We start from the raw sequence: 140,609 nt of genomic DNA, 5'->3' as shown, positions 1-140,609 counted from the left end.
GGGCCTTCGTGGACGATGAAAGAATTGTGCTTTTTTTTTTGTCCACGACGGAAAGTGTAAGCATGGAAACGCTCGCGCAAACGTGCGCAGATACACATGCACCATGCATGAACAAGCCTGACCCGAGCCCGCCACCTCAAACCCGGGCTGGACCCAAAGGCCACACTAAAAGTGAAAGCTTTAGTGTGGCATTAGCCTTCTCCTGCTGGCATGAGCATTGAGAGCATGCACATCAGCATTCCTGCGGAGCACCAGTGGGCTTAACACACTGTGGTACATACACTAAAGTGAGCGTAACGGACAGTAAGCATCAATCTCAAACAACTTATTCTCTGATTGGGCGCTGACAAACTCCGATGGTTTTCCGTCGGTCTCGTTTCGAGCACCACCCAGGCTTATTAGATCTGAGGCCACTGCCTGCATTCCCCTAACCACGCTAGCATCTTGTGACGGATGATATGTCTAAGAGCACTGTTGTTGCTGAGAAGCAGCGCAGCTGTCTAGCATGCTGCGTCGCACCATGCCCCTTCTCAATATTGACACGTATACATGTTTATCTTTCACCGGCGGCCGCTTTCCACCGGCTAACAAATGTCAAACGTTATCGCTCGGCGCAGGACGCGCCTGTATTGGAAGTTTCTAGAATGTTATCGATGCTTCTTTCCGTTGCCTGTTTTCACCGATGCTTATGTTATCTGATTGTATGACCAACGCGAATTGTCTAGTACTTTCTGGAAGACCCGCGGGCATCAGGGATTAATCTGGAACCTTCGATGACTCAGGTATATAAGCCGACGCGTCTCGCCGCTGATCAGATTTCGACGACCGCCGACTGTGTTTGCCACTTTCGTTGTGCTTCAAGTGTAGCTTGCTTTTGTGGGCACAGGTTCGCCCAATAAAGAATTAGTTTCGTCTTACACAGTTTTACGACTGTTTACTTCAGCGTCACTACTACGTGACAATATAACTGTCGACGCTAATGCCATATGTTTGTGGACATATACACAAATGTTAGGCCTAACGTTAAGAGACAGGAAGAGAGCGGTCTGGATCAGAGAGTAAATGGGGAAAGCCGACATTCTAATTGACATTAAGAGAAAAGAAAATGGAGTGGGCAGGCCTTGTAATGCGTATATATAGGATGGATAACCGGTGGACCACTAGAGTTATAGAATGGATACCAAGAGAAGGGAAGCGCAGTCGAGGATGGCAGAAAACTATATAGATGGGGCAGTAGCACACCCAGGATCTCTGCCAGGGGGGGAGGGGATTAAAATATTGTGGGGGGGGGGAGCACGCACTTTGCATAATATTCAATTTCCTTGCTGTAGCCAGAGGAATCCAACAGCAAATAAAATGCCTAATAATTATATAATGACACCAAGGATGACGACGATGTTTATTTCTTCAGCGTTTTACTCCAAGTAACCCATTTTGCGCTGCTACTATTTTGCACTGCTGTTAGTCTACTGTGCTCAAATATTTTGATGTTGTGTTGCAATAAAATATTTTACCAAGATTTGTATTGTTGATTATGCATTGAGCTTTCTTAATGTGCAGGACATATTAACAAAGCTCTTGCCGTGGTTTGTGAAGTACTATGATTTTAGCGTATGCATGGTATTTTTGCATGGCTGGCTTAGTGGCTGTTGTTCTATAACGTAATGCTTCAGCTTTCCTGAAATACACAGGCACCCAGATATGGTTAGTTTATTTCTTTTGTACTGCCTTGTATCCTTTGGCAAAAGTTCTCTTCCCAGTTCAGTGCACTAGACTTGGTCCTTTGCTTAGCCATGTGGTACAGTTCATGCTGTGGGCCCTGCTGATGTAGCAGGGAAGGCTGATGACGAGCCTTGCTTTTCAGTTCTGCGTACACAGGGTAATAAAGCCCCACTACTCGCGTTAGTGTGGCTTCTTTCTGTACTTTAGTCAAGGATATTCATAAATTACAGGTATAGCTTGCACAAAGCTTCACTAAGGATTTAAAAGGAATGTCCAGTGGACATCCTGCAATTGAAAATATAGTCCTTCGGACATCCACTGGTCATTTTGCTTTACAAATGTTCTCATCTAAACATCCATTGGACATCCTGCGCTTTACAGTGTCCTAAAGGTATACTATTTAGGACATCCACTAGACGTTTCGTATAGGAAAAGCTTATTTTCAAATATCCTGTGGACATCCGAATATCCGATTTTGATGTATGATGGACGTTTTTTGGATGTGCTTTTTCTTTGCGTCGGACGATCCTATGGACATCCGTAGTGCATCATTGGGACTTCTGGGGATATCCGACGGATGTCAAAATATCCGTTGTTGGATGTCCTTTGAGTGTTCGCTGGAGATCTGTGGTCCAATGGGAATTTAAGAGTGAATGAATAAATACAAGACATTGATAGAGTGCTTTTGGTAATCGGGAAAATTCGACCTCACGCCACCTCGTAATTGTAATGACAATGGGAACAGAGCGCAGAGGGTACACAATGGTCTGGTGGGGCGGGACGCGTCGGGGGCCTCGGCCTCAGGGGGGGCCTCAGTCTGTTGCTATGGAACGTTACCTATTTGTCTCACGACCTCAACACCCTTTTGCAGCATCAGGTCGGAGTCGAGTTATAGCTTTGCTGATAGCTGCCTGCCCCTTAACCCAACGATGAGGCGATCGCACATCAACTGTCCAGGAAAGCTGCTAAGTCACGTCGTTGTACAGTGTACATAGACAAGTAAGGGCATCTACCAATTCGCCATATTTCTGAAACCTCGTTTTGAAACGGTCTAACTTGAAGAAGTTCTGTCGTGAAATGATGATACTTGTCGACTTGTTCGATGATTCGCGTGATTTTCCTGGCGTTGTCTCCAGTAAATTGGAACGTTGAATATTTGCTTCGCCTGCTCACCCATTAAGTACAATGAAAAGTATGTGTGTAACAAAGAAAGATAGATATATAGATAGATAGAAAGAAAGAAAGAACCACGTGGGATTCTTCTGGCTAGCTGCTTGGTCCAGAGGAAGTCCCAAAGCGTTCAAAGCGTTTCCTCCACTCCGGCACTCGCTAGGCGTGGTTAACGTGTTGACTGAGAATCGCTGTTTTACTCACCTCTCATGTACTATCCCTCTGAGACCCTTTAGGTATGAACATATGAAGCTTCACCTCAGCATCGGGCTCGACGGCGAGTGTTACCATCGTTTGGTCTAGGTGCAGTGGCTCTCACTCAGGGGCGTCATGCATGCTGAGGAGCCTAAAAAGAACCTGAATGCAGTCCCAAAGTTCCTCCCTGTCCACCATTCCTGGTTCCACGATAATGCCCGGGTCTGCGCCAGTGTCTGGCCGCTTAGGCTTTCCCATGGCTTAAAGTCCCCCTTGACTTGCATTCTCCGGCGACCAATATAGTTCACGCAAACTTCCAAATGCTTATATATATGTATATATATAATAGCATGCTAATAAGCAACAATATATATATATATATATATATATATATATATATACATACATATTCTTTATGAGTACGCCATTTTCATAACATCACTCCTGTAATAACCCTACCAAAGGGTTGACAGTACGCATAAATAAAAAAACAAATAAAAAATACTGGGAGACTTCGACGGATGCAATGCCTTCATTTCCGAGCAGCTGCCCGAGACAGAGACGAAGCACCGCACGAGACAAAAGATGTTGAGTCGTATGTACAGATGACGACGACGATACGCACAAATGGCGCTCACACCAGATGATTCATATGTACAGATTACGACGACAATATGCCCAAAGAGTGCTCACAATATATATATATATATATATATATATATTTATATGCACTTCCACGCTCACTTTCCGTTTACTGTATTGGCAAAGAAAAAGCAAACTTCAAGCAGTGTAGTGAAGCCAGGCGCGGATCCAGGGGGGATGTCCGGATGTCCTGACCCCCCTCCCAGATTTCTTCATCCCCCCCTCGCTGGTAGGGGGATGGCCCTGTCGCAAACAAATATGGCCACTAGCATTCTTCAAAAGTATTTTTCGCGAGTACCAGTGATATCAGCCATGTAGAAGTAAAGCTAGCTCGCTCACAAGCTTAGTACACTTGGACCTTATGTACACTTGGACACTTAGAGACCGAACGTGACCTTCTCCGGAGTGTGTTAGACCGATTAGACAGCAGACCGTTTTCAGAGACAAAGATCCTTGGACCGTGGCCCCACGCGTCGCAGGCTTACAAAGCGACGCGGGCATTGTTACAGTTCATGAAGCCGACTGGCCTCAGTGACCGATTGTGAAGTGTTGGACAACCGCACGTGTTTATACTGCGAGTGCTTTCTTCCCTCTCTCTCCTTTCTTTTCATCCCTTTAAACCCCTTCCCCCGTGTAGGGTAGCAAACCGGACGTGCTTCTGGTTAACCTCCCTGCCTTTCCTTCTTTTTTCCTCCTCCTCCTCCTCCTCCTTGGACACTTAGTACACTTGGACCTTTCTCATGTACACTTGCACCTCCTGGCGCCGGCAGTGCCTTACTCGTTCCGTCGGTAGCATCGAATGAATGAGGGGACGTCCCTTTTGCCAAGCACGCCGATGTCCACGTGAGCGCCTTCGCTCCTGATCAACTTGGTTGCCCCTTGGGGTGTCATCGGTTGCCTCATTGGCTGTCATCGGTTCCATGACCAACCCGCTTAATGAAAGAGATCACTTGCTGAAGTGTTCACATACAGGGTTTTTCCGAAAAGTAATGTCAGTGATTTTAATATGAAGCGACTATACGTCGCAGCGCGCTAAGACCAGTTGGGATTGGTGGAAGGGGAAATTAGCTTACGCACGCGCGGTCGCTCAGTCGTCTGCGACCATCTGGAGAGCAAGGACAAGGTTTTTCGTCAACTCATTTTCATTTACCGTGCAAGCCGTAATGCAGCGCTCGTTGGAACAAAGGATTTCCATTGAGTTTTGTGTGAAACTCGGCACATCTGCAGTGGAAACTTTTCCTATGACAAAGACAGCTTTTGGTGATAATTGTTTGTCAGAACGTCAAATTTACCGGGGGCACAAGATCTTTTTAGAAGGTTGTGAAGAGGTCAGCGATGAAGCCCACGCTGTACCGCCATCAACGACCATCACCGACGATAATGTGACACGCGCGAAATATCTTTTGTACTCAGACCCCGTTCGAGTGTCCGTTTAGTGGCACAGACAGTAAACATTCCAAAAAGTACCGCTCACGAGATTTTGACGAATAATTTTTAGATGCGAAAAGTGTGCGCAAAGATCTTGCGCAAAATGTTAATGGATGACCAACAATCGAGCTGAGTTGAAAGGTGCCAGGAGATTTGCATGGGACTTGTGCGAAAGTGACCCCCACGTTTTAGACAATGCCATCACAGGTGACAAGACTTGGGTGTTTGAATATGACCCCGAAACAAAAAGGCAAAGTGCCAAGTGGCACAGCTCGGCGTCCCCTCGCCCCAAGAAGGCCAGAATTAGCAAGTCAAAGGTCAAGACCATGCTGATTGTGTTCTTTGGCATCAGTGGCCTTGTCCACCATGAGTTTGTACCCCATGGCACAACTGTGAACGCCAAATTCTACGTAAAAGTGCTCAGGCCTGATATCGGGGGCGATGGGAAACTTCACCATGACAACGCACCATGCAGCCTGCACTGCCTTCCTCGTGACCCGCTTCCTGGCCGATTGAAAGATGCCAACGGTTCCCCAGCCGCCCTACAGTCCTGACGTGGCTCTCTCAGGCTTCTTCTTTCTGCGCTTGAAAATTCCCATGAAAGGACATCATTTCGCGACAGTTGGCAAAGTCTAAGAGGCTTGCGCCAAGGCTCTAAAGGACATTCGTAAGGAGACCTACCGTGACGCCTTCGATGGTTGGAAATCTCGCTAGAAGCAATGTAACGACGCAGGAGGAGCCTATTTTGAAACATTTTATTGTGCTGTACCGATCTGATCAATAATTTATTTTTAATCGACTCATTGACATTACTTTTCGGACAAACCCTGTATAAATAATGACAACTAACAGCTAAACTAAGAACAACGCATGGGAACTTTCTTAAACTTTAGCACTCATTGTGATCACAGTTACACGTTGACAGTATCCAGTGTATACGAGCACGGTACCTTTCGTAATCAACAAGTTTTTCACTGTAACTTCGCAGTTTTATTGCCGTACATAAAGCATAGTATATAGGGTCAAAGCCGCTGGATCCGTTTATCTTAGGGGGCGTTCTCGCGGGGCGGGGCGAAGTCTCGAGCAGCGGCTGCGAAGTGGGGGAGCGTGACGTCAGCGGCCAACGCCAGCGCGCGGGCCTAGGATGGCGTTGCGTGGTTAGAGAAACGGGAGCAGATGCGCGCCTTGTGTAAAAGGATGGCGTCGCATGGGAAACAAAACATGAAGACGCTGGCTCGCGCTCTCGGCTACTATACTCGCGGACAACTTTCTGTGGCAATGAAGGGAAAGCTACGGAGTCAAAGCGCGCACAAGTGAGAGCGCTTCTGAAAACAGTCCCGCGTTTTAATACACGTTGGTTTAGGCTGAGGAAGAGAAAACAAACACCTTACTAGCGACAGTTAAATAAGACAGAACACATCGTTGAGCGTAAAAGTTTACTTATTTTGCGGCTTTTCCCCTTACGCGTCTGGGCAAACGCGAAACCGTCGCACGTGGAAGCTGCGTCGATTCAGCGTCTTTTCCGAGCAACCAAAAGCACTACTTGGCGCGGTAACACATGTGCAGCACCCACGCGCCCGTAGCTTTCCCTTCATTGCCACAGAAAGTTGTCCGCGAGTATACACCACATCGTTCTTCTTGTAGGTGGCGTCGTGAGTCCTCATGTATATACTATATATGTATATAAAAAGTAGTGCCATTCTTAGATCTTGCCGCCACCGCGCTCACCCCGGCGTTTCCTCCTCGCCGCCTCCTGTTGCCCCAGCCTCCTTCGCTCCCCCATTGGTTGCGCATCGACCACCGGCTAACCTGGCTACCGGCAGTCGGGGCCATGCAGACCCAGACCATCAGGGTCCGCAAGGCCGTGTCGCAGCTCCTTGCCCGTGGAGAGGGCTGCTCGGTGAAGTGGGCCCTGCGGCTCTACGAGGCGGCGGCCACATCACGCCTGCGGTACGCCCTCCCGCTGGTGGCGCTGCCACCACACCGCCTCGAGAAGTTGGAGCTGCAGCACCGGGCAGCCATCCGACTCTGCCTGGGCGTCCCCCGGAGCTCCCAGATTGCCGCTACCCTGGCGGAGGCTGGAGCATGGCCCCTGTCGCTCCTCTTCCTGCAGCAGGGGCTGAGGCATGTCGACCGCCTCCACCACGCTCCTGATGGCAGAGACCTGCTGCGTCGCCTCCAGTCCCGGCCCTCCTCAAGGATGGGTCAGCTGTGCCGCCTCTACGAGGAGGTGGTTGGCAACCCACCTCCGAACGCGGTACAGCTGCCCCCACCGCAGAGGCCTCCTGTCCCCATCGCCACGGAGCTGCCCGGGACTTCGAAGAGGCGCTCGCCCGCCTGCGCCCTGCAGCAGACGGCCGCCTGCCTCCTGGACGAGACCCTCGGGGACCACCTCCTGGTGTACGTCGACGGCTCGGTGGTACCGGACACCGGCTCTGCCACGGCGGCCTGCACGGCACCAGCCCTGCAGAAGAGCAGGCAGTGTCGACTGCCAAGACACGCCAGCTCAACTGCAGCGGAGGTGGCAGGCCTCCACCTGGCCGTCGACCTACTCTCCGAGGAGCTTCCTGGGGTACCGGCGGCCATCCTCTGCGACTCCAAGGCAGCCCTCCTCGGCCTGCAGAGGCCAGAAAGCGCCAGTCTTGGAGTCGCACTGCTGTCTATCCGGCTGACAGCGCTGCAGGACGCAGGCCACCCGGTGTCCCTGCACTGGATCCCCGCCCACGTAGGGATCCCGGGCAACGAGGCCGCCGACACCCTGGCGAAGGACGCCCACCACACCACTGTGCCCCTCAGCCGGGCCGTGACGGAGGGCGACTTCACAGGGCTGCGGCTGCGGCGACACCTGGCGACCCACCACCCAGACAAACGGGTGGCACTGGGACGCCCTCCACGAGCTCTCCCACAGCGAGGCCTGGCTCGCAGGGAGACCTCGCTCCTGCTCCGGCTCCGCATCGGCTGCAGCTGGACGGCAGCACGCAGCTACCGACTGGGACGAGCGTCGTCCCCGGCCTGCAGCTCCTGCGGGGAGCCGGAGACCATGGAACACCTCCTGCTGGCCTGCCCGGCGTACCTCCAGCAGCGGGGCCTACTCCTGCAGGAGTTCCGCCGCCTGGGCCTCCCCTCTGGCAAGGAGGAAGATCTCCTCTTCCCCAGCCGACACCACCTTTCTGCACTTAGAGGCGTCGTGGAGTTCCTTGACTCGTCAGGGCTCTCCGCACGCCTCTAAGGTCTTTTCTACAAGCGGGAAGGCCTCACGGCCTCCCATCCCACCCCGGGCCTGACCGGTCCGGAACCACACCCCCGCAGACTCGGCAGCACACCAAGGCCTTCCATCTCGGCCTGATACGTGCCGCCATTGCCTGCCGGTTTTTGCTTCGCCTGGCCATGGTGACTCCACTCTATCTATCCATTCTTTCGCTCCCACTTACCCCCCCCGTTGGCGCTGAGCCGTGCTCCCTCAAGGGCTGCAGAAGATAGCGTCAACCTTTCCCTTTCCTCAAGAACCACTTATCCCCCATTGGCCAATCCGTGTCACGTGGTAGCACGCGTTGCGCTTTTGTATATATATATATATATATATATATATATATATATATATATATATATTTTTTTTTTTTTTTCCAGCGCGCTCCGACCGCCATTCTCGGGCCTGTGCGACGGAAGTGCTGTACGCACAAACGGATCAAACGTGGGACAAGAATTTCGTTGTGATGGCATGCTGCTGCGCCTTAAGTTGCCGCAACCGACAAGGCGAGGGCAAAATGCTTTTTTTTTTTTTTTTTACCATTCCAAACGCTTACTGCACACTTGGTATTTGCGCCGTCTCGCGTCGTCGCGGTGCTACTTCCAAAACGGCATTATTAAGGCCAGTTACTGACTGACGAAGCAAAATCGCGCCTCAATAACTGCTCCGCAGGGCGCGATCGAAGTTTTCCGCGGATTTCCTCTGGTAGCGCGTTAGGTGTCGTCTGCCACGCAGGCCCGACGTAGGCGGCGCCACTGTCGATATCGCGCCTAGATCGCGCTGGCCGCGCCGAGCGCGACCGCGAAACGGAGGAGGAGGGAAGTGGTTGGTGCTGCTTTTACTCATACGCGGTGATTCGCATATCGTAAACAACCAGCGTATTGGTTGCCGCGTTGGAGCTCCAAAGCAAACGAAGGTGTCTCAGCCGAACACAAAGAATCTCCTTAACGAGTGTTACCACTCTTGCCGACGTTCTGGGGATGGTGCCCTCTCTTTGAAGGTTAGCGATAAAAGGCTGGCGGATGAGCCAATTTCTGTATCCTCGGGGAAAGCCGTACATGTCAAAGTGCCAGTAACACGTTCGGACAGTTGCAGCAGCGGTCCGCGAACTTGGCCACACAGATTCATTCCATTCCTTAACATGCCAGTCACTATTTTCGCAGCCGAGCACACGTCTTCAATCCACATGATTCAATCTAGCATGATTGGAGCACAGTGTCTTAGCGAAAACTCAGTTGCATTTCCGACGGCTGATCGCACAGAAGCAAGCCATAAGCGGTAATGGTTGCATATTCGTGCCGCATCGCGCGTGGTCGCGGAGGACTCGTATGGCGCGCCGCCGTGAGCGCCATCTCGTTTCTCTAAAACAAACTGTTCCGCGAAAGGGGTCAATATTGTGAGGTGCCTTCGAGACTCCCACGTCCACTTCGCCAGCCACCCGACAGATGGCAGCACCTGTCTGGCGTTCTCCCCTGCTTTACCGCCTTTAGCTTGGAAAGGAGACCTAAGTGAGTGTCTGCCCCGCTGTCATGTAGGACTGTTGTGTTGAGTCACGCTCGCGCGCGCTAGTCCTTGTATTGTTTCATATGCCTTACCAACTTTAATAAAGACGTCGACCTCGTCACTGCCTTCATGCCCAGCATCAAGCTTCTCGCCCCAGCCTCACCCTCACAATATATACAGTTGCGCTGTAAAAAAAAAAATGGCGTACCTTGCATTGGAGGCGCAGTGCTAAAGCGACAGGGGAGTTGATGGGTACCTAGCTATAGTCCTGGCTTTTGGGCTAGGCTGAGCATTACCAAGCCATCCCCAGCATTTTCCGGAATTTATTGATTATTATTGCTCGATTGTCAATTAGCTATTTATTGGCTATCGATTGTTCATCGATGACTGACTAAGCTTAAGTAGTCCCAACCATGCTTAGCTGGACTTATCCAGGCTCTGCTTCGCTAGTTCACAGGGAAATTGCGCTTGGACCCTTTCTGCACTACCGCAAGGATCGGCCCACATTTTTTGTGGACGACCAACGGGATAACGACCGGCTTTAACAAGTCCGCTGTTAAATAAAAACGAGATAAACCTTCACTAATTCAAGAAAGAGCAACGGTGGCGCTGGGTAGGAGGAGGGAAATGTCACTAACGGCGCGCGTATATAGAACATTCTGGAAACTGTGGCAGCATGCTCGCAGTGCGCAAGCGCGCCTTGTATACGTCACCGCGTGGGCCCAGAGCGTCATTCCACATCACTATGGGTGACGACGCACCAGGCCCTAGTCGCGGACGGGGAAGACCGAGAAAGTACGCCACAGCGAAAAAGGCTAGGGCAACTCGAAATGCCGCTCGTCGTAACCGCTGTCGGGGAAGCGGTATGGATGAAGCCGCGGCAGAGGCCCGACGAGCGCAACATGCGGCCCTAATGCGACGCAGGCGTTCTGGGAATGCACAATTGGTGTTCAACAGAAAGTTCGACAGCAGATCAGCAAAAAGTTCAACAGAACGTTCAACAGCAGATTAACAGAAGGTCCAACTAGGCTTTCGCCTTAACATTCTTAGAAAGTTCTAAGCATCCCCCGTAATTATTTTATAAGGTATACTTCTACAACTTCTACTACAATCTACTGACCTGGTACGCTTCTAGTTATTCATCACTTTTTGACTGACAACTCCAGTTTATTTTTCCGTCATTTTTGCCGTCGTTAACTTGCAAGTTGGCCTTTTTGCCTATAGTGCTCACATTTAATCAGTTCTAGAACATTATATTATTGTAACCTATTTTGTGTTGTCGTTTCGCGCCATTTAGCCAATCCGTGGTAATTTCCCATCGTGGGTATGAGCCTTACATTTCACAGATTATGACGAGAGCTATACGGCGGGCCACATTGATGAATTCTCTTAAATATCTGCGAATCACATACGATGGGGCACTAAATTGGAGAAGCCACATTGAAAAAGTCGCGTCTAAGGCAACTCGTGCCGTGGGATGGTTGCGTAAGATCAGTAACCGACGATATGGGTTGCGAAGACATATTTTAATTATGATATATAACATCTAGGGCTAATTCCGACAGCTCAGCTTATAAAATTCAGCCTCTGATAATATTAGAAAGGGAAGCTCTGCAATTGTGCCTTGGACTCCCTAAGTTTGTTGCGAACACCGTTCTGTATATGGAAGCGAGAATACAATGTTTAAGAAGGAGAAGAAGTAGTTTAATGATTTGAAAATGACAATGTTTAAACATTGTTTAAAAAGCAGATTGCGGATTGCAAGCTAACACCATTGCAGGTGCAAATTCAACGCATTCACCCAAGTCAATCCAAGATAAGCCTCCAGATTGAATTTGACGATATTTTCCCTTCAAATGCCAAACTAGTGCCATGCCAATATTTAAATGAGCAACTACAAGATTACTTTTCTCACCTGGAAACAAGCAATATCATAGTCACTGATGCTTCACTGCCCGAAAAGAAGGCTGGCACAGGCATTTTCTCTCCTTCACTTAGTCCTTTTCTATTCGCCTTCCATATTACACGCCTATTTTCATGGCAGAGTTGTTGGCGATTGTTCTAGCGCTGCGCATGCCTCTTGCTAATCAATCGTCAGCTGTCGTAGTTACAGATTCCCTGTCGGCATGGGCGCCGCTTTCCTCGGCAACGAATACAACTATCTTCAATGTATTCCAAAATTTAGTTCCTACAACAATACCCCAAAAATTATTTGCTCTGGGTTCCTGGTCACCGCGTTTTATACTTAAACGGAATGGAAGATTTATTAACGACAACGTGTCTTGCACCTTTGATCCCTGTTTTACCGGATACAGCTTACGTCACTGCATCTAGATACAGAAAATTTTGTTTGCAAAATGATTTCAGCAATTTGTCGTTGAAACTATCTCCTGATTTTCAGCATCTTGGCTTTTGCTGGAATAAACAGTGGTGTCTTTCTCGGCAATTGGAAGTTACATACACCAGATTACGCTGTCGCATCCCGCAATTGAATGTTTATTTGCATAGAGCTGTTCTGACGATGTCATAATTGCCACAATTGCCACTATTGACACTATGCCACAATTGTAAAGGAGTTGAATCAATCGAACATTACTTTTTATTATGCAGACGATATTCACACAAGAGAAGGATATTGCTCGAACCTCCACTGTGAAAAATTCTTCTTCTTTCTGGGGTTTTACGTGCCACAACCAGTTCTGATTATGAGGCACGCCGTAGTGGAGGGCTCCGGATTAATTTTGACCACCTGGGGTTCTTTAACGTGCTCTAGAACGCAAGCACACGGGTGTTTTTGCATTTCGCCTCCATCGAAATGCGGCCGCCGCGGCAGGGCCGGATTCGATCCCGCTACCTCGTGCTCAGCAGCGCAACGCCTTAGCTGACTGAGCCACCCCGGCGGGTAACACTGTGACAAATTGTATTAGGATTAGGTATACCAGTATTATTATCATTTGGTGTCTCGAAACTAGGCTATGGTGACAGAGACGTTTGTTACGCAGTATTTGATTGCTTAACTAAAGCAAAACAATTACCCTGCTAATTATTGTATCCTTATTCTGCATATAAGATCTGCATTCATTACACCTAAATTGGTTTCTTCAAATTCTTTACTAATATTAACTCTCTCCTTGAATGTGACCTCTTTTAATCATTTACCTTTCAGTTAGTCTGACTGCTCGCTCGCATGGGCCAGTTCTTGCAACATCATTTTTTTTTTACTTTGCGTTTCTCGTTTTCAAATAAGAATTTCCTTTAGCTACTTCCTGCCGCCCGATTCCTGGCCTATCCCCTTTAGTGGGTGCGAGCCATGACAGAGGTTCATCATCATCATCAGCTCTAACTGTCGTTTGGTAAGCCTACGGTTGATTGTGTTTGTTGGTCGAGAAATCGCGTCAGGGTCATCTACAATCAGAGGATGTCGAAGTTTGACTTCGACAGCATCGACTGCCCAAAGTTGGTTGACTTTGCGAGCGCAAGCTCCCCACAAGGAAGTGACGGCCTAGATGCCTACTTTGACACGCACGAAGAGAGCCCCATAAGATGGTTCATAGTCCCGAAGTTAGAAGAAAACAGCTCGGAAACAAGCACAAATGCCCACTCCATCTCCAGCAAGGTCAATACAGTGCAAGGTACGAAAGAACAGACGGCTGCGCAGTCCTGCACATCTGCTTCCTGCTCAAAGGTTGCAGCCGAGTCTGGCATTTCCAAGGCAAGGTCATGCACTGGAAACCCGTCGTCGAAATGCATACCCACTAATCTTCGCCATCTCCAGAACGAGGACCATCCTGTACAAAGTGGAAAACACCAGAAGTGCGCGCAACCATCCATTGCTTCTTGCTGTTCAAAGGTTGCAGCAACTTCCAACAGTTGCAAGGCAGCTCCACGCACTGGGACATCGTCGTTGTTGTACGGGATCACTAATATTCACTCTCTCAAGAACAACGGCGGTCCACTACAACGAAAAAAAGAACAGACGCCCGTGCAACGATCCACTTCGGCACGTTGTTCAAAGGGTGCAGCTGCTTCCGACACTTCTAAGGCACTGCCATGCACTGGGATACCGTCGTCGTTTCATAGAAGCACTAATATTCGCTCTCTCAAGAACAGCGACTGCCCGGTACAACGAAAAAAAGAACAGACGCCCGTGCAATCATCAACTTCGGCACGTTGTTCTAAGGATGCAGCTGCTTCCGACACTTCTAAGGCACTGCCATGCACTGGGATACCGTCGTCGTTTCACAGAAGCACTAATATTCGCTATCTCAAGAACAGCGACTGCCCGGTACAACGAAAAAAAGAACAGACGCCCGTGCAACCATCCACTTCGGCACGTTTTTCTAAGGATGCAGCTGCTTCCGACACTTCTAAGGCACTGCCATGCACTGGGATACCGTCGTCGTTTCACAGAAGCACTAATATTCGCTCTCTCAAGAACAGCAACTGCCCGGTACAACGAAAAAAAGAACAGACACCCGTGCAACCATCCACTTCGGCACGTTGTTCTAAGGATGCAGCTGCTACGGACACTTCTAAGGCACTGCCACGCACTGGGATACCGTCGTCGATTCACAGAAGCACTAATATTCGCTCTCTCAAGAACAGCAACTGCCCGGTACAACGAAAAAAAGAACAGACACCCGTGCAACCATCCACTTCGGCACGTTGTTCTAAGGATGCAGCTGCTACCGACACTTCTAAGGCACCGCCACGCACTGGGATACCATCGTCGTTTCACAGAAGCACTAATATTCGCTCTCTCAAGAACAGCAACTGCCCGGTACAACGAAAAAAAGAACAGACACCCGTGCAACCATCCACTTCGGCACGTTGTTCTAAGGATGCAGCTGCTACCGACACTTCTAAGGCACCGCCACGCACTGGGATACCATCGTCGTTTCACAGAAGCACTAATATTCGCTCTCTCAAGAACAGCAACTGCCCGGTACAACGAAAAAAAGAACAGACACCCGTGCAACCATCCACTTCGGCACGTTGTTCTAAGGATGCAGCTGCTACCGACACTTCTAAGGCACCGCCACGCACTGGGATACCATCGTCGTTTCACAGGAGCACTAATATTCACTCTCTCAAGAACAACGACTGTCCGGTGCAAGGTGAAAACGAACTGACATCCACGAAGCCCTCCAATTCGGCTGGCCGTTCAAAGGTTACCGCTAGTTTCCACTCTTCCAAAGCTCCGCCACGCACTGGAAACCCGTCACCTAAATACAGGTCCACTAAGCTGCACGATCTCAAGACCGAGAACCATCCGGAACAAGGCGAAAAAGAAAGGACATCGCAGCAGCTCGCCATTTCTGCTTGCAATTCGAAGATTGCAGCTGCTTCCTACTCTTGCACGGCAGCACCACACACTGTTAGCCCACCGTCGTTCGACAAGTTCGCGAGCTCTTGCACCCACGCAAGAAAGAAAGCCAGTTTGACCAAGCAAGGCAGTCAGCCAAGCACGGCACCCAAGACCGAGGGCATCAAAGGCACCGAGCGCAGCCTGCATAATGAGGGCCGTGGTGAAACAAGTCGGACACTTCGCGCAAGAGACAACAACGCCGTGTCCTGCCACCCGACGCTGAGAAGGCAAGCTGGTCTTACAGAAGGAAAGAAGCCCGCTCAGAGCTTTGGGGCACCAGCGCTTCGTACCAGGCCTGGGCCTCTCTCTGTGCAATGGCAACACGCTGGAGGCCAGGTCGCGAAGTTCCAAAAGATAGGCCCACGACCGCCATATCAAGCACATATTTCAGCCGCTCAAGCACGCAAAAAGTCACCACAAATCGAATAAGTAAGGTTCCGCAAGGGTAACGACAGTGAAGAAGTAGGATGTACAGTGAAAAGTCTTTACCAGATAGAAACATTGTCATCTCGTCGTTAACTAATCTAGCGAAGATTATGAGACGTCACCTATCCGCATTTGCCTGCATGAGCACAAGTCGGCTTCACGTGCGGGTTGCCCTCGCCGCAAGAAAGAGCACAGGAATATGCCATCCCGCCTGTCTGATTCCGTGCCTCGTTGCGTGTTTCTTCTCATCCTTAGAGTATGTAATAAAGCAACATATTGCACCGTGCGCTTTGTCTCAGAATGGCTTAAATGGACAATAAACACACACACACACCAAATAAGTTTAAACTGACGAAGCACTCTTTCAAAACTATTTTCGTTCATTTCGCAATAATATTAAGTTGATATTTGGAATAGAAAATAAAAGTGGAAATTGTTAATTGCTAGCCAGTGCGTCACGCGCCTATGGGCGCGTGAAGTTCGTCAGCGGGCGTAGAGAGGCTTAAGACGCACCACGTGGATGACTTCGGGTCGTGCGCGGCGCCACTGTGATTGCGAAATGCCGTCTGGCACGACCTCTCTTGTCGTGCCAGACGGCAGAATTAGATATAATCGCAGTGCAGGAAACAAAAGTTCAAGGCGAGGACCAGACCGACGGCATGTTACGCCCGTTCTCGGCGCATTATAATGTGTGCGGCAGTCATGCGGTGGGGACGTCAGGAGGGTGTGTATTATTTGTGCGTATAGTTGCTTAGGGTTTGTTATACAGTCTGTTATAAGCTGTCCATCTGGCCGCTTTGTAGTTTGTGACTTTGTTTTTGCCGGCAATGAATGGCGCGTGGTTTGTTTGTATGCTCTAACTGACGTTGCACAGCGTCTAGATTTTTTCTGCCGTATTAGAGAGTATTGTAACACTGATCTTATACTGATCCTTCTCGGTGATTTTAATTGTGTATGCTCAGCACGAGACAAAACGAGTACTACGCCGCACCGTGAGACTAAAGTTAATGGATATCATCAACGACTTCGCTCTTGAAGATGTGGGAGAATGTCCAATCGCACATTTTCAAGGTTCTATTCACGCACGCTTAGATCGTGGATATGTGTCACTGGATAGTGTGCTTCTGTGTAAGGATTATTGCGTAACACCTCTCTCCTTCACTGACCATTGCCTCGTGATGTTTAGCATTTGCAGCAAAAAAGAAAGAAAGGGAAAATTTAACTGGGATTCATGAAAAATTAATAATAAACTACTTGATGACGATGTTTTCAAAACTGTAGTACATGAGGGCATACAAGAACTGTACCGTGACAATAACTCAGAAGTTGGGCCGAAATGGGAAAGATTTAAGCAAAAAGTTAAAATGAAAGCTGTAGAAAGAAGCAGCATACGTAAACATGAACATGAGAGACTGTTACGTTCGAACTTGCAAACTCTTGTCAAAGAAGAGCGTCTAACGCCTGGAACCTTAAGGGAGATATCCGTGTGGTGAAAGAAAAATTGGAGCTGTTAGACATGGAAAGATTTCGGGGTGCAATTATAAGAGCGAGAGCAGAGAAAACGGTAATGGCCGAAAGGCCTACAAAGCGAGGGACGGAAAAAAGTTACGCGCAACGTAATATAATTGCAGAAATAACATACAATGGTGCCTTGACAAGTGCGAAAGACGAGATTGAGAAAGCCTCTTACGAGTATTATAGTGCTCTGTTTTCTTTATGTACGGTAGATAGCGACCACTTCAAAAGTGAATTTTCGTTCTTCATGCCACAATTAGATGACGAAACAAAGGATAGATTGGAACTTTCAATCTCGGTAGGAGAGGTTGAGAAAGCAATCGAAGACCTAAATCCCGGGAAGTCTCCTGGCCCTGACGGGCTAAGTGCGGCTCTGTATAAGAACTTCAAGCGAGAAATATCTCCGATAATGGGGCGCTTATTCAATGAAGCCTTTGAGTTTACATCTCTGCCTCCATCATTTCTCACTTCCCATACCATTTTTATTCCTAAAAAGAACAATTCTATCAAACTTCGGCAGGTATCAGCCTATCGTCCTATCAGTCTGACAAATGTAGATTACAAAATTTTTATGAAAATAGTGGCTAGAAGGTTGAAAAGCGTAAAAAAAGAAATAGTGGGCCCGCATTAAACATGTGGAATAAAGGGCAGAAGCATCTTTACCAGCATTCACAAAGCGAGGTGTGTATTAGAGTGTTGTGACGTCATGAAGGGTGCAGTTGCGATGCTCCAGATTGATTTTGAGAAAGTCTTTGACCGCGTGCCACATGACTTGCTTATAACTGTCTTAGAACGTGCAAATGTTGGTACAGTAATAACTGAAGCTGTTCGTATGGCGTACAGTGGTTGTAGTACTAGGCTCATTGTTAACAAAGAAGTTCGAAATCTCATCCAAGTGCGGCGCTCAGTTCGCCAAGGATGTCCTATTTCCCCTCTCCTTTTTTGCATGTTTATTGAAAGCTTTTGCCTAAGTATTATAAATCGCAGCACAATGAGTGGCTTAAGGCTACATGCATCTGAAGTGGCCTATGCCGATGATATAGGTGTTTTTTGTTCAAATGTCGAAAGTATAGCGGAGGTTATTGCCATTGTAAAACGTTTTTGTCAAGTAAGCGGTAGTGCAGTCAATTGGGGAAAATGTATTGGTTTTTGGCATGGCGATTGGGACCTCACGCCACAGTTTTTTCTAAATGTGCAGTGGGTAACGACCCCAGGGAAGTATTTAGGCGTATATACCTTAGAACATTACACCGGCAGTGATCCCTATTGAAGGAGACAGACAGAAGAAATCCGAGAAAAAGCCGAGAAATGGAAGGGCAGAGATTTATCTGTATTTGCTCGTGCTACGGTTTGCAGTTTGTTTTTAATTAGTAAATTGTGGTATCTGTTGCAAGTGCTCTACTGTTCTAGAGTGAATGTGCAGAGACTTCATCGAGTTTTTGCCGTGTTTATATGGGGATTGACATGGGAACGAACAAGTCGGACGAACCTTTTTCGGCTTGTGCGTGATAAGGGCTCAAGTATATCACATTTATTTGTGAGACAGCTTGTAAATCGTTTTTGTACCTTCGAGATGTTCAGGATCCTTTCCTGCGCACAGTTTGCCAAGTACGACTGGTCACTGCTTTGCCCAACTTTGTAATCTCTTCCAATAAAATGGAAGGTCGACTACATGGTTACCTTAAAGAGGTTGTTGAGTCGTGCCGCTTCTTGGAGGCCCGTTTCTAGACTGAATATTTAAGCGCAGTGACCCGTAAAAAATTGTATAATTATTTATGTGATATTGTTCTCCCAATTTCATAAATTGTACCGGACATTTCTCTGGAGGAAGATGGCGGAAAGTGCTGAAACGTGTAAAAAGCATGCCTGTGCGTCCTGGAGTGAAAACTTTCTTCTTTAAATTACATGCAGGCGTTTTGCGAGTAAAGACATGGCTTTCTGATAAGGGATTCTTCGTTCCGTGGGGTGACCACTGTTTCTTGTGCCGCAAACCTGAAATGATTGAACACGTGTTCCTGGAATGCTGGGATGGCGTGTTCTTCTGGAATGTCCTGCAAAGGACCTTAAAGAAGGATTTCCCTTTGGATGCACAGGGAATAAGGTACCTAATGGTTGATAACGAGGATGGTTTTCCATATGATATTACTATGTTATTGGCTCTGCATAGTATTTGGACGTCACGCATGGCTGTTCACCATGCTGACATTGACACTCGCCCTGCAACAGAGTATATACTTTCGCGAGTCTCTCATTTCATTCCTCTAAATGGAAAAAGTGAAAAAAAAGTGTGTACCCGAGTGGGTGCCCCGTATGGAATGCTTGTTACACACGAAACAGTTCTAAAATTATGAATTTGTCACTACGTGGTTAACTGTTATATGACTGCAATAAAGAAAAAAAAATAACATAAAAATGCTTTCGTGGCTCAGTGGTACAGTATCCTCCTCCCACGCAGCGGGCCTGGGTTCGATCCCGCCGGAGAGCGGGTACTTTTTTTTCGCATACGATAGCGGCTACGGGGCGGCGGCGGCGGCATCATCGTGACCCGGAACGGCTATTGGAATCAGGCCATAACAGCTTACGCTGTAATACTGTCAGCCCTTCCACTGGAGTGCAGATGGAAGACCAGCGAAGCTGTACTATGGTGGGAATTATGTATTTCCAATTATGAATATTAAGATGTGATGGTGTAATTGGTTATTTGAACTATTAAAGAATGAGAAAGATCCGGTGGTTTTCATTTATTTAGTGACTGCAGGGACCATGGCCTTATGGTCGCTGTGGTCACCACATAAGTGGTCACCACACCGCCATAGGGTGCATGGCAAAGGTTGGCACGTTCTTCATAAAAACGTCACCAATGCCGTGCGCGTTCGGTGCGAACGCGGGCAAAACGTCGCCGACGTCGACAACAGTGCTGGGGCTGCTGCATGTCCAAGTTTATACAGCTCCTCAGAATTTTCAAAATGACGGCCCATAAACAAATGTCATGAAACAAAACACCGGCAGCGCATGCCTTTTGTGTTAAATCTCACACTGTGATTGAGTCGCCAGTTCCCCTTGCGCTCGGTCCCCTTGATCTGGTGCGGTGCAGGATTGCTTACAACCAAATGTCAAAGCATAAGCGTGGCGATCGAGCAGCGCGGTACCTGCAGCGAGCCGACGCGCGACAGTGATCACAGATGCCAGCGCAAGTGATACAGCCCAGGTTTCTAGATTTTTATTTTTAGTATTTAGTATTTATTTATTTATACACACTGTCAATCCCAATAGGGATTATAACAGGACTTGTTATAAATTTATATTTATTTACCTATTTTTTTACGTTTGTTTACCTGGAATGGCTTTTCTTTCGAATGTCTGAATTGGGAACAAGCCTCGCTCACGGCGAACCTTAACGTAGATCGTGCGCGAAGTTTGTATTGAAAATATCGCGTACGGCAAGAATTGTTCGTGCGCGCTATCTCTGAAGCGAAATAAGCCAATAATATGGCAGTGTTAGGGCCATCTCTGCTCTTTCTCTTGTTTCCCTTACACCGTCTCACTGTGCTATGTTCATAATAAAGTAATGTAGAGTCTTAACAATTGTCGAATAAATACATATACATATGACTGTAATCCACTACTGACCGTGAGGTCAGCGAAGCGGTCACTGCACGCACGTAAGTATTTCACTTGATCGACTGCACGAATAACTTATTTTTTTTTTTTTTTTTTTTGTTACTGTTATTCTTGCAAGCATGATGCTATTGTCCGCGTACCCATGCGGTACCGTTTTTTACGTTCTTACTTGCGCGGGCCCATTTAGCGTGTTTCTACGCCACGCACAGTTAGCGCATTACGGTTCCCGAACTCTAGCACTGGCGCTAGGCCGTGCTGATGAGGTTGACACGTTCGTTTTTGCATTCTCTTGCTGCCCAAGCACATAGACAACGCTCAAAGATGGGTGAGCTCGATGCAGCACCACACTGTTGAACTTAATTACCTTTATGGGCATGGCCTCGCAGGGTGCGTGTGAACGCAGAGACAATGTTTTGGTGGACACAGGGTCTGCATACATCTTCCATAGTACACGATTTTTCCAGATCGTTGCAAAATGTATTTACCGACTAGTTCTCTCGCAGAGTGCTCCAATCTGTCTTATACCGGTGTCACACTGCCACTTTTGATAGCGATCGAGACCGATCTGGATTGGAATGTTCGACCGCGATTGGCTCTCTTCCGCAGATTGAGCAAAAAAGCCAATCGCGACCAAGAAATTCGACCCATATCGGACTCGATCACGATTAAAGGTGCGCCGCGTGACCCCCGTATTAGGCACTGGAATGAAGTCGTGTTTGAAAGAATAACAAATGTAGCCTCTGCCACTACATACGAGAAAATATTGCATCGAAGAGCTGACAACTCTCGCAACCTATTGGGAAATGTGCCGAAAAAGGTTTACCAAAATGCGTTATTTTACTGATGTGTGCATTGGTTCACATTAGACGGAAATGCGAAGTCCCCAGGTGATGCAGGAAACCGGCGAAGCGTGAACGTACCACCAGGGGCGGATCCAGGTTTTTTCTGAGGAGGGGGGGGGGGGGGGGGGGGTCAGCTTTTGTCAATGATGATGATGATGATGATGATGATGATGATGAGTAGCCTTTCATATTTACCGAAATTCACCGTTTCTGCTCACGATAAGCCCGCGTTTTATACGTCTATATCAACACCTGTAGCCCACCGTGGTGGCTCAGTCAGCTCAGGCGTTGCGCTACTGAGCACGCGATGGCGGGATCGAATTCCGGCCGCGGCGGCCGCATTTTGATGGAGGCGAAATGCAAAAACGCCCGTGTGCTTGCGTTGTAGTTCACGTTAAAGAACCCCAGGTGGTCCAAATTAATCCGGAGCCTTACACTACGGCATGCCTCATAATCAGAACTGGTTTCGGCACGTAAAACCCCAGAAAGAGGAAGAATACCTGTAGCGAAGCCAGATATCGATTTCTCCGAGCTTATAGGAAAAGGACGTTATAGGAAATTAGGCACTGGGAGGCACGCGAAGACCACCTGTGCAAATAATTTATGTAGCCAGGGGGGCACAAAGTGAGATGATGATAATCGCTTTGAGCAGCCCAATTAACTAAAATTGAACAATTATTTTTTGTCGACTGCAGTAAGTGGGTATGTTTGTATTGAAAACTTAGAGGCAGTCGTGTTTCTTACTGCAGTCAATAAAAGGTTAATTATTCAATTTTAGTCCATTCGGCTGCTGACAGCGATAATTATCATCTCACTGTGTTCCCCTGGCCACATAACTTATTTGCGCAGGTGGTCTTCACGTTCCTCCCAGTGCCTAATTTTAAGAAAACCATAAATGAATGAATGATAACTTTATTTATAATTCGGCGAGTTATTCGGGGATTTGGGCGAATACCCCTGCCTAGGTGTCGGCCAGGAGCCCTTGAGCTCTGGCGGCTTCCTCGGCCCGCTGGACGGCCCAGAGTTGGTCTTCGAGGGCGGAGCTGAGCAACGTAGTCTCCCAGCGCGTTCGGCTCGAGGCTGCGTCCCCGTCTGGAACCCCCCCTCGTTTGCACTCCCATAACATGTGTTCCAGGGTTGCCCTGGCCTCACAAAACTTGCATTGGTTGGACAAATAAAGCTCTGGGTAACAGAGATTCAAGATCACCAACTCTTAATTTTAAACACCTGGTATATCTAGCCTGTATTGTTTCTTAAAATAAAATTTGGGATGATCTGTCGCAGGTTCGTTATAGATGCGTGAGCACGGATCCGTCTTTGGAGTTCTGTCGGGACGCCTTGTTTTCCTTAAGGATATTCTTTGTGTTCGGCTGAGACACCTTCGTTTGCTTTGGAGCTCCAACGCGGCAACCACTACGCTAGTACGCTGGTTGTTTACGATATGCGAATCACCGCGTATGAAGACTCACGACTACAAGAAGAACGATGTGGTGTAGTAGCCGAGAGCGCGAGCCAGCGTTACCATACCAGCGTCTTCGTGTTTTGTTTCCCACGCGACGCCATCCTTTTACACAAGGCGCGCATCTGCTTCGGTTTCTCTAACCACGCGACGCGTCTTCATGTTTTGCTTCGCACGCGACGCCATCCTTTTACACAAGGCGCGCATCTGCTCCCGTTTCTCTGTTTCTCTAACCACGCGACGCCATCCTTGGCCCGCGCGCTGGCGTTGGCCGCTGATCGATGAAGTCCCTATATAAGAAAAGTACCGCCATCCTTTGATCAACGCCGCTTGGCTCTCTCCTGTATCTCCGATTGGACGATGATAGCGCACGCTGTGACTTATATATATATATATATATATATATATATATATATATATATATATATATATATATATTTTTTTTTTTTCCTGCCTCAGAGCCATGTTGAAAGTCCTCTGCGCAGCCGCACTTACCGGCGGCGGCGGCGCGCGCCCGACCATAGTAGAGTGACCTAGAATAGGTCACTCTAGCCATAGACTTTACTGCTCGAGACTTCGCCCCGCTCCGCGAGACGCCCACTCAGATAAACGGATCCAGCGGCTTTGACCCTACTATGCTTAATGTACAGCAATAAAACTGCGAAGTAACAATGAAAAACTTGTAGCGTACGAACGGCACTGTGCTCGTACTGGATATTGTCAACATGTAACTGTGATCACAATGAGTGCTACAGTTAAAAAAAGTTGCCTATGCATAGTTGTTAGTTTAGCTGTTGTTATTATTTATACAGGGTTTGTCCGAAAAGTAATGTCAGTGAGTCGATAAAAAAGAAATTATTGCTCGGTACAACACAATAAAATGTTTCAAAATAGGCTCCTCCTGCGTCGTTACATTGCTTCTAGCGAGATTTCCAACCATCGAAGGCGTCACGGTAGGCCTCCTTAGGAATGTCCTTTAGAGCCTTGGTCCAAGCCTCTTCGACTTTGCCAACTGTCGCGAAATGATGTCCTTTCATGGGAATATTTTCAAGCGCAGAAAGAAGAATAAGACTGGGAGAGCCACGTCAGGACTGTAGGGCGGCTGGGGAACCGTTGGCATCTTTCAATCGGCCAGGAAGCGGGTCACGAGGAAGGCGGTGCAGGCTGCATAGTGCGTTGTCATAGTGAAGTTTCCAATCGCCCCCGATATCAGGCTGGGTGCGATGAATCCTTCGTTTGAGTCGCTTGAGCACTTTTACGTAGAATTTGGCGTTCAAGGTTGTGCCATGGGGTACAAACTCATGGTGGACAAGGCCACTGATGTCAAAGAACGCAATCAGCATGGTCTTGACCTTTGACTTGCTAATTCTGGCCTTCTTGGGGCGAGGGGACGCCGAGCTGTGCCACTTGGCACTTTGCCTTTTTGTTTCAGGGTCGTATTCAAACACCTAAGTGTTGTCACCTGTGATGACATTGTCCAAAACGTGGGGGTCACTTTCGCACAAGTCCCAAACCTCCTGGAACGTTTCAACTAGGCTCAATTGTTGGTCGTCCATTAACATTTTGCGCAGGAGAAACGTCTCATAGATGTCCAGGCAGTATTTGTCATCTACTGGGTTTGAGCAGTTCTTCCGCTGTCCGTGCAGCGCGGCGCGCTGCGATCTCAGAGGACATGCTTTTGGCGTACTGCAACGTCGTTGCTTGGCCTCCAGACAGCGCCTCAATCAATCAAGCTCGAAAGTGCAGGTGAAATAGAAGACAACCATAAACGCTAATCTCTGCGTTGTGCCAAGGCTTACTCGATGTAGCAAACCAAGTCTGGTAGTGATATGAAAGCCTTATATTCTGAATGCGTGCACCGTGCTGTTCAGTCTCATACAGCGCGGCGAAAATTTTCTGCACGTCGCTTGTCCTTTGAAATTGCCGCGTTAAACTGTTGTTAATCTAGGAGGCTGTGCGTTTAGCATTGACTTTTCCTCAGAGATGCACAAAGCGCAACGAACGAGGTTAGATGCACAAAGAAGTTCGAGTTTGTTGCACTAAATATAAGTTAGGGCATATTTTTATTAGGGCAAATTAGGGCTAGTTAGGGCTTCACTAATGTGTTGTTAGTGAAGGGGGCAACTGAGTTACGGCTCCACAAAAGTAACAAAAACAAATCTCGAAGGCTACGCTTTTTCGTATTGCAGGAGTTAGTAGCAGTTGGGGTCTCAATTTCCTGCCCACAAAAAAAGATTGCCTCAAAAATCTCAAAGGCCATAATTTTGCTTACTTTAATCGCCGGTGCTTCGTTAATTTGTCCATAGAACTGTTAACCTATAAGGATAGTAAGGAACACGCGGTAAGGAACATCGGCTCGCATCCATTGTGCTCGCATCCTATGCTCACAGAGTCGCATCTGCATGGGCATCATCACTCGCACATGGTTATGCTTGGTTTAACTGTTTACAGCTGCTACTATTTCGCACATGTCAGCACGGTGGCCTTAAACCACAGCAAAATATGCTTTACCTCGTCGGCCTGGGCCTCGGAGATGTTCGAGACATAACCATAAAAGGTTTAGAGATAGTCAAAAAATGCTCGAAGGTGTACCTCGAATCGTACACATCGGTGCTCTCAGTCGGTACGGCGCAGCTGGTGAGTTTGTACTCGTGCAGAATTTCACTTGTTTTAGCGGCTTCCAGTGAATTAATCAGTGCCATACGCGAAGACTGCTTTCGTAGTGCTTTCGCATTCTAGCGTGCGAAGTGCGCCAGTGTTCTTACTACCTGCAGGTGCTGACGATGGTTGCTTGCGATTTGTCGAGTTGGGAAACTTTCACACGTTTGTGGTTGACTTCCAGGTTTTTAACTAATGATGAAGGCGAACGTGTAGTGTCACAATTCGTTTATTAAGGACGGCAATTACGATATATTAGGGACAGCCGAAACGGCAGTTTTCCACTGTCTGCGGTACTATTCAGACGAGATCTGTCTGAAAACGGGTGGGTGTGCGAGTGTGTTGTTGACGTTACGTTGCTCTTTGATATCGTTTTCGTTTGCCGTAATTACTACCATCTTTAGAACTTATCCAAGTTTTGGGTCGGGTGTCGTAGAACACCGTGTCTACCAACCTCAAGAATTTAGAGTTTAGATTTAACTTGGTGTGTACGTACTGTTATAATTAAATCGCAGATATTTTTTCCCCACCCTTGTGCTCACGAACCACTTTGTTGCAGGAAGAATTCTACGGGAAACAACTCATAGTCGCTGACCGCGAACTTGTGGAGCAGGGATGTGGTGCGTGCGATGTTTGAACTTATTCTTGGCTGTCGGTTCCACATATCTTGTGGGTTGTGCAATCTTTCATTTATTGTGTCGTAACATATTCTTATGTGAAATTAAAGGCAGCAGCATCGTGTTTATTCGAAAAAAAAAAAAGAAAAGCTATGATCGGCTAGGAAGAAAAGAAAACCTATTTAGGGCTTGCGACTTCTGCGAGTATATTGGAAAATGTGTTCCTAGTAGGAGGTCATGAGTCACACAAAATATATTCTGGAAGGTGTATGTCAGACAGATCACCAACTATGGAAGAACTTTATAAACGGTTTACTTTATTGAATCCGAACATGTACAGTTGACCGACATCCCTACTTTATTTAATAATCGTAACATCTGCAGCACATTACTGTGCCAGATATTACAATGGGGTGAAAAATAACAACATCAAAGTACCCTGTGAACATCACATAAGTATCATGGGTTGCCAAAACACTGCAGTCATGTTGAGGCCATTGGTTAGAGTTTCTCGGCCATGTTTTGGGGCATCTCATAAGGACTTGGATGTTAGAGATTTTCTGTATGCGTTAAGAACATCCACTAGGATCAACATGCAGCACCTCCCGCAGGCTGTAACCACTTTTGGACAAACTAATTGTAAATTTGTATGGCATGACTAATTCATATACTGTTATCAATATTGCAAAACTAATTTGTAATTCTTGCTGCACAATGTACAGTTTATGAAAGGTTGGCAAACAGAGCAGTTTATTACAGCCTCGCAGAAATAAATTTTGGGAAACTAATGACAGTGCAAAAAGAATGGTGGCAGACACAACACGGGCACTTCCTCTGTGTTGTGTCTGTAGGCTGTGTTCCTGCCACTTAGCAACGTTTAATAATGAACTGCCTCGCATAATGAACTGAATTCGTTCCATGGGCGGGTTTGTTCTGTGAGATCTTTCAGTCTACGGGACAAGTTTTCTTGTTGTTTCCTATGGGAAGCCTATTTATTCATTCTCGGACTTCATTTAACCATTCGAAAACTCGCCAAAAAGTTGCAACACGTGAGAAACAATTTGTCAGGAAGGAGGTTATTCAAGATCTTTCAAGGCTTGAGGAATTTGTACCTATCTTCGCTTTTTGAGATGCCTCTCAGTTCACTCAGAATAAGCACTCCCTCAGCTAGATTACATGAAATACAGTACTGTGAGGAACTTTGTTGTGCGTTTGTCCAGACTTTAAAGATTGTGGTGACCTAGGCCCATACTGAACCTGTAACTTCTGTCAGCATTTCCTGCAAAATGGCATGAAATCTGTGACATCGCAGTGGTGTCATAATCTGCAGTTCGTGCACACTATTCAGAAGGGATAAGTTTCGGCTTCCCCACTCATAAACGGTGCTCTGCCATGCGAGGAGTGGGCAGAGACATTTGGAACTGCAATTTACCAGTAAAGCCTGATTTCGTGTTGCTGACAAAGGAGCACTGACAGAAAATTTTAGTGGGTCACTTTTTAAATGCATAAGCATTTCTATGCTTACCAGCAAGGAAACCTGTCTCTGCCATGTAAGATGTATGCAATGGATCATACCCCCCTAAACAATGGCTCATACCCTGTAAGCAAGCGAAAAATGTAATGGCTCATACCCATGTAAGGCAGAGGCTACAAGCGCTCAGCAAAGGGAAGCAAACAGTGCATACTTTAATTGAAAGCATCCAAACAAGACACAGAATAGCATAATTTTCAGTAAAGAACAAGCTCAAAACAAGCATCTGAGCCATCAATAAAGCATTGCATACCCCCTCAGCAATTGTAGTGGTGGTTTTACAACAGCCTTGCTGGACATACAGGTTGATTACGAGCTATAAGAGTTGATAAGGTTTGGATCATGTTCGATAAGGTTGATAATGACCGATGAGGGTTGATAAGGGTTTCTATTGCTGCGACGGCCACATTTTGATGGAGGCGAAATGCAAGAATGCCCGTGTGCTTATGTTGTAGTGCACGTTAAAGAACCCCAGGTGTTCAAAATTAATCCGGAACCCTCCATTACAGCGGGCCTCATAATCAGGACTGGTTTTGGCACGTGAAACCCCGGAAAGAACTGGTCGGATCAAGTTTCATAACTTTGATAATAACACCGGGCTGCGTGGAGATGAGCAAGTGGCACAATGTTTACGCATACTAAGACAAGGATTTTCTGCTTGTTTTTTTTTTACTTCTTTAGCTAGCTGTCTCAATAATGGTACAGTACCTCAGTTCCTTGAAAACCCCTCGAATAATCATATACAGTACCTTTTAGTCGACCACTTCAAAATATGCATCAAGTGCAGCATTCATGTCCCAGAAACTTGCCATGGCGGTCTTGTGGTGTGACATCAACACAAGTGTGCACTAGTCAGCCCTGTCGAGCGGTTAAAGGTTGACCGTGTTGTCTCTAGCTGCCAAATTGGTCCATCCAATTATGTGCATCTTTTGGAAGCACAGGGGAACTCGCTCTCCCCTAATATGCCGTTGTGTCCTGAGTGGCCGCTTGGCTTTCAGTAGCACGGTTATAATGCTTGTGTATGAGACAGTGGTGTGTTGTACCATGAGACTGCCCCATCAGGCTCTGGTAACATGAATAGGGACTCCTGCTTCAAGTCCAAAACTATAATGTATATTGTCGCGACGTCTCAAGCTCGAGGGACAAACGAAACGCACTTGTCGGCAGAGGCAGTAACGAGAACGAACGGTTTTTAATACCGTGTGCTATTCATTGCTTCTTCTTCTTCTTGCTCTCTATGTTTTGCATGTAAGTGCCGATATGTCTTGTTACGTCGTCGTCATTGCCGCACTAGACACGCGGCATTTACCTCCCTCCCAAGGGAAGCACCGTCCCGATGCGCAACTTGAGCGTATGCATGTACGAGACACTAAAACGCGAGTCACTTGGAAAAATACGGTTTCATGCGCACCACATGCACCACTTCGGGGGGGTTGCTTGCGGCGCCGTGAACAGGCTTCACCATCGGGCACGACCTCGTAATTCACGTCGTTCAGTCGTCGGATAACTGTGTAGGGACCAAAATATTGCCTTAGTAGTTTTTCAGAAAGTCCCCTTCGCTGAATGGGTATCCAAACCCGCACTCTCTTGCCGGGTGTGTAGGCGACGAATTTGTGCTGACGATTGTACCGCATTGCGTCCTGGTCTTGCTGGTGGTGGATGCGTACACGTGCGAGCTGTCTGGATTCTTCGGCACGTTGTCCAAATTCTTCAGCATCTGCATGGATATTGTCGCACTCGTGGGGCAGCATTGCATCCAAAGTTGTCGTGGCTTCGCGACTGTGCACCAAGCTGAATGGTGTCATGCGAGTCGTTTCCTGTTGAGCGGTGTTATATGGGAAGGTTGCGTAAGCCAAAATCTCGTCCCAGTTCTTATGGTCTACGTCGACATACATGCAAAGCATGTCTGCGAGTGTCTTGTTCAAATGCTCCGTTAGTCCATTCGTCTGGGGATGATAGGCTGTCGTTTTCGGGTGGGCTATGCCGCTGAGTTTGAGAAGTGCTTCTAAAAGTTCGGCCGTGAACGCGGTTCCTCTGTCAGTAATTACAACCGCTGGGGCACCGTGCCTAAGCACGACGTTTTCGACGAAAAATTCAAGCTGCTTCAGCTGCTGTTCCGCGCTGGGTAGCTTTTGTCTCCGCATAACGGGTGAGGTAGTCAGTGGCGACAATAATCCAAAGGTAACATGACTGATTATTTGGTGCGCTTTCAAGGAATTGAATTGGCACAGGAATGTTGTCGCAGTACTTAGGAAATTTCAGTAAGAATGAACCATCTGTAAGCACTAAATCTTTAAAATTCTTTAAGATAAAAAGGCAGGTAACTGTATACATATGCATGTATTAACAAGCCAGTAAGGACTACTATCACAACTCTCTACTAAGTTTAAAAAATATTTATTGTATGGCAGTTGCTTGTTGTTGCATGGAAAAAAGGTTCCAAATATTGAAGGGCAGCGTAAGTTTGTGCAGTTGTAGACATTGCGTCTAATTCACATGGGAAAGCTTTGTGAGAATGCATAGCCATAATTTCATAGAGCAAGCCAAACAAAATGTGTTCCCTCATAACTACAACAGGCGACGTGTGCAGGTTTTCAGATGTCATTTTTTTCTTCTCCGTTTCATGCGTATAGACAGTGAAAAGAACTCTTTCATTGTTCACTTACAGCTGAAATGCTTGAAGCTGCTGCGCAAGAAGATGTGGCATTTCTTGTCGTTGGTGATCCACTTGGGTATGTTCTCATGCGACTTGATGCAATATATTTCTTATGGTGTAGTTGCCAAACGTGCTACACCACCAAAGGGCTAATGCAGAAGGTTATTGGGCAATTCGAAGGCCTTCAAGATTTATGATGTCGGGCTGGAGGCTGCCTCAATGCTTGCCTCCGAGCATCACGTACCTGAAGTGCACCAGTACAGTATGCCTCCATTCAGGCCCCAGTAGTGTCCCCGCAAAGAGAAGCCATGACTGTCAAAATGACTCCTGTATATTCCATTGCTAAGGTGTAGGTCTTTGGAGGGTTCGTTCCTGACTAATACATCTGACCGGCAGGGAGCTACAAATTTAACCAATCTTGAGCATTGCTTGCGTAAACAAAAATTCAGTCGTATAACTAGGATCCTGTACAAAAGTATGTTGCAATCGAGCTGCTTAGTGCAGTCATTTATTAGGGTCTGCAGAAACTGTGCATTTTTTTTAAGGGCTGTAAAGGCATCAGCTTTCTTCTTTTTTCAGGTACTGACATGTTTTGCGTAAATTCCAAGAATTGTGTGCATGACTTCTTGTGCGCAGGTATGGTAAATGGGTCGTGCAACGCTTTCTGGACATGGTAGAACCTTCCTTGCTTGCTAAACATTAAACTGTCATAAACGTTTGAACACAACGTTACTCCTTGACATGCAGTTAAGGGGAGATGCTCCTCAGAAACATTTCTTTCTAAATAATGATGCTGGCCGAATGAAAATTCTACCACTTATAGAGCTTGATCTCTTCATTCTAAATCTACTTTTAGTTTTAGGATATCTCGATGCTTTCATGTCCTAAGTGCCATGCATAAGTGAGAAGCAGTGCATGTTTGTGCAGCTGCTGGACTTAGCAGTTAGCATGATATAGCAGTGCAAAATAATTTTTCTTATCCCTAATACTCCACTGAGTGCTAATAAGCAAGATAATGTTATTCCCTTTACAGGTAACATTTTAAGAAAATTTCGTATCTGGTGCTTCATATTCAGTGGCTGGTGCCCTAGTACATTAAAAATTTTCATCCTTAAAAGAATAAAGTGATTGCAATAAATCCTAGATAAGTGCATTCTACATATCCTAAAAATTACGCCAACCAAATGTGGTCTTGATTGGACCACAATAAGTACATAAAATGGTGTACACAAACGCCTTGTTTTGCACAAAATATGAAATTGAGAAAAATGCGATTGAAAGTTATAAAAGTTGTTTACTTCTGCTAATTATTATTACTACTTCCCGGGGAGGTTGTGATGCGGCAAAGCTAACCTTGGAGAGAAAAATCTTAGGCCTAACACCTTGCACGAGCCCAATGGCGTGCGACACCGCGGTTTGACGCATCGCGCGCTTGAACATGTGTCATATCTGTGCCTTTTCTTGCCACCTCGAGTGCTTTAACCGAGTTTATTATACTTTTCCCGATCATTTCTGGCTCTGATTTCTTCATATGTGAAATAGGAGAGATCAATGTTGCTGAAACAATTAAAAACACAAAACCTATTTCTTTAATGAAAATCGCCGTTTTTTGACCCGCCTCTCCCCTTAACATTGCACAAGTTCTGTTCCATTGATTTCACCATTTTAAAAACCCTGCCTTACTCTTCCCATCATGGAGTGGTTACTGTTCAAATTTATTTAAACATCTTGACTAATCCGTGACGCACTACAGAAGCAAGAATGGGGAAATCTCATTGTGTTTGGGGACAATTCGTGCTTTTGGTCCGGCAAACAAAAATGTGTAATGCCTGTGAGTTTAGAGAGATGTTAAACAGCTACACTAAACCAGTTCAGATTGGTTTAAATATTGTTTCAAAATTGTATTTTCAATAATTTTATAGAAAACGGTCAGTTTTTGGCAAGGCAAGTCAGTTTTTGTTTTTTCAATTTCACATTGAAACCTTGGCCCTGGTCCATCAGTGTGATCACGCAGATTTCAAAGTATTTTGTTGTATTTTGGTGGTTTAGTGCAGGAATAACTCGAAGCTTGCTGGATTGATCCTTTTTTAAAGCTTAATGAAGGATTTGAGTGCGCTTCTTTCAGGGCATTGCCGATCGTGCCTTTGTGACCCGTGGTTTTCTGATGTGACGATACTTGGAAAAGCACAGATAAAACTGCGCGGGCATTGCTAGAAGCTTCTTCGAAGCAATGGTCCAGATTGTGTCAGCCAAACCTTAATTTATATGACGCCGAAATGTGACGCTGATTTTACAGACTGCCTGGGGCACCAAGAACGTCTGAAAAGTTGGGCATTCCCAAAAAATGAACACATATTTTTTACTGCCCCTAAGGGCTCAAATTGTCACACACATGACCGAAATAGATCTGAAGGACTATCCGTACACTTATTAGGCATATCGGGGCTTGTACTGTGACGGGAGATGACGGGTGCATGCGTGTGTAATTAAAGAGTATGTACTTCCAGTTTTACTGTGAAGGCCTTCTGTTGATGTTTCTGGTTGGAGGTTCCAGAAGCCAGGGAGGGTAGATTCTTTTGGTTGGAAACATTGTTCATTCTATACTTCACTCGTCTAGACAGGCACTTCCGTCAAAAATTTCGTTTCCATACTATAATACTCGAACCCACTTATGGCATTATTCAAGTGCCAAGAAAATTTCACTGCTATAACCGATAATTGTAATAGCCAGTTTGTACAACAAAAACAAAGAGGGGACTGCCGGCGAACATTTTACTTGGACAGAAATAAGTGCAGTCGGGCGACCCCACTTGTAACCGTGGTGGCACTGCAAAATTTTGTATGTGTTAGAATAAACCGACTGTTACAATGTCCCTCTAAATCTGGCTACTGGGAAAGGAAAAAAAAATTGCACCCGCATTGTTTACCGTGCACACCGCCCGGTGCGCCTTCGCTGTATGTCGCGTCACGTTCGCCTTTCTCCCATGTCCCTTCCACTCCTCCAACTCGTGTGTCGGAGGTGTAGAAAGGAGACGTGCATGAGGCTGGTGATGCAGCAAAGGCGTGTCGGGTAGCCTGCGCAGCAAACAATGGGGTTGCAAAGGCTCACTTTTTCTTTCCTTTCGGTGCGGACACCCAGTAGCCAGATTAAATTGTTATAAGCAGTAACATGGCATGGAAACATTGTAAGTGGTTTATGCTACCACAGAACACACACAAAAATTCACAGTGTCATGGCTGCGCTTTGTTACATCCCATGTATTGTTAAAACCGTTAGTGCTATAAGTGGATTTGATTGTATAGCTCAGCCTAGTATAATAATCTTGTTTAGTGCCCTTCAATGTTTTAGTTGACCCTACTTTTGGTTCAAATGCAACACGCAGTGCTACGACCCACTCCGACCTGATGCTTCGTGCTCACGAGCTAGGTGTCCAGACTCAGGTTGTGCACAATGCCTCCATCTTGACTGCGGTCGGCTGCTGTGGCCTTCAGGTGAGAAACACCCTTGCAGTACGCATACCTGGCACTTCACATCTCAGCAAAGTGCTCGTTGCACGTATCTCTGGCACTTGAAACATTACCTTGCAGGACTAATTTGCTTTCAGGGATGACATAACACAGTAATATGTATTCTTAAAACCCATTAGGGACCAGCGAACTTTTAAAAGTACAGTACCATTTTCATTTGTAAATAATTAAAGAAGAAATATACAGTGTTTCTTAGTACGCCATTTTGCTAAAAAGAGTCTTGCCAAGATGACCATACTAGTTTTTTTGTCAGCTGCATTATGTACTTGATTTATTCATCGCCAAACTTGGAGAAGTGCTGAACATAGCAGGGTGCTACTGTACATGCACCTTCCTTATTTTTTATAAGTGGATTTCATTGTATAGCTCAGCCTAGTATACTAATCTTGTTTAGTGTCCCTTCATCTTGTTAATCTTGTTTAGTGCCTTTTTTGTTTCGTCAATCGGGAACCACCTCGACAATGGTCAATCTTCAGTGACTCGAAGGCAGCTCTACAATCTGTGCTATCAGCTCTGCGTCGCGGGCCATACGAACAGTTCGTATTCGATATTAGACACCTACTCCATACATCACATGAGAAAGGACACCACGTGGCATTTCAGTGGCTTCCAAGTCACTGCGGTGTCATAGGGAACGAAGACGCCGATAATGCCGCTCGGGCAGCTCTTGACGACACACAGGAAGAGGCCATACCACTCTCACGGTCCGAGGCAGTTAGCAGACTTCGAGTGCTTGCACAGGAGACTATGGTGCACATCAAGCGGCCAGACCAACCGGAGCAATCGTCAATACCACCTGCCCTCTTTGATGCATCTGTGTATGCCAACTGGACTCCGCCGAAGAGAGGCCATTATGCTTTATCACTTATGGCTAGGGGTGGCATTCACTAAATCTTATTCAGTTCTAATTGGAATGGCCGACAACGCTCTTTGCAATGCCTGTCTTTGCAAGGAGACGCTACAACACATTGTATGCGACTGTCCTGAATATAATGTTCTGAGAGAGTCCCTGGCGTCCATTCTAGCGCACCTTGACACCAGACCAATGTCAGTTGAAGTGATTCTCACATGTCGTCGACAGAAGACATCGCAGCTGAAGGAGACGAAGGGACTACTTCGGTTTTTAAAAGAAACGGGCTTGGACAAGTGGCTGTGACAGTGATGTCAAGTACTACGCAACAGTGACGGACTGTGACTTACGATGAGTGTGCTGTGCTGTGTGCTCTCTCTCCTCCCTATCTTTCATTCCCCCTCATCCCGCTCCCATGTGTAGGGTAGCAAACCGGTTGTGCTGAACTGGTTAACCTCCCTGCCTCTCCTTCTTCACTCTTTCCTTCCGTATTTTTTATCAAGCATATCATATGCTTCACAAAGCTGAGGTTTGTGTGGAAGCTTTAGAAAGAAATGGCGTAAACGATGCATGCATGACGTTCCATAGACAATACATATTTATAGGGTCGCGAGAAAATGAATGTAGATGTACTTTGTGAAGTACACTGGGTCTGTGTGTATGCTAGACGGGTGTGCTTGTTCTGGAAGCACACTGGTGGCTTTTTTTGCGATTATTTTTTGCTGACTATTTTTTTGAATATTCTTTGCTGACTACAAACACTTCAGAGACTATTGCAGGTAAAAATATATTAAGTATTACATAAAAATTGTTATTATTCCCCCTGGTTCATTTCTTGCTGCCAAGAAAGATGACACTCTTATCTTCAGAGTCAATAAAGTAGCGAGCCGTGTTGCATTAAATTTAGATAAATAAAGGTGCATTTAGATATTATCTGAACATTATTTAAAACGACAGATTATTTATGCAGGATTTTATTACAAATCTGAAAATAGGTGGGTGGAAACAGAAAACAACAAAGACGATCTATATTCCTCTGCCAATTGAGATGAGTTATGCAATGAAAGTAGAGCAACCTGCATTGAGGAACCAGACGTTGATCCCATCACTTGAAAGGTCAGAAAATTCTGACGAAAATGTTGCCGACCAAATCGTACAACAGGACTGAAATGCAAGAACAGACTGTTATTGGAGGAGATGCCACTAGTCTGTTGAATGTTTCAACTACCACTGAACCAAATGCTGAATGCTTTAGTTTTGAAAACCTGCATTCATCGTAAGATATACAGTGTAAGTCTGCATCGATAATATATTTTCATTGCGTGCACCTCTGAAAGCAACACCAAAGTCCTTCCCCGTTAAATCATGCTGCACACTTGAATAGTTAGAACATTTCCCAGCAATGAATATTTTCCACTAGAATGCTCATTTTGCTACCACAAGGTTATGAAGGCTTACGCAAAGTTTGTTTCACTCTTTGTTGCAAGCCTTTCTGTTTTTTGAAGCTCCAAAATATAGTATTCACATTTGGTGACTTACATCAGGTTTTGCTCCCACAAAGGCCCAGCGTACCACAAAGGCCCAGCGTCTGGATCAGCGCTGCCCTGTTGCCGTGTGTTCCCATTTGCCAGATATTTTTACTGATTACGGTAATCCCGGCACCAGTTGGTGGCATCTAGTTATGTTGATGTTGGGAGGAGCACTCAAACGGTGGTGAACAAGAATTCATGGCTGTACAGAGTTTCCCAATATTGCTGCGTGTGAGCCGTATGGTGAAGAAAACCAAATATTTTATCTACTGCTGCCACTTCAAATTGAACTTTCTGCCTCTTTGGTGACCACTGTTGCCACCTTGGATGCGTTATTGCGCGAATTTTCTTACTTAAATTTTTTTTGTTTCTTCTATCACCTTTTATTCCCTTTACCCCTTTCCCCAGTACAGGGTGGCAAGCCGGTATTTACACTGGCTAACCTCCTTGTCTTTCTTTTCCTTTCTCTCTCTCTCTTGGATGCCAAAAATTCCACCAAGGGGGTCCTAAAATTCAGACCTCAAATTTTTTTAGCAACACTGCCAAATTATCCGCTAACATATATTTTTGTTGAAACCTTCAATGAAAGAAAGTGAAAATGCTGAATAGCAAGAAAAATCCTGTAGCCATGAGAGAAATCTGAACATATTTGAATTTTTATGAAATTAAGTGTAAATAAGTGCATATGAGAGAAACAGCCACGCTGCTTGAATGACTAAGAATTCAAATGGTGTCCTAGCTTTTGTTGAACAGCAGCACTGAGTAGGAGAAAATGTCATACTCTTGCAGAAATATACAAGGTGGTGTAGGAATTCTTTTCCCTGTAATTATCTTCCATCTATGACCACAGTGCTCCTGTTTTTTCGCCGCACGCACAGATGCGTGGAAGTGTCAAAACATGATTGCTAGTTCGTCGTTGTCGTCAGTATGTGGACCCTGGTCTCCCACTTGGCAGGCCGGATGGTCTGATTGGCTTGCAGCGTCTTTTGAATTTAACGGCTCACTCGCTCTTTGTAGGCATCATGAGTGCAGTCGATGAGATGGATAACTCTCCGTGGAAGATCTTAGTCGAAACACCCTTTTTTGTGTCTGTTTATCCCAGCTCTGATGACCATGATACACCACTGTGCCATGGGTGAGCTTCTTTCGGAGCTTTGTTTTAAACAAATTCACGGGGCTGAGCTATTCAGCTTCAGCATTCTAGTCCAGTTACGGTACAGCATGAGACGGAGAAGTCTGCTTGAGGGGGTCTTCACCAGAACAGTCATGATAATCATTTATTTCACACCAGGAATTCTGTGTCATTGATGCCTTTACTACAGTCGTGATGCTGGTTTATTCGCTTTCTATGATGCCAATTCTTGTACAAGGCAAGGCAATGCACGGTTTAGTTTCGAAAGGATAAGGTGCTCACCTAAATATCCAGTCGCATATGCTAAAAAATGCAGTCCGCTAAAGGTTAGCTTATGTTCCGCTAAAACGTCCGCTGACGCATACTTAACCATTAAAAGGACATAGAACCCACTACATCTAGCTGATAATCCTCTAAGATGGCACTGGTTGCAGCGTGCCGTTGAAAGCAGTATGTGCTAATCATTTGGCTATCGAACAACTCTTTCGTTGCACAGTTTGTCCAAAAACAGACTCGAAGAATGGTTGTGTCTGTGCATGAGTTTTAGAGGGGACAGCAGGCTGTATTCATAGCGTTGCTTTTCAACTCAACAGTCATCCTATGTCGTTCTCTCTCTTGCATAAAAAGGAGGGAGCAAATGAGGAAGAACATATTCAGTAATGTTTCATATGAGCGAACTACATTGCAGCAGCCAGGTACAGATGCCAATAACATCCTGGTCATGTCTCAAATAGAAAAAAAGGCAAGCTACTCATGAATGTGAACATAGTGCAGTCTTTTGAGAACGAAATCAACATGTTAACCGGGCTGTCGGCACTACAGTCATTCACAAATCGGGTAAAAAAACACTCCGAGGGCTACCTTCCATTTTTTTTACCTTGCGAGGACCTAAACGTGTTTATGGGCATAGCCTCTTGTTTCTTTCTGCAATAAACACAAAAATATCGCATGTAGAAATGAGCTTATTCTTGGCAAAAGTATTAGTAAAAATTTCTGCTAAGTTTAGCCCTTGCTTATGAGTTGAAGGTCTAGTAAGTGGTGTGGGAAATATGGAGAAAATATGCATGTTCTTGTTAAGTGTCCTGTGACATCTGCTATTACATCTTTGACATCATTTATCATGTGTGTAGTGTGCAATGGCATCGCACCTGGTTACAACAGCGCATTCATGTAAGGTCTCGTGTTTGAAAGCGATTGCTTAGATTGCAATGGGAGAAAATCGGAAAATGCAACCTTATCGGAAAATGCAACCTTACCATGTAATGTCTCTTGTGCAGAATCCACTTTTTGGTTATGGTTAATGAGAATCGTAGAGCCTTGTCAGAAAGAAAATGGCATTGTCAAAAGTTGACCTAAATGCATTTTATTATATTGGAGGCCGTCGTTCTAATATTGAACTAGTATTTACTTGCAGCAATGAGCCATGTGGCCAAAACCTTTAGTATAACATGAGGAGAAGCTAGGGACTGGGAAATTACCGGCGGAAGAAAAATTGATATACTTGTAATATAAAGAAACAGAAAGGGGGGGGGGGGACAATGGTGTATATTAGCGAGCAGACATGAATAAAGGATAGCCTGGTTAAAATTAAAAGGAACACGTGTGGTTGGGCAGACCATTTAATGCATAGCTTAGATAAGTGGTGTTCTATTGGTCACAGAATTGATGCCAAGTGAAGGTAGAGGCATACCTGCACATTGTCCCAAATTTTGGATAAAGCTTGTAAATTTGGGCTTGTTCTATGATTTGACTGTTTCAACAGTTTTACAAAAATAACGTAATGGTTGATCAGTTGGTTGATCCGACGGGAATGCGTTGGCATTGACCTTTCGCCAGCCTCAGCACGGCTTTCTGTACCGCTCGATGCCACTGCATCAGTTTTAAACTGTACTCAGACACGTGCTTCGCAATACTTCTGAACCTGTTGAAGTGCAACGTCGCGCGCCACCTGTATTCCTATTGGCTCCTGTCCCTCCTTCACAGACCCTCTCTCTCCTCCTCTCCACTTCTGAGGTCACTCATTTTTCTCCTTTTCTCCACTCTTTTCTCTTCCCGCACACCACGAGCTAACCGATGGATGCAGGTGTGTTCTTGTTCGCATGTGCGTCCTAGTCCTGATGTATTAAGTGTGTTAGCACAAAAAAAAAAAAAAACTTCGCTTTTTGGTTTGCATCCATACTCTTGGAAGACGTCTGATTGTAAAGTGACACCAGAGAGGCACCTGCTTTCAGCAAGTTTATTCAGACAAGTTCCTGGAGGATGCAAAATCGGCAACAGCAAAGTTAATGAAAAAATCACAGCATATCCACGAGGTGAATGATGATGATGGGGCGAAGCTCCGGAGGGATCATCGGTAAACCGTGAATACTCAGAGTAATTCGCCCAGCATATGATCAAGTAAACACGTCAGAAACAGTGTGTGTATATATACAATACGTTTTATTTTCTTAGACGCTTCTTCTTAGATGCTTGGTTTGCGGAGTCCCTTCATTACCACGGCTTTGTGGTCCGTGAAATGAAGGGATAACGGTTGGATAACGCCGCTGCTTCGCGTTCGCGAACGCCTGAGTCTTCGCGCCGCAGCCGTGCCGCTTCTGCCTCTCGTTCTCGCACTACGGGGTCTTCACGCCGCCGCCGCGCTGCCTGTCGCGAAGCCGCGGCCTCGCGGGCTCTCACCGTGGGATTTTGCCTCCGAGCACGCGCTGCCGCCGCCGCCTTCCGTGCTCTCCGCTCCGCAGCCTTGTCTTCCATCCGGCGACTCCGAGCGAAAGAGAAAGCGCGCCAAAAGTGAGCACCTTTTATTATAACACCCCCTAGCGGTAACCCGTCGCACTGCATTGTAGCGCGCCGCCGCCGCCTTCCGCACTCTCCGCTCTGCAGCCTTGTCTTCCATCCGGCAACTCCGAGCGAAAGAGAAAGCGCGCCAAGAGCGATCACCTTTTATTATAACACCCCTAGCGGTAACCCGTCGCACTGCATTGTAGGTTTTCTCATCAACTATGCGAAAAACTAGCGCCATCTAGTGACATTATATACACTTATATATAGAAAGATCGACACTTACGCCATCTAGTGAACACTTCATAAAACTACAGGTGGCTACATACTACATCGGAGGAAGGACAGACCCACGCCCTAAGGAGCTTCGCCCCTAAAAAGTCGCTGTGATCTAAAAGCTAATGTTTTTCTATTTCGTTTTTGCTTTTCTGTGTTTGCTACTGCTGCTGTTGTTTGTGAGCCGAGTGTAAAGTTAAATCATCATTTATAAACTGCATATGCACGTATCCCACAAAAGGTGTGTGCTCAAGGAATACCTTTTTAAAAAATGCCCATTATATTCCCTCTTCTGTTGTGTCCGTGGGGATGCTACAACTTTTTTTTTTATTTCACGGGTTGGCAGTAGCAGCCGGAAAAAGATTACCATCATCTGTCAGGGTTAGGAAATCTGCAGGTAAATTATGGAGCCAGCTGACACACTGCGGGGTAATATGAGATCAGTAGATGCGCCTTTTATTGTGCAGTGGGCATAATAGGCTGATGATGATGACGTGACAAATCTTTTCCCCCTGTCCAGCTCTACAACTTTGGTGAGACGGTGTCCATCGTCATGTGGACCGACACGTGGCGGCCGCGCAGCTACTACGTCAAGATCGCAGCCAACCGCAAGCGGGGTCTCCACACACTCTGCCTGCTTGGTAAGAAGAGTTCTGCCTGTTCAGAACTGCAGGCCACACTAAACTACTGTGTGGTATTGTTGTCGTTGCTTATTAGCTGTCGAGGGCATGCGGTCACAGGCTCGATTCCCAGCCATAGTGGCCACATTTCAATGAAGGACGAGATGGAAGAACACTGGTGCACCTAATTTAGATGCACGTTAACCAAGCACCAATTTGATAGAATCAATATGGAGCATCCTCCACTGCAGCATCCCTCATAACCCACTGTGCACCGTTCCTAAATAGTTACTCTATTTGCAAGCGGTGACCAGCATTTCCTGGGAGGATTTTTGACAGGGTGCCGACCTAGCGTAAGGCAGCCTAATGGCTACTCACTGAAGCCTTGAGCTGTGCTCAGGCTACTATGCAGAATCACGCGACCCCTAGCAGCTATGAACGCTGTTTAACAGACGTCTTCGTCAGTTTTGCTGCTCTTGAACAAATCTACAGGTCTCAAATGAAACTGCACACAAAATCCACACTCATACTTCATGCAGAAATGCTGTCTTAATGCACCAAAAACCACAATGCCAGGTAAACCTGCTGAAGAATTTGCCTTAGCCCATCTGATACCGTAAAACACGCTGGATCTATGCTACTCTATGCCGTGTTGTCATGATCCGGCTGGATATGGTGACAACATTGCCATTGTCAGCAAGATGGTAGCTTGTGCCATCCAGTAGCAGCTTGCAGAAATTAACCAGCATGTGGACGTGACCTTTCGGATGGCAGCAGTTGCACAGTTGCCAAAGCGTGACGTTTTAAAGAGCCTTTTTTTAGAATTTCGCACTGTAAAGCGGGAGTGCATATCTTGCATGTGAGCAGACGTTTCAGGAGGAAATGCAGCAGTTGCAGTAACCTTTCCTCAACAGTTGGAAACCCCACAATTTACAAACTGTTCAAGAGCAGTAAGGTAGGCTTTATTGGAGCTGACTATCCCAGGCACATTTGAGAAATTGAGGCTACCCTTTTTCTCATACAGTTCAGTTCCGCCGCAACAAAAATGTATGGTGCACTCGAAAAAATTTGTTGTAAACTTCACAAGAAAATAGCTAACCTGAACGGTAGACCAAAGAAACTTTTATTTCCAAAATTCAAACAATGTCGACTGCTTCTATGTTATTCATGTTCTATGTTCTATGTTATTCATGACATTCTATGTATGTCATGATTTTCACATTTGGCGAATACTGTATTTACTCGATTCTAACGTGCTCCCATTTTCCGTGACTGAAAAAAAAAAAAAGAAAATCCTTTACAGAACTGCGCACCTCATGCTTTCATACAGAAATACAACTTTGCCTCATTCTGAAAAAACAAAGATTTACTCCTGATGCGCTGAAGTTGCGATGAATAAAAAAAAAAGTCTGTTTCACCCAAAAGGCGAAGCATTGATTGCGATAGCAAATTAGTAGACAGCTATGCGAAGTAAGGATGACAGTTTTATTGGCCATATAAACTTGGAAACATTCGCTTCCTAACTAAGTTAACAAACACAGTGCCACGTGCGCACGAGCAAACATGAATGCGTCTTGCTTGTTGACCGCGGAAACTTGCTGTCAAGACTGGAGTGACGAAGCGCGGCAAGAGAATTGACCTTCGTGCTAACACACCTCTTGCTTCAATGCGAACTATAAGTGGCGAAAAGACAGCGTGCGGCTGACTCACTTGTCGCATCTCGCTTTCAAGATAGGGCCAAGTCGATTGTATTGCTGATGTGAATCGTCGCAGAATACGTCCTGCTTTGGTCCACTGAAACCCTTCCGCGTTGCTTTGCTGGTAAAAACCTTCTCCTTCGGTTGGTGCCACTCCCGCACGCAAGTTTTGGATTCTCCGAACGCTCGTGATGCAGCCCGATTTATGTCCGTCTCCGTACACATGATCACTTTTCTTTTAGATGTGGCATCATGATGAACTCGGCACTTCATGCTGATAGAGCAAACGCAGAAAACGGGAAGACGGACAGTAGACTTATGCCTAAGCACACATATTGCAGCAAATGCAGGAAGTTACGGCAGCTAGGCTCGAAGCGCGTACGAGCTTCGAGCCTAGCTGGCTATATGGCTATATGGTAACGCAGATTTAGGGTCGTACTCGATTCTAACGCAAACGTAATTTTTGGACCTGTTTTATCGGAAAAAAAGTGCGCATTAGATTCGAGTAAATATGGTAGTTGCATGGCGATGTCGTCATGCACAGCCACGCAGTTTCTCACGACGTCGAACGCATCCGGTTCGCGTGCTGTGGCCAGTGGAGGCTGCAAGTTCAGTGCTTCGCCTTCATCTCACTGTCCCTCGTTGTGGACACTTTTTATAATTTCCTCATCACTCAGTTTTTAGAGGGCGATCACATCGATGTCAGCATCAATGAAATCTTCCAGCTCGACACCGGTTAGCACATTTCCGGCATCTTGAAGGGCCGCTCACGACACAATTGCCTCTGCCTGCCGATGCACTGCTTCGTTGCAGTCGGCAGGATCCCCTCGGCAAAGTCGGCGTCTGCGTCTACGAGCTTGAAGCCCTCATGCGTGTAACAGTTGGCGATGATTGGACATCCGGTTGCAGCCCGTGTAGCAGCCATCATCTGCAGTGCCATGTACAGGTCCAATTTTGTTTCTCAACCGGTCTCCACGTTCAGTAGGAGAAGCTGTATCCCTCGCTGACGGTCGACCCACTTCATGCTTCTTATTACACCTTGGTCAGTTGGCTGGACTGTAGAAGTGCAATTGGGCGGAAAGTACAGTGCAGTCTACTTATAACAATGCCACATATAATGGTATATCGTTTATAACGATGAGACATCGTAATAGTGTCAACACATACATTAGACTATTAGAACAAAATGAGAAACAAGCCCAATCCTTGACTTAGGTGTCTACTAGTGGCACTCGCACCTCGGCATTGGTGTACTCTGTTGTAAGGTGGGAAATTGAATTCGGAGGAGCGACCGAACGTAACTGGCGGGAAACCGCCTTGACAGAGGAGTGGGTGAAGGAGCGAAGGAGGGCGTGACATGTAGCCTCCTAGCGGACGGCGGACGAAGCGCACCTTACATGCCCCTTCGTCGCTGACGTGAGAGCATGTTACGAACGCCTGCGCGCAGCTGGCGTGCATGCATGAGCGAGCGACGGAGCAGGTGCCCACCGGGAGAGAAGTGAGAGAGGAGAGAGGGGGGTGACGTCACCCCTCCTTTGATATTGATTCTTTTTGATATTGTTATAAGTGGACTGCATTGTACTTAGCTCCACATTTGCGAGCTTCGCATCCGGAATATGACGAGTGGAGAAATTGTCCTGCAACAAGCACACCCGCCGGCCCTGCCTCCCCATGTCGCAATCAAATTCTACGACCCATTCCACAAAAAAAGTCCGCGTCATCCAAGATCGGCTGTGGACCACATATTTTACGGGAAGGCTCCTATTGCCTTTGAAGGAAGGGAGGTTGCACTCATCTCGATAGTCAGCAGTGGGTGCTTGTCCGATCCATCCGCGTTGGCACAGAGAAGCATGGTCATGTGCTTTTCACTGTGTTTTCCATCATGACAACGCTGACCTTTCATCTCGAGGGTTTTCGACGGCAGCATCTCAAAAAAAATTTTTGTCTCGCCAGCTGCCGTTGGTGTCCTTGTTTGTTGGCTTCTTATGATATGACTAATAAAAATCTTAGCCTTGTAGATGTTAACATGGTGTAGTCCTTCAACAACGATGAAATGTTTGTTGACATTCAGGCGGATGCACTGCCCTTGTCTGCTGATGTCGACGTGTTTCGTAGAAAGTCTGTCCGATCGTGTCTTGCGCGCTGTGTGCTTTAGGTGCGAGTGAAAGTGTGCGAGAGTGAGGAGAGAAAGATGGTGGCGTGATGAGCACAGTCGTGGGAGCAAGGGGAAGCCCAATTTTTTGCTTGTCCAATTATTTGGGCCCTAGCCAGAGCATCACTGCTCAGTACATAGACCAAACATATACAGTATAGACCACTTATAACGTAACCGTTTATAGTGCAGGACCGGATATACAGTTAAACCTGCTTATAACGAACCTCCATATAACGAATTCCTGGATATAACGAAGTTTTTAGATTCCCCGCCGTTACTCCATAGAAGCACATGTATTTGAGACCTCTACGTAACGAAGTGACAGTGGGAGGCCCCCTCGATATAACGAATTTTCCCTTCCGACCACCTAGAGACTTCGCCCCAAATTCTGTCATTTGTGCGCGAGCAGCAACCGGAAGCACCTTCTCCGCCGCAATGGAATGCGAAGCGAGCGCACGTGTGCGTGCGTGCGTGTGCGAGGCGGCCCTGCATCCCTCGACCCGGTGATCTTGCCGCCGCGGACGTGACCTTTCCCCCTCCCTTCATTCAAATCTGATCCTGCCGCTTGCTGCAGCTGGCCTAGCCCGCCAAGCCGGCACTCTCTCCTTTTTCAGCTGATGTTGCCGACGCGCTGGTACACGCTGTGGCACATCAGACTCGATGAGCGCGGACACGCGCTGTCAAACGCTGGCGGCGTGTGGAAGCGCCGCTGGAGAAGCGAGCGAAGTGACCATCGTGCTGTTGTCAAACTGAACGCCGAGAACACACAGCACGGAGAAAGCTATGAGCCGCCGCCGCACCTACACTGCTAGACTCTGCCCCAACGTAGATCGCTTTCAAGATACGGCCTGCGCGACCGCGCGCCGCCCCGCTATCCCTCGCTCCCTCGCCGGTGCCTCGAGCGCAACGGAAGAAGGCGCGCTTCCTTCCTGCTTTTCGTGCGCTCTCGAGATTTAGACGCGGTCGTCGGCTACCCTCGCACGTTTTCACTCGCACATACAGCATACGGCGCGCGGCGACTGCGTTATCGCCCTTGGAGTTTAGGGTACGGCCACGCTAGCGGCAAAAACACGCATCAAAAACGCGCGTCAGAAACGCGCGGCAACGCGTCATGCCGCGTGCGGCAGAAGCGGCAGGAATCGGGGGTCTTGCTTGCGGCGTGCCGCGCGAAATGGGTTCTGCGGCAAATGCCGCGTGCCGCAAGATGAAGAACCAATCAAGAGCGACGAGGGTGACGTCACGGAGCCATCACAACCGGAACGGCGCCGGTCCGCCCCGGGTTTTGAATCGACGATCGTCGTCTTTCACATGAAACAACGAGCGCTCGCGGTGTTGCTCGCCCGTTCGGAGAGCGTGGGAGATCTTATCGCGCTGACGCGCGGCGAGACGCGCGTGCCCTGACCGCGCGTTTTTTGCCGCGAGCGTGGCCGTACCCTTATATACGGAATATCTATGAGCCAAAACCAAATTTAAGGGCCACAACACGTCATGGACACCATCTTTATATATCAAATACGGATCTCAAGGGCCATACTTTTGCTGGCGGAAACCGAAAATACGTCATAGTTGTCGCCCCCGGCACTTTGGGCGGCCAATGCCATCGTCAAGCCACCAAGCCAAGCGACATGAAAAGTCGAAATGGCCGCTCAGTTCGGCGCGGGGTGGCAGTTCGCAACGTATGATGTGGGAACGGTCCCACAGTTGCGACCTAACAGCGGGGTTACCAATGCATTGAGTTCTAAGGGAGCTGGGCCGGGACCGGTCGAAAACGACAAAACAGCCGAGAAAACGCAGCCCCCGGCAACGTAATAGTGAGGTTCTACTGTAACACTATACGACGCTACAATGCGATCGTGACGCTCGCTCTTCGTTTCCGATGCCTCGCGCTTGTGCGAAACGACACGCGTCCACGCATCCGGTACCTGGTGACATTCCGAGGATGAGTGCTTCGATGAAAACGGAAAACGGGTGCGCGTTGCAATTGAGGGCACGTTAGAATCGAGTAAATACGGTAAACGTTTATTTTTCGAATTTTCTTGCCGAACCTGCATATAACGAAATCCTCTTTATAACGAAGTTTTTCGGGAATTTGTCAATTTCGTTATATCCAGGTTTAACTGTAGTACGGTCTTTTCAAATTCCTGTTAATTATCCCAAAGCACTCCATGTATATGCATACCGCTTACAGTGCAGCCGCGTGAGACGAAATACTGGTTATAATGCGGCTTCCGCGGGAAAAGCTCACCAACACGGGCGGCAGCGAGCAACAAGGTGCGTGCTCTTGGCCGACGTGTGCATTATTCAATGCAATCAAACTCTTGTTAATTCGGACTTATTTGGCCGCACATCAGTTAATTCGGACTACTTTCGGAGCTCGAGGAGCGCCGCAAATGTGCGATGCGAAAGAGCAAGAACAGCGCTAGCGTCCAACCGAAACGAAGCGGCGGAGTCCGCATCGCCACGGCCATCAGTTGAAAACGTACGTAAATGACCAACGCTGGTACACTTCGAGCCTATTTGTGTCTTTAAAGCCTGTATGCTCGCGTTTACTGCTGCGCATAACACCGCGTTGGCCACGGGCTTTCGTAACTGCGTGGTTGTCATCCACGATCGCGTCGATAGTGGCCGCGGTTTTCTCCGCAGCGGTTGTGGCGAACAGTAGTTTCATTTTTACTCGGTACGCGCGCGCGTCGGCCGCGTGCCAAAAAAACTGCGTTGTCGCCATCGATGATCGCATAGATAGCGACCGCGGTTTCGACTGCAGTTGCAGCGAACGGTAGTTAATTCGTCCAGACTTGGTGCGTGCGTCGGGCGCGTGCCTTCAGCACCGCAATGTCGCCGTTCGTAATCGCGTCGATAGCGGTCACGGTTTTTTCCGTAGTGCTTGCGGCAAACTGTTGTTTCGTTTTGACTAGGTGCAAGGCTGTCGAACTCAAAGAGCACCGGCTACATCGCGATTATGTTTTCGCCAGCTCACTGACGAAAACGTAATTGCGATGTGTGCGCGATTGTACAAAGCGTGTCTACATGCTTGGTCTACATGTTTTGAATACGTGCAGGGCTTGAAAATCGTTGTTTTGGTTATAGTGCGGTACTGCTTATAGTGCATATATTCGAGACTCCGGCGACTTACGTTATAAGCGGTCTACACTGTAATGAAAATAAAAATTTTGTGCCCTAAATAATGATAATTTTCTGACTAAGCTTCATTAATATTTTGAGGGGGCGTCAAATAGATAAAAAAGGGACAGTATTTATATACAGGCACTGTTGGCAGAGATGGCCAAGATGGCTGAACACACACAGCGTTCCCCGGCGATTGTCGTCTTCTTCCTTAATGCAAGGAGGCGGCCTGTAACACCTAACCGCCCCGGCGGGCTGAGCGCCGTCTCAGCGCAGACTAATTACACGAGGAGGCGACGGAAAAGTACGGCTTCAGTCGGGAGACATGCACAACGTCACGAGATGGCAGGGTAGATGGTGGAGAACTGTTCAGTGGGGTGATTTCATAGTTCACGTCACTAACTTGCCGTAAAACCTTGTAAGGTCCGGTGTAACGCGATAAAAGCTTTTCGGAGAGACCGACGCGACGAGAAGAAGTCCAGAGAAGCTCAAGAAATCCCGGAGAAAAGCAGAGGTGCCGGTGGCTACGGTGGTAACGGTCCTTTTGGCATAATTGTGAGTCGGATAGTCGCTCATGAGCTATCTGACGTGCCAGATGGGCTTGCGCGGCAGCATCGTAGGCATACTCTGTGGTATGTTGTAGAACAGCAGGTAGGAGCGTGTCAAAAGGCAATGCAGGGTGGTGGCCATACAGGAGGTAAAATGGCGAAAAACCGGCGGTGTCGTGACGGGAGGAGTTGTACGCGAACGTGACGTATGGCAAAGCGCTGTCCCAGTCCCGATGATCGTCAGACACGTACATCGACAGCATATAGGTTAAGGTGCGGTTCAGCCTTTCGGTGAGCCCGTTGGTCTGCGGGTGGTACGCAGTAGTGAGCTTGTGCTCTACAGAACAGGATCGAAGGAGGTCATCGAGAACTTTCGACAAGAAGTAGCGGCCTCGGTCTGTGAGCTGTTGCCGAGGAGCACCCTGACGAAGGATGACGTCATAAGGCAGGCAATCGGCGATATCACTGGCGCAACTAATCGGCAAAGCTCGCGTCATGGCAAAACACGTAGCGTAGTCGATCGCATCTGCGATCCACTTGTTCCCTGAAGCAGACGAAGGAAATCGACCGAGGAGGTCGAGATCGACACGGTAGAATGGCTCCTGGGTTATGGGAATAGGATGCAGAAGGCCTGCAGGCAAGCCTGAGGGCCGTTTACGTCGCTGACAAAGGTCACACGCAGCAACGTAACGTCGAACGGATCGGTACAGACCAGGCCAGAAAAACTGGTGCCGCACGCGATCGTATGTGCGGGATATGCCAAGATGGCCAGCGGTCGGAGCATCGTGGAGTTCTTGGAGAACAGTAGCACGAAGATGCTTGAGAAGAACAAGCAGAAGCTGTGGGCCGTTGGGAGTGGTACCGTATAATGCGGAATATAGGTCGAGGTTTTTTCCAAAAACTATTACTAAAAAGTCACCCCTCGACTTATATACCGGTCCTTGGCACAATCTCAATTGTCGTGTGGCAACATGTGGGAGCCACAGGCCTTTTGGCATCCGCATCGTTATCGCCTCCATCTTGACCGACGCCCGACGCTGTTCGACCGACGCCATCTTCTCTTTTTGGTCTTTATTCTATGGTGCAGCTATCATTCTTCAGGGTGCGTACAGGTCCTTGAAATCCTTGAAAACCCTTGAAATTGAAAAGTGCATTTTCAAGGCCCTTGAAAGTCCTGGAATTTTTTTCCTTCCTTGAAAATCCTTGAATTTCGTGAGCAATGCACTCTGATATCGACATTGCGACCTCCTTTCTGGGGTATAACGCCGTCGATCTGACAAACTCCCCATTTCAGAAACAATACGCCGGTGCGAGCACACATGGTTCCGTTTTGCAGAACTGCACGGAAAAAATAAAGGGCTTCACCTAGTCAAACCGTGAGCGAGAGAACCGTGCTGCGCTTTGGTGATTGCTCGGCTGGCAGTGTTTACGCTGCTTTCCTCACCCAATCGTTGGTTTCATTCCTCGCCCGTCGGTCTGCCTTGTCCCACTTTCACTCTTGCGCGCGAGCTGAAGCTAGTGAAGCTAAAGAGAGCTATAGTGGAGGGCAACTTTACTTACCACTGATGCTCAGTGCCTTTGGGTGGAGGTTTGTTATAATATTATTTATCATAAGATAAGTGCAATAACATTACCATATTTTCCGGTCGCACCTTTGTATAAGACGCACCCCCCTGAAAACAGCAGTTATTCCGAAAAAAAAAAAAAAAACGTTATATAAGTCGCACCGGTGCATAAGACGCACCTGTTCTTTCGCTACGCGATTTAAAAAAAGTTACAGTGACGTTTCGCTCTGTGAACGCGGGTCACGCGCAAGCGTATGGGAGCCATGTATTTCCACTACAGGCACATTTCTGCCGTAGTGGTTGCCGCGATGTTCCCTACAAAGTCCAAGGGCGATAACATCGTCCCCGTGAGTGAAAGCGTGCGACGGTGAGCCGAATCGCGCACAAGGGAGGAAAGCGGGGGGGCGGAGGGGGGGGGGGTGGTTTGTACTCACTTGTACGCAGTTGTACTCTCGTAGCAACTGCGTAGTTTGCGCAGCGGCGCGCGCCGTATCTTGACAGCGATCTGCAGATGCCACGACTTCGGGGTCGACCGACTCGCGGTCGGCCTACCGCCGCTTGTGTTGCTGCTCCATCCTTCTCGCACAGCGCTCGAGAACTTGATCACGAGAACTCGGCACCTCGATAGCGCGTACAGAACCCGTAGCAATTAAGTCAACCAGCGCGCTTCGCGTGGCCATAGCATCGGATCTGGTTTTGAGGACAGCTTTTCCGATAAAAAAAAAAGAAAAAAAAAAACCCTTAACCTTGTACTCGTCCGCGCAAAGCTTGAAACAGCGAAGCTGGGCGATCCTAGCCCAGTATTTTCCGGAAGTGCGCGCGAACTTTTCATGTTATTACTCATGATGATAATTTTTTTTCGCGCGTCTCGGACTTACGGCCGTAACTGCGTGTTGCGTAGCGCAGCTTGCAACACGGACACCGCATTGCTATGCCAACAACGCGTTCCAGCAGACCCGCTATGAATGAGTCTCTCTCTCTCTCTCTCATAGTGCGCAAAACCTCTTCACCTTGCAGAGCACGAGCATGCGAACGCGCAAGCTGTGGACGAAGACGACGACGCTCGAACGCAATCATATGGCTCACATAAATGCATGCTCTGCCAGCGTGGCTGTATAGCCCAGAAAAAAAAAAGCTGTATAGCCTAGCGGTTACGACGCTCGCCTTGGGACCCGGGGGGTACGTGGGTTCGAATCCCGCCTCGGCAAGAAAGTTTCTTTTATTTCTTCATAGTTTCTTGATACGAACCACAAATTATGGCTGGCTTAAACAGCTTCGCTGTTAAAAACGTACATAGGTCGCACCGTTCTATATAATACGCACCGACGAAAAATTCAGCAAGAAACGCGTCTTATACACCGGAAAATACGGTATGCTGAATGTTTTGAAAATGTTTGATGAACTAACCGAGCTAATACTGCAGAAGCCTGAACAAGCTGTTGTGAGTTTTTGTTGTGTTAACTTTTAATATTGCGGACTCGAGAAATGATCAAGATAAGACATATTTTACAAAATTGCAATATACATCTATTTGTTATAATATAATGCATGTGTAGCAAGACTACACTGAATGGTTTGGAAATGTTCGGTAAACTTGGCCAGTTAATACTGGAGAAGTCGGAGTAGCTGTTGGGAGCATTCATTGTGTTTTGTGAACTTTTTTTTTTTTTAGTATTGTTGTGAACTTGCAAGGTGATCAAGGCTGGACAATAACATCATTGGGATATGCATTTATTTCTTTTTATTTTAGTGCAATAACCCTATGGTGAATATCTTGAATATTTGTGGTGAACTTTACCCAGCCTATACTGGAGAAATCTCAGCCGCTGTTGTAAGCGTTCATTTTGTGTTGTGATCTTGAGAAGTTATCAAGGCTAGACATTTTTATTACAATTGTGATATACATTTATTTATTGTAAGTGCAATAAAACTAGTCATTTTTGGAAATGTTAAAGTAGAGAAATCCTACTTTTGATGCCGCTTTGAGTCCTTGAAAAACCTGTGACAGGTCCTGGAAAGTCCTGGAATATCCTTGAATTTTTGCCTTAGAAACCTGTACGAACCCTGCATTCTTGGAATTGATTTCACGACCACCTACAGAATGAGTACTGGTACTCGACGTCAGTTCACCGCGGCGTTCAAAATGAAAGTGATTGAATACGCGGAAGCTAACGGAAACATGTCCGCGCAGTGGCACTTCGGCATTTCCGAAAAAAGCGTCCGATACTGGCGCACGCAAAAAGGCAAGTTATCTACGTACAACGCTCGGAAGACTTCCTTTAGTGGGCGCCGCGCGGTGCACCCTGAACTTGAAGATAAGGTGGCGGATTTCCTCAGTGCGCATCGCGCCAGATCCTTGCCAGTGACTTCGGAACTGATGCGCATCAAAGCGATTGAGCTTGCCCGTGAATCAGGCCTAACGCGAGAGCAGTTGAAGGGCTCTGTCTACTGGGTTCGCCGCTTCATGCGACGCAAAGGATTCTCAGTTCGCCGGCGCACATCTATCTGTCAGAAGCTGCCGGAGGCACACGAGGACAAGCTGGTTGAATTCCAGCGCTATGTCATCTGTCTCTGGCAGCAGCATGGCTACATGCTTGGACAGATAGGCAACGCCGATGAAATGCTGGTGTGGTTCGACTTGCCGTCGTCCACCACAGTGTGCGAACGTGGCGCAAAGGAAGTGAAACTGCTTTTGACGGGGAACGAGCATTCGCGCTTCACAGTGATGCTTGCCTGCACTGCTGACAGCAGAAAGCTGCCCCCCTTTATAATCTTCAAGAGGAAGACGTTGCTGAAAGAGGCATTCCCGAGGGACGTTGTCGTTCGTGTGAACGAAAAGGGATATATGGATGAGACTCTCACGGTCAACTGGATACAAACGGTGTGGAATCGCGGCCCGGTGCACTCCTGCGGTGTCGGAGCATGCTCGTTTTGGATGCGTTTCGCGGGCACTTGATCGCAGGTGTGAAGCAAGCGCTCCACGAAGGGAGGACGGAGTTCGCCGTCATTCCGGGAGGCATGACCTAAACGCTTCAGCTGCTCGACGTCGTGCTCAATAAGCCCTTTAAAGACCGGGTTCGTGAACTCTATAACCAGTGGATGGCCGGCGACAACCCAAAGACCCCAACCGGCCGGCTGCACAGGCTACCCCTCGCCACTGTGGCCACATGGGTGTCGCAGGCTTGCGCCTGACGATATGGTGGTGAGGGCATTAAAAAAATGCTGCATCAGAAACTCTTTGGACGGCACCGAGGACGACATGTTGTGGGACGCAGATAGTGACAAGTAGTCCTCTTCAGACGAGAGTGCAGACAGCTCCAGCGAACGAGCAGTGACGGTACACGCTGACGGTACCATGAATAAAACGGAAGTTTTGTGCCTAATAATTTGTATGTCGACTTTTTTGCTTCAAGGTGAGGGGGTCGACCTATATTTCGCACTATACGGTACTACGACGGTAAAGAATATCGTCGTGAAGCTCAAACAGACGAAGTGATGGGTCGGGTTGACGAGAATGGAGGCGGCCAATGATAGATCGTAACATGTCGTCGCTTTGCTGTTCAGCGTGTATGTTGGCCAGATCTGCAATAGCCATGACGAAGTCACCGGTATCACGTTCGGCGGTGTCGGGAGGGTCGACTGGGTAGCGGGATAAACAGTCAGCATCTTGGTGCATCCGGCCACATTTGTAGCGCATGTCAAAGGTGTACTCCTGTAGTTGTAACGTCCAGCGGCCAAGCCTTCCTGTAGGATCCTTCAGCGACGAGAGCCAGCAAAGGGCATGGTGGCCCGTGACAACGGAGAAAAGTTCGACCGTACATATTGTCACGTAGTAGTGACGGTAGAGAAAACAGATACAAAACTGTGTATGACGAAACTGGTTGTTTATTGGGCGAACCTGTGCCCACAAAAGCAAGCTACACTCAAAGCAAAACGATAGCGGCGAACACAGTCGGCGATCGTCGAAAATCTGATCAGCGGCGAAACGCGTCGGCTTTTATACCTGAGTCATCGAAGGTTCCAGATTAATCCCTGATGCCCGCGTGTCTTCCAGAAAGTTCTAGACAATTCGCGTCGCTCATACAATCAGATTACATGGGCGTCGGTGACCACAGACGACGGATAGAAGCATTGATAACGTCCGAGAAGCTTCCAATGCAGGCGCGTCCTGCGCCGAGCGATAACGTTTAACATTTGTCAGCCAATGTTGAAAGCGGCTACCGGTGAAAGATAAACATGTGTACGTGTCAATACCCTCCCCTTAAAAAGCATCGTCCCGATGCTACAAACAAACACGAAAGCGAAAACAAAACCATGCGTAATAAACAAAATAACAAAAAACAATAACAAAGTAACAAAGTACCTAAGTTTGTCAGCGGGCGTAGAAAGGCTTAAGACGCACCACGTGGATGACTTCAGGTCGTGCCCGGCGCCGCTGTGATTGCGAAATGCCGTCTGGCACGACCTCATAGTCCAGTGCGCCAATACGTCGAGTGATCTTATATGGTCCGAAATAGCGACGTAACAGCTTCTCGCTAAGTCCTCGTCGGCGTATCGGAGTCCAGACCCAAACACGGTCCCCGGGCTGGTACTCGACGTAGCGTCGTCGAAGGTTGTAGTGTCGGCTGTCGGTCCTCTGCTGGTTCTTGATGCGCAGGCGGGCGAGCTGTCGACCTTCTTCGGCACGCTGCAAATAGGTGGCAACGTCGAGATTTTCTTCGTCGGTGACGTCCGGTAGCATGGCGTCAAGCGTCGTTGCCGGGTTCCTTCCGTAGACCAGGTTGAACGGCGCCATGTGCGTCGTTTCTTGCACGGCCGTGTTGTATGCGAAGGTCACGTACGGAAGGATGGCATCCCACGTCTTGTGTTCGACGTCGACGTACATTGCCAGCATGTCGGCGATGGTCTTATTTAGGCGCTCGGTGAGGCCATTCGTCTGCGGGTGGTAGGCGGTGGTCCGGCGATGGCTTGTGTGGCTGTATCGCAGGATGGCTTGAGTTAGTTCTGCCGTAAAGGCAGTACCTCTGTCGGTGATGAGGACTTCTGGGGCACCGTGACGCAGGAGGATGTTCTCAACGAAGAATCGGGCTACCTCGGCAGCACTGCCTTTGGGCAAGGCTTTTGTTTCGGCGTAGCGGGTGAGGTAGTCCGTAGCTACGACGATCCATTTATTCCCGGACGTCGACGTCGGAAAAGGCCCCAGTAAGTCCATCCCAATCTGCTGGAACGGTCGGCGAGGTGGCTCGATCGGCTGTAGAAGTCCGGCTGGCCTTGTCGGCGGTGTTTTGCGTCGCTGACAGTCTCGGCATGTCCTTACGTAATGGGCGACGTCGGCAGAGAGGCGAGGCCAGTAGTATTTTTCTTGTATCCTTGCGAGCGTGCGGGAAAAACCGAGGTGTCCAGCCGTTGGGTCATCATGGAGAGCTTGCAGAACCTCTGGACGCAATGCTGAGGGTACCACGAGGAGGTAGTTGGCTCGGAGAGGCGAGAAGTTCTTCTTTAGGAGAATGTCGTTTTGCAAGAAAAACGACGCCAATCCTCGCCTGAACACCTTCGGCACAGTGACGGTCTTGCCTTCCAGGTAATCTACAAGGTTCCTTAGTTCCGGGTCGGCTCGCTGTTGTTCGGCGAATTCGTCGGCACTGATGGGTCCCAAGAAAGTGTCGTCATCCTGGTCATCCTGTGGCGGCGGTTCGACGGGGGCGCGAGACAAGCAGTCGGCGTCAGAGTGCTTTCGCCCGGACTTGTAAACGACGGTGATGTCGAATTCTTGAAGTCTCAGACTCCATCGTGCGAGGCGACCTGAAGGATCCTTCAAGTTAGCTAGCCAACACAAGGCGTGGTGGTCGCTCACAACTTTAAGGGGGGACGCGGCTTTCGCATCGCGAAAAATGGCTAAAAAATCGATTTTTTGAAAATCACATTTTCAGTTTCTGTAACTCTTATTCTATCTGATTCCGAAATATCATCACTGAAAACCAAGTAGAAGTGCTCTAAAAAAAATGTTGTATCAGCCAAGGTGCTGAAAAATTGCACGGAAATCGCGAAAAAACGGCGTTTTTCAAGCCACGATATCTCCGGATCGGCGCAGCCGAGCGCCGCCATCTTGGTCTCGTTGGAAAGCGCATTTCTCCGTCTTCAAATCTACCGCTTCAGCTATCTCCTCCATACATAAACAAGCACACAAAAAGCAAATGATTGAAGGTCGTGCCGGAGCCACCGATTGGCCGCGCCCGCCACGTGACTCCAGCGCGGTTCGCCATTGGTCCGGTGCTCGCTCCGTGATGGCGTCGTCTGCTCCGCTTGTTGCGGTCTCCTCGCGAGCTCCGGACAGTTACCGTAATCTCGACGAGTGTTAAAGCGGGCGCTACGCGGACATCGCAGTAGCGTGACCGATTCCGCTTTTTGTGGATGTCTCAGACCAGCGGCTAAGCATTCTGAGTATCGGTGACGCGGACTTCGCGACCAAGCTTCGGGCACGGAATGCTCGGACACGCGGCTAAGCCTTTCGCGCGTAGGCGTCTCCGACTCGGCGATGAAGCATATCGCGCGCGGACTTCTCGGATTCTTGCCTAAGCATTTCGTGCATTGGCGCCTCCGACTGCGTGACTAAGCAAATCGAGCGTCGACTCCTCGAGCCCGCGGCTACGCATTTCGCGCGTCGGCACATCGCTCATCGAGTGTCGACTCCTCGGACCCGCGGCTAGGCACTTCGCGCGTCGGCACCTCGAGCGTCGACTCCTCGAGCCCGCGGCTAGGCATTTCGCGTGTCGGCACATCGCTCATGGAGTGTCGACACCTCGAGCGTCTATTCCTCGGACCCGCGGCTAGGCATTTCGCGCGTCGGCACCTCGGACTGCGCGATTGAGCTTACCGAGCGTTTGGACCCGCGACCAGGCATTTCGCGCATCGGCACCTCGGACTGCGCGACTAAGCTCGTCGAGTGTCTATTCCGCGGACCCGCGACGAGGCATTTCGCACATCGGCACCTCGAACCCGCGACTTGGCACATCGCGCGCCGACTCTATTGTCGTAATGCCACGATATCTCGTAACAATACCTATCATACCACCCCTTTAATTCATAAAGAGAACCTCATCATGAGCTCTGTTCCCTAGGCCACTTGGGCTGGCACAGACACCTGGCAGCAGAAGTGAGGCATGATACAAAAGTACAGGCTGGAAAGCACCTAGCAGCTGCATTGCTGCCTATCTATCAGTGGCTCTCCTAACCTCCATAGCCAATGTCAATGGAAGATGATTCAGAAGGCTGCTGTGAGCCTTCATTCAGTAATGCATGGTCGATTCTATCAAAAGAAAACAACGCCTCACTGACTGCACTAGAGGCTGCTATCAATGAGGCAGTCTGCAGATACAATGCTAGAACTACTGTATTTTTATGCCCATATAGTTATGCACCTCACTTGGTTTGAAACCCAGGCACCATGCTCTTTGTAGAGCAGCAGTAAAGAATGCCATACAAACATGAAAAAGGCAGAACGAAGGCTCAGCAGACCAGAGGCCACATGTCCAAGAAACCCCACGTCACAAAACACACCATAGATTCCAACTTTGGTGCGTTTTAGAGAACTGAAGAGAAGGTGCAACTTTGAGAGCCGTTTTCTCAAAACTGTTTTTTCGCCTTTCTGCTCAGTTTCTGGAGCTGATTTCTTCGTTACCGTTTAGCCTATTTTGATTCTGTTTTTTTTGTCACGTTCCTTGGACTACAGTGCAGGTCGAGACAGTCTCGCATTTTTATCTTGACTTTTTATAAATTTATGGCATGGCTATTCGTCCACCCCGAAAGTGTGCTTGGTGCGAAGGTAACTTGAAAAATGACTATATAAAAAATTTGTGTTGAGAAAAAAAAAAAGTAAGACTGTCACGACCTTCAGCACGCATTGAGCTATGCAGTCAATACTCAACGAGCCTTCCATCATGTTTTTTAAGCTCCCCAGGCCCTCCAGAAAGTTCAACAGAGAAAAATTCTGCTCAATAAAATATTCTCAAGGTATCACTCTGAAACTTTTATGGAAGTATCAGGGAGACATTCTAAACATTTGTGCCAATTTTCATCAAAATCCATGGAGAAATCAGGAAGTTGATTTTCAAAGCCACGTCCCCCCTTAAAGGGCCTGCCATAGAGGTAGGGGCGAAACTTTGATGTAGCCCAGATGATGGCGAGGCACTCCTTTTCTGTTGTGGAATAATTTGCTTCCGCCTTCGATAGCGACCGGCTAGCGTAACTTACAACCCTTTCTAGTCCATCAGTCCTCTGCACAAGCACGGCGCCGAGTCCTACGCCGCTTGCGTCGGTGTGGACTTCGGTATCGGCATTTTCGTCGAAATGCGCAAGGATGGGCGGCGATTGTAGGCGTCGCTTCAGTTCTTCAAATGCTTCGATTTGCGGCATCTCCCACTTGAACTCGACGCCGGCCTTCGTGAGGTACGTCAGTGGCTCGGCGATCCGTGAAAAATCCTTGACGAAGCGCCTGTAATAGGCGCACAGTCCCAGAAATCTACGCACTGCCTTCTTGTCAGCGGGCAGAGGAAAGTTGGAGATGGCCGCAGTTTTCTGAGGGTCGGGGCGCACTCCAGACTTGTTGATGACGTGGCCCAAAAACAAGAGCTCCTCATATGCGAAGCGGCACTTTTCTGGCTTTAACGTGAGTCCGGAGGTTTTGATTGCTTGAAGAACTGTTTCAAGGCGCCGCAGGTGTTCTTCGAAGCTTGAGGCAAACACAACGACGTCGTCCAAATAGACGAGGCAAGTCTGCCACTTCAAGCCTGCCAGTACTGTATCCATGACGCGTTGGAAAGTCGCAGGTGCCGAGCAAAGACCAAACGGCATGACCTTGAACTCGAACAGTCCGTCTGGTGTTATAAAGGCCGTCTTCTCCCGGTCCCTCTCGTCGACTTCGATTTGCCAGTAGCCGGTTTTGAGGTCCATCGACGAAAAATACTTTGCGTTGTATAGTCGATCCAAGGCGTCGTCAATGCGTGGAAGGGGGTATACGTCCTTCTTCGTGACCTTGTTGAGGCGACGATAATCGACGCAGAAACGTAGGGTTCCATCCTTCTTCTTCACTAACACCACGGGGGACGCCCACGGACTCTTGGACGGCTGGATGATGTCGCGTAGCATCTCGTCGACTTGTTGCCTTATGGCCTCGCGTTCGCGTGCCGAAACTCGGTACGGGCTCTGACGCAGTGGGCGGACATTTTCGTCGGTTATGATTCGGTGCTTGGCGACAGGGGTTTGTCGAACTTTTGACGACGACGAGAAGCAATCCTTGTATTGCAGGAGCAGAGCTTTTAGTTGTTCTTTCTTATGCCTGGGAAGGTTCTGATTAACGTTGAAAGTTGCTTCAGGTATTATAGTCGTCGTTGCGGGTGCACTGGAATCCGTGAAGGCGAAAGCACTGCTGGCTTGTACTATTTCGTCGATGTAGGCAACCGTGGTGCCTTTGTTAATGTGCTTGTATTCGGGGCTGAAGTTCGTGAGCATCACCGTTGCTTTCCCTGCACGTAGCTCAGCTATGCCTCTAGCGACGCAAATTTCACGGTACAGCAGTAAGTGATGATCGCCCTCGATGACGCCCTCCATGTCTGCAGGCACTTCCGTACCGACGGAAATCATTACGCTGGAGTGAGGCGGAACGGTGACTTGTTCTTCAAGCACCTTCAAGGCATGGTAACTGATGCATGTATCCGGCGGTATCGCTTTGTGTGTTGAAAGCGTTATCGACTTGGACCTTAAGTCGATGACTGCACCATGTTGGTGTAGAAAGTCCATGCCTAGGATGACGTCCCTGGAGCAGTGCTGCAGGATTACGAAGCTCGCCGGGTAAGTGCGGTTGTTTACCGTGACTCGCGCTGTGCAGATTCCAGCCGGCGTTATTAGGTGACCTCCCGCTGTCCGTATATCGGGTCCTTGCCAGGCCGTCTGCACCTTCTTTAACTTGGCGGCGAACGCGCCACTGAAAACTGAATAGTCGGCGCCAGTGTCGACGAGAGCGGTGACGTTATGACCATCGATGAGCACGTCTAGATCGGTAGACCGGCGTCTGGCGTTGCGGTTAATTCGTGGCGTCGGATCACGGCTGCGTCGGCTTGCTCTGCTGCTGCTACGTCGCGTCGGAAGGTCTTCGTTCGGCGGCGATGTGCTGTCAAGGCTGTTGCTAGGCGGCGTGCTGATATCTCGTCGTGATGATTCGCGAATCGTCGTCGTCGTCGGCGGCGGAGGATCTTCGGCATTGCGTCGTACAGCAACCGCACCTCCATCGGTTGCTGCTTTTAGTTTCCCGGGTATGGGCTGGGAGATCGGCCCCGGGTTGGGCCGGCATACAGGCGGCGATGCGGCGAGATGTAGCGGCCTGGTGACGGCGAGCGTGAGGGCCGTCGTGGTTGCCACTGGGCTCCGGCAAGGTAGTCGGCGATGTCACGTGGTCGCTCGCCAAGCTGTGGACGTGGCGCGTTGACGGCGAACCCTCGTAGGCCCATCTCGCGGTATGGGCATCGGCGGTATACATGGCCGGCTTCCCCGCAGTGATAGCAGAGCGGGCGGTGGTCGGGGGCGCGCCAAATGTCCGTCTTCCGCTGGTAGCTGCGCTGGGCGACGGGCGGGCGTGCTGGCGGCGGCGGCGGTGGACGACGGAACTGCGGCGTTACGGGGCCCTGGCGCGAGCGCGGAGGGGGGCCTTGACGACGGGCGACGGCGGCGTAGGTCATCGCTTGCGGCTGTAGTTGAGGCGATGCCGGAACTTCTGGCACTTCCAGTGATCGCTGAACCTCTTCTTTAACTATGTCGGCGATTGAAGTCACCTGAGGCTGCGACCTTGGGAATAATTTCTGTAGTTCTTCCCGTACAACAGCTCTGATCGTCTCGTGCAGGTCGTCGGCGCCTAGAGCTTGAGCTTCGGTGTAGTTTGTCAGCGCACGGCGGTTGTATTGTCTGGCTCGCATTTCAAGCGTCTTCTCGATCGTTGTCGCCTCCGAAACAAATTCTGCCACAGTCTTGGGCGGGTTGCGCATCAATCCAGTGAATAGATGCTCTTTGACGCCCCGCATCAAGAACCTAACTTTCTTTTCTTCAGACATGTCGGGGTCGGCGTGGCGGAAGAGGCGAGTCATCTCCTCCGTGAAGATCGCGATGCTCTCGTTCGGCAATTGAACTCTGGTTTCCAGGAGAACTTCAGCCCTTTCTTTTCGTACGACACTCGTGAAGGTCCTCACGAAGTTTTCGCGAAATAGGTCCCAAGTCACCAGGGTGGTCTCCCTGTTCTCAAACCATGTCCGAGCAGCGTCATCCAAAGAAAAATAGACATGGCGCAGCTTGTCATCGTCGCTCCATTTGTTGAATGTCGCGGTCCTCTCGTACGTCTCCAGCCATGTTTCAGGGTCTTCAACTGATGATCCACGGAAGGTCGGTGGCTCCCGAGGTTGCTGCAGCAGGATGGGGGACGCTGGGGCTGCCATTGAGGTCGTTGACTTGGCCTTGATCGCTGTGGTCTTCTCGGGAAGAAGTCCGTATTCTGGCAAAAGACCTTGCTGCCTACGGCTAGCTCGCTGGTCCTTGGCGACGTTAGTCTCGTCCTCCGGTTTCGGGCTTGGGTCGCGACTTTGCGGGGGCGTCCGCTGCATGGACACAAAAGCACCTCCACCAGATGTCACGTAGTAGTGACGGTAGAGAAAACAGATACAAAACTGTGTATGACGAAACTGGTTGTTTATTGGGCGAACCTGTGCCCACAAAAGCAAGCTACACTCAAAGCAAAACGATAGCGGCGAACACAGTCGGCGATCGTCGAAAATCTGATCAGCGGCGAAACGCGTCGGCTTTTATACCTGAGTCATCGAAGGTTCCAGATTAATCCCTGATGCCCGCGTGTCTTCCAGAAAGTTCTAGACAATTCGCGTCGCTCATACAATCAGATTACATGGGCGTCGGTGACCACAGACGACGGATAGAAGCATTGATAACGTCCGAGAAGCTTCCAATGCAGGCGCGTCCTGCGCCGAGCGATAACGTTTAACATTTGTCAGCCAATGTTGAAAGCGGCTACCGGTGAAAGATAAACATGTGTACGTGTCAATATAAGGGCGGAATTTTGCCACAGCCCAGACCAAAGCCAGGCATTTGCGCTCAGTTATCGAATAATTCCGCTCCGACGACGAGAGAAGGCGGCTGGCGCAGGCAATGACACGGTCCTGGTCGTTCTGGCATTGGGCGAGTACTGCACCTATGCTGTGGCCACTAGTGTTGGTGCGAACTTCTGTAGGGGCCGGCGGGTCATAATGCGCCAAAATGGGCGGTGAAGTCAGTAAACTGACAAGGGGGGTGAATGTGGCAGCTTGTGCACGACCCCAGGAAAAAGATGTCCTTCTTGAGTAGGTCAGTAAGCGGCCGGGCAATGTCGGCAAAATTCCTGACAAAGCGGCGGCATTAGGAACACAAGCCGACAAAGCTCAGTACATCGCTAACTGAGCAAGAAACAGGAAAGTCTCGGACGGCACGCACCTTGTCGGGGTCAGGTTGGACACCGCTAGAATTAACAAGGTGACCTAGAACGGTGATGTGACACCGAGCGAAACGACACTTGGAGGAGTTAAGTTGTAGGCCAGCGCGGCGAAACACATCAAGAATGGCCGACAGGCGGGCTAGGTGGTCCTCAAAAGTAGGCGAAAAGACAATCACGTCATCTAGATAGCATAAGCACGTAGACCACTTATAGCCCCGAAGGAGAGAATCCATCATTCGCTCGAAGGTCGCGGGGGCATTACACAATCCAAAAGGCATAACCTTGAATTGGTAAAGTCCATCTGGTGTCACGAACGGAGTCTTTTCATGGTCCATGACATCAACGGTAATCTGCCAGTATCCGGAGCGTAGGTCGATGGAGGAAAAGTACGTGGTGCCGTGGAGGCAGTCCAAGGCATCATCGATTCGGGGCAGGGGGTAGACGTTCTTGCGTATGATGTTGTTCATGTGTCGGTAGTCAACACAAAAGTGCCAGCTGCCATCTTTCTTATTTACTAGCACCACAGGGGACGCCCATGGACTGGAAGAAGGTTCGATAACGCCTTTTGTGAGCATTTTGTCAACCTCGCTTTGGGCCACACGACGTTTGGCGAGGGAGACATGATAGGGACGCCGACGAATAGGGCTCGCGTTCCGTGTGTCGATGCGATGTTGGACAACAGATGTTTGGCTCAGAGGAGGATCGTTGAAGTCGAAAGTGTCGTGGTAAGACTCCAGGAGGCGGCGAAGGTCAGCAGGGATCATTCCGAAAAGACATCGCGCGGCGAACTGCTTGTGGTGCAAAGGAAGGACGAACTTGATGGACTGGGGGGATCTAGCACGCAAATTTTGCGTTCTTCGGCAGCAGTGATGGTGGTGGGTGACACGCCTGCCGGAATCAGTTAAGGAGAGGCGCTGAAGTTTAAAATAGGAGTGGCGATGCGGCTGCTGGTGACAGTCACGAGGGTGTTAGGCACGGCGACGTTCTTGGCGAGCAGAAGGTCTGTTACCGGGGATAGCGCGTGATTGCCATCAGTGACAGGAGGGCTCGAGACCATGGCGACATACATGGCGGCTTGCGGGGGCATGCACACATAGTCGAAAGAGCAGAGACGGGCCGAAGGCGTGGTTGGGGCATCGGCTAGGTGAGGTAGTTCGAGCTGCAGGAGGCCAGTTGCACAGTCAATTAGGGCAGAATGAGTTGCGAGAAAGTCCAGACCAAGAATAACGTGTTACGAACATTGTTCAAGAATGGCAAATAAAACAGTAGTTGGGTGACTGGCGATTGTGACGCGGGTGGTGCACATGCCAAGGATGGTGGGAGTTCCTCCATTTGCCACTCTTACAATGTGGGAAACAGCAGGTGTGACACCTTCTTTAGGCAACGGCGAAGACCAGAGCTCATGACAGAAATATAAGCCCCGGTGTCGACAAGTGCAGAAATCGTCACGCCATCAACGTCAACGTCCAACACACAGCGTCGAGTCGGCAGAGTAACTAGAGGGTTTTGGGGCAGAGTCGTAGATGCAGCGTTACCTCCGGGCGCTGCATCGTTTAGTTTTCCAGAGTGAAGGAGCCACGGTTGCTCAGCGACGGGGCGCGTCTAGGTGGCGGGGAGCGGGAAGACGGACGGCGGTACGGTTGCAAACGCGACTGGTGACCTCTAGGTGACGGCGAGCGGCTGGACCATGTTGTGACAGCATCGGGATTGTAGGGGTGTGCCGCAGGGGGATAGTGGCTCAAAAGGGCTGCGATCAAGGCGGCGAGCATGGCCAAACGATGGATGGAGTACGTGGCGGGAACGACCAGCGGTGGTGACAGTAGCGAGCAACGTGCCCGACACAGCGGCAGTTAAAGTAGATAGGCCAATCGTCTTCAGTTCGCCAATCAGCAGGGTTTCGCAATCGTGGAGCGAACCGTGGATACCGAGGGAACGATATCGGGGCCCCGGATGCGGATGTAGGGCTGACAACGGCGCAAACAGGGGGAACCCCGAGATTCGCGAGTTTGTTTCACACGATGGCTTGGACGAGTGAAACCGCTGGTGTGCTCAAGTCGCCGGCGTTAGAGCTCGTAAAGAGGCTAGTGGGAGCCATTGCCTCGATTTCACGGCGGACAATCCTCGTCAATTCGGCCGACGGCGGCGAAAGGTTGGATTGCGGCCGCTCTTCACACGAAGACGTTGCAGCGGTGTTGAGAAGCCGGGCGAATGGTCGTTCAATACGGAGGCTCTTAGCCTGCTCGAAGTGCTGGCACTCCTCGATCATGGCATCGACGGTAGCACAATTTCCGCACATGAGCAGATTGAATGCGTCGTCCGCTATCCCTTTCAGGACGTGGCCAATCTTGTCAGACTCTGGCATGTTACTGTCAGCTTTACGGCACAGCGCCAGCACATCCTGTATGTACGACAAATATGATTCCGTGGACATCTGGGCGTGAGTTGACAGCTGTTGCTTCGCAGCGATTTTCCGACTGGAGTCCTGACCGAACAGGTCACGGAGCTTTGGTTTGAATGTATCCCAGCTCCCAAAGTCGGCCTTGTGATTGTCATACCACAACTTAGTCGTTCCACTAAGATAAAACACGACATTGGCCAGCATGACTATCAGGTCCCAGTGGTTGGAGTCGTTCACACGTTCGTATAGTGTGAGCCATTTCTCAACGTCGATACCATCGGTGTCGTTGAACGTTCCAGGGTCTCGAGGTTGGACCACTACAATCGATGTCTGCGGCGCAGAAGCAGATTCCGGTTGGTGTGCCATGGTGGTCGCACCGCAGCGTCGACTGCTTCGGAGCTCCGTCGTCTGGCGAGAATAGCTAGCACCTCGCACCAATGTGTGACGAGGCGTCAAATAGATAAGAGGGACAATATTTATATACAGGGACTGTTGGCAGATATAGCCAAGATGGCTGAACACGTGCAGCGTTTCCCGGCGATCGTCGTCTTCTTACTTAATGCAAGGAGGCAGCCCGTAACAATATTTGTTTTTTAGTGGTACAGATTATTGTCCTGCGGCTATAGAGTCGACTCCTGTTATTACAATGTTCATGGCAACCACATAAAACTTCAAATTAGATGAACTACCAATTAGTTTGCAAAAAGCAAAAATAACGGCAATTTTACTAGTCTCAAAGCTGACAGTTCTTTAGAAAAAAATAGTCTGTCATTTTGGTTTGCTTCTGCTTGTTGAATCTAGCTGCGGAAATAAAGTTTTACAAGCAGTAGACGTGTCGAAGTGCTGCTTCTTCAGTGTTATTTTCAACAAAAGACCGTTGTGCGAGACCAAGGCCCACAGCTACATCGGTAGCCCTGGTTGTGGCTCGTTTTCAACATCGTCGTCGACGTCGCTTTCATTGTTGGAATCATGGGGTCATATAATCTGCACAATTTGCTGCCCACGCTGACATACTCTTCAAAACGGGCGGCACCGAGAGTGGCGACAGAACTACTGTTGTCGAGCTCGCTTGTATGTGCTTCCTCTGGTGGACAAGAAGCATCCCCTGAAGAAGTTGCCATGAAACCGCAAGCCCCGAAGCAGTTGGCAGCGGTTTCTTCTTTCATGAGACCCCAAGCTTGTGCTAGCATGTCGATGTGTCATGAGTAAGTGGCCGGAGGCGAAATAAAAGAAGACGAGGACGATGTGAGCGGAGCGTTCTGAACGGCGCGAGCGCGCGAGGCGCGTGACCCGAGGCGTGATCGAAGGAGAAACGGCGTTGTCTGAGCATTATCGACGTGGTTCCGGGCCAGGAAGGTCGCATCGCCAGCACCGCTCTGGCGACGGGAGACTTGGGGGTCTGGCCGAGTCCGTGACGTTGGCCGTCCATGGTGTGGCCGTCGACCTCGGCAAGTTCGAGTGAGGCTCCTGGACCGGCTGCAGCCTCTCACGGCAGGACCGGGCACCCCAGAAAGGACCCCTCTTCCAAGGCAGACCGGCACGTGCGATGATCCCCGGAACGCCACGTCGGCACTCGGGAAAGGAGCGAGACGGAAGCAGCGGCCGAGGACGTCGCTAGGCCTAACCCGTCACCTCTCCCGGCCACGTCAGCAACAGCGACCGGGTTACCCAGGCTTCCGATACGAGCCAGTTGAAGGACAGACTTCTATGCAGCAACGTTGATGCGAAGATCGGCGAAACGGCCACATGGAAAAGGATGCTACGAGATTCCGGCTGGAAAGATACGAGCAACACCATCGACGAACTTTGTAAGAACGACTTTCTTGTATCGTCACTACAGTAGGCCAGTGATGCCAGACTTTGGTGTAAGAAAGGCCTAGGACTAACGGAGGCGAAGTTAAGGATATTTATTGATCCATTAGGTTGTACATTTGTTAACATTTATTTGTTTGTTGTCTTAGTTCAGTGTGTAGCTTGATTTTCGGTTTGAGGCTTTTTGGTTTTGAGTTCGCGTGTAAATAAAATCTGTTTGCTGTGTTGCCATGCCTCTTCCCTATCCATCTCTCATAACACCCGCACGCTCCCGAGATCGGTGACGCAAAACACATCACACGATGGCACTGAGTAAACTCGCCTCATCCTGTGAGAAGTTGTCCATGCACAAGAGGAGGAGGAGGAAAAACATTTATTAAGAAAAAAAAAAACAAAAAACAAGCAGGCGTCTTCCTGCTTGTGTTGGGAGGTGCCCTCAGTCCAGGGCTCCTGCGGGCACCTCCCAACACAAATTCATGTGCTCGAGGAGATGCTTCCTGTACAGGTCCTTAGCATTTTTCATTTTACCCTGGTCCATGGGCTGCAACAGTGATGTTGTGTTTGCAGGCAAGTATGCTAGACGGATAGCACTCAAGGCTCGTACAGTCATCTGGGCACTGCACTGATCCACAAGAAACAGCACCTTGCGGTTTGATGACACGAACTTGCGATTCAGTTTCGGGATCTAATATCTGAAAAGTTCGGATGTCATCAATGCCTTTCTGTTCGATGCATAATCCACAGGAACTGTCTTCACGCCTTTAAAACATCTAGGCTTAGTGGCCTCCCTGATCACAAGCAGGCGACACCGTTGATTGGCATTCATGTTTGTCACGATCATAACTGACACACTTTCTTTGCTCCGTTCGCCCCAGTGCATTCTTCGTCTTTGAATGTCAGTCTTCTCTGGTCATCATCATCATCATCAGCGTATATTTATGTCCACTGCAGGACGAAGGCCCCTCCCTGTGACCTCCAATTACCCCTGTCTTGCGCTAGCCGATTCCAACTTGCACCTGCAATTTTCCTAACTTCATTATCCCACCTAGTTTTCTGCCATCCTCGACTGCGCTTCCCTTCTCTTGGTATCCATTCTGTAACTCTAATAGTCCACCAGTTATCCATCCTACACATTGATGATGATGATTTATTGGCATCCCCTTTGAAACGGGGCGGTGAGAAATAGTCACCTAGCCTGCTTGATTTAATCAGGTATACTATACATGTTGTTTGTCTAGCATTTTTGTATACCTCTCATTATTCTTTTTCTTTTTAGAAATTTACCTTGTACCTCTACCTATAATTTTAAGAGATCAGGTCGTATCCGCCTTTTCCCTGCTTTTTCTCCACCAGTACTCTAATCGTCTCTTGCTTATCTCTATGGCTGATCTGTTGATGTTTCCTTCCACTTTAAACCCAAGCGCTTCTGGGAGTTGCACGTTACCTACGTTTGTCGCCTAGTGGATCCCGTCGTATTTCATTAGGATGTGCTGAGTGGTCTCTGGATCTTTACTGCAGCATACACATGCCTCATCTAGTTCTGAATATTTGCTCCGGTATGTTTTGGTCCTTAGGCAACTGGCTCGAGCCTCAAATAGCAAGGCACTGCCCTTTGTGATATCGTGCAGATTTTCCCTTCTCGCCGGGCAGGCATTACATGGCCTGCCCAGCTTCATTTTTTTCGTCTTTAATATCAACTAGAATATTGGCTATCCCCGTTTGTTCTCTATCTACACTGCTATCTTCCCGTCTCTTAACGTTAGGTCCAACATTTCTCGTTTCATTGCAATTTGTACACTCCTTAACTTGTTCTTGAGATTCTTTGTTAACCTCGAAGTTTCTGCCCCATATGTTAGCACCGGTAGAATTTTCTTTTCAACGACAGTGGTAAGCTCCCAGTTCGGATTTGGCGATGCTTGCCGTGTGCACTCCAACCCAATTTCATTCTTCTGTAGTCTTCTCTGGTAGCAGCCGATAAAATAAGTGCAGTCTTGTCTGTGGTAGAAATGTCTACTGGCTGATGGTCAGTCAGGTACCCACAAACCTTTTCTGCTTTCCATGTCACACATGTTTCCTGTTTGAATGACACCTTTTCTCCACGCACACTTTAAATCAGGTCATACGATGATGTTTGAAGTGTGCCAGCCATCCATTAGAAGACACAAAGTCGTGGATCCCCAACATTGCTGCAAGTGTTAAGGCTATTGCCGCAGTGACCTCACTGCTGAGAAGGAACTCTGTTGCTCCGTGCTTCTCTGATCCAAAGCGGCAGCACCTTCTCTAACTCCGGGTAGGTGCCGGTGCGCATTTGCTTCCCCGACATCTTGCATTTGTCATTCTCAAGAGCATCCAATATCGAGTGCTTATTCTTGATGAAATTCGAGAGCATGTTAGGCTTAATGGCCTACTTTCGCGCGATGTCTTGCTTGGCGGTGCCTCCCTTGTCAACATCTTTCAAGACCTCGACTGTCGTCGCCAGGTCAAGCTTGCAGTAGGAGCCGTGAGTTGCCAATATTAAACGTCGTGACTACACTCAGAATCAGAAGTGTGGGAAAACCTGCAGAATAAACCCAACGCGTGGCTGACACACACTCTACAAAAGATGAAGAAAGAGATGAGCTGACGCGCCAGCGTTGACTGAACAGTCTTGTCGTTTCATGAGCTATGGTGCTGCGGTCAGCTGCGATGGCGACAACACCAGTGTGGTACAGAAAGCTTTTTTGGCACTGTGTATTTTAATATGGGCAATTGTCAAATTATGGTCGCCTCGACGCTCTACATTGAAAAGTAACACCTAATTACCCGATATTATAGGCTTTAACTTAGAATTATCGAGGAACTTTTTCTACAGGATTGCATGCAAAACTAACGAGACCACTTCTTCGCTTCCAATTAATTGAAAATTCCAATTAAGTGACTTCAAATTATCGGGAGTCGAATGTAGTGCCCATAACTGTGGCTGCAGGAGTGCCAGTTCACAACGTCCTACAAAACTCAGTCTGTGCAAGTTATTTTAATTTTAAAGCACCATATTTTTATTTTTATTTTTTTATCAAATTTGAGTATTTTCTTGGGCCTGACACTAATATTTTTTTTAATTTGAAGCCTGGCAAGTCTGTGCATTGTTGAGAACCCTAAATATATATTTTTTTGAAGCTGTCCAACGCAATGTTCCCATGGTCCCCGATAATGCTTTTCTGTTCCTTTGATTTTCCTGCTGTGGCGTGGTGTTTGAACTTTTCGGGGTTGGGAAACATCATGAAGCTGACTGGAGAATGGGTGTAAAATGTTGCCTGACGATACGGTGAGGCTGCCACCAGTATTGGCACAGGCAAAGAAGGTGAGACCCGCTGTGGCAACCCATTGGCTGTGGCATCGCGCTGCTGAGCTCAAGGTTGCAAATTCGATCCTGGCCGCATTTCAATTGAGGCACAATGCAAAAATACTCGTGTACTGTGCAATGGGTGTACATTGAATATCCCCTGGTAGTCAAAATGAATCCTGAACCCCGCCCCCTACTACAACAAGCCTCATAATCAGATAGTGATTTTGGCACGTAGAACCCTAGCATTTAGGTAATTAATGGAATATTTTAAATTTCCATATGATTCGAAATTGGTTGTAGCACAGATGGCAGGTGCTCTCAAGCTGTGAATCTTGCTGATAGTCTTGAAGAGAGGTTCATGCAATTGTTACATTTTACTGGTATTAACATATCGGGCTGAGACTTGGGAACCCTCCTAAGTCTCAGCCCGAAAGAAGCTTGAGCTATGGACTGTGCAGTGAGTGATGGAATGGAAAACGGCCAGCGTAATGTTGGGAGACAGGGATGACAAGAGCGTGGGTAGGTGATGATCTAGTTGACATTACAAGGAATGAATAGAGTTGGGCTGGGCACGGTATGTGTTGAGTCAAATGCAATTGTCAGCGATTTATTAGACTTCCAGAATGAATGCCAAAAAATGGGAAGTGCAGTCCAGAAGCATAGAGAAATTTGGAGTGTGACAGGACTAGGGAATTTACAGGCATAATTTGGAGTTAGCTGGTGCAAGATAGGGATAATTTGAGGTCCTCCTCATCCTGCAGCAAACATAAAATGGGCTGATCAGAAAGATGACGAAGAAACATTGTCTTGTTGAGCTGGTTTGTACTGAAGCAACGTCGCTGCACAGACCAAAACACTGCATCTAAGGCTGGCAAGGAAACGCCAAAGTACCTTTGCAGATGTGATCGCTTGCCTTCTTGCCTACTTTGAGCAGGTTCCTCTTGGTTTTTTGTTGTCTTTGTTGTTTTTCCTTCCATCTTTTTCGTTTGCCTCAGCGTAAACGAAACTGCACCACCTGTTTAATGAGTATGCCAAACTTCTAGCACGGCAACAGTTTGGGTGAGCTGTTTTGGATTCATTATCAAATGAAACTGCAGGAAACAACAAAGGAGTAAGGGAAAGCTTGTGCACAAGAATGATGGCTTGCTGATCAAGATTTACTTGACACAAGTGAACATGACACAAGTGAATGCATACCATATATGCAAGCGGGTTGTCTAGTTTCAACTGCAGAGACATAATTAAAACAACGTAACAACGAAGGAAAAGGACACGTCAAAGCACCAGTCTGCAATTTCAAGGTCACTGTTTAGAGCAATGAGCAGGGTAAGCAAATAATTTTCTACGCATTTGGGTTAGGGTGGCAGTTTGAACAAGGTGGCATTCTGTAACATTTCGTTGGCATTAGCACAACTGAGAGTGAGTGAAACAAAGAATGAACTAGAGGCGGGGGGTGCATTGTAACTAGTGCTGCCCCTGTCTTCTATTTTTTTTTGTCATATTTTTGTTTTCTATCACTAAGAGAGTTGCTATAATCTCATCAAAATAGTTTTGATATGTTTTTTTTTCTTGTTTTGTTTCATCATTTGGCTAGAAGTAAAAAGTGCTTCCAGGACTTAATAAGTCAGTAATTGCTCCTGTTAGCATCCCAACAGTTTAACAAAATTGTGAGTCTTGGCATGCCGCAGTACCAAGGTCTCTCCTAGCAATCTTTAGTGACCCTGTCCTGTGAAGCTCAAGCTTGTGCTTTAGGATGATTGCATCGCCTGATGTTAATTCTCTCAATTGCATTTGCCTTCCCTTGGCACCTGTTTAGCTGCTCTGACAGATTGCAGGTTATCAGCTGCACGCATTGCAAGCCCTGCCAAACCATCTTTATCTTTACTAGAATGTCAACTACCTGCATTTGTTCTCTAAGCCTAGCTGTCAGGAAGAATGCGCTTTCAACATAGTTTCACGCATTGAGTAAAATTGTATACAGTTAAACCTGCTTATAACGAACCTCCATATAACGAATTCCTGGATATAACAAAGTTTTTCTATTCCCTGCCGTTATCCCATAGAAGCAAATGTATGTGAGACCTCTACATAACGAAGTGGCACCCCTCGAAGGGACCCCCTTGAAATGACGAATTTTCCCCGCCGACACAACCTAGAGATTTCGCCCCAAATTTTGTCATTTTTGCGCGAGCAGCAACCGGAAGCACCTTCTCTGCCGCGACGGAATGCGAAGTGGCGGTGTCGCACTTGGCGCGGCGACTGTGATGACTGTGTAAATTCACGGCGACTGTGAGGCGAGAGCAAGCGCACGTGTGCGTGCATGCGAGTGCGCACGAGGCGGGCCTGCATCCCTCGACCCGGCGATGTTGCCACCGTGGGCGTGACCTTTCCCCCTCCCTTTATTTAAACCTGATCCCGCCGCTTGCTGCAGGTGGCCTAGCCCGCCAAGCCGGCACTCTCCTTGTCCAGTTGATGTTGCCGAAGGAAACAAAAAAAGTTTATTTATTTTTCAACATGCTGGCAGCGCCACTCTTTGGTTACTGCGCAAGTCTCTGCGCTTCACTTCACTAACCTGACACTAGGTGACATTATACGACGCTACGACGCCACCGTGTCACTCGCTCTTCGTTTCGGACGCCTCGCGCTTGTTCGAAACGACACGCGTCCACACATCCAGTACCTGGTGTGACATTCCAAGGATGAGTGCTTCGATGAATAAACGCAAGATATTGACTTTTGAGGACAAAATGGCCATCTTGGACGCCGTTGTTGGAAGCCAAAAAAAGAAGGATGTTGCCAAATTTGGCATCCCAGCTATTCAATATGGGCGCCTCCTACGCGCTTCGAGCCTAGCTCCCGTAGCTTTGACCATGTGCTGTAGTACGTGTGCTTAGGATTTGGTCTACCAATTTAGTTAAACAGCGAATGTTTACAAGTTTATACGGCCGATAAAACTACTATCCTTACTTCGTATAGGTGTCTGCTAATTTGCTGTTGCATACGATGCTTTTCCTTTCGGGCAAAACTGGCACTTTTTTGTTCATCGCAACTTTTGTGTATTGGGAGTAACTCTTGACCGATAGTTGTGTTTCTGTATGAAAGCATGAGGTGCGCGGTACTGTAAAGGATTTTTTTCCCTTTCTTTTGGTCACGGAAAACGAGTGCGCGCTACAATCTAGGGCGCATCAGAATTGAGTAAATACGGTAAGCGTTTCTTTTTCAAATTTTCTAGTCGAACCTGCATATAATGAAATCCTCTTCATAACAAAGTTTTTCGGGAATTTGTCAATTTAGTTATATCCAGGTTTGACTGTACTTTTGAGTGTCAGCTGAAGAACAGCAGTGCCGGTGTTGGAATCTTGCCTCATTCAACGTTGGATCTTGACCCATTATGAATGTTGTGAGAAACATTTGTATGCATTGGTGATGCATGCTTGGCACTCTGTGGTTTCCTTGCAGATATCAAGATGAAAGAGAAGTCGATAGAGAACCTCATCAAGTGAGTGCAGCCCACCTGTCATCCCTCTTCGCGTGTGTCACATAGGTTAACTGCAAAGGGCGACGTGACACTTTTGACAGTGACAGTGTTTCTGTTAAAGACAGTTGAGCCTCTTTGTAGCCAAGTCGCATGCGACATGAAAATTATGTTCATTAAACAGCAGGCTTCTATTAAGACAAAGCTTTTGCCCGGGAACTTCTATTACATGGGAACAAAGAAATCGTTTTTCTCTGCAACGACTGCACTGAATTTGATGAGGCTTGTTGTGTTGACAAGACGAAGTTAGAATCTAGTGACTATACGGAGGAGATTATTTATTAAGGTTGTCAGTATTTGAAGAAACATTTAGGAAAGTCGCAAATATCTCAACTATAAAGTTCACACCTGTGTTAACTAAACAATGAAAAGTTATACTACTGTCACGTAGTAGTGACGATGAAGCAAACAGTCGTAAAACTGTGAATGACGAAACTGATTCTTTATTGGGCGAACCTGTGCCCACAAAAGCAAGTTACACTTGAAGCACAACGATAGCGGCGAACACAGTCGGCGATCGTCGAAATCTGATCAGCGGCGAAACGCGTCGGCTTTTATACCTGAGTCATCGAAGGTTCCAGATTAATCCCTGATGCCCGCTTGTCTTCCAGAAAGTTCTAGACAATTCGCGTCGCTCATACAATCAGATTACATGGGCGTCGGTGACCACAGACGACGGATAGAAGCATTGATAACGTCCGAGAAGCTTCCAATGCAGGCGCGTCCTGCGCGGAGCGATAACGTTTAACATTTGTCAGCCGGTGTTGAAAGCGGCCACCGGTGAAAGATAAACATGTGTACGTGTCACTACGATTCTGTAAACTGCACCTAATACCATCACAGTATGGCTAAAGTGAACAAAATTGATGTATTATACAACACTCTGAGTTGTACCGCTGAGTTGTACCGCTAATTTGAGCTGGACTTCTGTGGAACCCTCGTAAAAATTGTAATGAATTTCATGTAAGCTGAAAGTCCCTATATATCAAGTTTTGCTGCTTTAGGTTCTCGAACAGATGCAGTTTGCAAAACTGCGATATCTGTTTCTAGTGCCGAGTTAAAAATTTGTCATCTTCATGCTTCTACTTTTGTTTAAACTTGCCAATATTTGCAATTTCTGTGAAAAAAAAATTAGCCTTCTTACAGCCCGCTAGAATTAAATTTTCTCTCTCAAATGCAGCAAACTTCATTTGCATCCGTTGAGCTGTTGTCTGATAAAAGCATTCCTGCATTTTACATGTATTTGAACAGGTAAATTGTAGCTAGTCCCGAGCTAAAGCTTTATGTGCAATTTATGCAGATAGCTTTTGTGAGATGTGAAATGGAGGTGTGCATATAATTTCTTATACATTACCTGCTTGATTCTATTGCAGCCAGGTATTTTAGATTGGTAGTTCTCCTCTGTCTGTGCTTTCAAAAGAAAGCGAATTCTTTCACCAAACTTGTTTCTTGTCCGCTATTCCTATTCTAATCCGACAAATGGTCCTTGCTGCCTGTCATTCAGTGTTGGCCAAAAACATTGAGCCAGAAACTGTACTCAAAACCAAAAGTTGTGAAGAGAGAGAAAGAGAGAAGTAACATTTATTTCCAGCAATCAATTAACACCACAAAAGATGGTCTTCCTCCGCAGTGCCTCTACCCGTCGGCCGGGATACCGAAGGACTCAGTCGCAGCTAGAGCGTGAAAAAATTCATATTTTTTTAGTATTTTGCTGTAAGAAACAAACGTCCAATAAGGGACTTTTTGAAAACTTTGCCAACCAACTTCGTTTCGTAACCGCAGGTTTTAAATGGCAATAATTAATGCAACCAGTGCCGCTATTCTGATTATCCTGCTGGCTTGAAACATGCTCTCACACCAAGTCTCGGGCAGCTGTAACTAGCCATAGTCATTTCTGTTAGGCTGCATGGTGTGTGGTGGTTTTGCTTCTGTTCTGTTGTATGCTTTGCCACACTAGGGCTAACTGCTTTGATAATTGCTACCAAACTACCTGCCGTTCAGTGCCATGATTTCGCTTAATGGATTCGTTGTCGTCAGCAATGGCGCCGATCGCTTCGAAGTGTGGAAAACACTATCAATGGTTGCGGGTGTGTGTGTATTACCACTGAAATTACATTTGAGAGAGTTGCCAATTCTGACAATGAGCTCGACCTCTGAGTGGTAATAACCAACGATGATATTGTTTTTCAAGTGACAGCAGATTTGGATGACTTGAACATCAAAAATGAGGAGCCAGCACCTGCGCTGCTGATGAACTCTGAATTCGCATGTTAAGGATAAAACAGAGCAATACACTGGACGGAGAGCAAGATGAGACGACACGACGGCTAACTTGTAACTGAACATGCACTTGAATGTTGTGTACAGTTGCTAGGGTTTCCCAGTGTATGTGTGTGCATGTGTGCGGGTTTTCCAGTGTGCGCATGTGCATTGGTGCACAGGGTGTAAGCAATGCATAGAGTTTCCTCAGCAATTATACATTTATTGAGTTGGAGAAGCTTTAGAGTGCACTAGATGATCTGGCAAGTTTTGCTCCATAGAGATCGTAGGAGACAGCTACGCCAGGAAGCTCTTGTTCTTCACTGGTAACCCATCTGGGATGCATCGCGGATTAGTTACAGGGGTGTGCGAATATTTGTATAATGAATCGAATAGTGCGCTATTTGATCCGGTGTTCGAATCGAATAGTCACTATTTTGCGAATGCGAAGGTTTGTCTAATACTTTTCCAACATTTCTAAATGTCAACTGCGCCCAAGTAAACATACAATTTGAGCAAATTAAAGTACGGTAAATTTTCACCACCGCGGGCATATTATAGACATGAAACGTGAGAACTTGCATAGTGCAGCCGGCTATGTTGCTTAGGTAGCTATACTTTGTAGGCTATACAGGGATCATTCGCACTCTCCGAAGAGCCATCTGCCTGCGAAGAAACTACTTGTTCGCTTCTAATGCTCCATTTGCCCTTTTAACAAACAATGCTTCATGGCGTACTTGCTAACTTTAAGAATACTAAGATGCGTACATTGTTTCATAATAATTGTGATAACGGCTGTTCATTATTCAAAAACTATTTGATATTCAGCTTGCTTCTGGCACCATTTCGGTTTGGTCTCCAAAATCGTATCCACACAACCCTAGTTAGTTAGGAAGGCAGCCTACAGTGCATAACATAGCCAACATGTTAGTGCAATCACAATCTGCTGTGGGTAAAATAAATGGCAAAGACATGTGCATTGCTCACTGTCTGCCCAGGGGCCGGGACATCTACGAGCCCCCACGCTTCATGACAGTCGCAGAAGCAGCCACCCAGTTGCTCGAAATACTCCAAGTCAAGAAATCTGAAGGGTTTCCTGCGTCAGAGTTGGGTGAGTTCATGTTATCTTCTGAGGTGGTTAATTACTGTAGTTTATCACGTATAACCCGCTCCAAAAATTCAAAAAATTTAACAGTACTGTCGGGGTGCAGATTGTATGTGAATTTCGCCTTAAGGCCGGCTTTATGGCACCGTGCGCCACCATGCCGTCAAGCCACAGCTCAAGGCAGCATGGCACGCCCTGTTGTGAAGCCACACCTCAAGGTTCTCCACCATTCAAAGTTTCCTTATCTCCTAGGGAACCCCACCTTTCCCCTCCCCTGGGTGTTGAGGCTCCCTTCTCCTTTTGTTCAGGGTCGCCATATTGCGTTTGGTAGTTAGCAAATAGTGCAAGCGGCGCTGGCGAACTGTAACCCAGCTCATGATGAGCTGCTCTCAACGGATGTCCATTACAGCGTAGCAGAAACTGAAGATTAACAGCATTGCTGAGGATCGGAGGGGGGTACCGATTTTCTTGCCGAACATACGACGTGGACGACTCGTGTATCCGTGAATGGAGACTGTTATTGTAGAGATGTGAGCGTCGTTGTGTGCTGTTAATACTGCAATTTATGCACATTGTTTGGACTTGGCGTTGGCTGACGGTTCCATTTCACCGTAGTCAACCACCAGTTGCGGCTCGTGTCCGAGCGGTCATTACGAGTTTTCCTAGCTGGTGATGTACCATAGTGCCGGGTGATCAGGAGGTCTGGGGCCGGCGTACAAGAGATGCAAAAAGGGGTTTATTTACAGCATTTACATTTTGAGAGTTTTCAATGTACGAGCACGAACGAGCATACTTGCAGCACTCAAGGTCCGATTTTTAAGCCCTTACTTTTCCCCCTTTCTCTCATAGGGGAACTCACTGTTGTTCTCGTCCAATCACAATCACTGAAACGTTGGTGAAATCCTGCCCCTGATGTTGCACCGTTTCACCTGATTACGCCTCCAAGGTTGCGCAACCGCCCCCACATACGGGCAATCGCCTAGCAACTTGGGAACCTCAACTGTGATCTGTTCCCCCGGAAATTCTTGCTGTTGGCCCCTTGCAAGAATGAAGGGGCTTTTCATGAAGATCAGCTTGACAGAGAGATGGGCCTTCACGCTAGATAGCGTTTCCACGAAGGGCGGCGTTGTCGTCGTCTGAAGTGAGCTTTTTTGTTTGACTGTCATGGTCTATACCGTGACGCAAAATAGCGACAATGTCATTTAACGACGCACGAGATCGATCACTCAGAATTCGTCTCGCCCATCAGCTCTGAGCTGTCGGAGAGCCGAAGGTACGAAACGTAATGGCATGTTCATTAGTCTCAGGAGACGCTGGTCAAGTCGTCAGCGCCCCGGCCTCGCAAGGCACCGAAGTGGCCTGCTACTTCTTGCAAACTTACGAGAAGATAGTGACTTGCAGGTCGCGCTCAGCCGAGCTTGCTGGTGTGAGCATTTTGGTCAGCAGTCACAACAAATGGTCGCGCGACCTCCTCAAGTTGCCGGTGTGATTGAGCCTTAAGACCTCAGAGGAGCCCTGTCGCTGCAATTGGTAGCAACGCACGTTTTTAAATTTTTTTAATGAATTGGACACTTCACGTGGAGTGCTTAAATCTGTATCTTAATGAAGAGAAGGACCTATGCTAGTGATTCAGTATGTTTGTGCGCAATCGTCGAAATCATTTCAGGGTCCCTTTAAATGTTGTTTTCATCAGTTTGGTTGCTTTTGATTCAATATCGTGCCATGCACAATTGTTCGCACAGTGCCTAAAGGGAATATGCTTGGAGGTTATCTTTTCTTGAGCCCACACTAGATCCCACTGGGAGAGGTTACCTTTGGTGAAGCCTTTCGTCTGTCTGCTGTCACCCCAAGCGTACAGATACCGTTTACTTCTGAGCAGCCTTCTAGATGGCCTGGATGCCTCTTGAACTGTTGTGTTCTGTGGCATATGAAAGTGCAGTGGCATTTCTCCAGCATTGTCAATTTGTGAGAACATGAAGATCTTACTATATTCTTATCGTGAACTTACGAAAATCCAGAATTCCATCCTCATTGTCATCATCATCCTCCTCTAAAGAGGAAGACCAGACCATAATGTATGGCTCACACATTTCTGGTTATCCCCTTTTGCGCACTCGTGAGTTAAAGCACCGTTGTAAGCGGCATCACTCCGCAAAAGCCATGTAGGCAATAACAATCACGTTCTTTTATTCAAGGTAACGGTGACTGTAAGTTGCTGGTGAATAACGTATTTGCACGAAAATAACACAAGCTTTTTTTTCCCGAAATTCACGCGTTCAAAACTCTCCACGCACCATATTCAGGTTCGTGACCCGAATATGACACATTTTTTTTTTCTTTTTTTTTTTCTTTTTCGTCCAAATATTTCGTCCTTAGAACGTGCCTCACACTGTTTTCGGGCCTGTGATGCGATATAGCGGGGTTTTTTCTGATCTGTGCTTTAAACTGCAATGACTGCACGTAGGAAGGCACTGTGGTGCCGATGCCCATGCGCATCGCAGTCAACACTGGCGCCGCTAGAGCATGCTGCGGCCATCACATTACGTCACGGCAGCAATTCAAAACCATGGATAAAAACTATCCAAAACAGTTTCGCTCTTCGTTATGCTCTCATGAATTTCATCGTGCTTACACTCCCACATTGCACAAGTCACTAAGCCAGAGCAGGAGAACTCTGTATACTGCTTCATTTAAGAGACAGGTGATTCTGTTGTCCGAAGAGAGGGGGAATTCAAGTGTGGCGTGGCATCTCGGACTGAGCGGATGAACAATTGAAGGCTGGAGGAAGTACCGTGATCGCATCTTTGAAGCCGCACCTACTCGGAAAGAATTCCATGAATCCAAGAATGGCCGTTACCCAACAATCGAGAAGGACCTGACAGAATTCATTCGTGAACATTGCAGCCAGTTTCTGCCTGTGCACGCTGAACTCATGCAGCTCATGCAAGAGAGCTTTCACGTGAGGCCGGCGTACCTCGCAACACATTTAAGGCCAGTCGCTCCTGGGTACAGAAGTTAATGTGTCGTGCCAGATTCTTGTTTCGCCGAGGCAGTATCCAGGCTGGTGACCTCATCACAGACACTCACAACGTGGTCTTGGGAGGCACGACTTTCCGAGCTGGCACTGGGAAGCTAAGTGGCGACCCTGGACCAGGCCCGGCGAGCCGCCGCGGCCAGTGGGGCTCTACAAGAGGGCTCCACCCGAGAATAACCACACCAACCACTCTTCGTACAATAAAGTTTATTCTCTCTCTCTCTGTTTCGCCGAAGGACTTGGATCTGCCTGAAGTTCCCGGCAGGGTATGAGGAAAACCTACTGGAGTTTCAACGCTATGTTATTAAGATGCATAGGGATCGCAACTGCCCCATAGGCCAGATAGGAAATGTGCAAGAGATGCCAATCTTTTTGGACATTCCAGCCGGCTACGTTGTTGATAACCGCGGTACCGAGGAGGTATGTGTTTGTTCAAGGGCAAAGAGGAGACCCGAGTAATAATACTGCCCGACGGGCGTAAGCTGCCGCCATTCCTTATATTCAAAGAGAGACTCTCCCCAAAAACTAAGCTTTCCCGCCCCGGATGCACATCAGGTGCAATGACAAAGGTTGGATGGATACACCATGATGATGAGTGACTCCGTGTTGTGAGGCCAAGGATGCGCTCGCTAGGGCCAACACCGACCTCATTGTTATTCCTGGAGGCGTGACGTCGCAGCTTCAGTCATTAGACGTCTGTATAAACAAACCGTTCAAAGATCTTGTACGAAAGGAATACAAGCAGTGGCTTGCAGACAACAATCGTCAACTGATGGCATTGGGTCGCATCAAGTGAGCGTCAGTCTGCGAAGTCGCGAGATGGATCAGCATTGTGTGGGAGGCTTTGCAATCTTCGATAGTGTGGCGGGCACTCCTCAAGTGCTGCCTATCGAATAATCTTGATGGCACAGATGACGACGCTGTTCTTGCCGAGAGTGACAAATACGTGAGCAGTGACGACGAGTAATTGTGCATGCACTTATTTCCCATTATTTTCCAACGGCTGCAATGATAAAGAAAGCCCTGCGGGCATCTACTTTTCTTTTGCTGTTTCTAATTGTATCCCTTTGGGTTATAGTGGTAATATAGTTTTTTTTTCTTTTTCGTAGAGACTGAAAGTACTACTGCCCTCTCGTTATATTCGCGGTCACGTTATTTATGTGCAAATATGGTGCTCTTATGCTTGCGAGGCGAGACTTCGGACATGCTAGATGACCACATGAGATCACTAAAGCAGTAAATTTTTTTCATTTTTTATTTTTTCTTTGTGCTGACACACATGTTAAAAGAATGATGGGCATTTGCTGCAGATGCAGGAGCAGAGCACTTCAGAAATTGGACATTGTCTTCATATGGTTGACCCCAGGTGCAAGTGATGATTGGCATAAGGGCTGCCCAAGCCCGAAGTCTCCAGAGAGACACTTCCTCTACCTGAGGATAGATGAACAATTAAGTTGTCACCGCATGAAGCATTTCTTGGTTTGCTCCCCCCTTTTTCTGTGGTTTTCTCTGGTGGAATTCGGAATGACGTAAGACTGTGCAAAGAAGTTGTAGCTCTTGTCGAAGCCTGTCCATGTCACCGATCTTGCTTTGAGGGTGAACGATGCACTCATGGTGCAAATGCAGAAGCATGCCAAGACCTCCGACCCATGCCGTTGCGAAGAACGCAGTTGGCGTTTTTTGGGCCTGTGTGATGCTGTGAGAAGGCTATGTATGTGAAAACACCACAACAAACTCAATAAAATGGAGTGCGTGCAGCTCCTGAGCAGCTTCCAATCTTGTCGTGCACTCACATGCACATTTACCTTTCACAATGATCTTGCAAGTCAATGTTGCAGTGTTGTTGGCATCGCAAAAAAGGGTTCATAAATAAGATTTTTTTTCCTTCATAAAGTTGTCATTTTTGAGTGTAGCGCTTGTGTCGTCCTCTTTGCCCGGGCCTTGTCCCGCTTTTATGCAAGTCTACACAAGCACTTGTGTTGTATAGCCATCTTCTCTAGTGCCTTGCTTCACAAAGCTGCACCTTATTATCATACAAAGTCGTGTAGCAGTCAATCTTTCACAATTATGCCTGCCCATTGTTACAATTATGAGTAGATTGTCCTAATGCTAATTGCAACGCAACTTTTTTTTTGGCTAAATTAGTTATAAATGAACAGCGTATACCATTGAGGTAACTTTGGGAAAGCTGAAGGGCTGGTAGTTGTCCGATTTTTTTATTAACAGAATTTTAAATGCGTTTGGTCAGACTACATATACAACTGGTGGTCAGTGGATGTGACGCATATCCCAGCTCCTCCGAGCGGCAGTGGTGACACTTTTTCAGTTTCGGTATAACAGGATTGAGTTTTTGAAGCCTTTTGTGATGCATCGGGACTCGTATTTCAATCGTAAAATTTTGCGCTGAAGCTGCTCGTACCGTATTTACACGATTGTAAGTCGACTCGAATGTAGGTCGACCCCCCCCCCCCCCCCCCAAAATTGCATGTTTCAAAAAAAAAAAAAAAAATTGGGGAGGGGGGGGGAGAAAAACCACGTGAGTGCATTTCACACAAGGGAAATTTATTGATGGGGTTGCTAAGAATACTCATTGTCACTAGAGTTTACCTCACTGGTACTGCTGCCGTCATAGCTGCTGCGGCCCCACAGCAGCTCGTCATCAAAAGTGAGTCCACACTTCGCGAACGACCGCACCACGACATCGCGCGGTACAGCCCCCCACGCAGAGAGGACCCACCCGCACACAGTAGCCAGAGAGGCCAAATTTTCTCGCGCTGAAGCCGCCACTGCCGCACCACACGTTAGTGACTGACTCCAGACTTGCGTCCCGCTGCGCAGTTGTCCTCAACATGGAGGATAGCAGCCTGGTTGAACGCTGCTGAGAACGAGCGCCGAAAGTTCTTGGCACTTATGACAGGCGCGACGATTCAGCACAACAGCAGAAGTGACAGATGCGCACGGCCGTCGAAAACAATCGTATCTCAAAGAAAAGCTCTTCCGCCAACTACTAATACCCCCCAAACGACGGCTCTTCTGCCAACTACCAATACCCCCCTAACGGCGGCTCTTCCGCCATCTACCAATACCCCCTAAACGGCGGCTCTTCCCTAATCGATGCTCCGACAAGAGCCGTGCGCTCGTGGTTCGCGCAATCAAAATGTATGCAATACAGTAAATTATTACGCTATGCTTCTACCGTAACCATAAAAACGTAGGTGCAAAGTTGTAACCACGCCGTAGCGCCCCTGATTTCTCGTTTCTCTTGCCGTTACTAGCGTTACACGGTTTGGTTTCGATTCTAAGTCGACCCCCCAACATTGGATTGCCAAATTTGAAAAAATGGGTCGACCTACAATCGTGTAAATACGGTATCTACACTGTCTCTAAAACTAGACTTTTTACGTGGTCTGAGATTTTCTTGGAACTAGCCTTATTAAGAGCTGCTTTGCAGTAATACTACTACCAATGGTGCTATTGCTAGGGTAGTACTGTTCTAAAAAAAAATTCTGATCATCTTCACGTGTGTCACCTTTTGGTAGACACCTAAACTTCCGCCGAAAAAAAGAAGCAGCATATTTACTTTTCTTTTTTCAGAGATTTGCTGTGTGTTGCATTTCCGTTGCATTCTTCATTTCAGCCTACAATGAAGACAGTGCCTGCGTCGGTTTGGCTCGCGTTGGCATGGAAACGCAGCAGATCACATGCTGTTCACTGAAAGACATGTCAAGCTGTGACTTGGGAAGCCCCCTGCACAGCTTGGTGATTCCTGGGAAACTTCATCCGATGGAAATCGACATGCTGAGGCTCTTTGCGACCAATCGGACTTGGTTCGACACTGTCTGCAAAGGTGGAAGCTGATATATGGGCTGCGAGTAAATATGTGATCTCTCGAGAATTTCTCTCGTCATTGATTTTGCTGATGTTGTCCAAGAAACGTTGGGCTCTGTGCACTACCACACTATGAAAAAATTTCCGCCATCTTTTGTCCGAACACTAACTGTCAGTCATCACGTGTGCCTTTCCTCTCTTTAGCACAGTGTGCCCTGTGCTGTGGGGTATGAAAGGCATGTGTGCATCAACATGACAGCGTTCTTGACAGGAAAGTTGCAAGGGCAGATTGTTAAATAAAATGCATGCTAGATAGAAGGCGATTATTTCTTTGTGGCAAGATAAGCCTCCCACCTCCAAACACAAAAGTGTGTTATTGGAAAAACAGTATGTGTTAACCGTTTGCAGGACAGCAAATATTTTATACAACACTACTGAAATTTCTTGTGTAGTATAAGTAAATGAGGTCCATAATAGTTTGCAGCAAATTTCACTTCTCTACGCCAAGCTGTTTATTTAAATAAAGTGGTATGTATTTGTCCAACTGCCACTAAATGGTCTTTCAAAAAAGTGGAATGCGTATTACCCATCGACCCTCTAGGGTCCTTCCTCCCTTGCGAGCCACAACTCTTCAAAATTTTTTGTGTGGTATAAGCAAATGGGGTGCTTAGAAGTAGTTTGCAACCATTTTCACTTATGTAGAAGTAGTTTATTTTTAAAAGTGGCACGTATATAATTCCCACATCCATTAATTTGTTATGGAACATGTAGGATCCAATAAAAAAAACTTTTTTTCCCGTATGTCTTACGGTGTTATTGGATATAGAAGTTATGGGGAATACCTTGTTCTTTTTCCAGTAGGACGTTGTTCGTGGCACCTGCTAAATTATGACTGCAGTAGTCACACATAGCTGTTACTGAGCTGTAATAGTTCGAGCAAACGCTTACACTATAGACCCGACAGGTCCATTCTACCGTCTGTCAGCCTGAAACGCAAGCCACATCGATTGAGGTGTATAGAGAAGGTGCCGTTATTTTTCTTTTTTTGTACTGACTGTGGAGCCTTGAAACTAGATGTGAATTCATTACGTGCTGTCAAAGGTCCGTAGAATAAAAAAAAATCTTGATGACTTGAAAGTTTTTAATTAGTTCATTCGGTAAGTAAAAGACACAGAATTTTTTTTCACTTAACAAGTGAACCGTTTTGATATTTTCTAATTAGTAGCTGAATATTTACATCAGAACAATAATGTATGCAACCTGATAGGGTTTCAATAACAGATTGCCGTATTTCAGTGCCGTGTTGTGATAGCAACTGTGATGTCAGTGCTTCTATTTATTGATTGATATTTTCACGTTCCATTGCTGAACAAAACGGAAACAGAACAAAAGGGAATATGAATATATACAACGATTTCTAGCTGAAGGATGATAACATTTTTAGGAGTCAATAAATTGGCATTACCGTTGCAGGAAAAACTATCGGGACTGGTCACCAAATGTTTCAGTGGAATGTCAAAAATGTAGTGCTTTAACAAAATAAGCCGCAGCTGTGGACATTATTAACATACTGTGTTAATTAAGCAACCTGAGTCCATGAGCATGCAAACAGCAAATGATATCCTGGCTAGATGCATCGTGTTAAAGCAAACGTTCAAAACGTGCAATTTTTTCAGCTCCTTACTGAATGGTGTGAGCATAATTCAGGTGCAGTCAAATTGCCATAGCGCCTGCTGGCCAGCGATGATTTTATAAATAAAACGTTGCCTACGTTTTACACCAAATTTTTACAACAGGTTTATTAGAGTCAATCAGTGGTGCAGCAATCGAGAATCACAACTGTAGGCAAAACTGTTAAATGCGTGCGACACTTGGCACTTTTGACAAAAATTTAGGTACCTCTTCAATGCGTTGACATGAAGGGTATTCTGTGATCAGTTGTCTTTGAGTACTTTATTGGGATAGCAGTTATACGGGCGCTAGTGCCGCGTTTTCGCTATCGCCGTCGTTGCCGCCGTGCCGTTACGGTAATGTATTGCGTAACCTCTAGGTAAGCGGCCCTGACCTTTAGGTCCTTGTTGCGTGCGTTGACGATTTGTAAAGAAAATTTAGAAGCTACCTCTACTAAATGGCACACTCCGGTTATCCTGCTATCAGGACAGCCGCACATGGCAAATGCATGTGAACACATCGAGTTCAGGACTCTCTGGCAAAAAAAAAGCCGCAACATTGCATGCCTATACGGAAATACTTTGTCGTTACTTCTCGGTCACAGGAGCCGTTCTAGGACCAATAAGTGATGAGTAGATACCGGATTTTAGGCAAATGCCTTTTTTGTTCATTGGGCTCCTATCGCCACACTTTGATATATGAGCACGAATTAGAGGTGAAGAAGGGCGTTTGTAGTGTTTTATAGTGCCTATAAATGCCTATTTTGGCGTTTGTGCCTAAATGCCTATAAATTCCTATAAATGCCTATTTTCATTATCGGCGCCTGTATAAACACTATTTAGCCTCAAGTTTCGCTTTTGAGTGCAGTTAGAGACCGTTATTCATGTTACCGGGCAACATTGACTGTTCAGAACTCTATGGAGTTCAACCTAGTCCTTTAGTTCAACCAACTCCCGAAAAACAACTGCTAGCAGCATTGAAATGGGACGCGCCGGCCAGCATACGCCGCCGCGCTGACATTGCGCGAGCGGTTAGCGAATGCGATACCGCGGAGAGCCGTCAGGGGAAAGGAGAGTGAAGAGCAAAAGAAGAAACGTGTGATGTGCACGCGGCTTCTGTTATGTTTGTAATTTACTTTTTAAGGTGTTCACCACCGTCGGGCGTTCCTTCTCAGCGTACGAGATCATCCTCAGTGACAAGAGGCACAATTTTGCATCCAAAAATCTGGAGATGGTGGTAGTTTGCTATTGTTTCCACAATCTTCACAGTGATTCTTAGCCTACGTTCCGCTTACTCTCCAAACAGATTTCTTCAAACGTGCACTTCAAATGGGCGGAAGTGTATTTGGCAGTGTTGGGACGTCTTGCCTGTACAATTCGGATAATGTCATTGTATATGAGAAAATTGCGAAGAGTTGTACCTAACAGTCCTCATGTAAGAACATGCTAATTTCTTAATAAATCATAGTCTCTCTTGCATTTGTTATTGGTCTGTTTTTGTTGTGTCTTAATTTAATTGTGCCAGGCAGACATAAAGTATCGCTTTTTTTAATCTGTATTCCCAGCTTTCAAGTATTCTTTTTCGTGCCTGTTTCACTATATGCAACGCTCGAGTACAGTGGCCATTGAACATGAATATATGCAGTGTGCTTATTGAATTAAGCCAATTGATCGTCATTAGTTGAGCAGTTTTATGGAACAATTGCACGGCTATGTTCAACTGTTGGCGCCCTTGTGCCATCGTAGACAATAACATTTCTTGTTTTCCTATCGTAGATATAAACCGCACACGTCTTTGTTTGAAATTATTTGCATTTATGTAAAAATTTATTGTGCCTATATTTACGACGTTGGAGGCCTAAAACATTGTTTTTCCTGCCTATTTTTGGTGGCTAAAACCCGCTTTTTTAATGCCTAAAATCCGGCCTCTAGTGATGAGCTTACCTCATTGCTTGACTGCAAATCGAATATTGCACTTCAACCTACACAAAGATTACTGCACTACGTTCTTCCACGCCTAACATATCCATTCACATTGGGACTAACTAATACCGGGAAATGCACTGCTGGTCTTCGGTAGATCTGCAGGGATGTCCGTAAGAAGATGATGGGCTTTGCTACTGGACACGCTTTGGGGTTTTTGTACCCACCCATTGCAAGAAAAGTCCTGCAAATTTTGAATCTTCGAAGAGCACTACGAGATATTCAAAATAGAGCCCATCTATCCACTTTCCGCAAATCGCCATCTGCCTTCTTGGTAATGGCTTGGCAAAACAAAACTGCAGGTTTGACAACATCGACACACGCAACTGCTGCTTTCACCCGCATTCTGTAGTGTCCTACCACTGCTGTTCGCTGCTAAAGTAAAACAAGCGATCTGTGGCAACGTCATCAACAATCTAATGTTTGTTTTCGCTAGTGGGCACAACAAAATGAGCGAATCAAGTCAAACCTGCATACTAAACAGTGTTACGTTGACGACGACGACCATGATGAAGGCACTAACGGTTGAGATAGACATGGCCCATGTGCTCTACTCCCAAGCCGTCGACTCTTCAACTCGCACAATGCTGTTTAATTGCGTGTTCATTTCGGCCACCCTCGTCTGCTGCATTAAAGGTCTGGAGATTTTGAGCTGATAAGCGCAGTGCATAAAGATTTGGAGGACACTTAAGCTTCGCCTTTAAGAGTGGAACGCAATAGCATTCAAACATCCCCAAGTACTTGTCAGGCTTCCCGGGAATTGCAGCTTTCTTTTTTCTCCACCTTCCCCTCTGCACGCCGCTACCGTTTTACGCTGCCGAGGAGGCGAGCGCCATCTAGATGGCGTTTGCGCAAGTAACCTACCCAGGCGTGCCTCTGTTGGTATGGTAGAAATGCTGGAAAAGGGGTATGTGTTTGTTTACTCGTCACAGAATTATGTTTTCTCGTTCATTAAAATTACAACCCGACACCATCATGTCTGTAGGTTCTAGTGAAGTCGTAATTTACTATTTTTCTGATGGATTTTACTTTGAGAAATTCAATTCTGTTCACTAATGGCTCTGCGCCACGCGGAGGGCCTGCGTGGTTAGGGTGGTTCGGGATGATATTCTCCGCCACAGATGCCGGCGCTTACGCCGACACCGACGTCGGATTTTCTGCGACACGGGGCCCTGAATGCTGTCGCGTTAAAATGCGCGCTCACGATCGTGTCTGCTAAGAGTTACATCGCCACGCGCTGCAGAAGAAGAGCTGAAATTTCAAACTAAACGGCGTTTGCCCTTCTCTTCGCGGGTGGTGGTGGTGAAAAACATTTATTGGGCTATATATATACAGAGAGGTACTCGGGGAGAGGCCCCTAGTGGGTCTCGCCCCCTTCCGATACTGGGCGGAGTCCCTCATTCCGGGACCCCATTGGCCTTGACCACTGCGCATGTCCGCCGAACTAGGGCTTGTTAGGCCGATAGTTCTGGCAGCCGAGCAGGGCCCTCTCCCAGTCCTCTCAGGTAGGGGGAGGGGGAAAGGATGGAGAGGAGGATTTTGCCTGCATGCCGAAACCTTTTGTAAGGTGTCGGCCACCTCCCCACAGAATGAGCAGCGACCGTCAAAAGAAGGATCAAAGTGCTTGAGAACTGCCGGGCACAGCAGGGTGTTTGTAAAGAGACTGAGAGTTCGTTCTCAAGCTTTAACCAGTCCCTGCATAGGAACCTGGTAGCATAGGCGTATCTACCAGGGGGGAGTGGAGGGGCAAAGTATGCCATTTGCCCCCCCCCCCCCCCCCCACACTTTCGAAAGCGGGTACTTTCGGCTACACACTGGAAAGTCCCACAAAACAACAGCTGAAGCTAAATTTTATTTCTTAATAGAGTCACCACGTTAATAATGCCTTTCTTTATTACATGTCCCCGGTTAGAGCAGCAAGTATTGTGCCTCCTCGTGACACGCTGTAGCGGATGACGTGCGAGATTCGCCATACACGCTTGCAATTGCGCAGAAGTCCTGGCGCTGGACAGTTCCCGCAGTTACAAATTACCGCCTAACCATACTTGAAAAAAAAAAAAAACAATCGGCTTCATATATTTAAACTTCAAGCGAGGGGAGAGGTCCGGATAAAGTATTTTAATCAGCTGCGCCCAACGATGGGTGTGCCTTACTGCATGAAATGGTTGGATTATTAAATGCTGAAACTATTGAATATCCATCCAGAGAAAGTCTACGTAGCGTTGCAGTATAAATATATATCTTATCACCATGAAAAATCTAATCAAACCACTTACAGGTCTAACTGCCAAATTTCTTTGTGTTATCACGACTTATCGTATATTTATTTATTTGTTCATTTATTAATGATATCTCAAAGGTCTCAGAACGGGACATTACATGAGGGGTGGGCATGTAGAAAAATGGCGGGACAGGTTAGCTGGCGTGACTTGAAAGGTAGTCTTCAATATCAGTTTTGAAACGGGAAATGTCGGTGATGAGGGCGATGTCAGAAGGAAGGGTATTCCATTCTCGGGCTGTGTGCAGAAAAAAATAACGTTGATACCTAGTGGAATGGGCGTGTGGTAGATACACAACATTTGGATGCGTATAGCGAGAGAAACGATGCTCTGGAATGATGATTTGGTTATACCTGCGGGCCGCGAATGAAAGAACCTAACAAATAAAAAAAAAGACGGAGCATTTTTGCGGCGGGAAGTGGGCGAGGGAAGACACAACCGGGATTTTAAGGCTCAGATACTTGTATTAGAGGAGTAGTATCAGAGGGAATGAACCTGGCAGCGCGGTTCTGAACCGATTCAAGGGAATTAATCATATTAATCTGGTAGTTGTCTGACATATTCTAGCTTAGAACGGATTAGGATTTTATATGCAAGTTCATTTATTCATTATACCTCAAAGGTACCAGAACGGGACATTACATGAGGGTCTGCGAGGTGGTATGTTCGTGAAAGTGACCTCGGTCGAACGTGCAGAGCCGTTTCAGTGCCAATAGAACACTTAACTGAATTTTTTGTAAAGACCTGTATCATTTCTGCTTTTATTGATTTCATTTTCAGGACGTTTCTGAATAAGGGCCACCCTACTACTTGTTTCCCAGCAGGAGCGAGAAAAGTAGATGTTCTATATTTTGAAGAAATGAAGATCATCTTATTGTGACGCATTCCGAAAATTTGAACTGCGGTGGTTGCTTACGTACTCGAAAAACTGCTACTGAATACTGGCTTTCCCCCAGCTTTTATGCTTTATACACGGTATTTAGTTGTTGATCCCGGTATCCTCAGTAAACTATTCGGGGCACGGTGTTAATATTTATTCGAAGTGCGAAACAATATCCTGAGTGACGAGCGTTTATGTTTTTTTCTGTGTAGGTTCATTGCAAGCCTTAGTGTTCCAGGGTGCCATACAGCCGCTTTCCCTGACTCTTAATACAATTGCATGAGATTTAGACTGGAAATTCCATGAAAATAGGGAGAATTTTAAGCGCAATGCGTTGCGAAAATCTCACTTTCCTGCTTTAAATGCAAGTTTTGTGGATAATTACTAAACCCCTGTTTTCCCATTTGTTCCAGTGCACCTTACGGGATGCGTATAGGTTGCTTAATTCTCCAGTTTCCTCGGTAAGCTAAACAAGGCATCTTGTTTATATCTGGGGATAATGAAATTTTCTGACGAAGTAAGATGGTGTATTGATGACTTACTGTTTTTTTTTATATTTCGAGCAAGAATTGATTCAAAGCATTAAACGGGGACAAGGTTTTAAACGGAACACTAATATAAGGGTAACTTTTCAAAGTATGCGATGTAAATGCAGGAAACTGAAACATATAGTGCAACTGTTGGAAAAAAAGACAGCTTTACTAAAAATCGGGTTGTAATTCGCCAAGTACGCACACCTCTGCCGTCTTATTATTTTTAGTATTGACCGTAATTTATGTACTTTGATCGTTCTGGATAACTTCTACAGTACCATTAACTTAACTAGCGATACATTTACGCTGTAGACTTAAACACGTACCACGTAAAATTATTTGTTTAATTAGTAAAATTGACTGCAACAAATGTGCGTTTTTTTGTGAGCTGCACTGCTGCTACTGGGTTCTATCAGGGACCTCTGGGCACTCAATGCCATTTGTCCCTGCATCACATATACATTTTGTAGCGACAAGAAATAAATGCAAATTAAAATAATTTTTCGGGCCTGGATGGTTCACCACCATGTGTTATTGAGAAATAGGTCTACTGTGATCTCTCCGCATATATATATACATATATATATATATATATATATATATATATGGAGAGAGAGAGAGAGTTCTGCGGTTTGCCCCCCCCCCCCACTCGAGCAATAGTTGGTACGCCTCTGCCGGGTAGCGCCGGTGTTTGGCTCGATAGTGCTCAGTAATCTCTTTAAACGAAATAAGAGGGCTGTAATCTGGGTCAAAGTCCTCCGAAGTAACGCCTGGTGTCCGGGAAGTGAGTGCACGGGCTGCTTTATGGGCGGCTCCGTTACCTGGCATGCCTTGGTGGCATGCCAGGTAAAGACGGGGGTGGGGGATGACGTATATGAGCAAGTGCACCTAGGTACAGGTATATGCTGTGACGTCGCTCACAGTGACACGTGACACTTCGAGAATTAGTCGAGGCAACAGCAGTTAATAAGGAGAAATCCTTATATGTCTCATGGTGAGATCTCCGTTTCAAGGCCGGTTCAAAACCGTGTCGTCGTCACGAAATGGTCCTCTTAGGATAAGAGGCGATAATGCGCACAAAACCGCGACTAAAGGTGGAAGAATCGTTAAGCAAGTGAACAGAAGTGATAACGAGTATACAGAGAGGTGAATGAGGTGAATTAAGGGTGAATTAATGGTGTATTAAAGGGGTTTAGTTGGGTAATAGGAGTCAAACGAAAGGTAAGGATGAGATAGAGTGAGCTAACGAGACAAACGCAACAGCTCGCGCGCGCCACCGTCAACGGAAATGCGCAGCTGAGGGGAAAAAAAAGTTGTCGCAGTTTCACCTGAAAGGCGAAGCATCAATTGCGATAGCAAATTTGTAGAGAGCTATACGGAGTAATGATATTAGCTTTATCAGCTGTATAAACTTGGACATGCAGCAGCACCGGCAACAAGCAGAACTGTTGTCGACGCCGTCGGCGTTTTGCCCGCGTTCGCTCAAAATGCGTGCGGCATTGGTGACTGTTGCCGGAGCCTCTGATATAAATAGGCACTTGGTGCCGCAGCTAAACGTCGCCTCCCTTCCCTCCCCCTCCTCCCCCTCCCCCACGGCCTCTAGCGCGTCAGAAGAAGGCGCGTTTGCTCTACATATATGGTGATTGTAAAGGAGGAAAGAGACGCCTACTTCTGCAGCCCTTAAGGGAGCACGGCGCAGAACGCACGTTTGTTCTCCGCCGTGCGTTCACTCCCCGTGAAAGCGCGCGTCCCTCGCGCCCTTTCACTCGCACATACAGCGTTCGGCGCGTGGCGAAGATTTCATCTCCATTGACGTCATACGGAACCTCACGGCGACGCCGACGGCACAAATCTGCTTTTGAGTGTCCATATAATTGCTATCGCAATAAAAACGAGAAAAACGGAAAGAAAACAAGGCGGGGCCCGTGACGTACGCGTCACGTGATCCTCCAGCTCTGGTATGGGAGAACGCAGGGAAGGAATTTCGCTTGCGGAGGCTAGGCGGGGCAAGTGGAGAAAGTGTCCTTGTTGGCGGTGACGTTCGCCTTCTGAAACCATAGGGTCGCAACACTGAAATATTTCGATCTCGGCTATTAATGAGCCAATTTGAAAAATTTTTGCGGTAGAACGCTCCGAAGAGGGCACGTAGCAAATCCCAGCGCATAACCAAGATTTGATATGTGGCTTGGTGAGGGGCCTTTTGAGCAGTCGTTTTGGGACGCTGCGCTAGCGAGAGTCTAGAGATGGTAGTCTAGAGATGGAGTCTAGAGATGGTAGCGAGAGTCCGCGTTGACAGCAGTGGCGCACCGACGGGGGGGGGGGGGGTTTCGGGGGTTGTAACCCCCCCCCCCCTGAGGCCGACTTAACCTCCCTCTTTTGTTTAACCCCTTTTCTTTCTTTGCGCATTTGAGTACTGCAACTAAGATGTAAGACGCGCAATCGTCTGCACACTCACAAAAAGCGCATTTTTTGACAATTTCCCATGAAGAAATTGAAATTAGTGCTATTTAGATGGTATTGGCAAACTGTCAACCCCCCCCCCCCCCCTGGCAGAGATCCTGGGTACGCTACTGGTTGACAGGTCACTTCGAACGCTACAAGCGTCCAACTAGCGGCCCTCCAGGGCTTCTGCATCCCATCGAGCACCCTGCTTCAGCGTTTGAGGCATTTGGTGTTGACCTGCTCGGCCCTTTGCCGCGATCAACGACAAACGACCGGTGGATTATAGTATGCGTCGATCACCTGGCACGCTATGCATAAAATACGGCAATTCGTGTGGCAATGGCTGCTGAAGTTTCACACTTCATGCTGTCATTCGTCATATTACGCCGTGTATTCCCTCGTGCTATCTGTGATCATGGCTGGCTATTTTTTGCCGATGTGGTTGAAGAGCTTCTCCGCATTTCTACGTCTAATTTTCGTCACGCCACCCCGTACTACTCGCAGAATAGCGGTTTAACTGAACGGACGAACAGAACTCTCATAAACATGCTTGCCATGTATGTGATTCCGCTCATAAAACTTGGGACACTGTGTTACCATTCATAATTTTCGCATACAATACCGCAAAACACGAGACCACCGGATACAACCAATTTTATCTCGTACACTCTAAAAAAATTGGGGCAGCTTCACAATAGTGGTGCGAAGTCTGAGAAAACAGACTTCGCACTACTTGAGATGTCTGTTTTTGCGAGGTTATGCTTCGAGACTCGACCACGTTTTGCGCAAGATCACCCCGGAATCATTGACAGCCCAAGGAGCAACGAACACTCGGTCATTAAAGTATATTGACGCTTCTGGACGCTCAAACACTTTTGCTTGGTTTCGCGGGCTCGTAACTCCGCATCTTCTGCTAATCGCCGACGTTTCGCCGCAGCTTCGGCGGCGCGATACTCGGGATCGGATCGAAGTCGTCTAACTCGCTCTCGAGTAGCGACGCGGCGGCTTTCGCGCTGCGCTTCCTCTTATTCGGGAGGGATGCTCTTCTTCGGCCGCCCCATCTTCGCGGGGATGTGCTCGGCGCGGAGACGGCGGGGCTTTGGTGTCGCTGCGGCGGCGACGCGGAACTATATTGTTACCCAGCTAGTACAAGCTAAAATAATACTCAAGAATGTGTACCAACTGACCCAGATCGCTACTCTACTTCGATGGCTGCTTGCCAGTTCTAAGTTTCGCAATTCAAGGTACACGAAGGTTCTTGGCCTGCGGGTACGTGTGAAGGCTGACACCGGGCTCCCTTGCGTATGTCCGACACTGCGACACCCAAGGAGGTTTAAAAAAGATGCTGGAGTGGCAGCCCCCGCAGTTTCTTACCAGCAGAGGTGAAGCCACAGTTTGCCTATACTTCTACTCTGAAAGAGGGCCGTAACAGCTGAAATCGGCTCAGAGCTCACGTTCGTTTGGTCAGTTATTGCAAATGCTAGGCTAATTTGAAATTAAAAAGCTCGAAGTTTTCGCTCAAAATGTTAACTTTGGCTGCTTATTATGATCATGATATGCATCAAATTTGTAAGAAGTTAAGGCTTTCTTCTGAAACCAGTGACAGATAGAAAGACGTCGACCGATATCTGCATGGCCAAATTAACCATCTTAAAACAGCACGGAGTGGGAAGAAAGCGTTTCGTGTATTCCGCACTATTTCCTAACGTTATAGCTTGCCTATGGTAAGATGGTGGCGGTCCAGCGTCACTTTTGAGACGGCAGCTCCACTCCAGGATTTTTTTAAACCTCCTTGGAGACACCGAGCAGTAGCCTACCATTTCGGACGCCTTCAAAGGCAACCATTACCTATTATACTGCTTTCAAGTGTTTTCAATTAGACACTCGAAGCGGGAAAACATCCCTACTTAATCAGAACCGCAGTGCAGGTGGGACTTCAAACTTTCGATTTCAGCTCGCTTCGGCGCTTCTGATGGAGACGATGCGACCGCTGTGTCCACGTGGTCCCTCATTTACGTCGCGCCGACGGTGGCGCCAGCTTTTCCAGTGGTGGAGCTCGTCCCCAATAGTACAACACTCGCAGAGCAAAACTCGAAGGACCGCTCAGATGCGTTCAATTGGACATTAATGCTTTTGCATTCAAAACTAATAAGAATGGCTTATGTGTTGGATTTTCCCCCCCCGAAATACTTTTGCGAAAACTAAGCATGTGATTCAATTGCTTATCAACAGAAAGTATATTGAAGTCGACGAAACATCAAGAGAAAGAGCATCATTTGTACAACTTTTGTAAGGATAGGCCACAGACAATTAACTGCGCCATAGTAGAGGAATACTGTAAAAATCCACGACGTCTCGGCAAACTTGTTTCGGAACTGCTGGCGAACGTCGCCACTCACCTTTTTTTTTCGCTTCTCTTATGCCTTGCGAAGCTTCCTGACAAGATAAGGCGGTGGCTGTTTTGCCGTTGAAGTAGCGTAACCTAAATGCAGGAATAACTAATAATCCTGTTTTGCATCCCCTTAAAAACTCGCATTGCGAAGGAAATACGTTGCAAATGAAATACGCACACTCGCATTACAAATGAAACTGAAAAAGCTTTGCAGATGAAATACGCACACGGGAACACAAAGACCACGGGTTTTCTACTGGCGAGCAAGCACATCACCATGAAGATTACAGTCGTGCGAGGTGGAAGCTGAGCTGCTCCTGCGCTTCAAGTACGTTGTGGTCGTATGACGCGCGTGGCAGCCCTCTGCTCAAGTGCAGTTCTCCCATCAAATAGGACGCGGCAGGGAGGTTCGAGCACTTCGCTGTGGAAGTTAGAATGTTTATTGATGCTTATCGTATTTATTTATCTCGTGTTAGCATGTCAGGATGCTTAGTATGTTAGCATATTTATCGATGCCGCATTTCGATGGGGGCGAAATGCGAAAACACCCGTGTACTTAGATTTAGGTGCACGTTAAAGAACCCCAGGTGGACCAAATTTCCGGAGTCCCCCACTACGGCGTGCCTCACAATCAGATCGTGGTTTTGGCACGTGAAACCCCATAATTAGATTTTGTTTGCGTGATATTGAATATACGCTTCGTATTTAAGAATCCTAACGCATTTGCGCAAATTCCTTACGAGAAAAAGTACCATCTGACACAGCATGAGAAGACAGAAGGTCACCTGGCAAAGGTTAAGCGCGACAAGCCCTCAACATCCAAACAGTCGTTTTTGACAACAGCCTTCAAGGACGACAGGACGAATGCTTTCAACGTAGACTTGCGCGAGGCCCTAGTGGCGTCAATTTTTCCTTGGGTCAAGATTGAAAATCCCGTATTGAAACAATTCCTACAGGAAGATTCCAACCACAACGTGCCGTCTGAGTCTACGTTGTGGAAGAACTACCTCCGGCCTTTTTATGAAGAAACATTAGGGAGAATCAGAGAAGAGCTTGGCGATTCCTGCATTTGGATTTCCGTAGACGAAACAACAGACGTTAAGGGGAGCTTTGTCGCTCACTTTCCAGCTGGGAAGCTTGCAGCACACGAGAACACAAGGGCTTTCCTTGTGTGTTCGAAGCCTTTGGAGGGAACAAATGGGGAGTCTATAAGTTACTTTGTAAACGAATCCTTGAAAGTTCTGTACCCTGCAGGAGTCGAGGACATCAAGGTTCTGTTGCTCTACACAGACGCCGCAGCCTACAGGCACAAGGCTGCTCTTCGGCTGAAGACCGTCTACCCGCAGATGGTGCATGTGGCATATGCCTAGCGCATGCCCTCCACCGTGTTTGGGAAGAACTGAGGAAGCACTTCAGTGACGTCAACGAGCTTATTGCTCCGGCCAACGCCGTCTTCCTGAAGGCACTAATCGCGTGCCTTCATTCAAGGAGAAGTTACCGGACGTACCCCTTCCGCCAGAGCCTATCATCACACGTTGGGGAACATGGCTAGAAGCTGTTGAGTGTTACAACTGCTACTTTTCGGACATCAAGATCGTGATTAACATCTTTTCAGGTGACGAGAGTGCGGCAGTCAGGAAGGCTCAAGCTGTCCTCTCTGTGGATAGCCTCCAAGAAAACCTCTCCTGCTTGTGCGCCAACTTCAGGTTTCTTGCAAGCACTACACTCTAAGAAAAATCCTGGGGAAAACGGGAGTAACTGGGCTGTTAGTCCTAAAAAGGGTGCTTTCGTCCCTCAAAGGACTAACCGCAGGAGTGTGCGTGTCGTGTGCAAATTTTGGGGAGTAAGTGTTTAGTCCCTGGTCGAAAAGAGAGCAACGGCAGGACGAACGGCAACAGTTACTCCCCAAGCATTTCGCTGTTTTCGTCCGTGTCGTGGAGTGGTGCGCCGAAAACCGTATTGTCTATAAATCGTGAATATTTTGAAGTTCGTGCACTGTCTATTGAACTACATACAAAGCAGCACTTTGTCTCTTCGAGAGAAAATTGTGTGAAATTTAAAATGTGGAGTGTGAAGACACATGCAAGTCATGTGCAAGCCATAAGTGAACGATACACATTAAACGCGCAAGTCATTGATGGACTGCCACATGTTCTTGGTCAATAGTACCTAAGTTCCAACCGTTCCAAGGAGATTACGAACTTAAGTGAAGCGATATGTAGTTCAAACTGGGCACGCTAAGTGACAGATATAAGTTCGCCTTCTCTGTCGTCTTGCGGGCCCCGTATATGATAGCTACAGGTACGTACGTACACCGCGTAATGTCTCGCAGCGTAATCGGGCAACTTTCTTTTTGCAGTCGCATGGTTGCAAGTACACACAGCGTTAGACTCTCCCCGCATAGCATACACAAAATGCAGAGTCTCTTGCATTGCCACACCTGCGTTTCGATCCATAACCTCGTCTCAGTATCCTGTCTCGTCAAGCGAGTTGCCGTGGTATAGTGGTTAGGGTTCCCGACTTGTGAGCGAGAGAACGTGAGTTCGAATCTTGGTTTGGAAGCGCTAGTTTTTTTTTTTTTTTTTCACCTCAATAGCTTTTTTTTTTTTTTTGTTATCAGCGTGTAATGGCTAATTTCGTCAATTGCGTCCTTGCGAACATCGGAAAAAATGACCGTTACTCCCTTGAGGGGCATCGGAAAAGAGCAACTGTTAGTCCCCTTGATGGAGTAACCGCATGGGGAGTAACAGTTCGTCCCCTCGCAGTTACTCCCCAAAAGGACGAATGGTTGTGGCAAGTCAGTTACTCCCCAAAAGGACTAACCTCGATACTCCATTTCGTCCTTTTTTTCTTAGAGTGTATATCAAGAAACTGGAAAGCTTTGGAGAAACTCTAATTACGAACGTTGTGCTAATTCTCCATGTAAAGTAACGAATCGGCGCCGTTGCTGAAGGACGTAGCCGAAAAGGCACGTGCAAAGTTACAATCGGCATTGTACAAGAACGAGGAATTTTCTGTCCTTAAGAAGTTTCAAGACTCCTTGCTGGTGAGCACTCTAGGATCCCAGTGTCAGTTAAGTCACTGAATGTTCTTAAGTACAACTACGCTCCAATAACATCTGTCGATGTCGAGCATTCCTTCTCAACGTACAAGTTCACTCTCAGTGACAAGAGGCACAAGTTTGAATTTAAAAATCTGAAGATTATTGTAGTTTGCTATCGTTTCCACAATTTTCACAGTGATTCTAAGACTACGTTCTGCGTGCTCTCCAAACAGATTTCTTCTGACATGTGCATTTCAAATGGGCGGAAGTGTATTTTGCAGTCTTGCCAGTACAATTCGGACAATGTCATTGTATTTGAGAAAGTTGCCAGAGTTGTCGTCTCTCTTGCATTTATTATTTGTCTGTTTTTGTTGTGTCTTAATTGAATTGCGTCAGGCAGACATAAGTAGTGCTTTTTTTAATCAGTATTCCCACCTTTTAAGTACTTTTTTTTCATGCCTGTTTCACTATATGCGACGCTTGACTACGCGACAGTGGCCATTGGACATGAATATGAGCAGCGTGTTTGTGGAATGAAGCCAATTGATAGTCCTTAGTCCAGACGTTTTAGGGGGCAATTGCACGGGTATGTTCAACTGTTGGCGCCTTTGTGCCGTCATAAACAATAACATTTTTTTTGTTTTCCTGTCGTAGATACAGATCGCGCACGTCTTCGTTTGATATTATTTGCATTTATGTAAAAATTTATAGTGGCTCTATTTACGACGTTGGAGGCCTAAAACGTTGTTTTACCTGCCTATATTTGGCGCCTAAAACGCGCTTTCTTAATGCCTTAAAATCCGGCTTCTTATCATGAGCATGACTCAGAAAAAATGACAATGACTGAGCTAAAATAGATTAACACTAAAAAAACCAATGGAATGAGTTCGGATGTGGTACTAAGTGAAGGATAAAGGCTAAAGGTTGATGGTCGAAGCCATAGTCATGATCATGAGGCTTTCTCCTTAAGGAACCCAGACGTAGCTAAAGGGACTCCTGAGGACAAATGACATGAATGTCATGACATGCGTGTCATCTAGGTCATGAAACGGCCGCCTACGTCTTGGTTCTCTCATGGTGGTTTCGTTAGCTTGGTAGGCTCCCAGCACAGTGCTTCGCATGACAATGATTCCCACAGGGCTTTCTTATTTTCCTCGCCCCTGTCCTGTTTAGCGCTGTTGAGGTGCCCTCACAGCGATAGACAGTTACGAGGCTGCACTTTTCTATTCAATTTGTTTCCCATAAAACTGACTTGCTGCTTCTACGAGTTACTACCCTCGGGGAGGGACATTGTGCATTGGAGCCACATTTTTTTTTTATTTCAGGTCTTGCCTGAGGAGACAAGCTAAATGCTTCAATCACCTGATGGTGGCCTCTGCCCCTCACAGTTTGCAAGTGCAATACAAGAAAGAAATCACAAATAAAACGTTCAGAGCTACACACAAACGAAAAAATTATCCAAAGATTCCTTCCTTATTCCTTCCTCATTCCGAGCAAAGTCGTAACAATTGCTTTCTTGTCAAAGTTTCTTATCAATAGTTATTCAATATGAGGGCAAAATGAATCGCAAAAATGGCTTTTTGATGGGGTCGGCCAGCAAGAAGAGCCTTTTAGTCTGAAATATCTCAAAGCCCAATTAACGAAGTGCAATAAGGCGATAGTACAGCTCACATTACCGTATACAGTATAACGCACTTTGGAGAGCATACTCGATCGATTAGCATGTTTTGGCTGACTTTACGAAACGAATTACATGTTATTATTTACATGTAATTACTTACACTTTATGTGCCGCAGTGATTGTACAGACACTCGAAGCGCCATAAAATCCGTTGGCACCGCCGTTGTTGGTTAGAGCAATACCTCCTATACATAATAAGTAACACAAAGAGCCGTTTGGCTGAAAAAACGACGAAGTCAAAGCACCATCAACGCTACGCTCGCAATCGCCTGGGTAGCGGAGCCACGGCGGCGTTCTGCCTTCAGCTGCTGGCATAAGCATTGTGCGCGCGCCACTGTATAAGCGCAACTATTGTACCGTCTCAACTGCTTTGAGCGGAACGGGACGTAGACCTCAAGCTAACGTTACCTAATACTTCACTGGACACTGAATAACGCTGATAGTCTCATGCAACGCCCCCGTGGCGACGATTCTTATCACCACAACGTTGTGAGACGCCTGGTAGCGGCCAGGGTGCTGCTTCTCCTACGCAGCTGGTGGTCGACGTGAGTGCTGCGTAGCGCCAGCATGTCTCACCCGCGTGTAGATAGAACACCGTCTTGAGAAGTTGAAGCGCATCGGTAAACTTTGATATCGCTGTCAATGCACCGCTTTTCATTTCTACTATTTTATTTCGCAACTTTGTTACATCAAATCTAAGCGTAAAACGTAACGAACTCGACTTTGTAAGCCAACATCAAATACCCAAAATGATATTCCAAGCTTAGTTAATTTGTGACCTTTCTTTGCCATCGTAAACACAGAAAAAAATAAAACAAAACTCACGCAGCAAGCGCCATCTAAAGGAACGTTGGTTTATAAGTCATCCAAGAAAATTAGAGATCAACCAAATAAAATATGCAATTTTTCACCAGTTTGTTTTCGGAAGCTATGTCGCCGCATTGGCGAAAACAAAGATGGTGGCCACAAACCGCACAATTCCATTCTTTCCTTTTGCCGAAGCTAACCTACGGACGCACTGGTCACTCATTTGAGATGGATCACGATTTCGTATTGAGAAATTGGAGATGGTCAAGCTCAATTTCTCGTGCGTTTAACACATATCGAATGACATAAATACACTCCGTGAGATTACTCGTCTGGTAGTAGGAAAGTAAACTAAATTGTATGCATCACCGTTAATTGTAAAGCATTTAATTAACCGCTTTACTGAAGGTTCGCTTCACACAGATTCCAACATGGTCGTTGGATCTGCGCAATTGCCTTTTCCTTGCTTGCACTTTAACTTAAAACGCAAGGTTAACGACCGCCATGAACACAGTCAGTAAAAACTTGGAAAGATGGGGGCATTTCAAAGTGCCCCGGGGTAGACGAACCGACACGTGCTTACCTTGGCTCGTTCTCCTCTTTGGGCACAGCTGCGCACGCTGCTTGAGTACATCGAGCATGGCGGCTCTAGTGAAGGTGGTGGCTCAGTGGTTATGGCGTAGTGCTGCTGATTAACACGAGGTCGTGGGCTCGATACCCGGCCGCGTGGTGGACGCGCAATTCCGATGCGGGCTCAAGGTAAAAAAAAATGTGCAGATCTCGTGCACTGTGAGCACAGACGTTATGCTCCGTATAACGTTGATTGTCACAGTGCGTGGGATCTGCAATTTTTTTTTTTTTTTTACATTGAGCAAGAGCACAGTGCAGTCCGCGAATATTGTATAATATATGGTGCGCATGCTGCCGGTGAGTGCTTGCCTAACCATGTTTATCACAAACTGTTACATTGCTTATTGAAATTGACTCCCACCTGGACATTTGAAACGATTAAGCTAAAACTATATCGGAAGTAAACTAAGCAGAAACAGAATGGGTATTGTGGAAAGTGTATTTAAGAAATTTCCTAGTTTCGTCGTTGGGAAAGGTTGCGGTAAATAGAAGAAAATCTCATTTGCTTGGAGATCGTGGCACAGGCCACGAAGAGGCTTAATAGACAACACCGCATGAAAGGGCAAGTAAAAACGGAAATACACCTGTCAGAAATACGTCAGCATTGCTTAGTACTAGTGGGGCAGCTCTAAAGGGTATTTTGAATTAGGGAAGGCCGAAGAAAAAGCTAGTTCCTGCGATGCTCGCTTAAATGTCTTAAAAGACATCATAAGCAGCTCAATAAACATTTCAAGCTGGAATATCCGAAGTAGGAAAATTTGAATCCCTATCGAACTGATTTGGCATGGTACTTGAAAACTGTTAACGGAATCGGAAATCGGAATCGGAAATACAACAAGTTGATCACACACAGCGCACTTATCCAGCCGGAGAGAACGCGGCAGCTCGCAACGTATGGTGAGGAAACAAAATTACGTCCAGGGGGCCTGGTGCGTCACGGCTACTTGCAACACTCCGCCGCCGCCGCTGCTCTCACCTCCCCCTTCTCGCCACCGTACCTCGGAGTAGGAGACAATTCAGTTTTATAGCTCGAGTCCCCTCGCACCGCCAACAGACTGGCGGTGCGAGGGGCTGACCCATGCGACAAGCGGGTTCGTTTAAACACGTTAGGGAGATACACGTGTTTTGTGCGTATTAAGTCGCACAATTACACATCTATGTAAAAGCAATGCAACGCCTTGTCAAAGATTTAAAACAAAAAATACAATCAAGAAATATTTTTCTGGCGAAAGGTCAGTTATTGAGAAGATAAGACATAACACATAAACATTAAAAGATATATAACAATTTCTGAACACAACTTACGACTAGAATTATTAGCATAAGTATAATGCGAGACCATAACGCCATAGTTTCAGTAGATGTCAAAGCATGCCTTATGCCACTGGTTTCGTTTATTTTCCGGAGGCAGAACAAAGGATTATAGAGTAAAACTTATCAGGTGCCCAAATAAATAAACATATTAACAAATAAGTAAATAAGACAGCGATATCTCAAAAGCGCGAAAGGACTCGATTGCAAGTATTCGAACAATGTGGGTTGTGTTATTTAGAGGCAAATGCAGCATACGACGAAACAAAATTAATGAGGAAAATGCACAGATAGACTAGGGAGTTTTACAAATAGCGCAACGTGTCTTTTCTTACCCAAATAGCCTCACTCTGCTTGCGACGTTATGGACCCCATTTTCTTTCCTTTGTATAACTTTTTGAGTTGTTTTCTATGCCAGGTGGGTTGCTTTGACGTGTAAGTTGGTGCCTTTCTCTCTCCTATTAAAAAGTCACAGGACTGCGCGGCACACGCAGCACAGTCACAGCGTAAGCTGGTTGAGCGGCGCAAGAGTAGCTCCAACTTCGGCACCACGCACAAGGTTTTCGCGGCAAAGTGTATTCGCCTCGATTTTGATGAGAACGATCTGAACTTTCCGCGCGGCGTCGACGGCGAGCTGCGGCTTGTAATGCTCTCTGCACAGAAGTCTGCTGAGCCCGATGATGCCTGGTTGTAGCCGAGCACGTAGCTCTACGATTCGCTTCTTCAACAGCGGTTCGTACCTTGCGAGGAGACACCATAACGTGTACTAGAGCACTGCACGGGCCTGATTTTTCGGCCTGAGCCCGGCCCGGGCCCGCTTTAAAAGGCCCGCGCCCAGCCGGGGCCCGTAATACAAAGCCCGAGCCCGGCCCGGGCCCGGGCGTACATGACCGAGACCAGCCCGGGCCCGGCCCGGGCGTTCATTGCTAAGCTTAGCTAGGGCCCGTTTGTGCATAACCAGGCCCGGCCTGTAAGAAAAAAAAATTCTTTTTTTTACTTACAGATTGTACCGTATCTGTCAGCCTCACCTTCTCGAGGTTTAATCAGCTGCAGTATATGAGCAATAAAAGGCCGAAATCTTTGTTTCTCCCACGGGAACATCAGTGATCCGGCCCATTGCCTGTGCTGCTATTTTTCGGCTGGTGCGCATGCACTTACCTTGATTTGTACGATATGGTTCTATGATGTAATTTAGCATGCAAATATACAGGGTGTTTCATTTTAGCTGAGCGAAATTTTTTGAAATTGCCTGTGGCAGAGTGCACAATTATAATCCTTGATCTAAACTACTCGATGAGGCGGCCATTACTTCCACGAGAACTCAAAACGACTAATCGAATAATGAACATAATTACGAGAATTAACTTTTTAATTAATTATTTTACGGCACATCTTTCAATCTACGAATTATAGCCGCTGAGTTCGCAAGGCGTATCCACTTGGAACGAATTCTCAGGACTAAACCAGTTTCGAGATAATTTTCAGTGTCCGACGAAATCAATCAAATCAAATCAATTTATTGTCTAGTTTACATGCTGGACGGTCATTTTGGACTAAAAGCTACATACGTAGCTTGACGTGACCCAAACGACCAGCCAAGGCAATAGTACAGCAAACAGTGTGCGCACAATAATTCACATATATTTCCAGCTGTCGCTGGAATTCCTCATGGACGAAATAGCCATGAACGGAAAGACAGAGAATATTTCCGTCACGGCGAGTTCAGAATTGGAAAACGTTTTAACAGAATGCATTTTAAACAACACTACAATAGCAATCATCATGATCATCAGCCTATATACAATATACAATAGCAATACTAGCTATACAAAACAATGCAATACCAGCTATACAACATAGCTTGAGACTGAATTTTACAAGATTAACATTTGCTAAGAAAACGAAACAGGATGTACATTACATACTCAGAACCATACACGAAGGCACAATAATAATGAAATCAGATACATTACAAGCGACCAAAGTATGAGCTGAGTTCTTTCTTACTGAAATTATCGACATTTTTGTATTTTTTCAAAGTGAATGGCAGGTTATGTATTAACGACTGATGCTTATAGAGTGTTCTGAAGTGTGGAATTGGCCATGTCTCAGGATTTCTTGTGTTCGCATTAATGCGACGACGTTCTAAGGAGGCTAATCGTTTTATGCAGTTCCAAGCTAATTCTGACAGGGATGGCCTAATGGATGGTCAAAACGACTAATTGAAAATTTATCATAATTACGCTAATTAACTTTTTAATTAATTATTGTATGGCACATCTTTCAATCTACGAATTATAGCCGCTGAGTTCGCAAGGCGTATCTAATTGGAACGAATTCTCAGGACTGAACCAGTTTCGAGATAATACTTTTCAAAGTGTCCGACGAAATGCATAGATGCTCCAGTTAACTTTTTGAGGAAAACGCTGTTTCATGCATTGAAGCACAAAAGTAACTGGCCTTAGCGCTAAAATAATGCAATAGTATCGACACTGGTAACAGTGCAATCGCAAAAGCGGTAACATGAAAATGGTGTGAGGAACGGTTCCTTGTATAATTTATTTTTCCTTACGTGGAAATAATGTTTGTTCTTGTGGAAAAAAAATTGCGTAGCTTGCACTGGCGGCGCAATGCTAAAGAGACAGAGGAGCTGATGGGCACCTAGATAATCCTGGCCTTTATGCTAGGCTAAGCACTACCAAGTCATCCCCAGCATTTCCCGGAATTTATTTATTACTGATTGATTATCGATTAGTTATGGATTGATTATCGATTAGCTATTGATTGGCTATCTATTGTCTATCGCAAGATATTGGCCACGTATTTGGGCTAGGATAAGCACTACGAAGTCTTTCCCAGCATTTCCCGGAATTTATTGATTATTGATCGATTATCGATTAGCTGTTGATTGGCTATCGTAAGGTATTGGCCACGTATTTGGGCTAGGCTGAGCACTACCAAGTCATCCCCAGTATTTTCCGGAATTGATTGATTATTTATCGATTATCGGCTAGCTATTGATTGGCTATCAATTTCCTATCGATGACTATCTAAGTCCCCACCATTCCTAGCTAGGCTAAGCCAGGCTCAGCTTCGCTAGTTCACAGGTGTATGTGCCATTGCGCTTGGACCCTTTCTGTGCCAGGATCGGCCCACATTTTTGGATTCAGCAGACACATTACGCCCAGCTGAAACAGCTCCGCTGTTAAAAATGACAACTTCATCTGTTTTACTATTTTCTTTGATAAGATATACAGTCATCTGATAAGATATACAGTCAAGAGAGCGGTGTGGATTAGTGAGCAAACGGGGATAACCGATATTCTAGTTGACATTAAGCGGAGAACATGGAGCTGGGCAGGCCATGTAATGCATAGGATGGATAACCGATGGACCATTAGAGTTACAGAATGGATACCACGAGATTCCCTTAGGGAAGCACAGTCGAGGACAGCAGAAAACTTGGTGGGGTGATGAAGTTACAAAATTCGCAGGCGCAAATTGGAATCAGCTAGCGCAAGACAGGGGGAAATTGGAGATCGCAGGGAGAGCCCTTCGTCCTTTAGTGGACATAACTATAGGCTGATGATGATGATGACAGTCATCTTGCACGTGTCACTTCAGCTTGGAACATAATGCATTGAACCATGCAATGTATAACGGTCGCGTGTGCTTGAAGGCCTACTTAGGCCCTTTAATGAGCGGGCCCGAGTCTGGCCGGGGCCCATGGCTTCAAGCCCGAGTCCGGTGCGGGCCGGCGGCCTCAAGCCCGAACCCGGCCCGGGCCCGCGCCTTCAAGCCCGCGCCCGGCCCGAGCCCGCCAAAAAAACAATTCGGACGGCCCGGTCCGGCCCGCGGGCCGGGCCGGGCCCGGGCTTTCGGGTCGGCCCGGGCCCGGGTCTCACATCGGGATCGCGTTGATTGCGCGCCTCGTCTGAATCGCATCGCGTCTGAGTCGCATCTCGTCGCACGCGGCGGTTGCAGGCACGTTAACTAGATGCCGCCAGAATACTGGCGGAGGCTGGGGTCGTCTGCTACTGCGCGCCTGTATAAAGAAGAAGATTAAGAAATAAAAGTTGTCGCAGTTTCACCTGAAAGGCGAAGCATCAATTGCGATAGCAAATTTGAAGAGAGCTATACGGAGTAATTATAGCAGCTTTATCAGCTGTATAAACTTGGACATGCAGCAGCACCGGCAACACGCAGAACTGTTGTCGACGCCGCCGGCGTTTTGCCCGCGTTCGCTCAAAATGCGTGCGGCGTTGGTGACTGTTGCCGGAGCCTCTGATATAAACAGGCACTTGGTGCCGCAGCTAAACGTCGCCTCCCTTCCCTGCCCCTCCCCCCCTCCCCCACATCCTTTCGCGCGTCGGAAGAAGGTACGTTTACTCTACATATATGATGATTGTAGAGGAGGAAAGAGACGCCTACTTCTGCAGCCCTTAAGGGAGCATAGCGCAGAACGCGCGTTTGTTCTCCGCCGTGCGTTCACTCCCCGTGAAAGCGCGCGTCCCTCGCGCCCTTTCACTCGCACATACAGCGTTCGGCGGCGCGCGGCGACGATTTTATCTCCATTGACGTCATACGGAACCTCACGGCGACGGCGACGGCGACGGCAACGGCGACGGCGACGCCGACGGCAGAAATCTGCTTTTGAGTGTCCATATAATTGCTATCGCAATAAAACTTTATTTAAAGTGCCGGCACGTTGCTTTTAGTAGCCTCAGGTGTCGGATCGAAGTCCTTGGACTCGGGCGGCATCTTCGGCTTGCCGGACGGCCCAGAGCTGATCTTCCAGCTCCGAACTTTTCAGGGCCGACTCCCAGCGGCGGCGACGCCGACGGAGAAGGTCCCCGGCGGCCCCAGCACCCGGGGCAACGGCGGGAATGAGCGAGCTCCAGGCTTCGCTTAATCTCTTAACGCCTGCCGTTATGGGCGCGTCGCGAACGGCAGCGGTTTCAGTACCGTTGTTGCCGGCACATTCCCAGAGCATGTGTCGCAGCGTTGCTCTGAGTCCGCACGCCTTACAAGCATCAGTCGGATATAAGCTAGGGTAACAGTGGCGTAAGAATGCCGGACTTGGGTAACTGTGTGTTTGTAGTAAGCGTAAGTTTACGGCCTCTTTCCTGTTTAATTTAACGTGCGGTGGCGGGAATTTGCGTCTTTCGAGTCTGTAGTGTTGTGTGAGGTCTCTGAACGTGGTTAGGCGATCGCCCCACAGCCATTGTGATTGTTGTTGTTGCAGCGTATCTGTCGTAGTGTCTCGATCCGGCAGATCCGACGCCCCGCACTCGGGGGCAGATGTGGCGTCCACGTAGTCTGCCAGGGCTCGGCGAGTGAGACCTCGAGCCGCGGCGTGGGCCGCGTCGTTGCCCACGAGCGGAACGTCGGTGTGCGCCGGAGTCCAGAGGAGGAAGACCGTAGAATTTTGTGACGTCGAGTCCCCGTCCTCACAGATTTGGAGTATGCTGGCCGCTTCCCGCGAAACGTGGCCGCGCGCGAAGATTCGGACTGCCGCCTGCGAGTCGCTGATCACGATCGCAGCGTTCGGCACCGTGGGGAGTGCTAAGGTTATCGCGGCTTTTTCTGCCGCCTCCGTGTGTCCCGTGGTCACTGCGGCACTCGCGAGGCATTTGCCCGTGCTGTCTACAACCGCGATCAAGAAAATTTTTCTTCTGCCTGACAGCAAGCGCTTGCGTGGCTCAGTGGTAAAGTATACGACACCCACGCAGCGGGCCTAGGTTCGATCCCGGCGAAGAGCGGGTGCTTTCTTTCGCATTTCCGGCGATAGCGGTCGGCATTATCGCGACCAGAAACGGCTATTGGAATGAGCCCATAACAGCTTACGCTGTAATACATCATTTCGTTGTCTGATGCGATTGTTTCACCATCATTCAAAATGTGTTCGTTCGTGCACTTAATCTGGAAATGAAGTCGTCAGCAATCTTATTCACATTGATTTTGCGGGAGAGTTTTGTGGGTGTGCAAAATTGCCAGATGGCTCAAACGGGCTTGTTCAGTCGTCGACCGCAAGTACATTTTCAGTCGCCGAAGGCAAGAAAAGGGCCTCTCGGATGTGGTTTACGAGACCGGTATGGGCAAAGCAATTTTTTAGATGAGAAGCAGCTTATGGCGGGGGCTTTTCCCGTCCCTCCCACACCCCCACAGTGCATGCGCGTCCCCTCCCCCTTTCTCTCCTCTAGGAATCCGGAGCGGCGCGCACGACAGGTGGTGCGACAGCTGCATACTCCGCTGGTGGCGCCACGGTAGTTCCGCGGTATGAAAATGACGGAGCGCGCACGCCTCATTATCTCTCTTGTGCAGCGCCGCGATGAGTGCTCGGGTCGCCGCCGCGAAACCATCTCCCGCTCAAGCTACCCATCTCCCCGCTGCTTCGCATCCTCACATGGTTCCCTTTAGCGGGAGATGAAGTAATGTTTTTTAGCTTGACCATTTCCGGCAAAAGGTTTCGCAGGTGTTCGCCCTTGCCCCCCGTAAACATATGTGCACGACGTCCCCAAGTGTGTGCAATGATTCCGACTTTTGCTGGCTTAAAATGTCAATCAGCATATCTCTGTGGAAAATCAGGCGTCCTGGTTCAAGGTCGTCACCGTAGAACTATGTTATATATGCTTCGTCTTCCTTTCCTAAGGTAAGCTGCTCGATGTGGGACTTATGCTTCCACATATCAGGTGGATAACTGTTGTTTAACGAAGACATTACTGTGTCCTGTATTTCAAAAAAACATCTGGCGGTACATGTCAATCGCTGATAGAAACACGTGAGCTGAGGAGCCTTCTTGATAGCGGCGTGGAGTCTTCTTTCGCTTAGCGGCTAGAACACGCAGGTCCTCAGCTTCTAGTTTTCCCGCCTGGGCCACACATATGTGGGTCACGCGCTTCATTTTGGAGTCTCTAAGATAAGAGAGAATCCGGGGTAGGGTTTATAGTCCATAACAACATAGCGGGTAACATTGAAGAATTATACAGCATCAATGAGAGGGTAGCAGTCATCGTAATAAAGCTTAATAGAAGGTACAAAATGAAGGTAGTACAAGCCTACGCCCCAACCTCCGATGAAGAAGAAATAGAACAGTTTTATGAAGATGTTGAATTAGCATTGAAAAAGGTACAAACTCAGTATAATGTAGTCATGGGCGACTTCAATGCAAAAGTGGGGAAAAAGCAGCTTGGTGAGCAAGCAATTGGCAACTACGGCATCGACTCTAGAAATGCAAGAGGAGAGATGTTGGTAGAATTCGCGGAAAGGAGTAGGCTCCGAATAATGAATACATTCTTCAGGAAGCACAACAACAGGAAGTGGACATGGAAAAGCCCTAATGGAGAAACAAGGAATGAAATAGATTTCATACTCTCTGCCGATCCAAGCATAGTGCAGAATGTAGAAGTGTTAGGTAAGGTAAAGTGCAGTGACGTTAGATTAGTGAGATCTAGGATTTCTCTCAATTTGAAGAGAGAAAGAGTGAAATTAGTCAAGAGGAAACAGGCCAACCTAGACGCAGTAAGGGTAAAAGCAGACGAATTCAGGCTGGTGCTCGCAAACAAATATACAGCTTTAGAACACGAAGATGAAGATAACATACAGGTAATGAATGAAACCGTAACTAGGCTGATCTCAGAAGCAGCAAATAAATTACGAGGTAAGGCACCAAGGCAACCAGTAAGTAAGCTCTCCCAAGAAACAAGGGACATAATAAAGAAACGACAAAACATGAAAGTGTCCAACTCAAGAGATCAGATAGAAATCGCTGAACTTTCAAAACTGATCAACAAGAAGAAAGTAAGGGATATTCGAAATTATAACGTGGGAAAGATTGAGGAAGCCGTAAAGTATAGACGCCGCATGAAATCAGTAAGAAAGCTTGGCAGAGGACAAGGCAAGATGTATGCACTGAAAGATAAGCATGGTAAGATCATCAATTGTGCTCATAACGAAGTCCGCAATAAAGAAGAAAAGTTACACTGACCTTTCAGACCGTCAGAAGAGGCGTAGAGTTAATGACGAACTGATATTTTCCAGTCCTGTTGCCACGACTACCGTCCAATAAGTCTCATGGCACGTTAATGAAAGTAGTAACCATGCTTCTAGTGAAGTATCCTCTCCACATGAGCATGCTCAATCCAAGGAGAGTTTTTACGAAAGTGACCTTGCCTTGAAAGGAGAAAATGTAGAAGCAGATACGCAACACATCGCTGGAGAATATTTTGTTGCACAAAACGACTCTCCTATGAGCGCGGGCATCGAAAATGGAGGTTCTTCGGACGATGCATCATCATCTGCAGAAAATCCGGCAAGTCTTCGTCCACGTAAATGTGTGGAATTTCAAGCATGGCTTGCATCATGGGTTACAAGTCACCGCATTGCGCATGTCGCAGTTTCTGAACTTCTCCGGAAACTAAGCACCACTTTCGACGTTGATTTGGTCATCGACGCGAGGACATTGTTGAACACTCCTCGATATACTTCAACGCGATCTGTCCCTCCTGGCGAATATTGCCATTTTTCTTTGAAGGAAAATTTAGAACGCATGATTGCTGTGTTCCTGAGTGGCTGTCGAGGGTAGATCCCTTGACAATGCTCAGAGAATATTAAACGACAATGTCAGCCAAGCTGGACTGATGGTTCAAACTGTAAAATGTTTTGATATTGTTTGTCGCAGTTTTCCTTTTGTCAGTGTGGTTAACGTGTTTCACTTTGACCGAAAGTAAGAAAAAGACACCGTAGTCTACTTGATAGAGCACCGGCTGCTGTGCTCCACGGCAGAGGTTTGATTCCATTATAGGTTGCACATCACTTTTTTCTATTATTAAAGCAAGTTAGGAACCTACCTACCTACCGCACAGTGCCAAGAATGAGGCATTAAAAAGTTCGACTTTTGTTATTTCAAATTATCTTTATAAGGTGGCGCTAGCATTATGGTAGCAGCCGCATTTTTTATTTTCTTAGTTAAATTAGCTAGCATTTGTGTGCTTCAGATACCGAGTACGAAGCCACACTGAGTATTTTTCTGCATTGCAGCAGCGGGGGTCGCAATAGGGTGCCTCGATGCCAGCGCCGCCGTTCAGGGTGGTGCCAACCTTTGACCGCCCCCGCGCCGCCGCTTTCTCGCTGCGACGCCATATTGTGTCACAGCGAGCCGTTGCGATTAGAGTGTACTAGAATATGGTCGAGTGGGACGAGCGGCTGGGGCGGCGCATGCTTTGCAGTGAGGCGCCCGACGTGGAAAAATACTGGGGCGGCGCTGCGGTCGAACTGGATTGGGCTGCATCAAGGTCGCGCCGTTGGAAACTGCTGGCGATACAGCTCGGCAGGGTCATTCGTAGTACTTCGCGCGCTGGTATTTGCGTTCAGACCGATAAAATGGGGTTCATAATTGCATATGGCATGTATTTATGCCTTAAGAATAAATTCCTTTCCTTTCTCTTCTTTATTTATTTTTTATTATTTTTTAATGCCGCTTGGTGATTGCGCGTGCATTGCGGCCGCAGTGTCGGCTTTCATTTTACTATGTTATTGTACGGTTCCCTTTGGAGAAAAAATGTTTTTGTCGTTCTTTAAGCAACATGTATGTCTCGTGTGTATTGTTGCGCATATAGTTTTCCATCAGTAGGTCTTGCGAAACGCACACGAAGCAACATATGTAACGTTCCTGCTTGCCGCTTCAAACAAGTAAAGCATATCTGCACCATCCGGCGCCTTGTACTCAGATTTACTGGAAGCATTGGTATAGATAAAAAAAATAGGAGTAAACTGCAGTGCAACATTCCATTCAAGTGTCCGCATTTCTCGCGTAACAGAATGTGGAGTAATTGGTACGGGGTCATTTACTGCAGTCGGACCTTGAGCGCCGAAAACGGTTTTAGTTAGCCATTCTATATGCTAATCTTTGGCCGTAAGCCGTACGTGGATTTTTTTTTTCAGTCGATTCTTCAAAAAATAAAATAAAGCCTGCGCGGTAGCCTAATTAGTGCCTATATCGTGGATACGGCATTGCGCTGCTAATTCTGGAGCTCGCGGGTTCAATCCAGGTCGCGGAATTCCATGGGAACGAATTGGAATAGACTCGTGGTACTTCTATTTAGGTGCGCGTTAAAGAACCCCAGGTGGCAAAAACTATAGCGGTTGCCTCATAATCATATCGTGGTTTTGCCACGTAAAACCCAAGAATTTGCTTATATTAAAAAAAAAAGAAAAAAGCAGGTGGCTGCGTTCTTCGGCCTATTTCTGGGGGTGTAAACAACATAAATTATTCTAGAGTCCGATTTCCGAGAAAAACATGTTACGCTTATCCTATATTTCATGCGTAATTGTAATGCCGTTCCCAAATGTATGACCGCTCAACTCTGTAGCGTTCAGTTATCTGATGCACTATCATAACGACTATAATAAACAATTAAAGGAACGGCATACCTCACACAGAGGTAGAGATATGTGCAGATCTGTTGCGTTCGTTGAAGAAGATAAGTGTGGTACCACATGGGGCACTCAGTTTTAATGGGTTGCAAACATGATCAGACTGTCAGCAATTCTTGTCTGACTCAAGTTAGCAGATTTACAGGCTGCCCCAAAACGGGGCGTTTATATAGAGCTAGGAACTTGTTAAGCAGGACTTATTAACACCCGTCCGTTAATTCTCTCAGGAACTGCGCCTCTGCGCAACAGCCACGACTATCCGACAGCAAAATTATTCGGAATAACAGTCCTCACTTGCATGCAGTCACTCACCTTTGAGACTTCAATAGTGCTGTTATGCATTACATTAGAACGGAAATGACTATTCCGCGTCGTACATCATAATAATAACACTTGCACACACACAATTACACACACACACACACACACACGCACGCACGCACGCACGCACGCACGCACGCACGCACGCACGCACGCATATATATACAGGGTGTTTCAGCGAACACTTTCAAAATTTATTTAAGGTTACCTGTGGCAGATAGCCCGATTCTAGTTGAAGAGCTGGTCTACTGGAAGAGGCGGGCATTACTTGCAAAAAACATTGAAATGCATAATCGACTAATTACCAAAAATTGACTAGTTTTTAACTAATTACCTGATGGCCCATATTGCAATTTACAAATTGTAGTCGTGGAGTTCGCAAAGCGGATCCACTTGGAATTAATTATCAGGATAACACCAGTTTCGAGATATTAATTCCCAAACTTTGCGCAGAAATGCATTGGCGTTCCAGCTAGTTTTGTGCATCAATGCGTAAATCGACGTTTTGTTAAAAACTTAACTGGAACACCAATGCATTTCTCCGCAAAGTTCGGGAATGAATATCTCGAAACTGGTGTCATTCTGAGAATTCGTTCTAAGTGGATCCTCCTTGCGAACTCCACGGCTACAATTTGTAAATTGCAATGTGGGCCATCAGGTAATTAGTCGATGATGCATTGCAATTTTTTGTGCAAGTAATGTCCGCCTCTTCAAGTAGACCAGCTCATGAACTAGAATTGTGCTCTCTGCCACAGGCAACCTTTCAGAATTTTCGAAAGTGTTCGCTGAAACACCCTGTATATATATATATATATATATATATATATATATATATATATATATATATATGGTTTTGCCTGCCATGAATATTATTTCTGCGAATGAGACTTTTATTTTCAGTATTTACTAATAAGTGTGTTTGTTTCTGCAAACACGTGCGCTTATTCCGGTCGGGAGTTCTCACTTTCTCAATTACTGCATTTAGAATGTTTGTTATCTTCCCCTTATATATATATATATATATATATATATATATATATATATATATATATATACCCTTTGAGTTCATTACCTAGAAATACATTGGTCATTCTTCGCGCCACGCAGTAATAAACCTGGTTTATTTCACTGTAATATTGTTTTCTTCGATCCTTGTCCCTGATCAATATCCACCAACAAGAAGCGCGTGTAAAATGACACGATATCAATAATAAAAGTTTCTTACGTAGCCTTCATGGTGCGGAGATACCAGTTACTTTTAGAGGACAGTGGTAAAAACAGCAGTTCACCTGGCTAAAACTACATTTGGCACCGGCCGTCAAGAGTCATGGGCGCACCGAAGCAACTAAACATTAAAAAAATGTACTGTACAGAGGTTCTGCGAGAAAAACTGGGCGTCCGTCAGCGTCCGCGTAGCGAACGCGCGCTCGCTAGCAGACGACGCGCTTGACAACGACAGCAAAATTGAAGACGTCGCGTTGTATAATCCCTGCCTCAAATATATATGTTTGACAAAATGGTGTAAACATAAAGTTGCAGTTGAAATAAAGCACTATTTTAAGAGCGTACTATGCGCAAACGGCCTCGGCGCCCGCAGCGAAATTACGTTGAATATGCCGCGGAGCGCGTCTCCGCCCCAATCCAGTTCGCTCGCAGCGCCCTCGCACTATTTTTCCACACGCGGCGCCTCAGCGGCAGAGCGCCGTTCGGCCCACTCGACCATTGTCTAGTACACTCTAGTTGCGATTGCTTGGTGCCGGTGCTGAGTTCGAGGCACAGTGCGCGCGGATGCTTCGCGGACGTTTCTACTTGCTAGACAGTGTTCAGCCACATGACTGACAAGCTATCAAGTGCATCGTGTCGACATGACGGGCTGTTGTGTTCCCAAGTGCGCCGGATCGACGCGTAAAGGACTGCGTTGTTTTCGCTTCCCCCGGGACCCAGAGCGACGGAAGAGATGGGAAGCCCAAGTAAAGCGCGATCACTGGAAGGCAACGGATAACTCCTGCATTTGCGAGGTAAGTGTCAAGAATGTTTAGACTACCGCACCGTGTTTTTCATTTAAATAAGAAAGTATTCTCTGATCCTCGCTCACGTACCTACGTTCGCTCACGAACTAAGTAAGCACTGCACCGATGCTGTCTGAGTAGCGTATGGTTTGCGAGCGCGCGTCGCATAGGCTTTTTTCGTTTTGATGGGCGCAGTCTGTACCCTTATTTTAAGGACTGACGAAGATGCTTAGCCGCGAAATAGTCTTACATTAGCGACGAATCGTCACGTAAGCCACCTATTTTCTTTTTTCACGGGAAGCACACATCGTGTGTGTCTCTTGTTTTTTTTTTTTTTTTTTTTTTTTTTTTTTTTTTTTTTTAGGTACTGGTTATTTGGGACTAAAGAATGCACTGGTTCGTCTGGGGAGAGCGGCTGTTTTGTACGTGGTAAGCGAAACATTGTGATTTTCTCTGATTTCTCAGGAGATATCTTGCGGACCTCAGGGTGTTACGTTACATAGCTGATTTCTTAGACTTGTACATATTTGTAGCGTGGTGATCGTAAGCCGATGGTCATTCGTGCTCATTCCCGATCGTAGTGGGTACTGTGACGGTCTTTAAATGCCTGTGCACGGTATGCCCAGGTGTAGTAGAGTTAAGGGGCATCATGGAACCAAAATGTTTCGGCGCTTTCTGGCATGGTGTCTGTTGTAGCCTGTGCATTTCTTCGAAACGTGTGAAGCGAGGTAATACAGCATTGCTTCTGCTAAAATTTATTTTTAAGCACTGTAATGGGTTCTCTGTATTTACAAGGCAACTTTTCATATCAATAATCACTTTTGTTGTTTTACCTGTACTTAGAAACACTTTGAAGAGGACCAGTACGAGGGAAATCGACAGGATGGGCGCCGTCTGTTAAAGTCAACAGCCCTACATCATCATGGACTATATTTTCGAAGTGAAAAACATTGCTAATCTGTATTTGACTGTCTTAGTTTCATTTACGGTTTTTGTACGTGATATGTATGCAGTGTTGTTTAGTTTTTCAATGTAGTTATCAGTGGTCTAATGGTTATTTATGAAATGTTCTGTACTCGCCATCGATGTGTTTGGCTGATGCGACGTATTCGATGGTAGCTGATGTATGTATTCTGGCTGGATATCTGGCTGGATATCTTGATTAATATTACCCGCGGTTGCGTTTTCTTGTTTGCATTCTTGTTTTCGATGTATATTGTGTGTAATAAGGTTGATGTACTCACTTAACCCCCCCCCCCCCCCCCCATGTAATGAATAAATAAAAAAAAAAAACTATCCCGAATTGTGTGTCGAGCCTACCTTGCGAATTAATTTTTTTATCTCGTCTTTCAGATAACCTTCAGGCGCCACACAGTACATATAATTTTTCATGTACATATCTCTTTCATGACTGATTGTACTAGACATTAGAAGTAAATGTATTTTGTGCATCGTTTGATTTCTTGTGTGTACTACGCAAGATTGACACAGACAAGTTACGTTACATTTTTCTCTACAGCACTAACTAAACCTTATTTTCACATCGCAGTTATTTTTACACCAGCTTAATCCTGTCAGCACACAGTTTTGTGGGCAAAAAAAGCAAAAATTGCGCGTAGATATCGTCAAATAATTGCAACGAACGCGAAGAGCACGCGCAACGCAAGGGAAACTAACCGCCGTGCGCGAGTGGCTGGCTACGGTAAAGGAGGCGTGACGTGTAAACCAAAATACAACAGCGAAAAAGAAAAACTTCCACACACAGGGGGTCGCAAACCTTATATACCAAGCATCGAAGCGCAAAAAAAAAAAAATAGTGCGTATTTTAAACATACACACGGCATATTAAATGTGATTGAATTAGGCAACTTGGGGCATGTTCCCGGCGCCATACATTTACGTCTTCGACCTTCGACGAGTTAACGGCTATTGGTTATAAAGATGTGCAGATGCGATACCGATAAAAAAATCCTCATCAAGGCAAAGCACTTGGAAGCGCGCCGCGAGTAACACTTTATGAACGCAAGCGTAGCTGAGTCTCAGCTCGTGTGACACAATATGGCGGCGCCAGCGGGGTTGTCTCCACCCTGGACGGCGGCGCTGTGCATCGAGGCACCCTAGGTCGCAAGAGGATGCAGCGCCGCGACGTATCATAGCGGCTACCTGACAAAGGGAGGAGTGGCGCGACGCCTCATCGGCGTCATCGCTTGCGCCGACGCAGTCTGAGCAGCCGAGCGGAGTGAGCCCCCGCGCTGCTTCCCTCCAGATTGCGGAACTTTTGGACCCGCCGTTACAAGTTGGTCTTTATTCTATGCAGTTACACTCACCGTTATTTTTGTCAGGGCCAGCCGTTAAGTTCCTGACGCGTGTTCGTTCATGAATGCGGAGCACCAGACTGCCTTCCACATCTACTTTGCTCACGTGAGTAGTCATTGCCACTTTGACACCTGTCGTGATTAATTATTTACAGCGCTTTTCAGGCGGGAGTGTTAGGCGGGAGTTTTAGGCGGTAATGAAGTTCTGCAATGAAAGCGCCTTGATTTTAACTGGAATCTCTAATATTGTTTAAGAGGTATGTTTACGTCTGCGTACGTTTCTGTTATTATGTGCGTATTCAGGTTTGCCAAAGCTGTCTAAAATTACCTGTGGGACATTTCAATGACTGGTGGTCGTTAGGATGACGATGACATTCCCGTTTTTCATGGAATGATGAGACGTGCTACAATCGTCTTCGCGTAGCCTTGGTATTCTTCCGTCGACGCTCTTGTGCAAGATCACTCGTGTGTTTTTCCGAGCGTGAAAGGTGCCCGCGAATACATGCAAAACTGCCAAACGACTGGCCGGTGGAGGCAGTTTGCGTCTATTGGCGGGCATCTGTCACAGTTGAAAAAACACTTTATGTAGGCGTCATGAGCAACAGAAAGCTTTATCGGGGCTTTCTCAAGTTGCTTTACAATCTTCTCATTCACACTTTTCAAACCAACTATAATAATTGAGAAGTTAATTAATTAGAACAAATTATCTAACTTGGCGGAATGCAAAAAAAATAACGTGAGTATCTCCAACATTACCTTGGTTCTGTCCAGGTACGTGGCACTTGCATATTTTTAAAGTTTGGCTAAAGTTAAATGAAACACCCTGTATGTAGTGCACTGTTGCCTTCTTTTATTGCGATAGCAATTATATGGACACTCAAAAGCAGATTTCTGCCGTCGGCGTCGCCGTCGCCGTCGCTGTCACCGTCGCCGTGAGGTTCCGTATGACGTCAATGGAGAAGAAATCGCGCGCCGAACGCTGTATGTGCGAGTGAAAGGGCGCGAGGGGCGCGCGCTTTCTAGGGGAGTGAACGCACGGCGGAGAACAAACGCGCGTTGCGCGCCGTGCTCCTTAAGGGCTGCAGAAGTAGGCGTCTCTTTCCTTCTTTACAATCACCATATATTTAGAGCAAACGCGCCTTCTTCCATCGCGCGAAAGGCCGTGGGGGAGGGAAGGGAGGCGACGTTTAGCTGCTGCACCAAGTGCCTATTTATATCAGAGGCTCCGGCAACAGTCACCAACGCTGCAACGCTGCACGCATTTTGAGCGAACGCGGGCAAAACGCCGACGGCGTCGACAACAGTTCTGCGTGTTGCCGGTGCTGCTGCATGTCCAAGTTTATACAGCTGATAAAGCTAATATTATTCCTCCATATAGCTCTCTACAATTGATGCTTCGCCTTTCAGGTGAAACTGCGACATCTTTTTCTGTAACATAATCAGACAGTGTAGCTATTTACAGCATCTTCTTTTTACGATACTTAACATTTGTTGGCTTCAGTCATTCAGCAAATAAATTTTGATGTCGCACTATCTGTCTGTGCAGTAACAAAATTCTGTTAAAAAGAAATTCCGATATACAGTTGTAATAGGCACTAGAGTTCTTTTTTTTTCTTTTTTTGTAACCTACTATGTAACCTACTATGCAGAGGGTGAAGACACCAATCATGTACCCTCTACAGGTGCCGAAAGGGGAAGAGGAAAACGCAGCCCCCCAAAGGGCCACCACGAAACTCCTGAACTTCAAGAACCCAGGTAACTGTTATTTCATATTAAAGTCGTACGAATAAAATTTTCAACGTGACAGATATACAGTCGAATCTCGATAATTCGAACTCGAAGGAGCCCGAAAGTTCGTTCGAATTAAATGCAGTCCGAATTAAAGGAAGGACTTATTTCTGAAGTATTCGTGCACTATAGGACTACGTACGAACGGTGCGAGTCGTTATCACGGCGCGCAAGCAGATGGAGAGCGAGGGCCACGAGACTGCCCACATCGGCCAACGCTCGCGTCGCGATAACGGCAGAAAACGAAACTTCGGGGAGCGGGCGGCGCCGGGCGCGCGCGGACACGTCGAAGCTGAGGGAGGAGGGCGGCAGGGAAGCGTATTTGGCTTCGGAAGCGGTGACCCCGTCGCTTCGGTGGCTCCCCTCACCCTCCCTCTCAAATCCGCTTAGCTTAGTAGCTTCGCTTAGTAGCTTCCCCACCTTCGACTGTCTCCGTGCGCGCCCGTCGCCGCTCCCGTCGGCCCGGCGCCAGCTTAGCCCTCTCTCTTTCTTTTCCTGCTGTTGAAGCGAGCGTTGGCCGGTTATGGGCAGTTTCGTTGGTCAGAGTGGGCCTCCGTCGTTGCTTCCCTCTGCGTCGCAGCCGCAGCGTTGGCTTGGACATCGACTCGTACACGCGTGCTACGGCGCGACGAAGAAACGGCGACCTTGCCATTTGAGAGAGAGAAATTTCCGCCGCGGTTCTTTTTCTTTTATTGCGATAACAATTGTAGGACACTCCAAGAGCATTTTTGCCGTCGTCGTCGTCGCCGTGACATTCCGTATAACGACCAACGGCGATGAAATCGTCGCCGCGCGCCGTGTGTGGGTTTTAGTGTGTGGGTTCATTCCGGTGTAAGCAATAAACTGCATATGCAAGCACTCTAGAGCGCATAACTGTTTTATAAACTGCACGAGGTTAACGCATTGGCTTGCGTAACTATAAATGTCACCAAGGTCAAAGTTAGTGAAACTGGGTGGAAAATTACGGCTTATGTTCTCACCAAGTGAAATGTGTGGATGACTCACCGTTTTTCTAAAGAAAGTTTCTTTACAAGTGCTTGACAATGTTGTGTGGAGGGTTTCAAGCAGGCAAGTCATAGGCGTGCAACATTTTAATGGTTTAATTACAAGCAACTGAAGTTCTTACTGTATCCGCTTGAAGCAGCCGTGCTGCAAATGGTCGCAGTTACTCAAGGTTGCACTCGTCTGCTGTCTTTTATTTTTTAAGGAATCGCAATATATTTGCTCAATCTGAAGTATGTGATGTGTTTGATAGACGGGTGTTGAGGTATATGCTCAAGCCTTCGCCATTTCTGAATTGGCTATGTGATCTGTGGCAAATAAAATTGGGGTGGTGTAACAATGTTGTCACACTGAAACTGTGCCTTTGCAGAGCCGCACTTACCTATTTTCTCGTACAACATTATCAGAGATGCATTATCTATTCCTTTTCTTTGAATGCTAATTGGTACCTACTTCTCACATGTTTAGGAGGCTGCTGTCATCTACCAGTCGCCAACTAGTCAACACAACAGCCTCCTGAGAGCTAGCAAAACACTGGTTGGCGATTGTACATGCAACACCTTCAATTAGATGTGAAGTATGTCTTCAAGGCAACAGAAGAGAATTTCACTTGTGATCGGTTAATGTTAGAACCATGTTAATGAAGGTGGAATACTCGAAAACTGTGTGCTGGGACCAATATATTGTAGTGCTGCCCATTGTCAAGATATATTGCAGTGCTTATTGCCAAGGCATTGAAAACGAAACGTTCACTAAGAAAAGTGTGCTTCAGTTAACATGCGTTTTACACATGCCTAATATTTTTGCAGTAAGAAGACCTGCTGAATTAAGGAGCTACAGCCCAGCAGCCTGTTCTAAACCAGGTTTATCAAGGTCGATACCTGTAATGGACGTTACTCGGAAGCACTTATATTTGATGTTGAATGCTAGCTTGTCTAGTCGTCGTGTTTACTTTCTTGCAATAAAAAATGTTATTGCTGTATGTGTTTCGTGTATTGCACAAGCGCAAACCTGCAGGCCGCTGGCCGGCGAAACGCCGCAGGGGCATGGGGAGAGGGCTGGAAAGGGAGACGAGGGGGGCGCTAGAGGGGAGGGTGAAAGAAAACGGATATCAAAATCCCGATTGTAGCAGGATTCAATCTGTATTTTTTAAATGCTTCTAATGGTCTTACAAAATCCCATTTCAAGACGGGATTTTTTGAAACTACTTTAAGCAGGATTCTAGAACTTCTTGCAATAGTCATATCCGCCGGACATTAGCAACGACATACGACCGTTTATTACCTTCTAAACGGACTGCACGGATTTTTAATGCGTCTTTCAGACGTTCATTTAGTCTTGGCGAATCGGTTTGGAAGCAGTTTTCTATAGCTTTTGTGCTAGCTGGGCAGGAATTTCGAGGTTACGCTAAGTCCCAATTTGACCTTGTCGAGGATGCGAGCGACATCTGGATAGAATTTTCGCAAGTAAACTACCCGAGCGCACCACTGTTGGTATGGTAGAAATGCTGGAAAAGGGGCTTGTGTTTGCGTTTCCTCGTAACAGAATTGTTTTCTCGTACATTCAAATTACAATCCCATGCCACCATGGTTGTAGGCTCTGGTTTTTCTGACGGATTTTGCCGCGAGAAATGAAATTTTTTGTTCACTAACACCTTGCGCCACACGGAGGGCCTGCGCGGTCGGGGTGGTTCGGGATCATTTTGTCCGCCACGGACGCCGACGCCAACGCCGCATTTTCTGCGACACGAGGCCCTTAACGCAGTCGTGTTAATAAATATAATTGACCTTCAAGGCTTATCTGCAATCCACTCCACAATGCAAGTATATTCCCCGCGCAGCCACGTAATATTGCACACGACATTGTCTAAATCTCAATTATATAATTGCTGTGCTATTTTATTTTATTATTTTAATATCTCATGCACTATTTTAATATGATTGTGTTGTTTATTTTGTTGCTTTTGTATTGTTTAAATAATCTCAAGAAGCGACAGTTCCCTGAAATATAAACAATATTACATAATTGCAATCTTTTTGTTTCGACGCGCTATAAATCATTGCGTCCAAAGTTCGCCTTTATCTCTTACCTAACCCAATTCGATAATTTTTGGTTGGTGCACATGTAGGTATAGCAATCGGTATTAGTATTGTGTTAATTGCTTGTTTCTAAGAAATAACTTTTTCTAGCAAATGAACGTAAAATTTCAAATTTCGCGCCTCAATCCTGAAAAGTGTCCTTAACAAAATGGCGCCTACAGTTATCAACGTTGCGTTTTTGTATAATTATTGTTACATGTTATAGCATTTAATATTATAAAATAATAACGTAAATATAGTAGCAATTTTAAAGAAGAATTGGCAAGAAGCAGTCTGGCGCAACGTCTCGGGTTTTCATTCTGCCTGCTTTGGCGGCGTATTCATTGCGTTGCGATTGCATCATTCTTCTCGGAGCCGGAGTGAGCTTGAAGTCGCGTGTTTGCATTAGTTTTTTGAAGTGCTGTTGGGGTTGGGGCTGCGTGATCGTGACTGGCGTCCTCCACAGTGCCCACCGATTAGAAAGTCGTATGGACCGCAAGCTTTGAATGTCTGTTTATCGCACCATCGAAAGCGGCGGCACAGAAGGCGCGATGTGAGCTCCGGTGGGAACAGCAGCCCTTTGTCTCGTAACGGTAAGTAAACTTTTGTTAGCGTAGCCAGCATGCTTATGTGTATTGATTATGAACACTATGTTGAGAGATGTTAAGAGCAGAGCACGCCGCGAGGTTGCCGAATTGTTTGAAGCGCTTGGCCAGCCTGTCGAGGCAGGCGACAGCCTTGCACACCGGCAGCTCAGTAAGCGTTCGCGACGGGCTAGCAGTAGCGTGCCCAAAAGTGAACCGCAAGTGAGCTACTCCTAAAGCGAGTATCCTAGCTTCAATGCAGTAAGCGCAACGCCTGTTAGCAGTAGCGCGGCTACAGGCCATTGTTCAGGGCTGGTATTTTGTAGCGATGCCTTTCCGATGCTAATGCCTCTTCGCGCTTTTCGCGCTTGGTCAGTGGTCAGAGCGACGGTCCGCTCACGTTATCAACGGTATCAGCCGTCGTGAGTGGTGGATGATAAGACCAGTAAATAAACCATAAGGCATCGCTAGAAAATACCGGCCCAGATTGGACAGTAAGCAGCTCAGATTGTTCAGATCGTAATGCGGAGGTTTTCCGTGACTCGTGTCTATCCGAAGCCGGTGAGGATTCAGAAGAACGGTTTTCCGATGTATTTAACGCTGACGTGCAGGAAACCGCAGAACGGGCAGGAATCCAAAGCACTAGCATCTAAAATTTCGCAGCTTCGCTTGCAAAGTGGGCTCTACAATGTAACATTACCACAGGTCCCTGGAGCACAGAGGTGCTTCCGGAATCTTCCAAAAGATGCTAAAACATTTCTGAAGACCCCCCGTGGGGCTGTCGAGGTATGTGTATGTGTAGCCTTAAACTAGCTTAAATTTCATTGATAAATTTAAAGGAAATTAGAGCACGCTTCCTCTTCAAATTTACCTGCTACGTGTTTTGCATCTGCTGTTTGATAATGACAAGAGCATATGTAGGTGGAACGTGGTTGGAGTGGCAGCATGCATATTTTGCACATGGAGCATTTGGAGCACCGCCAAAATTTTTGGTGATCTTTTTGTTGGCTGAGTTGTTGAGGTGATAAAATAGTTTTGCTGTGAGGAAGTTCGAGATGTAGTAATTTGCTTACTGTGTCAATAAAAAATATGTTTGATTTGGAATGCTTTTTTTCATATAATGAAAAAATATTTATTTAACATAGGTGCCGTCCAGATTGGCCATGAGACCAGCGAGTTTGCTGTAGAAACAGCCATTTGGGAGTCGCTGCATCACGCTTTTGCCAGGCACAGAACTGCCATTGCCAAGGTAATGTGTCTTTATATGTTTCGCAATGGTTTAAACATATTTCAAATTTGAAACCAGCTATGAAAAGCACTCCTAGGATACGAAAGCAGATTGAAAAAAAACGAGCCTTTCTGCATGTTCACTGCAGCAGCAGTGGGGCATTTTCTAACTGAGCAACATAGCATGAGTGAGGCTCGCTCTCGAGCTCTCCTGTATTGAAGAGGAAGCAACTGTCATACAATTAGGTAGGCAGGTAGGTAGTAAACTTCATTGATACAATTGGGTAACAGTAGTTTTTTTCTAGTTATAACAAAATAACTGTGTGAGCTTCTTAGCAAAACGTGCACTTATCATTTACACTAGGCACTGTCGAGTGTAGCCGTGCATTTGAAGCACCTATTTACATATTCTTTCACCGTAAACTTGAAGCGTAGGAAAAAATTTAAAGGGGGCTAAGTATCGTGCAGTAAGCTGGGGAATGGACAAGTTTAGTGCAATGACATAGAAAGATCGCTTCACTATATATTCCAAGGTACGTTACATTTCAGTTTGGCAAGATGATTATAGAGGATTACGTGAAATGATAAGTTGAAATATTAGCAAGCTGTACGGTGTGGATTCATTTAGAGCAAAAATGATGCTAAAAATCATTAGGATAAATATTTGTCTAGCAGTGAACTGAGAGGTACGAGATTTCTGGCTTTGTATTTTCTGCTTTAGATGGAGGTTCTGGACATTTAAATCCTAAAAGAACTCGTAAGCATCGTGGTGTCCTAAATAATATACTGCATAGGTTTTGTGTCAACCAGCCTCCCAAAAACCAAGACTGGTTCTAGATAACCTTTATAGTGCATTATTCAGGGTGGTCTGTGGTCCAAGTCACCAAGTGCTCCGGTACTGTGTTAGGTGCTCTCCGTTACTGCAGTATACCAAGTGCCCCTTTGCGTCTCCATTTTACCAAGTGCTCCAATATTGTCAAATGCTTGACCACGTCTGCAATGTGCCATATTAATTTTCAAAGTGTCCTACGAAATGCATGGGCATTCTAGTTAACTTTGCTTCAATGCATAAAACAGCATTTTCCTTTAAAAGTTCACTGGAACGCCCATGCATTTCGTAGGACACTTTGAAAATTAATATCTCAAGACTGGTTCAGTCCTGAGAATTCGTTCCAAGTCCATACGCCTTGCGAACTCAGCGGCTGTAATTCGTAGATTGAAAGATGTGCTGTAAAACAAATAAAAGGTTTATTAGAATAATTATGTTAACTATTCAATTAGGCGTATTTCTTGCGAAAGTAATGGCCGCCTCATCGAGTAGGTTAGATCAAGGATTATAACTGTGCTATGTGCCACAGGCAATTTAAAAAAAATTTGTGCAGCTAAATTGAAACGCTCGGTATATGTAAGTACTGATACGATACCACTGACTTGATACCGGATTTTCAACAAAAAAAAACTACTCTGGCAAGCCACAGACCACCCTGAATAATGCAGTATATATGTTTTCTAGAACCAGTTTTGGTTTTTGGGAGGCTGGTTGATACAAAAGCTATGCAGTATATTATTTAGAACACTATGATACTTACGAGTTCTTCTTTTATTGTTATGTCTGCAACCTCCATTTAAAGCAAAAAATCTAAAGCCAGAAATCTCGTACCTGTAAGTTCACTGCTAGACAAATATTTATCCTAATGATCTTTAGCATCATTGTTGCTCTAAATGAATCCACATTGTACACCTTACTAATATTTAAACTTATCACTTCATATAATCTTCAGCAGTCATCTTGGCAAACTGAAATATAACGTACCTTGGCATATACACCGAAGCGATCTTTCTATGCCATCACACTAAACTCTACTCCACAGCTTACTGCACGATCCTTAGCCCCCTTAAAATTTTTCCCTACGCTTCAAGTTTACGTGCAAAGACTATTGTAGAAAATTTATTGAGTGCAAATCTTAGCCTAAAGTATCGATATTTTTTAACACTACGTAATATCTAAAAATGGTATTTGATTTTTTTCTCACCAAAGCCTGTGTTAAAAGTTATTAGCTCTCGGCATTTTATGTTAAACTCTTTGACCTTGCATGACCATGCAGGACTGTGCCACTGAACAGCCCGGATATGTGACATGGTTCCCTCGGCCTGTTGTACCTTTACCTATCACCTGCAGCATCTAGCTGCCAGTGTGACCTTGCTTTCTTCAGCGCTGTGCCACTGAATAGCCTGGACACATCTGACATGGTCTCCTAGGCCTGCTGTACTTTCACCCATCACCCATGGCGTCTAGATCCAGTGTGCCGAGTTGTCCAAAACTGCCACGTGCTTTATGATGTCACCAATGTGCCAAATGCTCTAGTACTGTTATGTGCTCCGCCACTCTGCCATGCGCTCTCCACTTCTCCAGTATATAAAGTGTCCCATGGCGTCTCCATTTGCGAAGTGCATTACCAAGTCTCCAAGTGCTCCAGTACTGTGTTATGTGCTCCGCTGCTGTGCCGAGTGCTCTCCGTTTATGCAGTATACGAAGTGCTCCAATATTGTCAACTGCTTGACCACGTCTGGAATGTTTCATGTGCTCCACTGCTGTGCCAAGTGTATACTTTGTAAATGATATACATGTCTTAAGTTCAACCAATACCTCTATTGCATAACTTATCCATACAGTGGGTCTTCACATAGACTTCTAAGTCAGTATGTACACATATTGTAGAGTTGTGTTACTGTTCCTGTAGAGTAGATGTGGGTCAACATGTTTTTTCTTCATAGAAGGCTACAGCGCGTAACCAACAAAGTCAAGGAACACAGACACAGTGCTGACTTTCAACAAGAATCAGCTTTCTGAAAGTCAGTGCTGTGTCTGTTCTTTGTGTGCCTCTCCTGTCTTCGTCGGTTTCGTGCCATGGCCTTCTGCGATGTTCAACCAACAAGCCCAACTGGTTACTCTGCTCAAATGTTTTTTCTACCACTCTTGGCACCTTTGTGCTGTTTCCTATATCAAGTGCCCAGCTTGCTGCTGCCATTGATGTCATCATTGCCAAAACAGCTTTCATAAATAACAGCATAAATTTGGACAGCACAATATTATTTTTAAATTTTCATTTCATTCTAATATATAAAGAAGATTGTACTTATTTGTCAATTTCTACTCGCATTCTGTAGATATCACAAGGACCGTGCATTGCGTTTAATGTTTTACTCCCAGAAGATGTGTGCATCACTCCTGGAAGTTTGTAGTTTGTGTATTTCTAGTCAGGTTTTGTGGATTTTGCTTCGACCAACTTTCTAGTCACATTTCGCAGATTTTACTTGCACATCTATTGATTTTATTATTTTACTTGCACATGAATTGTCTGCATTTTGACAAGATCAAAATATATCTGAGAAAATATTGAGCTTTATGCTGCCAGATGTAAGAGTTGCGTGTTCAAAGGAACTCTTGTTAAAGTTCATGCTATTCATCGCTTCGACATTTCAGGTCTTTCTGTTCATCTTAGTATTTTTTTATGCAACATTGTCTTAGCTGCGTTTTGTATATGGTATAACAAGGATTTCTCAGCGAGAGCTTGTGGTATACTTTGCAAGGGCATGATTTAGGGATTTATTGCTCTGGTTTAGTTCTATATTTTCTAAGCAACAATATCCTAAGATTCTGTATGATATAGGTCTCATTTTTGCTGTTCAACATAGCTTTCATTTTGTTAAACATATCCTGAATAAAAGCTTGAGATACTCTTTGAGGATATACACATGAGTTTATTTTAGTTGTATTTTTCTATGAAAGATGACTTTATTATGTGTAATGTTTGTTCTAAAATAAAGTTTTGCTGTGGAACCAATGTTTGAAGGCTGGTATTTTTCTATCAGGTGAAAAAGACACTACACGATTGCCGCACATGCTGGGGAATGTATAAAATTACATCTTGGGCACGTATTTGTAACGTATTTCGTCTCAAAACTAATATCCAAACAATGTAACAAATGTCCAGCAATTACATCCATATAACATCTTTTCGACGTAAAAAAGAGGACTTTTGACAGTACCACCTACGTAGATTTTACGTAAACTAGATCTATTTGAACCTCTAATAGAGGTATTGAATGTCCAACTCAAATATCTAATGGACATCCAGGCAATGTTTATCTGGGCAATGTTATTTGCCCAGCAAAAAAATTTTGCTGGGCAGGTCATGTAATGCGTAGGGCAGATAACGAGTGGACCGTTAGTTACCGAATGGGCGCCAAGTGAAGGGAAGCGCAGTCGAGGACCGCAGGAAATTAGGTGGGGTGATGAAATTGGGAAATTTGCAGGTACAAGTTGGAATCAGCTAGCGCTAAACTGGAACTGGAGATCTCTCGTAGAGGCCTTCATCCTGCAGTAGACTTTAAAATAGGCTAATGTTGATATCTATAAATATTCGTTTCGCAGACCAAATAGAATGCGGCAATACTCGATTCGTCATTCAAAAGTTTCGAATATTCACACAGCCCTAGTTTTTAGGGCAGGGCCGCGATGTAACACAGGCCCTCTTCGATTATGCAATCCCGGACTGTCCGCAAACCATCCGCGGCTTCCGGTCTGACTAGCCCTGACAGGAGAGCGCGTCACAGTCACGTGATCCAGCTGTCGGGCACTCCGAGATTTCGGTCGAAGCACCGCGACCGGAAGTCACTCTCCTGGCTGCCGTCGTCGGCTCTTTGCTACTCGTAGATAGCCCCCTACCCAGCGTTTTTATTAGCGTGGCCTCCGAAATGGTGCAGTCTCAGAGGCGTACGTCGCCGACACAACCATGGAGCTAGCACAGTGTAATCGTAGCCTGAGCACGTAGAAAGTTTTCGCAAAGCGCAGTTTATTACGTCGCGCTAGCCAGCTCATTGCCTGAGAAATTTAAGTTGTATTCCCTCACGGACGTAAGCAAAATCTTGGTGGTGGTGAAATATATTTATTGGCCCTAAAATTGCTGTGGAGAGACTCCGAAGTTATGGTCGTGCCACGTCGCTGTTCATTCAGAAAGCACCCGCCTACATCCTCAAAGCTGGCGAGACCGTCTGCTAATTATAGGCTCGACGCGTGAGAGAGCGCGTGTACACCGTCTACTAATCCTGCACGTCAAAAATCAAACACTCGAACTTGGTAGCAGAAGGGATCAACATATATGTAAACAGCAATCCGCGAAGCTCCTACTGTATACCACCCCAGCTAGCGGCGTGAAATATAGCCACATGCATTATATGATTCCTCGCACGTACGCTAGTTTCACTTACCTAAAAAGCAAAATTTACCTGCTTACTGCGTATATAGCAATGAGCATGACAGATTATTAGGAAAAGCAAGCATGTGCGCCTGATCGCTGTGCTTCTTTCTTTAAAATAACTTATTCGATAAACAAGGATTTCAGGCAGGCTCGATTTTTAGTCTATCTTAAGAAAAAAAATGTGGTTGATCCCTCTTATATAGGAATCGGTATAGAACACGAAAGTGAAACGTGTCTTCACAGAAGTAGTGTAATGTTTATTGCACATTGATATATAATGTCTATTGGTGTTTTGTGGCTAAAGCGCCCTTAGGCGTTGATGCACCCACGCTGACGCCTGGTGGCACGTCTCCTCCATCACGACTACCAACGTCGATGACCATGAGCAACCGTCGTGCATATGGAAGCTGCACTACGCTGCACACGCTAGCACAACGCGAAAGACGAAGCACGTAACTGACACACTAATACAACGCGCAAGACAAAGCACGTAACTGAATCGTCACCGAGTCAAATCAGCGCGTACAGCGCGTCGTAATTGCAGCCTCCGCGATCAACTTCAGAAACATTTTCAGAGCTAATTGCGGAGGCCACACAGTGCTGAGTACGGTGAACGCCACCTAGGTGGCGTTGGTAGTGCTTCTTGATGCCAGCGTCCCTTCGAATGCTGGCATCGAGGCGTCGTAGTGCTGAGACAATGCCTCCTAAAAAAACTATGCCTGGGCCGTGAGCCGGAGACGCGGCGCCCTACCCTTTCTGTTTTCCTCCTCTCCACATAGTACAACCCCTCGAGCCTCTCGCGGCGAACGCTTGCAACACACCTGCGGCGGCGGCGGCGGCGTGTCGCCGTGCCATGGTAACTCGAGCAGACGACGCACGCCCGCCTTTGCCTACCCTGACCTTTGCTTCACCAGACGACATTCATGCTACATATTGTCGCGTTGAAGTGACGGTCTTTGTCAGTTGGCAAAGAGAGGAGGTGACTTGGGATAACAGTAGCCTTTATTTGGACGAACTTGTGCCCATAAGCGAGCTTCTGGCGAAACTATTCGGCAGCGGCGAACACAGCATGCACGGTTGACCGTCGGCAGAAAGAATGCCAGCGTTCTTCAAACGCATCGCCAACGCGCTAGCGACGCGACGCTGTACACGAGTTAACGACGAGATAAATTTTGAGCGTAGCTCTCTTCACCACGCATTTTTTTACCACGATTTCGCCACGCATTTTTTTACCACGATTTTACCAATCTTGACAAAATTTTAACTCTTCTTCGAAAATCTGCCAAGTGACTGTAATGCTCAAAACTTCCAAACTCATTACACAGCATTGTCGAAACACGGCCGAAAAAAGCTTATAAAAAAGCTAGGACTTGGACTCGGCCGGCATCTTTTGCCGGACGGCCCAGAGCTGGTCTTCCTTCGAAGAAAAATTTTGTCACGCAGCAGGCGCGCGCTCTACGCCGCACCTCAAATGCACGCCACGAGCGCGCAAGCAACCGCCTGCACAACGCGTAGTTACAGTGATTCTGGCCACTGTAGCGTACTTTCTGTACCGTAGTCAGCTGCGCCGACACAGCGTTGCCGACAGCGTCACTCCGGCAGTACAGTCGCTAGCGCCAACACGCGGCGCTCGCTCGCAACGCACGGCAGCGTACCTCCAATGGCAAAGCAAGCGACGTCCCAGGCATTGTTTTTTTAGGAGGCATTGGCTGAGACCACCGAAGCGTTCACTGTCGGTGCGCGTTAGTGTCATAATGCAGTACTTCTCTTTTCTGCTCGTAGGCGGCGGCACCGCCCCGAGCAAGAGCGCGGGTACACGGAGGAGTGTTAGATATATAAGGCGCGTCTGTGTAGCATTCTGCAAATGCGTTTGTGGCGCAATGGGTTAAACGCTCGGCGATCTATCTTCGCGGTCCGAGAGGTCGTGGGTTCGATTTCCAAATTTTGCATGTTTGTGGAACTTTTTCTTCTGGTTTCTTTCTTTGTATTATGTTCGTGTATGTTCGTGTGACGTATTTCCGTGACGGAAATACGTCAGTGAAGTCTTGGTGGACCCCGGCATAAAACACTTTCGTGTTAAAACACAAAGACTAAAGCTACAGCCATTAGACGGCTCGTAAAAAACTTGCATGATGGCACACAAAGCACCGATGTAACAGAAGCGATAACTCAATGCAGTAGTTGCCGTCTGGAGCGCGCAAAGTACACAGAAGCACACGGAATCTTTCACAACATGGCGTCGAACACCGCACGCATCTTTTTAAGACAGCCGTCGTCTGCTAGCTACTTGCGCTTGTCCGAGCAAGCATCTGCTGACAGCTCCAACAGTCCGCGGGCAGTCCGGAACTTCCGGTCCGTGAAAAAACGAACGCGCTTCTGACAACACTCGGACTAGTGGGCGGAGCCTCGGAAGCTGTCCGAGCAAAATCGAATGCGGCACAGCAGTCCCAAGCAGTCCGGGACTGTCAGGGACTGATAATCAAAGAGGCCCACAGTTACAGTTGTTGGTCAGCGCCTGCGTTACGTCTGGTTGTCGCCCCTGCCCCTCATCTGCTCACGCTGTATGCACTTGCAATGTCAAAACGGTCGCACACACTGCATGACACACACGCACTCAAGTCGCGGAAACAAATCGAAGTGCTTTTTCTTTAATTCCTATATCGGGGTCACGCGTGTGTGCGCTGCGCCTCCTCGAAGTGCGGCCTGTTGTCCAGTGGCACCGTCGTGTGACGCGAGACTTCTTGCAGCACGTTGCCCAACAAGTCCCTCGTGGTCGCCATGCCTCCCAGGTCCTGGGTGTGGACGCGGTCCTCGTTGAGCGTCTTCTCGACGGCGTCCTTGATCAGGTAGGCGCGGTCGCGCAGCCCGAAGTGCTTCAGCATGTCCACCGCGGCGAAAAAGCGGCGAGGTTCTTGCCCACCAGGTAATTTCCGGTGTTCCTGGTGGCCGTCTCGAAGACCGCACACTCGCGGCCGTAGTTCCGGCCGGACGTGATAGCGGGTCCGCCGGTGAGGCCGCACACCATGTTGACCAGGATATTGCCGTACAAGTTTGGCACGAGCATGACGTGTGCTAATTGCGAATTGTGTCAGAGCAGCACAAGCATTTAGGGCTATAAGGTTCGCTCATAGCATCTAAAAAAAAAAAAACAAACGAGTTAACAAAGTTCGCACCCAACGAGCGATGGATCCGACCGGCGGCCTACCACCGTCGTGGTCCTTCCTTCCTCCCTGGTGATTGCCATGGAAAGCGGTCTTGTTCAGTGACTCTACAGCTTTATGACCGTGGCTATATTTCCCTTCATACCCTTTTCCGAAGCAGGCTATAATGAGGCGTAGCTATATATAAGATTACACATCTAATAAAATCGGCAAAGCACTCATTTGAAGCGGTTTTTTTTCCACAACGCCCAACAAATCACATCTACGAGTTCTAAACAAGGCTTATCATGTGCAACATATTTATCGGCCATACTAAGCTGCATGCGCTAGTCCTCGTCTCGTTGCGTTCCCTTATACACGTCAATTCCGAAACCGGGCAGTCACAGCCTTTGCTTCGTTTATAGTGTATACAGTGTATAAGAGAGGATGTGCGTGCACAGTATGTCTGCATATACCTGGGAGGGTCGTCGCACCAGCTGCAGGCAGCAGTTGTCGATGATCATGTCCTCGACGGCGACCTCCGGGTACTCGCTGGCCACGTCCAGGGAGCTCTGCAGGAAGAGGCCGTCGGAGAGCTTCATGATGTTCGCCTTGTGCACCACGGTGACCTTGTTGCGCTTGTGCGTGCGCGCGTACTTGAAGGCGTAGCGAACGATCACGGTGGACTTCTGGCGCGTGATGATCTTCAGGCTCTCCACCACGCCCGGGGCGCTGGCATGCTCCAGCCGGCTGTACTCGCCTGCGGAAGAGAGCGGCGGGTGTACCATTATACACGAGTGCTGTGTCGGCGATAGTTTCTAATGCGTAAGCATTTCTATGCGTATACCCAACGAGGAAACCTGTCCGTCCGTCCCGCAAGACGAATGCAATGGCTCATATCCATGTAAGCAAGCAAAAAATGCAATTGCTCATACCCACGTACGGCACAGGATACAAGCGCTCAGCAAAGTGAAGCGAACAATTCAGACATTCATTGAAATCACCCATAAACAGGGTCGCCGGAACCTGGGGGGGGGGGGGGCAATGAGGGCAGTCGGGGGCCCCCACTGGCTTTAAACCAATTCCCCAGTGGTTTAGAATGCCCCCGCACTCAAAACTGTTTTGATCACTATATATATATCGTTTCTGCCTTTCACCTCTTATTTTCCTTCCTTCCTTCCTACGGTGAAGGGAAAGAAGGGGACACTAACGAGAGGAAGACGAAGACTCTGGCTGTTGCCTGAACGCCATATACATGGCTTGTAAATATACATTCTTCTACACTCGTAGGCCTGGTTTCTTCCTGTAACATTTTGGTGGAAGGTGCTGGGTACCATCAGGGAACTTCGAAGCGGACGTCATCTACCTGCCGCCACAATGGCAGATCAACCGACACAACCGACAACGCCTCAGCAGTCCATGCCAATGGTCATCGTCACAAATCCGCGGGACCCGGGGACATTTTGTGGCGCGGACAACGCCGACGCCGAGGACTGGCTTGCGATGTATGAGCGAGTGTGCGACAACAACAGGGGGGTCCAACCATGATGCTAGCAAACCTGATGTTTTTTCTGAGAGGAACTGCGAAGCACTGGTACGATGCGTATGAAGCTGACCTAACGAGCTGGGATGTCTACAAAGAAAAAATGCGAGACCTGTTTCCCAGACCTGTCAGTCTTCAGTTGGCAGCAAAAAACGCTCCCAGACGCAAAGCTTTCCGCCACTCCGTCGCAACCCAGCTGACTGGCGCACAGCGGATGACAGACCCAACTGTTTTAATTGTTCCGGTATTGGACACATCGCCCGTCATAGCCGTAACCGCTGGTCGTCGCCTCCTCGTTGGTCGTCTCTGAATCACTACCGCGAAGTACCAGACAATCACACTTTCTAGCCCTACACGCCGCCTAACAACATCCACATCAACGCCGACAATGCTCCACCAAGATCCAGCCGCTCCCCGTCACCGCTAGGCCGTCGGTCCCGTTTGCCTCTCGTTCACCGCTCTTCATCCTCATCTGCAACCGGTCGCTTCCCTTCGGGAAACTTGGTGGTGCAGCTCCCGGAGGTGAAGCTGCAACTCCGACCCGACCAACAAATCCTTTGTTGACCCTGCCTACACGTGGAAACCTACTGGACATTGAAGTTGATGGTGTTCCTCTTACATCTCTGGTGGACCGAGGAGCGCAGCTTTAAGTTATGAACGCTGCTCTCCGCCGAAGGCTCAAAAAGGTTCTGACGCCCGCGGTACCGCGCACTGTGCGAGTCGCTGATAAGAGTACGTCACCTGTTCTCGGAATGTGCACAGCACTTGTGACCATTGCGGGCCATTATAGCGTTGTTTTATTTATCATCCTTGAGCACTGTCCACACGACTTAATTCTCGGCTTCGCCTTCCTTTCAAAACACTCTGCCCAAATTGACTGCTGCGGAAGAGCTGTACAGCTGGATCTGCCGCTTCCTGCCGACGCAACAACTTGTGCTTCACCCTACTTATGTTCTGCTGAGTTTGCAAGGCTGTCTCCACAGGCGGAGTCCTCCTGACACCCTGTCCTCCCGTACCTGGTGACGAGTACGCCGTGTCGCCGCTTAGTGACGTGGTTTTGTCTCGCAATATTGCCCTACCGAGCACCTTATTCCGGATCCTCGAGAACTGCGCTCGCGTGCCCATCTTCAATTGTGGATTTTCGACGCATATTGTTACGGGGAGAATATATATACAATGGATATATTTACAGGGTAAGGCGCACAACGCTAAAGCGAACGTTCAGGAGAGCGCGTGCACACCAGAAAGCCACGCCGTCGTCGTCGTCATCGTCCAAGTACCGACCACAGGATCGCCGCTCGTGACATTACCCGCTGGCGGCAGAAGCACCGTCCCGGTGCAATTAGGGCCCGGGCCGAGAGTGGTACGGTTTAAGGGACGAGACATGGACTGTGTCACTCGCGATTGTTGCAGAGGCCGACTTAGGATTTAGCGGAGCGATTTCATAGGTCACATTAGTGACTTTGCGTTAGAGCACTGCACGGGCCGATTTTTGCGGCCCGGGCCCGGCCCAGGCCCGTTTTCACATTGGGCGGCCCGCCCGAGCCCGATCAAAACTTTTATGGAGAGACCCGGGCCCGGCCCGGTCCCGGAAATAATGTACGTTACCCGCCCGACCCGGCCCGCCACCCCTTTACCTTAAGCCCGAGCCCGGCCCGAGCCCGACTCGAAACCGGCCCGAACCCGGCCCGAGACCGAAAAATACATGTTTTTCAGAGTTGAGAAGCCCGAGAATAACTCGCAGAAAGCCCGATCGCGGCCCGGGCCCGCGTCAAAAAAACCCGAGCCCGGCCCGGGCCCGGGTCAAAAAGCACACGCCGTGCCCGAGCACGGCCCGAGCCCGGGAAAAAACTCCTCTACCCGGCCCCGCCCGGCCCACGGGCCGGGCTGGGCCCGGGCTTTCGGGTAAGCCCGAGCCCGTGCAGTGCTCTACTTTGCCTACGACGCGGTAAGGGCCAGCATACCGGGAGAAGAGTTTTTCGCATAGGCCAACGCGACGTGACGGGAACCACAGCAAGACGAGCGATCCTGGAGGGAAGTTCACCTCCCGGTGTCGGCGGTCATAGAGACATTTTTGATTGACCTGTGAAGCCGACAAGCGATCGCGGGCAACCTGAAGGGCGATGCCAGCACGGGCAAGAGCATCACGAGCATAGGTAGAAGATGTGTCTGCGTAAGGATGAAGTATGGAGTCCATAGGCAATGGTGGGTCGTAGCCAAACAGTAGATAAAAAGGTGAGTATCCAGCTGTGTGGTGGTGGCGTGGAGTAGAGGTAGAACACCCGACCTCAAATCTGAAGGTCGTAAGTTCGAATCCTGCTCCATTCCACTACATTTTCAGGCATGGAGTGGTGCCTGACACCGGCAAAGAAAAAAAAATACATATTGCCGAGAGCTAGTGGGGCTATACTAGTTCAGGTGCAACCAAACTAAGCAGGCCCGCTAAGCTTCATCAAAGTCACTCCCTCACCAGAACAGGAATTGGCCTCCCTGGTGCAGTATTCGGCCACTACCTCCCTCATGACTCCGACAATTAACCCATGGCCCTCAGTTCCCAGTGGCTGCGGAGCACCTGACCAAGGCGGCGGTCAGACCTGCTACGCGGCAGAGGGTGCTAAGAATCTCTGGGTCAAGGCAGGCCGCCAATGGAAACTGAACCTGGCAACGTTCAACACGCGCATCCTCTCGAGTGAGGCTAGCTTAGCAGGACTATTTGAAGAATTATCAGGCATTTCCTGGGATATTATTGGCCTTGGTGAGGTTAGAAGAACTGGTGAGGCTTACACAGTACTGACTAACGGCCACGTCCTCTGCTACAGAGGTCTTCCAGATAAGAAAGAATCCGGGGTAGGATTTCTAGTGCATAACAACGTAGCGGGCAACATTGATGAACTCTACAGCATTAATGAAAGGGTAGCAGTCGTCGTAATAAAGCTGAATAGGAGGTACAAAATGAAGGTAGTACAAGCCTATGCCCCAACCTCTAGTCACGATGATCAAGAAATAGAACAGTTTTATGAAGATATTGAACTAGCAATGAGAAAGGCGCAAACTCAGTATACTTTAGTCATGGGCGACTTCAATGCAAAAGTGGGGAAAAAGCAGGTTGGTGAGCAAGCAATTGGCAACTACGGCATCGATTCTAGGAATGCAAGAGGAGAGATGTTAGTAGAATTCGCGGAAAGGAATAGGCTCCGAATAATGAATACCTTCTTCAGGAAGCGCAGCAACAGGAAGTGGACCTGGAAAAGCCCTAATGGAGAAACAAGGAATGAAATAGATTTCATACTCTCTGCCGATCCAAGCATAGTGCAGGATGTAGAAGTGTTAGGTAAGGTTAAGTGCAGTGACCATAGGTTAGTGAGGTCTAGGATTTCCATCAATTTGAAGAGAGAGAGAGTGAAATTAGTCACGAGGAAACAGGCCAACCTAGAGGCAGTAAGGGTAAAATCAGACCAATTCAGGCTGGTGCTCGCAAACAAATATGCAGCTTTAGAACAGGAAGATGAAGATAACATAGAGCTAATAAATGAAACCGTAACTAGGCTGATCTCAGAAGCAGCAATTGAAGTGGGAGGTAAGGCACCAAAGCAACCTGTAGGGAAGCTCTCCCAAGAAACAAAGGACCTAATAAAGAAACGACAAAACATGAAAGTGTTCAACTCAAGAGATCAGATAGAATTCGCTGAACTGTCAAAACTGATCAACAAGAAGAAAGTAAGGGATATTCGAAATTATAACGTGGGAAAAATTGAGGAAGCCGTAAAATATGGACGCAGCATGAAATCAGTAAGAAGAAAACTAGGCATAGGACAAGGCAAGATGTATGCACTGAAAGATAAGCATGGTAATATCATCAGCAATTTCGATGACATAGTAAAAGCAGCAGAAGAACTCTATACTGACCTGTACAGTAGCCAAAACAGCCAAGCTACTTCCATTCGAAATAGTGATGAACCGGATACAGAAGCTCCTCCTATAACTAGCGATGAAGTTAGAAGGGCCTTGAAAGACATGACCAGGGGAAAAGCGCCTGGAGAAGATGGAATAACAGTAGATTTAATCAAAGATGGAAAAGCTTGCGGCCCTTTATACGCAATGCCTCACAACTTCAAGTGTACCAGAGAGCTGGAAGAACGCCAACATTATACTTATCCATAAGAAGGGAGACGTTAAAGAATTGAAGAATTACAGACCCATTAGCTTGCTTTCAGTATTGTATAAAATATTCACCAAGATAATTTCCAATAGAATCAGGACAACACTTGACATCAGTCAACCAAGAGAACAGGCTGGCTTCAGGAAGGGATATTCTACGATGGACCTGATGGCCTGATGGCGATGGACCTGATGGCGCGCGTACGTGGTTTCAGAACCGCGAGGGGCAACTTACGTCGTGGCGCGAGTTTTGTCGTCAACTTTTGGAGACATACACCAGTCCTGATCGCCACGAACGAGCGGAACGTGCGATTCACGCCCGCGTCCAATTGCCAAACGAAACTGTGACCACTTACGTCGAAGACATGACGCGCCTCTTCCGACGGACCGATCCAAGAATGACGGAGGAGAAGAAGTTACGTCATCTGATGCGCGGGGTCAAGGAGCAACTCTTCGCTGGCCTCGTACGGAGCCCTCCGCAGACGGTCGCGGAGTTCTTGTCCGAGGCCGTGACTATGGAAAAGATGCTTCTGCATCGCTCGAACATGTATGAGCGGCAAGCGAACAGCATGTCTGCTGCTGACATTTTCACGGCCATAGGAAGCAACGGTGACTGTCTGCGAGAACTCATCCGCTCTGTCGTGCGTGAAGAGTTGCAAAAGGCCGCCGTAACACCGCACCCTACGGTAAGCTCCATAGCGAGCATTATCAAGGACGAAGTGCACCAGGCGCTCTGTGACACCTTGCCTCCTGCTAACGCTGCGGCAGTACCTGTTGAATATCCGCGTGCGACCTACGCGGAAGCCCTGAAGCGCCCTTCTCCCTCTCCGCCGCGTTTCGTTCGTGCTCCTCCTACGGCGTCAATTCAGTCGGCGCAGCCG

At 47.2% G+C, this 140,609-nt stretch overlaps 1 protein-coding gene and 1 pseudogene across 1 annotated transcript; one reads left to right on the top strand and one right to left on the bottom strand.

Moving 5' to 3' along the window:
- The first annotated feature begins 25,539 nt into the window (after positions 1-25,539).
- On the top strand, positions 25,540-84,284 carry LOC119453817 (diphthine methyl ester synthase-like). The gene is made up of 8 exons (XM_037715855.2): positions 25,540-25,775; positions 26,356-26,416; positions 30,613-30,676; positions 33,984-34,092; positions 41,214-41,334; positions 73,916-73,955; positions 77,249-77,361; positions 84,027-84,284. Exons 1-8 carry the CDS (start codon positions 25,641-25,643, stop codon positions 84,245-84,247), a joined length of 864 nt encoding a protein of 287 aa, XP_037571783.1. The 5' UTR covers positions 25,540-25,640; the 3' UTR covers positions 84,248-84,284.
- Positions 84,285-133,513: 49,229 nt separating this feature from the next.
- LOC119454514 (isocitrate dehydrogenase [NAD] subunit gamma, mitochondrial-like) lies at positions 133,514-134,815 on the bottom strand (annotated as a pseudogene).
- Positions 134,816-140,609: the final 5,794 nt, after the last annotated feature.

This window comes from Dermacentor silvarum, chromosome 5 (assembly GCF_013339745.2).
Source record: "Dermacentor silvarum isolate Dsil-2018 chromosome 5, BIME_Dsil_1.4, whole genome shotgun sequence".
Lineage (NCBI taxonomy): Eukaryota > Metazoa > Arthropoda > Arachnida > Ixodida > Ixodidae > Dermacentor > Dermacentor silvarum.
Note: the sequence above shows the minus strand (reverse complement) of the source record. Positions and strands in the feature narration are given on the sequence as shown.

Excerpts from the sequence above, each read along its gene's own strand:
- LOC119453817 (XM_037715855.2), top strand. The coding sequence starts at position 25,641 with ATGCTTTACCTCGTCGGCCTGGGCCTCGGAGATGTTCGAGACATAACC. Across the intron at positions 34,093-41,213 it reads TCGGCTGCTGTGGCCTTCAG|CTCTACAACTTTGGTGAGAC; the intron begins GTGAGAAACACC and ends CCCCCTGTCCAG. Across the intron at positions 41,335-73,915 it reads CCACACACTCTGCCTGCTTG|ATATCAAGATGAAAGAGAAG; the intron begins GTAAGAAGAGTT and ends GTTTCCTTGCAG.